Source organism: Mytilus galloprovincialis, chromosome 14 (genome assembly GCF_965363235.1).
Source record: "Mytilus galloprovincialis chromosome 14, xbMytGall1.hap1.1, whole genome shotgun sequence".
In the NCBI taxonomy this organism is placed as follows: domain Eukaryota; kingdom Metazoa; phylum Mollusca; class Bivalvia; order Mytilida; family Mytilidae; genus Mytilus; species Mytilus galloprovincialis.
In genome coordinates this window covers 72,537,779-72,643,142 of record NC_134851.1, presented here as the reverse complement: position 1 = coordinate 72,643,142, position 105,364 = coordinate 72,537,779, and the positions used below count along the sequence as shown (strand labels likewise).

The following is a 105,364-nucleotide window of genomic DNA, read 5'->3' as shown; positions in this document are numbered from 1 at the left end:
GCCCAAAACTGACAAATATAAACGTGACAATTCAAACGAGAAAACTAACGGCCTATTATACTGAGTACAAAATAATGAACGAAAACGAAATATGTAACACATATATAAACACAGGTTCCTGATTTAAAATCATCACAAAACGGCGGACGGATTGAACAGCAACATTTCGTGATAAACAAATAAGTTATGAAATAATCGCAACCTAATGATGAAAACTGTGTAATTGCAGTACTATGCGAACACACAACTAGGTTTCAATTTTAGACATTACTGGTTAACATATTAGGATTTGGATGGGGGTGTTCAAATATGTATCTTAAATTCCTTTTACTTCTGGTTACAATTCTTTTATATGATCTTATATGTTAGCTCCCTTTAAAATTATTTTCCCGTAGGATAATTTCAAGATATTTTTCTGTATTATGTAAAACCGCATTCGACAGACCTTCAAATAGTTCAAATTGTTATTCGCATGTTCAAGTGATTCGACCAAAGAGGCTCGTGAATTGGATTTTTTTTTATCAAGTTTGCTTGGGGTATGAATAAATAAATCTGTCAGTTTCAATTGTGTCGATAACATTGACTCCGATATATATCTAAGATTACTAAAAACTACCGCCAACTAGGGTGTTTCCAATTAGGGAGGGAAATGTTTCCATACTTGAAATCTTGAAGGTATGAATCAATGACCACAACAATACGACACAAGCCGGTTTAGTTTAGATTAAACATATTTTATTTGCTGAATTAAAGCAAAATGGATTAGACACAAGTAAATCAATCTTATGAAGTCTTCTCCATAATACAATATAGAGTTACAATAATAGTATGATATAATGGACATGCATATAAAACAAACAGTTTATACAATATAATACTAGCTTTCATAGGTGAAAAAAGAGGAGAGAAAGTAAAAAGAGAAAAAGAAAGTTTGAAAAGTCGTATAATTCTGTGACGATGACTTGTGAATTGATGACAACGATGACGCTCTATCAAGGCATAAGAAATTTTTTTGGCCTTTTTATGAAATTTTGAACATGTTTGAAAAATTGAATATTTTGTTCGTTCGAAAGTTCTAAGTGTCCGCAAATTAATAGTTTTGTATCTAAAACAAAGATTTCAGATAGCCAGTTAAGGTTATGGAATAAGGTTTTTCTACATAATATGTATTTTGGGCAAACGAAGAAGTAATGGTAGACATCCTCAATATCGGACCCACAATGGCAAGATGGATCATTTATAATATTAGCTTTAAATAGGTCATTGTTTAAGAATGAAGCGGAACATCGCAATTGCGTTAAGATAATATTTAATTTCCTTGGGCCGTAGAAATAAAACGTTTCAATTTTACATAATAGACTATCGTTTTTTAATTCTTTCTTAAATTTAGAAATAGAGTCGACACTGCGAATTTTTGGATCAAGTTTATTCCATTCACGTATAGTAGCGGGAATAAACGATTCGGTATTAAGGGAAAGTCTACAAAATGGAACAATAATATCATGACCATTTCGCAACGGGTAGTTGGTTGTGCTTTGTACACAAGGAGGTACAAGATTACATAGATATTCTGGTGCATGCTTTTGGTTCATGTTAAAAAAAACATCTGTAATTTTCTTCTCCTTCTTCTTTCAAAAAGAGAATTCCAGCCAACCTCAGAAAATAAAGTTTCAGTTTTGTAAATATTCCTCTAATTGAAAATTTTGTAATTCATGTCAGTAGCCTATTCCACTATTATCCCACACTTCCGTGGCATATTCAAAAATTGGTCGAATAAAAAATAAGTATAGTTTTTCAAAATTATTTCGAGATAATCGGTATTTAAGTTTACGTAAAACATTTAAGTGTTTCTTTACACTTGTAATAATACTTTCAATATGATTGTTCCAATTTGCGTTACTACTGAAAGTCGGTGTAAAACTACTAGTATAAAGGACAACTGTTTTTTCTTCATTTTTTTCATGATAGGTTGCCTCAATGTAAGCTATGCCAATGATTTGATAAGCTGTAAATAGTCCTAGAATACAAGAAGAATTAAGGGCCAGAACTTTCATATAAATTATATATTATCAATATGGATTGTTCCGATTAGGTTCTGCTTTCCCTTTCAAATTCTTCTAAGGCTACGAATATTTCACAGATCAATTGTGAAGCGCAACCGGTGCATGGAGCCTTTTTGCAGCTTTTTTTAGAAATAGGGTTTTCGGAATTTCTCTTTCTTTTAAAATCTATTCAGAATTTTTTGAGTAAGTTTGAGTGATAGTAATTCCCTATCATTTTTGATATCCCTTTTACGTTTGTACACCGGAAATAAGTTTCCACTTTTCAATAAATCTGGTATGTAAAAGAATTGAAAGCAAACATTCAAAAGGGTTGTAAATATAGAAGATTAGAAAAGAATCGAATATTTTTATTTGTTAGGGCTCCTTGAGGGTATATTGCATACAACAATATCATTATAAACAATAACAAGTATGCAATGCAATCTAGACAATAGATATGTAACATGCGAAATAAAAAAACAAGACAATAAGTAAGTAAGTAAGTAAGTAAGTAATTTTTATTGGTTTAAAATCCAAAATTACAGGATTGATACCAATATGAAATGCTGTCACATAAAAATATATTAACAACATTTTATAATTCAATTAATATTAACATTTACTCAAGTGCACCAGGTATTTTGATTATAAAATAAACAGGAGGCCAAAGTAGTTTGTTTCCTGTGGAGAAATCTCTTTAAAAAAACAACCCCCAAAAAAACTCACTGTTAACTATGAGATACATTGCAAATAATTCAATATTTTAATAAATGAAATGTATTATGACTAATCTGCTGTAGGCACCAAAAGTCGAGGATAAGATGTATCTAAGTCCCTACTTGTACTTAATGCAAACTCCAAAATAGTAGTAGAGACTCGCCGTCATGCCTGAATATCATTGTCTGCAGTAAAACCGTATAGAAGTCCTCAGATTCGTTTGTAGCGAGTTTGAAACATCTATATATCGTTATTTCTTTAGTGGAAACTTGATGAATATATTTAACGTCACAAATCTTACTGGATAATATGGGCATCTTTCTTTTCAAATAATTTCAAATATTTCAAACAGATGTGGTATAAGTGTCAACGAGACAAACTCTCCATCCAAGTCACAATTTATAAGGTAAACCATTATAGGTAACAGCTAGGTCTTCAACACGAATCCTTGGCTCACACCTAACAGCAAGCTCTTAAGGGGTTCTTTTCAATTGTTATGCCACCATTTTTATCTTTAAAAATGTCCTGAACCAAGTCAGGAAAATGGCCATTGTTATATCATAGTTCGTTTCTGTGTGAGTAACATTTTAACATTGTGTTTGAGTTGTGTCGTTTGTCAGTTTCTCTTATATTTGAGTGTGAATTCACATTACTATAATTAGACGTGTCACGGTACTTTTCTATCCCAAAATTCATGTATTTGGTTTTGATGTTATATTGGTTATTCTCATCGGATTTTGTCTAATGCTTAGTCCGTTTCCGTGTGTGTTACATTTTAATGTTGTGTCGTTGTTCTCCTCTTGTGTTTAATGCGTTTCCCTCAGTTTTAGTTTGTTACCCCAATTTTGTTTTTTTGTCCATAGATTTACGAGTTTTGAACAGTGGTATACTACTGTTGCCTTTATTTATGCAAATATGTATATGTTACAGTAAATAGGTGAAATCAGGAATTACACGTAATTACTAAACATTTCAGTAAATACCTGTAATTACTAGCCAAGTTAGTAATAACATGTATTTACTAGTTGTTTCAGTGATTACTGGTATTCACTGATTTTTTTTTCATTTTTACAGCTATTTACTAACTGAATATATTTCTTTTAAAATAGAAGACATAATTCAAGATACCAAATAAGAAAGTAAAGGGGTAGGGATTTTTAGGGCTTAAGGATTAAGGAATATATGGGCCTTTTTCAAAAAATGTGGATTTTCTTGTACAATCAATATTTCTAAAAAAGTGTAAATATTTTTATCCAATTTTTAGATGGACAATTTAGTTTTTGGTGTGTGTAACAAGTTCCAGCAAATTCAATATGAAATTTAGCTACAGAAATTGCTTCCAGTGGGTTTCAAAGGGTAAAAAAAAACCCAAAATTGCTTGTACGAAATTGAAAAACTAGTCTTTTTTAAATGCTGGTTTTAACACCCAGCGGAAATTATTATTTTTCTTTTGTTATTATGAATATTTGTGGATTTAATAAGTCACCTAAATGATTCATCGCTTTTGTTTAACTTTCAATGTCGACATTCTTTTCCTTTTTGTTGAGCCTGCAAATGTTGTTGCAAAAGCGAAACCAACCTACATTTCATCGTCAGCGTCGTCCGCACTATTCACTAGATGTGTTTAGGTTTTTTTTTAAATTGTGATAACTTGTTAAACTTATCCTGGATTTATACCAAGCTTGAACAGAACCTTGTTAATGATCATAAGATATATTTCAAGAAGTAAATTTTATAAAAATAAAATCAACTTTGTCTGTATTTTACTTATAAATGGACTTAGTTTTTATGCCAGTTAACATAACATTCACAGTTTGGTTAAAATTTTCAAAACTTTAATAACTTTCTCAAATTATCCTGGATTTCTACCAAACTTGAACAGGAGCTTGTTTATGACCATAAGATACTATCCAGAATTAAAGATGTAAAAAAATCCTTTTTTCGTGTATTGCCTATAAATGGATTAGCTATTTTTCTCCGGTCAACATAACATACACTCTGCAGTTAATTTCTATAACATTTATTATATTTTCATAAACCATCGTGGATTTTTAACCAAATTTGGACAGACGCTTTTAAAAGTACCAGTCAAGAGATCGAGTAGTATCAAGAGGAAAATTTTAATAATGTTTTCCCATTTTTTGTTGAGCCTGCGACTTACAGCAAAAGGAGGCGAGACACTGGCCTCCGCGAAACCCTTACAATTTTAAAAGCTGAATACATCAGTAACCAATCTCCAGCTAGGGGTTGAATTGATGGTCACATGACTACGCATCTAATGAGGTCCAATTATTAACTTGCAAGTGCACAACTTGTCAGACAAGTTTCTAAACTTATTCAACAAAATAGAACCAGATTTGATGCTAAAAGTGAATTATAATTTTCCTCGGAGTTCAGTATTTTAGTGTTTTTACTTTTTTTTCAATACATCATTTTCATTAATAATTTAACAACAAAACATATTCATTATATTTAATAAAAAAAATTACAGCTGTAATTCACTAACAACATTGTTTTAAGAGTTAGTAAATAGATGTAAAAATTCATTTTAAAATTAGTAATTACTGGTAATAACTGGGCCGTTTCAGGAATTACTTTTATGTTCTTCTTCGCTATACTCATACGAACATAAAAATTGTCTTAATAATACGTAAATAAAACAAAAAGCAATTTGGGATGAGAAATTGTACTGATCAGTTTAATAAATAATAGAAATAAATTGTGAAACTCTGGTCATGTAAATCATGTAAATCGTGGTCTCTGGGTCTCCGAACAATGGAAGGAATTCTACAAATATAAAAATGTTCAATCAGAAAAAGATATAACTGCAATTACATATCGTGAATGCAAAATATACGTGTCGAACTGATCAGTAATTTTTTCTCGACAAGAGAAAAGGCGCGAAATCTAGATATATATGTGTGAAAACCGAATTACTGATTTAAGCGTATGCGAATATTTATACGCCAAATTAAGAAATGAATTTATGTTCTTCTTCGCTATACTCATACGAACATAAAAATTGTCTTAATAATACGTAAATAAAACAAAAAGCAATTTGGGATGAGAAATTGTACTGATCAGTTTCGACAAAAACAAAGGAACGAAGGGTGTTCCAATCACATAATTATAATCCCAAATTTTGAGAAATTTTAAGTCTATTTTCTAAATTTTCTTTTATGTAACCATCTTTAGCCTTGTCTGTCTTCCATCTACCGTGAGCTTTCAAAAGCCTGTCGGGAACAGAATTACTAGCAGCTGCTGTAGCACCACCGCTCCTTAAACTATGTAAACCAAATAAAGAACTATTCAGGCCTATTTCGGAAATCGCATTTAAAATAATTTCCCTAGTTCGAGTGTAAGATAGAGGCCTATTCTTGCAAGCTAGTTTATGCTTATCAATAGATTTGAAGTATGATATAGCTCTGAAAATGTAATCGTCACTCCCAACTGACAAACTAGAAACGCGAAAATATTTCTGTAGCATAGAAACTGGACAAAGGTCTGTACCAGTTCTAGAAATCAAAATAGTGTTACCCTGTCGATATCTATCGGTCTTACTTTTTTGAATGTTTATTTGTAGATGAGAATCGTTGAACGTTAAATCAGAAGATCGGATGTGTGCCAACTCATCGTATCTTAAAAATCCGGAAAACCCTATCAACATCATAGCACAGATTCGCAATCCTGGCAAATTGTCATTTTTGTCGAATTTTGCAATAATACTCTTCAAAATCGTAGGGGTAATGGGTTCTTTCCTTTTCAAAGGTTTAGATAACAATCTTATACCACCTTCTAATACCATGTCTAGTAATTTGTCATTTAAAATACTGTCATTTAAATTCAGATCATGTTCCCACTTAATTGAATAATACGCTGCGTTTAAAACGGCAGTGGAAACTCCAGATTGAATCAAATAGTTAAGATATATAGCAACTGTACAAACAGTGGTAGGCAAAAACGGTAGATTGTACTTTAAGCACCAGTATTTGAATCTTTTGAAATATCCTTTATATTTCTTCAAAGTATTTTCGCTTTTTGAAGCAGTTACTACTGAACATAAAGAAACTGTTAGAGCTTTCAGATCAGGATTAGAAAAATGCTTTAAGGATTCCCAATGTGAATGTTTGAATCTAAACTGAAAAATAAATTTAAATGAAATAAATTTGATTTAAAAACTCATATAGCGAAGCACTATATGTAAAAGAATTATTTCAAATTCTCTCAATTTTGATTTAAAAGTATACTAAAGAACTAAATATGTTAAAATAAAATAGAACAACATTAAAACTAAATGGCATTTTGCGAGTACCAAAACGGGATTATGTCCTTTATAAAATTCAACAATACATGATAAAATACCTAGACGCCCGAAGGGGAAATAAGTCATGCGTGCTAGAGGCCCTAGCGGGACTTATCTCTGTCGAATCGAAACGAACAAAATAAAACAGAATAATGCTCAAACGAGATTTCAGTGTATGCGTGCTAAATGCCCAATCGGGACTTATCTTTTCAAAAGTAAAACAATACAATGCCCAAACGGGACTTGTGTTAATGTGTTAGAGGGCCCAAACGGGACTTATCTCTTCATTAAGAACAAATAATAAATCAATATAATGCCCAAGACGGGACTCACATATGCATATGAGAGGGCCCAATCGGGACTTATCTCTGAAATAAAATAGAATATATTAAATAAACCAAGGTTATGCCCAAACGGGACTTTAGTAAGTGCAAACGACGGTATAAACGATTCCATCTCTGATATAATGCGTATTAAATGCAACTCCAATTCTAAGTATGCTCAACAAGCTTAAGTGCGTGTCGCAAAATAATTTTATATAACTACTATGCCAAAACGGGATTGGTCTCAAACTACTAGTATAACACCGACAAAAAATACAAATAAAACTAATAAAAAATAAATAAATATATAAATGGATATTGAGTGATATACTTACGGATTAACTACAATCAATCTTTAATACTAGAACGTTGAAAGTTAATGGAGAATGAATGAAAATGCTGTTTTTATCCGAACCTTGACAAAAAAATCCAGATGGTTTAACATACTCTACAAAATCCTTTACAAAAGATTTGTATTGGTTGCTCGATGATGACCACAATATAGGCCAAAAACATGACGAAGTCCATTTGGGAACAACGATAGTACCCTTTCCTTTACAAATTAACATATGATTTAATGCTCTACCTACAAGGTGAACGGGAGGAACTAACCAACAGTTATAAGTATTCCACGAAAACCCGAAAGCATCAACACCACTTGTATCTGGACACCAATACGCCGAAAAGAAAATGGGTAATTTGTGATTGTTATAGTCGGCAAAAACATCGCAATCGAACGGACCCCATAAAGAATTAAAGTACTTGAAATACACATCATTCACATACCAGTCATTAAAGTCAAACAGTTTACTGTAAAAATCTGCAGTAGTGTTAAGCTCCCGGGGAACCCATTCTACTTCAAGTGATATGCAATTGCGAATACATAGATTAAAAATTTTCAAAGCGATTTCTTGTAATTCTGTTCTCATGCTCCCAGCCTGCACAATTTTAACTACATTTTGATTGTCTGTATAAATTTTTACCAAACGATTTTGAAAGTCGGGCAATAAGGAAAATAAGGTTATGAATACTGCTAACAGTTCTCGGAATGTATACTCTAGCTTTTCTTCGCCTCGTCGGGAGTCCACATTTTATGTACAATTTTATTTGACGTTTGAACCGCAAACCCCGCACAAGCGAAACCGCTTGCGTCAGTAAAGACAATTCTATCTGGCAGAAATGAAACTGGTAAGAGAGATTTCCTGGGGAGTGATGTGCAATTATTCTTCCAAAAATTTAATTCAAAGATTGCTTCGTCGGTTAACCGAATATGAAAATCCCAATAATCGCTGGCGGCGATAAGAATGAGCATATTCCTGGACATTATTCTGCAAATGTTACCAAAACTGGGAATAAAAGAAATAATCTTGCCAGTAACTCGTGCTAATTGTCTAGCGGTTATATTATTGATATTGCTAAAAATATCGTCTATAGTAGCTTTGAAACGCTCAATCTTATCTTCAGGTATCTCCAAATTAAAAGTGTCTAAATGCCATCGGAACCCAAGCCAAGTTAAAACTTTTGTGGGGTCCCAAATACTTTTTTCATGATTCAGGAAAAAACCTGCTGACAATAAATCATGCTTTACGACCTTAGAAAGCTTCACACAATCCTCAAAAGAGGACTCAATCCCCCAACCGTCATCTAAATATATGATCATACGATAACCTTGTGATCTCCAGTGCTTAACTAGTGGCCTAAAACGTGACCAGCTGTAGATAAACCAAACGGTAAACACCTAAAAACGAAATACCGAGTGCCGGTTGCAGTGAATTGGGAAAACCCAACAAAAACCTAAAAACTCTTGATGCTCTTCGTGTATATTAATATGATGATAACCACACTTTAAATCAAATTTTATCAGAAATCCTGGATTTGATACAAATTGCAAAGCCTCAGCTACACCTTCGTATTTAAACTTTCTTTTTTCATTAAACTTATTAACGTGCCTCAAGTCCAAAATCAATCTCTTTTTACCTGAGTCGTTAACTGACACCGATAACGGATTAACGATAAAAGGAATGTGATCTTTCACCTCACGAATCACACCTGTTGACAATAAATCTATAATTGACGACTCAACAAAAGGTGTGTGTTTTATAGCTGAACTGTTGTTCTTTAAAAAAGCTGACGGAGGCAATTTGTAAAAAGGTATCAGGTATCCAAATTCGACAACATTAAGAACAAAATTATTAGCATTTAAAGTATTTCTCCAAAAATCTAAATTTGTCCGTAATTTATCTACTCTAAACGAGCTGGCTGAGGAGCACTCAAATTCAAAATCTTGATCGTGACTTAAAAAAGGAGATAAATTGTACTTAACTGTTTCATCACTTTGCTCCTGAAGAACCGCTGGTCTCGGCTGGTTGGAACCTACGTCTCTTTGGGCAGTGATAGGCCCAGTGACCCTCGCCATTGCAGTAATAACACCTGTCTGTTGGTTGTGAACTGGTAAAGTACTCATTCTGGTTGTAGATACCGGTACGAGGTCCTGTGCGGGTTTGTGATCCTTGAGCAGCCGGGTATTTGTAGTTTCTAGGTACTTCTCTTGTAGATGCTGATGAAGTTTTTCGAAAAGGCTCATCTTGAGGAACTTGGGAACTCTCTGGTTCTGGAATATAAGGAGTAGGACGGGTCCTTACTTTGTCGCGTCTCTTAGCTTTAGCCCGGTAATCGGCTTGTCTTAGCTTTGTTGCGTCGTCGGTCCCCTCTGTAATAGGGTCGTCTATATATTCGTCCACTACGTCCCACCCGTACTTATCGGCTATGCGAAGAAGCTTATTTCTTTCCTTTAGGGCCTTTATGCTCTTTTCTAAATACTGAATGGCTAAAGCCGGAGAATCTTTCTCTATGAGTTTGAGGGTCTTTTCAAGTTCTGATAAACGTTCTCCGTTAAAACTAAATTGTTTTTCATTACCGTCGTACCTGAATTTAGGAGTCTGTTTAACCGGTGGTACACTTTCAGCTTCTTTAGCACCAATTCTCGTGTCAATCTCCTTAAATAGCTCTTCTTTGTGCTTTCTCAATGTCAAATCAAGGCTCTGGGTAAACAGCGATAAGGCATCCTCAGGTGAAAATCGAGTAGACCCTTCACGTTCTTCACTGCGTTGAATTCGTATAGGCGATTCCGGTTCAGGTTCACTCATATTACCAAGGTCAATATACGTGTCGAACTGATCAGTAATTTTTTCTCGACAAGAGAAAAGGCGCGAAATCTAGATATATATGTGTGAAAACCGAATTACTGATTTAAGCGTATGCGAATATTTATACGCCAAATTAAGAAATGAATGTATTTACTTAGCGCTTCGGGAATTACTTGTAATTCCTCAATTTTAGTAATTACATGTAATTCCTTATTTCACCTATTTACTGTAACATATACAAGAATAAGTTATTCTCCAATAATACAATAAGTTACACATGTTAAAATAATGTTTTTACAATTGAGAAAGTGAAACATCATTTAATCATTTCAACAATAATAATTTAATACATTTTCGTTTTTCAGTATCCTGTGTATATGTAGATTAGTTTTCACTTGAAGTGGGGCGAGTCGGCAGAGCTGAAAATTCAGTATACACGTATCTAGATTTTACCTTTTTAAATTAAGTTGGGCGAAATGGCAGAAATAAAAATTAACGAGATTGAAACCTTTACGCAAGTGGGATGATTTTTTTAAAAGTGAAGCCAGCTCGGAAGCCAGTTGATGAAACGTGGGGCGATTTGGTGTGGGGCGATTTGTCCTACTTCCCAAAGAAGTATCCAGAAAGTTCCGAACAAGAAAGTGTGTAAATATTTTTATGATAGATTTTACATTACTACATGGTTTTAGGACAACAATATTCTTGTAAGGATTGTATATATTCTAATCTAGTCTGCTCCATGTTTTTAAACAGTATTAAATAAAAATAAGGGATTTTTTACCGTTTGACACGGGTGCTCCGTTGCGGAGGGGGTCTCACTAATTAGCGACAAGAAGCGACAATAAGAATAAATTTAGCGACAAGAAGCGACAAGAAGACTATTTAGCGACAAGAAAACATTTTTTTTTTAAATTAGATATAAAGAAATTTGTATTTAATGTTTTTTTTTTTAATATATATACGAGCAGATATTTTTTTATATTATATTGATGACCATTGATAGATGAAGAAATAAAACATTTGAGAGGAAGAAAATAAACTCATCATAGATACAGAGATTGAGCTTCTTCTTTTTTTTTATTTTATTAAATATGATGAATATGTATAATATAATGTATGTATCTGTTTTCAGCAAAGTCAAAGTATGAATAAATGAATGGTGATATAGATGGAGTGGGCATAATAGAATATAATCTTTTGATTCATGTGCTTAATGCTATGCTCTAACTATAATCTTGTTATGCTTTATTTGTAGAACTCTCAGCCACGCTTTGTCGTCTCTATTTTTTAAGCATTTTTCCAGACCCCACGACGAGGACGTGGTTCTACCTTGGGTCCATTTTTTTTTTTTTTTTTTTTTTTAATTTTTTAATTTTTAAAAACATGAAATATTATTTCCTTTTTAACAGTATGATTCATTGTTCTTGATAGGAACAACATTAGATGTGGCTTCACTCTAAGGTAATAACAGTACACACAATGTGGAACATCAAATGATTTTAACGAGGCGCGTGTCCCTTGTTTTATTGCTACAATCACCCAATTAACACCTTCAACTTTGTACACGCGTCAGACTATACAATTACACGCGCCAGAATATACAATCATTGAAAATAGTGAAGACCTGTTGAAAACTCAAGATTGTCATGAATTTCCTTTAATCTTCAATCAATATGCATAAACATGATAACTATCGTTTAATGAGGCTATATACACAAAATAAAATGATGAAAATATTCACATTTTAATTTTCTTTTCCTCTTGTTTGATTTCAGTTCTTTGTATTTCACGATTTGTGTCTGTATTTTCAGGATAATGATGCACACATAATTCATTTTAACGTAACATATATTGTAATAGTTCAAATGATTATGACGTCTTGAAAGGCTATTATAATTTTTTTCTTTGAAGCCTTGCAAAAATTGTCTAAAACACAAGGAAAAGTAATCTCATAATACAACAGGGTAAACGTAATACTGGCTGTTATACATATTAAATGATAAAATATTATGTAAATAAATGTTTCAATTTTTTTCTATCAAAATCAACTTTCTTGTCGCTGAAATTTTTTTCTTTTGCATATTCTTTAAATATATTTTTGGAATATGTCATTTTAATTTTAAGAAATATGTTTTCTTGTCGCTAAATAGTTTCTTGTCGCTTCTTGTCTCTAAAATAATTCTTCTTGTCGCTTCTTGACGCTTCTTTTCGCCGGAGCGTCTTTTTACCACAGAACACCGCAGAATACCACAGAACACCACAGAATACCACAGAACACTAAAAATATACCACAGAACACTAAAAATATACCACAGAACACTTAAAATATACCACAGAACATAAGAACAAACAGCAAAACAACTTAAATATGCAACATAACATTAAAATAACTCAACAAAATGCATGAACGAATATTAATTAGACGGTAAATCTAAATTTCATTACCGATCGCAAACCGCATATCGCTGAACAGCGCAATTTGTTTTTATTTTTTTTTATTTATCGAATTCATTGTGACCTTAATATATTTTTTTAGTTATTAATGCCAAAAATTATATCAAATTAAAGTTTAAAATATCAAATATATCTACATTGAACACACCGAACAGAAAAGGAAAGTCTATAAGATGACAACTCCACAAACCACCGTCATCAACACCTCATATATATTTTTTATTCATTTTCTTCTTATTATTATCAGAGACATATATATGTCTCTGTTATTATATATAAATAGTTATACCAAAAATAAGACAAGAGACAAATATCAAAATCTAACCGACAGAAAGAGATCGAGGACTTTGACTGATTACTTATTGTGAATATATCTAAATTTTATTTAAAATGCATAAAGTTCCTGTAGTACGATTTTAATCAATTATCATGCAATATCTTTGAATGGGTCATGTTTTTTACATACTTATACAATTCATTTTTGTTTTGAATAATACTAGTAAAACAAAAGTCTATATGATGGTCATTATTAAGAGTAATTTAACAAACACAACCCCACTAATGAGGTTGTCAAAAATTGAAAAGAACGGATGGCTTCTATAATTCAACCACGCTGTCAAAAGAAATGGAAATTTAAAAGAAGTCCTACATAACTTTTTGTTTTTTTAGCAATGTCCCCAATGAAGTCATTTCACATTTTGGTTCTGTTAGCGACGTCTCAAATCTTGGGTTAGACAATGGAAACGTGAAACCATAAAGTACTGGAATCACAATTCCTTCCTGTAAATGTTATTGGATCATCTTTTACTTCCGATAAAAATAATTGGACAATATTTTATTTCCTGTTAATATCATTGGTCAAATTTTCGATTGGCTCCAAAATTGAAAGATATTGATCAAAGGGTATATATTGATAGAACAAGAAATAATTTCCAAAAATCTTTCTAAATCTATTATAAAGTTTCAAAGTTAATCAGTAAAGTCAAAATGCCAAAACGCAAAATCTCGTACCTAAAAAGGTCGATTTTCTGGCCCTGTGGTGACTGCAGACAGAACAGACAGAATTATAAAGTAAGACTGTTATTTCGATATTACGGTGTTTTTGTCCAGAATAAATGACAAATGCAGCCTTAAACATCATAATATCGAAATAACGTCTGAAATGTAATTTCCCCCCCTGCCCAATGAAACTGATAGAATTATAAAGTAAGACTGTTATTTCGATATTACGGTGTTTTTGTCCAGAATAAATGACAAATACAGCCTTAAACATCATGTAATATCGAAATAACGTCTGAAATATATTTTTTTCCTCTGTCCATTGAATCTAGAATTTTAAAGTAAGACTGTTATTTCGATATTACGGTGTTTTTGTCCAGAATAAATGACAAATGCAGCCTTAAACATCATAATATCGAAATAACGTCTGAAATGTAATTTCCCCCCCTGCCCAATGAAACTGATAGAATTATAAAGTAGACTGTATAACCTATTAAAAGTAATTATTTGCCATTAAAATTTGGAATAAGATAAGCCTTGTACTCTTTGACATTCATACAGCATAAATATTTGTTATCATTGTTTTTAATTACTCTCATTTGCTGTTATAGGCTGCTCAGAATGGTTTTGAGTCTCTTCGTTATGCCGCTCGACGAGAAGCAACCACAGTCTCCAATATGTCTCTACCAGATCTAACATGCCAGTCACTTGACCATTTGCCAGTGGATCCTGTCTCCATAATGTATATACAGAGTTTAGATATCAAAGACGTCGGAACACCACTTTATGCAAACAGCAATGGCAATTGTTTTTTTCAACTCCCTTTCACTATTATTGTTTGGCCATGATCAGTCTGCTACTCAGTTACGTGTAATGACATGCATCAACATGTTAACCAACATTGACTTGTATACATCTCACCCTAACGCTTCCAATATATTGATGTTGTCCCCTACCTTTCGGGAATCGTGCATCCAATGTGCAACCGACAGGGCATGGTCGTCCGCATGGACCATAATGGCAGCTGCTGATGTCATTGGTAAGAATATCCAAACAATTTACCCACCAGTTTATGGTAAAGGTCATCTTGCATACCGCACGTTGAATACAACATACAACCCGCTTCACCTTCCACCATCAGGGTTATTAACTATAATGTGGACTCACACTAATTGGGGAATAAACGGTATGTGGACGCCAAATGATTTCGTCCCGCTAACAACCAGCACACCACAAAATACTACCCAACTGAATCAAAGTTTCACACCAACAAACCACAGCTCGCCGATTAAGACGAAAACATCAGAAATGTCAGACATTGGTGATTACGAATCAGTGACCGAGTCGATGAATTTTGTCGTGAATGAAACCATTTGTTCCTCACCCAATGCAAAACCGCCACCATCTCCAAAAGAGTCAGAATGCACTTCTCCATTATCAGTCTCATCAACTGACATAGAACCAACATCTTCAGACAATGACGTAACATTTTGCAAGGGCAGATTCGGAGCTCAAGGACTTGTGTGCAAATCATCCTCAGTTCCTGAAATATTACGAACAAAGTTTTAAGCCACGAGTTGAAGAATTCGTTAATGCACCCAATAGACGTTTAGGCACTAAGCAAATGTGGACGAACAACAATGCAGAATCCATGAACCGGGTGATGAAAGTGGCAGTCAACTGGAAGCCCCAACATGCACCAGATTTGGTTGATAAACTATTTGACATGGTGGACTTCCAGTTCATTAATCTACGGTCAGCCCTTCATCATTCTGGGGACTACATGCTGGTCAACTCATACAAACAGTACACTATAGCAGATGCCATCTGGAAAACAAAATCAGACGAGGAAAAACGAAAGCTCTTTAATAATTTCCTGCAGGACAGTAAAAAAAGAAAACACGAAAATATCATAACTTCATCCGATGGACTATACTCTGTTGTGAACAAGGCTAAGTCAATAGCCAAGAAACCTATGCAGAGAAAGAGACCAAGAACAGAAAGAGCCGAAAAAAGACATTAATGTATTTATTAAATTGTTTTGTTATTGATGTTATCAAATTAAAATTTTCAACTTAATTTTATATCTCTTTATTATTATTGAAATTTGACCACAGACAAGACTTATCTAAACTAGAATTTTTTCACTTGAAATTTGAGGAAGACACACACACACACACACAAACAAACGTAAATCAGTCTTCGACCTTCAATTTCCAACAAGAAAAAATTATATTTTTACAATTCTATGTGGTTTTCTCGATAATTGGTCTTACATTAATTTTTAGTCTGGTCCCAATTAAAGGCCAAGTCGATTGGGGTCGTAAGGACAATGAGTCGACACTTGATTGAAATTTTTAATTTGTTTGACTAATAAAGTCATATTATAGACATAATTAGCAATAACAACAACTGCAATGTCTGAATTGTTACTATTTAGGAGTTCTGTGGCATATTATATGTGTTCTGTGGTATATTTTTAGTGTTCTGTGGGGGTTCGACGACTTACAGAAAAGAGCGACGATTTACAGAAAAGAACCGAAAAGGACCGAAAAGGACCAAAAAGAACCGAAAAGGACCGAAAAGAACCGAAAAGAATATCGATTTTTTTTTTTAAATAACCATTGTGAATCTAAAGAATGCTGTTATTGATATGACTTTTCAATAACAGGAATGATATGTCATTCTCAATAACTTTAAAACTTCCCAAGGCTTAGCACCCGCTCATTTACTACCAGCTGGTTCATTGGCCTGGATCCAATAGGGCCTTTAGGCCCTGACTGAGGTTCGGGCGTACACTTGAAAATGATCTAGCTACGCCACTGGCTGAGAAATATATATATACATATAAAAGCATTGAATAACACACAGTTTGTTTTTTGAAATCAATTTACTGCACGCGTTGCCGTTTTATCGTAGTTGTCCTATCAGCCAGTTTCCTTTTCCTTTGACCTTTCTTCTTTCCTTACGACCTAGCTTCATTGACCACTCGTCTGCCATCTGTTGACTTAACCAATTTGGTCTTCATACGGTATCGGCGGAACCTGGCAAAATATTTGTACCTTTCCATTAAAGTTTTGTTTGCCCAAACGTGCCTGTCAATCTTAAAATGTTCGTGTGTGCTCGCAAGCGTATAAGGTCCTCTCCCTATCACTCTCTCCGTAAATCTTTATAATTAGCCTCTTCTATGTCTGTCATCTTTATCCCAAAGTCAACTAATGACTGAGGCTTCCAATCAACAGCTATCTTATGAACATGATTGTAAGACTCACTGTTGTTGTTAGTCCACTCTCTTTCAATTCTTCCCGCATTTTGCGGCTCATATATTTTCCCTTTAAGTACTGGCTTCAAAACCGTTGAAAAGTAGCCTTTCAATGATGGAAATTTTTCCCGTAACAGAATTCTTCGACTTCTTCACACTTTTCTTCAAAAGCGGCACTATCGTCTGCATTAGAAATACCATGCATTTCTTCCAAAAATGCGTTGCTCGATATCTAATCTGTCCTTTCTATGCATCCCAACTCCATTTTTCATCTTTTCTGAAAGGTTTAGTTTTAAATGCCGGGTACATAATACATGAGTTGCCTCTGGAAAACTTTTGACAATGGCTTTAACTAAAGATCCTTCTTGATCGGAACCAATGACCAATTCCGAGGTGTCCACATCTGCGAGTTTGGTCTTAAGATGCGAGAAAAAAATACTATACGTATCAAAATGCGAACAGTCGTGTAAAAACATGGGTCCAACAAATAAAGGCGGTTCTCCTGATGTTCAGTGCATGGTTGTCGTTTTTTGATGTGGTTTGTGTTTCTTGTTTCTCGTTTTTATATTGATTAATCCGTTGGTTTTCCCGTTTGAATGTTTTTTTTCAATAGTCATTTTTGGCAATCTAATTAAAAACCGATCTCTCATCGCTCCTGTTTCTGATATGTCGCGTGGGAGATCTAACGAAACCGGCTTTGAGGTCACATGTGAGTGAACTAAAAGTTATGAATTTATAAAGATATGCAAATGAGTTGACGACCTATTAATAAGCCAATTAAAAAAGTTTATGAATTATTTTGACTGACGATTTCGTCGTAAATAAAATGAGTTACATCCCTTTGCCTTACGTTAAACTTCCAAGATCGTGGAAGACTCAATTTCATTGGTCGAAAAAGACACACCTACGAGGTCACTCACATGTGACCTCAAAGCGGGTTTCGTTAGATCTCCCACGCGACACATCAGAAACAGGAGCGATGAGAGATCGGGTTTTAATTAGATTGCATTTTTGGGGGCCCCTTTATAATTTGCTGTTTGGTGTGTGCTCCCTGTTGAAGGCCGTATTTTGACCTATAATAGTTTACTTGTACAAATTATGAAAAAAATATTACTAAAAAAAAACAAGTTATATTGTTTCTTTTTTGTAAATTCACATATCCCTATAAATGCACAATCTAAATTTGGAATTGTGCATTCAATTTTATTATTACGACGAATTGTTAACAATATAACAAAAATCCGTGTACATTGTTTTAACTTTATTTAATAAATATATATGTATCCTCTTTTCGGTTCTTTTCGGTCCTTTTCGGTTCTTTTTGGTCCTTTTCGGTTCTTTTCGGTTCTTTTCTGTAAATCGTCGCTCTTTTCTGTAAATCGTTGGACCGTTCTGTGGTATTCTGTGGTGTTCTGTGGTATTCTATGGTGTTCTGTGGTAAAAAGACGCTCCCTCTTTTCGCTAAAATTCTTCTTGTCGCTAATTAGTGAGACCGGCGGAGGGATTTACTTAGAGAAGAAGAAGCTTACCAAAACGAAAGTACAAAAAAATTAGAAAAGTTGGTTCATTCAAGAATGTAAGACTATATATACTCTACAAATCCTTGGTTTATCGAAATATTAATTCACCTTTATTTGACCAGACACACGATATACCGAGAAAATTGCACCGTTCAATTTGCCAGGTAACACATGGGTAAGGAAAAAGTATTATTACAAAAATACTGAACTCGGAGAAGAAGAAAGAAGAAGAAAGTCCTAATCAAATGGCAAAATCAAAAGCTCATACATGTCATACATATTGAACATAAGTCACATCATTTTAGGTATTTAAAGTATTGCTGTAACATTGGTTTTTACACATGTTTTATGAGGGTAGTAATGCCCTTTTACGTCAGGCGTCAAACAGTCATTTTCGGCTACCGTTAGTGTATAGTAACTATAGTTGGTTAAAATTTTACCATGTTTATATGTATGTATGTATGTATGTATGTACGAAGATCCTTCCGTAAATGGAGCACCCCTTGATTGCTGCGAGGGTACAGTGGAATCTGTGTACTATCCCTATCATGGAGATGTGTCACTAACTTGTATACAACCCACTACCAGGACAATCCCCAACCCAACACAGTGGGAGTGTTAGGAGAAACTTGGCTGGTCCAAGTGGTCCCCGACATTATCTGTTATTATGGTGGAGGAAACAGAAGAACTCGGAGAAAACCACCGGGCTTCTTGTGGGAACAGACAAACTGAGAGATATCTATAGATTGATCTCCAGGTCAAAGTCGGGGACCACTTTGACCAACCAAGACCTCCAAAGTACCCATTCTAGTTTAATCTCCGGTCTAGGTCTCAGAGATGTGTGTGGGAGGGTGAAAATCACCCTACTAATAGTACTGAACTTCCAGTGTCCTGAGTCATGATCGAACCCAGGACCTTCAGCACTGTAGCCATCCATACCTGTCAACCTGTGACGATGAAAATGCAGGTCATGACCTGCATTGAAGAATCAAATCTCAGGTCATAACACGTACAAACTTTTTCGAGCTGAATTTCAGTATTTATGGTACATTTTCTTATAATGTATATATATCAAAGATACCAAAACATCAATGCATGTTCACTTGGTTAAGTAATTTTAAATCTTATTAATTATTATTTCATTGCACTTTTAAAGATTTTTATAAATTTGTGTAACACAGTCTTATGTTCTTTACTTTTTGTAATCATTGTTTACAAGAATTTATTTTACAAATGTAAATTTAAAATGTTTGAGACTACTGGCTAAGTTGCCATTATACATACCGTTACTAAAATTTACAAGGAAATTATACTATGATAAAATATAGTAATACAGTTAAAGGAAGTAAATAAAGAGCTGCTGAACCAACGCCTCTTATGTTTTGTGCTGGTAGAGTTCCCTTAAGTGGATACCAGATGGTTTGCAGGGTTGTCAGATAAAAAATCAAATACCGCTACATTGACAACAACACTTAAAAGTAAACTGCATCTTTTATTGTCGACATGTTTCGCCGATTAGATCGGCTTCATCAGGACAAAGTATACAAAATTAGAATCCCTGAAGTACAAAAAAATGGTATCATGTATGTGACGTCATAATTGTCCATTGTTGACGTTGCTATTGGATACTCTATATCATTATGTAATGTTGAACAGAAAATGAATCAAACATAGTACAATGCAAATGAAGTTACTAAATTTAGAGTTAATCTATAATTTTTCGAACTGTCCTTAACTTTAAAATGGTTGTAAACTACTACAACGGTAAGTGTATAAATAAAATGTGTTTTTAAATAGAAATTAAATTTGTGTACAGTAACATGAATGTAAGTACAATGTCAGTGTACAGTTTTATAAAGTTTCTTCCTAATTTGGACAACACTTATAGGGCACACCCCTACCAAAATACAAAACAGCCAAGATAGATTTCCAGTACTATTTAAAACCTGCAGGAAATTAAAGTTAAAAGAAGTAAGATACAAAGAACATAAATCCTTCCCACCACCATTTCCAGTTCAACCAACATTTCCAAGAAATTTTGCGACAGTAAACCACTTTACGGCATTCCCGACGCGATTGGAAGTAGTACCTCCGGCCAAAGGGAACCCAGTCGAAGTGGTAGGGGTGTGCCCAAATTTTATTAGGTCAATGGTATAAGGGAGATTATTCCAATTGATGTTATAAATAAGGGATCCAATTGACATAATAAAAAATTGTACAGAAAATTACTAGGACAATACCAGCCAATCAAATTGCGAGAAATTACTCTAAATCAGGATACAAATAATTATCGTTAAGTACTGTCATTTTTGGAAGAAAAAAACACGTAATTCGTCACAATCAGTTGATGTTTTTATGGTCTTAAGAAAGTGTTCATTATATTGTCATACACGAAAAATTACTGTTAAAGTCATTTGGCAAGAATTTTTACCGTTATTCATCATGAAGGTACTTCATTACAACCCTCTTTTATGGGCATGATGGGTAGTAGAATGAAGGATTTTTTTAGTCAATCAATTTTTGGTTACAACACATACACAGGTGAGGTACACACCTCAACACACAATTTTAACATGGCTAATTTCATTTGCAATAAATTAGATATATTTTGTTGATAATTATTTTGGGATGACTTATACATATATTGTTTTTACTTTTATTTTCACAGTAATTGTCCAATAAAAAGCTCTTTAAAGATTGACTGTTTAAATAACGAGAAGTGAAGAGTAGATTTCATATGACAGAATGACTGAACCAGCAGAAGATAGACCACTAAAACGGACAATACCACCTGATTTACAGAGACAAGTAGAAGACATACAGATAAAGATACCAAGAACTACAGGTATACAAAATATATTTAATGTTATCTAAAAATTGAATCCTGGTAAATTGCACAAATGTAGGTCAGAATAAGAGTAAAAAATGACTGAACCAACAGAACCAGGGTCACTAAAACGGACTATACCACCTGATTCACAGTAACAAGTAGAAGACATACAGACAAAAGATACCGAGAATTATAGGTATTATCCTATTCAACAGGTTTTGTTTTATATATTTTAAGTTGGAATGATACAGAGAACACATATTCTCTAATTTTTGTGCTATTTTCACATTTCCTGACCGGTGTGAGAAAAATATTTCTCCTCACTAGTGAAAAATCTGTTCTCGGCAAATGATTAGTCGAAATTTGATTATGACGTCTAAATGTTTTGTTTTCTTCTGAATTTCCTATTGTGACGCCATGAAAAAAGGCGGCAATGCCTGATGACGTCCCATATAAAGAACACAAGTTTCTGAAAATCTTTGAAAAGAAGGATAAAAATCATTAGAGAAACAGATTCAGACACTATAACTCGTGTATTATGATATTTCCCCACTCTCGACAGTTAAATTTTAGTTATTTAAAGAGCTCGGCAAGCCTCGCGCTTTAAATAATAAAATTTAACTGTCTCGAGTGGAGAAATATCGTAATACACTTGTTGCAGTGTAGGAATCTGTATCTATTAGTAACAAATTAAAAAAATAACAAATAAGAGAAAGATGTCGGCTGGGATCACACAATCCTTGATTAACAATTTTAATAAATTAAATATTGTTTTTATACGACCGCAAAATGTTAATTTTTTGGTTGTATATTGCTATCACGTTGGCGTCATCGTCCTGCGTTGTCTTGCATCATCGTCGTCGTCGTCCGAATACTTTTAGTTTTCACACTCTAACTTTAGTAAAAGTGAATAGAAATCAATGAAATTTTAACACAAGGTTTTAATGTTTATGACCACAAAAGGAAGGTTGGGATTGATTTTGGGAGTTTTGGTCCCAATATTTTAGGAATTAGGGGCCAAAAAGGGCCCAAATAAGCATTTTCTTGGTTTTCGCACTATTACTTTAGTTTAAGTGAATAGAAATCTATGAAATTTTGACACAAGGTTTATGACCACAAAAGGACGGTTGGGATTGATTTTGGGAGTTTTGGTCCCAACAGTTTAGGAATTAAGGGCCAAAAAAGGGCCCAAATAAGCATTATTCTTGGTTTTCGCACAATAACTTTAGTATAAGTAAATAGAAATCAATGAAATTTAAACACAAGGTTTATGACCACAAAAGGAAGGTTGGGATTGATTTTTGGAGTTTTGGTCCCAACAGTTTAGGAATAAGGGGCCCAAAGGGTCCAAAATTGAACTTTGTGTGATTTCATCAAAAATTGAATAATTGGTGTTCTTTGATATGCCGAATCTAACTATGTATGTATATTCTTAATTTTTGGTCCTGTTTTCAAATTGGTCTACATTAAGGTCCAAAGGGTCCAAAATTAAACTTAGTTTGATTTTAACAAAAATTGAATCTTTGGGGTTCTTTGATATGCTGAATTTAAAAATGTACTTAGATTTTTAATTATTGGCCTAGTTTTCAAGTTGGTCCAAATGGGGGTCCAAAATTAAACTTTGTTTGATTTCATCAAAAATTGAATAAATGGGTTCTTTGATATGCCAAATCTAACTGTGTATGTAGATTCTTTATTTTTGGTCCAGTTTTCAAATTGGTCTACATTAAGGTCCAAAGGGTCCAAAATTAAACTAAGTTTGATTTTAACAAAAATTAAATTTTTGGGCTTATTTGATATGCTTTATCTAAACATGTACTTTGATTTTTGATTATGGGCCCAGTTTTCAAGTTGGTCCAAATCAGGATTCCATATCAAGTATTGTGCAATAGCAAGAAATTTTCAATTGCACAGTATTGCACAATAGCAAGAAATATCTAATTGCACAATATTGTGCAATAGCAATTAATTTTCAATTGGAGTTATCTTTCTTTGTATAGAATAGTAGTTGATAATATAAGTTGGAAATTTGCCAGACATGACTATGATGTCATTTTCTATTTTTATTTGCCAATAACTTTATGTAAATAACTTCATTGGAAATTAGCCAATATAAAATGTTGCTGATGGAGCTTTTTTATACGACCGCAAAATTTGAAAAAATTTTCGTCGTATATTGCTATCACGTTGGCGTCGTCGTCTGCGTCGTTGTCGTCGTCGTCGTCGTCCGAACACTTTTAGTTTTCGCACTCTAACTTGAGTAAAAGTGAATAGAAATCTATGAAATTTTAACACAAGGTTTATGACCACAAAAGGAAGGTTGGGATTGATTTTGGGAGTTTTGGTCCCAACATTTTAGGAATTAGGGGCAAAAAGGGCCCAAATAAGCATTTTCTTGGTTTTCGCACTATAACTTTAGTTTAAGTTAATAGAAATCTATGAAATTTTGACACAAGGTTTATGACCACAAAAGAAAGGTTGGTATTGATTTTGGGAGTTTTGGTTCCAATAGTTTAGGAATTAAGGGCCAAAAAAGGGCCCAAATAAGCATTATTCTTGGTTTTCGCACAATAACTTTAGTTTAAGTTAATAGAAATCAATGAAATTTAAACACAATGTTTATGACCACAAAAGGAAGGTTGGTATTGATTTTGGGAGTTAAGGTCCCAACAGTTTAGGAATTAGGGGCCAAAAAGGAACCAAAATAAGCATTTTTCTTGATTTCGCACCATAACTTTAGTATAAGTAAATAGAAATCTATGAAATTTAAACACAAGGTTTATGACCATAAAAGGAAGGTTGGTATTGATTTTGGGAGTTTTGGTCCAATAAAGGGCCCAAAGGGTCCAAAATTAAACTTTGTTTGATTTCATCAAAAATTGAATAATTGGGGTTCTTTGATATGCCGAATCTAACTGTGTATGTAGATTCTTAATTTTTGGTCCCGTTTTCAAATTGGTCTACATTAAGGTCCAAAGGGTCCAAAATTAAACTCAGTTTGATTTTAACAAAAATTGAATCCTTGGAGTTCTTTGATATGCTGAATCTAAAAATGTACTTAGATTTTTTATTATTGGCCCAGTTTTCAAGTTGGTCCAAATCGGGGTCCAAAATTAAACTTTGTTTGATTTCATCAAAAATTGAATAATTGGGGTTCTTTGATATGCCAAATCTAACTGTGTATGTAGATTCTTAATTTTTAGTCCCGTTTTAAAATTGGTCTACATTAAATTCCAAAGGGTCCAAAATTAAACTAAGTATTATTTTAACAAAAATTGAATTCTTGGGCCTCTTTGATATGCTGAATCTAAACATGTACTAAGATTTTTGATTATGGGCCCAGTTTTCAAGTTGGTCCAAATCAGGATCCAAAATTATTATATTAAGTATTGTGCAATAGCAAGAAATCTTCAATTGCACAGTATTCAGCAATAGCAAGAAATCATCAATTGCACAGTATTGTGCAATAGCAAGAAATCTTCAATTGTATTGTGCAATAGCAAATATTTTCAATTGCACAGTATTGCACAATAGCAAGAAATATCTAATTGCACAATATTGTGCAATAGCAAGAAATTCCAATTGGATTTCAATTGGAGTTATCTTTCTTTGTCCAGAATAGTAGTTGAATCAACTTAAATCATTGTTTTATACAATATACAATGTATATTCACTTTTACTACCAACTGATAGATTAAAACAATCTTTACCATTCAGTGATAGCAAGCACTTTTTTTACATTTTAATATTTTATGATGTATTTAAATGAGTAGTTATTGTTGCAAACTTCATTAGAAATTTGAATTGAGATCAGTTTTGAAATAAGGGAAAGGGGGATGTGGAAAAAAAATTGGGGGGTCAATTTTTTTCATTTCAGATTTCATAAATAAAAAGAAAATTTCTTCAAACATTTTTTTGAGAGGATTAATATATTCAACAGCATAGTGAATTGCTCAAAGGCAAAAATTTTTTTTTAAGTTCATTAGACCACATTCATTCTGTGTCAGAAACCTATGCTGTGTCAACTATTTAATCACAGTCCAAATTTAGAGCTGAATCCAGCTTGAATGTTGTGTCCATACTTGCCCCAACCGTTCAGGGTTCAACCTCTGCGGTCGTATATAAAGCTGCGCCCTGCGGAGCATCTGGTTTCCTTATCTTATCTAAAATGTTTTTAGATAATGTATGTTGGACATTTGCCAGACATGACTATGATGTCATTTTCTATTTTCTATTGTTTTTAAATATTGTTTTTATACGACCGCAAAATTTTAATTTTTTGGTCGTATATTGCTGTCACGTTGGCGTCGTCGTCCTGCGTTGTCTTGCATCGTCGTCGTCGTCGTCCGAATACTTTTAGTTTTTGCACTCTAACTTTAGTAAAAGTGAATAGAAATCAATGAAAGGTTTATGACCACAAAAGGAAGGTTTGGATTGATTTTGGGAGTTTTGGTCCCAATATTTTAGGAATTAGGGGCCAAAAAGGCCCCAAATAAGTATTTTCTTGGTTTTCGCACTATTACTTTAGTTTAAGTGAATAGAAATCTATGAAATTTTGACACAAGGTTTATGACCACAAAAGGACAGTTGGGATTGATTTTGGGAGTTTTGGTCCCAACAGTTTAGGAATTAAGGGCCAAAAAAGGGCCAAAATAAGCATTATTCTTGGTTTTCGCACAATAACTTTAGTATAAGTAAATAGAAATCAATGAAATTTAAACACAAGGTTTATGACCACAAAAGGAAGGTTGGGATTGATTTTTGGAGTTAAGGCCACAACAGTTTATAAATTAGGGGCCAAAAAGGGGCCCAAAGAAGCATTACTTTTGGTTTTTGCACCATAACTTTAGTATAAGTAAATAGAAATCTATGAAATTTAAACACAAGGTTTATGACCATAAAAGGAAGGTTGGGTTTGATTTTGGGAGTTTTGGTCCCAACAGTTTAGGAATAAGGGGCCCAAAGGGTCCAAAATTGAACTTTGTGTGATTTCATCAAAAATTGAATAATTGGGGTTCTTTGATATGCCGAATCTAACTATGTATGTATATTCTTAATTTTTGGTCCTGTTTTCAAATTGGTCTACATTAAGGTCCAAAGGGTCCAAAATTAAACTTAGTTTGATTTTAACAAAAATTGAATCTTTGGGGTTCTTTGATATGCTGAATTTAAAAATGTACTTAGATTTTTAATTATTGGCCTAGTTTTCAAGTTGGTCCAAATGGGGGTCCAAAATTAAACTTTGTTTGATTTCATCAAAAATTGAATAAATGGGTTCTTTGATATGCCAAATCTAACTGTGTATGTAGATTCTTAATTTTTGGTCCAGTTTTCAAATTGGTCTACATTAAGGTCCAAAGGGTCCAAAATTAAACTAAGTTTGATTTTAACAAAAATTAAATTTTTGGGCTTATTTGATATGCTTTATCTAAACATGTACTTTGATTTTTGATTATGGGCCCAGTTTTCAAGTTGGTCCAAATCAGGATTCCATATCAAGTATTGTGCAATAGCAAGAAATTTTCAATTGCACAGTATTGCACAATAGCAAGAAATATCTAATTGCACAATATTGTGCAATAGCAATTAATTTTCAATTGGAGTTATCTTTCTTTGTATAGAATAGTAGTTGATAATATATGTTAGAAATTTGCCAGACATGACTATGATGTCATTTTCTATTTTTATTTGCCAATAACTTTATGTAAATAACTTCATTGGAAATTTGCCAATATAAAATGTTGCTGATGGAGCTTTTTCTCATTTCAGATTTCATAAATAAAAAGAAAATTTCTTCAAACATTTTTTTTAGAGGATTAATATTCAACAGCATAGTGAATTGCTCAAAGGCAAAAAAATTTTTTTAAGTTCATTAGACCACATTCATTCTGTGTCAGAAACCTATGCTGTGTCAACTATTTAATTTTAGATTTAAATAAGTTTGAAGAAGAAATCTTTAATTGATTTGTAAAATCTTGACATTTGTTTTGTGTAAAAAAAACCATGTAATGTCAAAAATTTGATCACAATCCAAATTCAGTGCTGTATCACGCTTGAATGTTTTGTCCATACTTGCCCCAACTGTTCAGGGTTCGACCTCTGCGGTCGTATAAAGCTGCGCCCTGCGGAGCACCTGGTTCACAATTTGTTCTTATATTCCGCTTTTCTTAATGGAATGGGGTTCTTTGATGTGCTATTTCAAAGCATGTATTCAGATTTTTTATTGTTTGCACAGTTGGTCCAAATTGGGGTTCAGAATTGAACTTTGTTTAATTTCATCAAAAATTTAATTATTGGTGATCTTTCATTTGTGCAATCTAACATATTTTAAAATTTGGATTTTGATCGCGTTTTTATAGTTCCTTAACGAGACGTTATATTGTATACCTTTGTCTGTCCATCTGTCTGTCTGTCTGTCTGTCCGTCCATCTCATTCAATGTTTATATTGTGATTCAGTTTGAAAGCTAGCAGGTTTTCATTTTATATGCACTCACTGCTAAAAATTGGCGTATTGTTTTACTCCTTTCTGTCCGTCTGTCCCCCGTCCGTCTGTTAATGCGTTTTTCTCATTATGAGTTAATACAGGTACATATTCCAAATAACTCGTCCTACAAATTGATGGCTATGAAGTGTTCACGTTGCTTGCTGTTTGTACATATACTGAGCCAAAAAAGTTTAGCAACAAAAATGTGAAATTTTATTTTATTACAAAATCATAGCAACATATATATAATTTTGATAATAACAAAATGGAATAATGACAAGTCAGAAGCAACATGAATGTCTATCACTCACATTCATGAGGATTTTCTTTGTATGGAGTGCGGGAGGGTCAAAATGCAGACATGAGTATAGTGTTATTCAAAATAAATTTCTCAGCCATGCCCTACATGCCCTATGAGTACCAATGAAGGATTGGCAGGCACACCAGCAGCTGCCCTTGGGCAATGCATTACTTTTGTGGCCTGAAAAAAAACTTGTCACGTGTTGACGTAAAGCAAAAGTAACACTCCTCCCTTGACAATAGTTTATTTTGGTCTACAAGATATCGACCTATCCCGTGCAGTTGTAATTTGTGGATATCTGTTAATTAGTCTCTAAACTGCTGTCTTATGCACATTAAATCGAGCCACGATGTCAGCAACACTCATTCCTTCATCAACCATTCCAAGAGCTTTCTGACTGTAATTTTCGAGGAGGCCTGGTTGACGCCCCATGCAATTTTTTGTTTTTGTGTATGTGTTTTTCTTACCAATGGCGTGTTTCTGAACGTTAATGAAAAAGAAATTTTTAATATCGTTTTAAAAGTACAGGTACAGATGGTAAAACATCAATTACACGTGCAAAGCTTAAATGGTGCGAAATCAAATACCAGGAAAAAAGAATGACTGTTTTAAATTACAGGTAAAACTAAGGATTATATCAATGATGTTTAAATAATGTTTCTCCAGAAAGAACCAACAAAATTTAAAAAAAAAAGTGTTCCTAAACTTCTTTGTCTCAGTATATATCGAAGGTGTGCATGTGGTCAGGATTTTGATTATTGCTTCTTTGGAAATTGTTGAACATTGTCATTTTTTAGTATATACTTGTATACGAGATGTATAGTGTTGTCTGTTTGTGATTTCTTAGGTTTTACAAGAAAAGAACGATGTATGAGTAGACAAGTTTTGTATGAGAATTTGAAAGGAGGACGAAGATATTTGCGCTTAATGTTTTGTGGTAAAAAGTAAAATCTCAAAATACTAAACTCAGAGGAGAATCCAATCAGAAAGTCTATAATCTAGGGTTGGCAAAAACCCGGGTTTTATGAGTTTTGCCCAGCCTAGCGGGAAATACTGGGAAAACTTGGATTTTACTGGGTTTTAGTGGGTAATACTGGGCAATACTGGGTAATATAAAATACTGGTCTAAATTTTATAGATGATTCATTGATCAAACACAAATGTTATACATTAAAGATGTTTATAACCTATTTTGTTTCTTTGGATTGGTAAAACTGTAAATATAGAGCCAAAAAAACTCCATTTTTTTTTCAAATAAATATGCATCCTAAAAGAATTAACAATTACATGTAAGAAAAATTGGCGTCATCCTGGTTTGCCCACTTTTAATTACATGCATATGTAAACATAGAGGGAATTGTTGTTTTAACAATTATAGTTTATTTCTGAGTTATAGCCATAATTTTTACCTGTTTTATTTAAAATGATATTATATTCTGCTATATAATCAAGTAAAATGTGCAAAAAAAATAAATTATTTGATATTTTTGAGCAGGAAAATGTATAGAATTTGATAATTTACCTCTGATTTTACATGTAAATATTTTTGATAAAAGAAATTATATTCTACTCTAAACTCAATGAAAGTGTGCAAAGATATTTTTAATTTGATATAATTTTTGTAAGAAAATGTATCAAAAGTGACAAATATAAATAGACAAAAATGTATATTACTTTAACAACATATCATCAAAAAGTTTAAGTTTTTGGTACATTTATGGTACATACTGAAAAAAAAGTAAAAAGTAAAATAATGAATTAAAGATTAATATATATATTCTTATTATTTAAATAAATACACTGTTCTGAAATTTGATATAAAAAATATCATATTAGTCGTAACAAATAGAATATAAATGCAACTGCAGCTTTACAAATGCACAATTTGAACAGTAAATCTGTATTCAAGGTAGCGTTTTCTCATTTAAAAAAAAATTCAGGAGCTAAATAACGATACATCGCTAAACAACTTCAGTAAAAAATTCATTCAGAAAAAAAATAGGAGACAGAAACCATGGAAGTATTATATTGACGTCAATATAATACTTCCATGCAGAAACCAACAACGCAGCACAGATGGTGTTCCTAGTAGTATACATTTAAGGTTGCTAATTTTTTAATTTTTAAGTATATTTGTCGAAAGGCACAAAAAAATGTTGACTACAGTAGTGTAATAAAGAAAATGAAGACATCTCTTGATTTAGAAAACGAATCGCAGTATTGCCTCTTGTTAGGATGTTTTGCATAAAAGTTTAGAAGACATCGGTGAAGCTAACAACATACTCGCTACAACATTATTTACTGATTATGTGACAGAGATTTCTGGGTTGAAATATACCGCTTTCTATGGAACAACGCAATTATGATGAGACTCCAACATGCCCATTCTTACATCTACAAGATCATTGAGTTACTGAATAAGTCACAGGCACTAATATAATGTAATATAAACCAGCATGCAGTAGGAGGAGCCTTCTCACCAAAAAAGAAGAAGTTACAGAGTAAAAGACACCATACTCCTACTTTTGAAAGGCAGATACTGACACGGAATCGTCAGCGTGATAGACTACTCTGACATAGCATCCCATCATCTCCATTTCAATTGAACATCTCAGTGAAATATTGTTATTAGTGACCTTGTAAATATAATGTTTTATGACTTTTGAAATATATATAAAATATTGTATTTCCCATTATTATACATACAGTGCCCATGGTGCTCCATTCTTCTTATTTCACCATAGTGCTTTATCTATTTCCTATGTACTGCACTTATAAACTTTGATTCATATATATTGTGTTTGCAATATAGAGAATTTGTATTGCAGTATTTATATCATGAAAATCATAAAGAAACTAATAAATTAAGAAGACACTTTAGTAACTGAATGTCATTGTTTAGTCTTTAAATGTATGTTATATGATAATATTGAATTGATATCAAATTATGAAGTGAAATTTTTATTTTTTTATCATTTTTCTTAAATAATATATTTATACTAATTAGAGTTAAGAAACACTAATAAACTATATACCTAAGTTGGAACAGACTATACAATTGTATGCTCATTAAACCTTTTGTCTTTTTTGTTTTCTTTGCTAATAGATAATTGGTAGAATTAAAAGTGGGCAAACCAGGAGTAAACCGAAAAATTACAATTAAATAATGTATATGTACTGTCACTTATTAATAAGTAATTATTAAGAATAGAATGCAGATTTGTTTATGTAACAATAATCAGCCCTTTCAATTATATAAGTGTTAATAGCATGACCCTTAGGGTGTTTATTTAGCAATATGAATGTAAAACATTTAAAATTAACAATTCACTTAATTACTGCAATAGAATGTATATTTTCAAAGTTTGAATTGAATTTGAAAAAAAATGTTTAGTAATTAACAAGGTATCCTTATCTTAATATGCAAGTCTTATATACTGTCTACATAGAAGAGAATGAAATTGAGTTTTTCATTCCTCTAGAAGTGACTGTCAATGGTTATCTGTATAACAAGTAGATATTTAGCTGTAATACTATGATACTACACCAACTCTTTACTATTTTGTGTTAAAATAAGCTTAAAAAATCATATTGCCCAGTAATGCCCAGTATTACCCATTTCTGGGAGTATTGCACAGCCCGGGAAAACCCGGATTTTCCCACCCGGTAATTCCCGGGCGGGTAATACTTTGCCAACCCTGCCATAATCACATGGCAAAACCAAATGACAAAACACATCAAAAATGAATGGACAAGCAAGAACTGTCATATTCCTGACTTTTGTTACTGACATTTTCAAATGTAGAAAATGATTGATAAAACCCTGTTTTAAAGTGCTAAATCTCTATCTTTGATGACAGTCTCATCAGAAAGTGAACATATTATTGTGATCTTAGAATGAATCAGGCTATAAACATGATAAAGGTAAGCCTTCCAATTGATATTTTTATCATGTGTTTTTCTATGTTGTGATGTTATACTATTGTTTCAGAAAAAAGGGAGAACTTTTGGTACCATTAAAACATTTAATCCCCCTGCAAATTTTTGCACCTGTACTGAGTCTGAAATCTGATGTACAGTAGTTGTTGTTTGTTGATGTAATTTATACATGTTTCTCATTTCTCGTTTGTTTTGTATACTAGTAGCTAAGACCGTTGGTTATCTGTTTGGTTGGTTTTACACTAGTAATTTTGGGGCCCTTTATAGCTTGCTGTTCGGTGTGAGCCAAGGCTCCGTGTTGAAGGCCCTACATTGACCTTTAATGGTTTACTTTATAAGTTGTTATTTGGATGGAGAGTTGTCTTGTTGGCACTCACACTACATCTTCCTACATGTATATCCATTCGTTACAAGACCGACACACTGAGCTGAATTTTTAATGTACTAGATCTCAAAGTAACAGTCTACAGAAGGACAAGTCTCATATCACAGACAAATCATGCTAGATCTCTGAGTGGACAGGATAAATGGAGAAGCTGCAAATACCTTTGAAATTCACTAGTATAACCATTGGATGGCAAGTGAACCAAAACCTTCCTCACTCGAGGACCTCAATCTTTCACTAGGCAACCACTGATTTACAGGCTCCTGACTTGGAACAGGCACATACATAAATGATGTGGCGGGGTTAAACATGTTAGCGGGATCCCAACCCTCCCTTAACCTGGGACAGTGGTATAACAGTAGAACATAAGAACGAAGTCATTTTGTTAAATGTTTTCATTTTCAATCTTAACAAATCCTTACACGAAATAAAAAAAAAAAAAAACTGTTTGAAAAGAAAGGCAAGAGAATATATTAAATTCCGCCATCTCTCTATAAAATACATTTCCTTCACATTGATTTTCTTCTAGGTCCACCAGGAGATTTAGATGAGGAGAAGAAAAGATGGCTGATTGTTGGAATATGTCTACATTCAATTATTTCTCCTCTGCTGAGAAAATATGTTTATTGTATTGTTAGTTCCTTGTATAGATCTCTGGTCAATAGAAACAACATCGATATGCAAGGATGGAATAGATATCTATGGAAGTTCCCAGATACAAATGAATATTATCTTAATTATAAATCAATCAACAACAACTACGACAATTGGAAAAATGATTACCATATGTATGATTACAAAGTAATGAGCCATGTGGATTTGTCAAAGTTATTTCTACAACCTAATATGACTCATTACTCTGCAATTGATGAATCATGTGACGCATCTGCTCTGTTAGGAATGATCACTAATATCAGTTTATTTCCACCAGCCGTTCAGACTGTTGCCAAAAAGGTATGAATCATTAAGTATTTATTTCGTTCAATGAATGAGCAATTGCATGTAGTTGTTAAAGTTTCAGGATTTAAGTGCAAGTTGTCTGGTATGGATTTTTCTATTCAATTGATTGATCAAACTTTCTATTCAGTCACCATGTTGTTAATCAAAAGTCTTCTTCATTGAAGCCAAACAATAACTTTACCAAAATCAATATTAAGGTTAGAATATATGTCTGAGATTCCCAACACACATGGTTTATGTTTCATTTATAACATATTGAAAGAACTTAAAATTGTTTGCTAACATTTTCTACTAAAAAGTAAAATTACAAAAAAAAATGACCTCCGAGGAATATTCAGAACAGAAAGTCCGCAATCAAATGACAAAATCAAATGATAAAACACATTAAACGACAACAGTTGTCATATTCCTGACTTGGTACAGGCATTCTCTTAATGTAGAAAGTGGTAGATTGGACCTGGTTTAATAGCGCGAAACCTCTAAACGGACATTATATTTGGTCAGCAGTTCGAGTAGTATAAATCGTGTTTATTTTTAATTTTTCTAAATAAAAACAATTTTGTTTTGTTCGTTTGCTTTATTTTACTGTGTGTACTTCCAATCTATAAACTTACAAGATTCTTCAGATTGGACATATTTTGAACCTTTAATGAGTAGGTCAATACGTTTCCATTGAATTTTGATTATACTTTTTTTCTTTACTTTATTTAATTTCTATAAAAGTAAAACAAAACTTGAATTTTATTTTGTACTCTTGTGTTTATTTGTTAGATAAAATCAGAAATACGTAATAAATGGGCACATTGTGACTTCAAAGATTGGAATGCCGCAAAATATGAAGACTCCTTCAATTTGATGACACAACTTGTTAAAAACGTTGGAACGAGTAGCACAGAGGAGCACACAATCTTGGGCGAACTTAATACATGGGCAACAAACGGTAACTATAGATAAATATGTATTGCATTATAATTTTCATATCGTAAAATTTAAACGTTCTGTATTAAGTAAGTGTCAACGAAATTCATCATAAGGGATCCTAAATTCAAAACATTATACAATGGAAATTGATATCTAAACGACTTAATTGATTTATTTTTAATACAGATTTGTGATGGATTCTTAAGATTTTGATGAATACTACACACAACTCGACTTTTCGTTTATTTGTAGGTAGCTACTTTTCAGCTTATAGTTGCGGAGTATATATCTCTAAGTAAATACGATATTCCAGAGTTTGCGTTTCCTTTCATGATATCCTTCTTTTTTTTCCTTTTTTTCAGGATAATTATCTTATAGATAGTTTATTCTCATAAAACTATGCAAAGTACAAAGGTTACAGAAAAGTTAAAAAATAATATACATAAAAATAAAAATGCATTAAATCCTAGATGGTTATTGCTAACAATGAGGCTGTAAAACAAAGAGTGCCAAGTGTTGAAAATTGAGTGATTCTTTCAAAATGTTAACGTATTTGACTGTAATATCTGTGTCACTGATAATTGTTATCACCTATGATAACAACAATCCATAAATTACAAAACGTCACAAAAGATCAATTTCAAACAAAATGAACATGACATTAAATATGTTGCTCTGAACCAAACCGATGACATTAACATGTTTTATGTTATCTTAATTATAGATGACACAAACAGACAAAATTGCTATGATACATAAAACAAATGTATAACACAAAATATTGGTATGGCTCAAATCATAGGCAAATCAAAGTAGATTTCTGCAACATTACCAACGCATACAACTCGTCTAAACATCAACCCAACATATATATATATATATATATATATATACAAGTATTTCAATAAACACAATCATTTGTAAATCAATCAATCTCTTAATGCATGATACAAAATATCAAATAGCATGGATGTAAAATTGAACGTGACCTATCGAGTAGACCCTGTCGTGCCGAATGATTTAACCGCCAAATCACACAAACCACTTCAGAAGAAAATAATTTCATTCTAATTCATAAAATCAACCGACTGAAATTATATTTCTTCTTCCGTTAACACCCATATATCACAACCACTGATAATAATCATAATAATAAATAACAAAAAAGAGTAAAGTGCAATACCACACGACAGAGCCAAGGGCCGAAAACACAAAGAACGGGAAAATATAAAAGGTGATCTATATCATGCAATAAAAATCTGAAAATAATGCGATAGAAATTATCAAAAAAATCTTTCACGATAATATCACTTGCCGCTTCGGAACACCATCTACCGTGTCTCTTATAAAGAGTATGGTAAACCTAAATTAGCACAAGCACTAGCCCCATCAGACCTATGCACATAGACCAAGGTGATTGACACAGGCTCTGTGGAGCCTCTAGTTCAGGAAATTAAGTGTTTCTCATTAACAAATATGTAAATTTAACAAAGTAAAGCTGGGTCATAATCATGATTTTATATATAAATACCAGAGTAAAGCAACTTTAATTGATAAATTGAAAAAATGCATATACGTGAAATTATATATATAATTTATATTTTAATCAAGTAAATCTAACCAAAAGTCTGTTAATGCGTGTTGAATGCTTAATTTTTATCGAGCCTGCGACTTTTGTCGCAGAAAGCTCGACATAGGGATAGTGATGCTACGGCGGCGGCGGTGTTAGCCCACTTCTTAAAAGCTTTATATTTTAGAAGGTGGGAGACCTGGAAGCTTCATACTTTGTACATGGATGCCTCATGTTACGAACTTTCCGTCAGTCACATGTCCAATGTCCTTGACCTCATTTTCATGGTTCAGTGACTACTTGAAAAAAAAGTTAAGATATTTTGTAATGTTAAATTCTCTCTTATTATAAGTAATAGGATAACTATATTTGGTATGTGCGTACCTTGCAAGGTCCTCTTGCCCGTCAGACAGTTTTCACTTGACCTCGACCTCATTTCATGGATCAGTGAACAAGGTTAAGTTTTGGTGGTCAAGTCCGTATCTCAGATACTATAAGCAATAGGTCTAGTATATTCGGTGTATGGAAGCACTGTAAGGTCTTCAATATTTTGTGTATGGAATGGTTGTAAGGTGTACAGGTCTACCTGGCAGGTGTCATATGACCTTGACCTCATTTTCATGGTTCAGTGGTCAAAGTTAAGTTTTTAAGTTTTGGTGTTTTTTTTAGCTCACCTGGCCCGAAGGGCCAAGTGAGCTTTTCCCATCACTTGGCGTCCGGCGTCCGTCGTCCGTCGTCCGTCGTCCGTCGTCGTCGTCGTCGTCGTCGTCGTCCGTCGTTAACTTTTACAAAAATCTTCTCCTCTGAAACTACTGGGCTAATTTCAACCAAACTTGGTTACAATCATCATTGGGGTATCTAGTTTAAAAATTGTGTTCGGTGACCCCGCCAACCAACCAAGATGGCCGCCATGGCTAAAAATAGAACATGGGGGTAAAATGCAGTTTTTGGCTTATAACTCAAAAACCAAAGCATTTAGAGCAAATCTGACATGAAGTAAAATTGTTTATCAGGTCAAGATCTAACTGCCCTGAAATTTTCAGATGAATCGGACAACCCGTTGTTAGGTTGCTGCCCCTGAATTGGTAATTTTAAGAAAATTTTTGCTGTTTTTGGTTATTATCTTCAATATTATTATAGATAGAGATAAACTGTAAATAGAAAAAATGTTAAACAAAGTAAGAATTACAAATAAGTCAACAGGTCCAAAATGGTCAGTTGACCCCTTTAGGAGTTATTGCCCTTTATAGTCAATTTTTAACCATTTTTCGTAAATCTTAGTTATCTTTTACAAAAATCTTCTCCTCTGAAACTACTGGGCCAAATTTAACCAAATATGGCCAAAATCATAATTAGGGTATTTATTTTAAAAATTGTGTCCGGTGACCCGCACAACAAACCAAGATGGCCGCCATGGCTAAAAATAGAACATAGGGGTAAAATGCAGTTTTTGGCTTATAACTCAAAAAACAAAGCAATTAGAGCAAATCTGACAGGATGAAAGTTGTTTATTAGGTCAAGATCTAACTGTCCTGAAATTTTCAGATGAATCGGACAACCCTTTGTTAGGTTGCTGCCCCTGAATTGGTAATTTTAAGGAAATTTTTGCTATTTTTGGTTATTTTCTTGAATATTATTATAGATAGAGATAAACTGTAAATAGAAAAAATGTTTAGCAAAGTAAGATTTACAAATAAGTCAACAGGTCCAAAATGGTCAGTTGACCCCTTTAGGAGTTATTGTCCTTTATAGTCAATTTTTAACCATTTTTTTCGTAAATCTTAGTTATATTTTACAAAAATCTTCTCCTCTGAAACTACTGGGCCAAATAAAAGCAAACTTGGCCACAATCATCATTGGGGTATCTAGTTTAAAAAATGTGTCCAGTGACCCAGCCAACCAACCAAGATGGCCGCCATGGCTAAAAATAGAACATAGGGGTAAAATGCAGTTTTGGGCTTATCACTTAAAAACCAAAGCATTTAGAGCAAATCTGACAGTGGAACAAATTGTTTATCAAGTCCAGATCTATCTGCTCTAAAATTTTCAGATGAATTGGACAACTGGTTGTTAGGTTGCTGCCCCTGAATTGGTAATTTTAAGGAAATTTTGCTGTTTTTTGTTATTATCTGGAATACTATTATAGAGAGAAATAATCTGTAAACAGCAATAATGTTCAGAAAAGTAAGATTTACAAATAAGTCAACGTGACTGAAATGGTCAATTGACCCCCTAAGGAGTTATTGTCCTTTATAGTCAATTTTTTAAAATTTTCATAAAATTTGTAAATTTTTACTAACATTTTCCACTGAAACTACTTGGCCAAGTTCATTATAGATAAAGATAATTGTAAGCAGCAAGAATGTTCAGTAAAGTAAGATGTACAAACACTTCACCATCACTAAAACACAATTTTTCATGAATCTATCTGCGTCCTTTGTTTAATATTCACATATATATACCAAGGTGAGCGACACAGGCTCTTTAGAGCCTCTAGTTTCTAATACTATATGCAATAGGTCAACTATATTTGGTGTATGGAAATATTTCATGATCTACATGTCAGTCGCGCAGGTTTTATTTGACCTTGACCTCCTTTTTTACGTTTTCATTGGTCTGTTTTTCTTAAACTATAAGCAATAGGTCAATTTTATTTGTTGTATGGAAGAATTGTTAGCTGTACATGCATACCTGGCATGGTTCATCTGAACTTGACCTCATTTTCATGGTTCAAAGGTCAATGTTTAGTTTTCTTGGTTTATGTTAAGTTTATGTGATAGTTGTAAGAAAGCTTTATTATTTGGACTTTTAATATAATATCAATGATTAGGAAAGAAGGCGAGACATTTCAGTGTGTGCACTCTTGTTACTTTTGGGATAAATATTCTTCTTTTAGTCCTGGCTGGTCTTTGCAATTAATCCAGCCTCCGATTGATAGTTTGTTTAAATATTTCAATGCCGGACAAAAAACAATTTACAAAAATAGAGGATGTTTGATAAATTATTCGGAAAGGCATAAGACGTTTTTAATGCAATAAATGGATTAAACATTTGATGAAGGCAACTTTCGTCACATTTTGATAAAGTAACAATCTTATTTTGCAACAAAAAGTTATTATAATTTGATGTACGCTTTCAACTCGAGTAACACGTATGGTAAGTGATAAAAAAAATTCTTTTTATGAAATAACTTGAAACAAACTCTAAAAGTCAATGCTTTAACTAGCTGTTTTATAAACAAGATGAATCATTCTTGTCTTTGAATTTCTTTGATTATTAATAAAATATATATTGATGTTTCAGCGATTTCTTAAAAATTAGAAATGTCTAATGATGAATTGTTTAATATGCACTATAACTTGTTGTAAAATGTTCCATTTGATTGACCATATGTAACTGCCTTTTGCGGTGGATATCTGCCTAAACTATTGTGTATGTGATTTTCTTATTCTAGACTCTGTTGGTATAAGGACTAGCGATTGAATTGCAATAAGTCAATGAATGAATTTGTAAAACATAATCAATCTGTTTTTAATGCGCTTAGCAAGTTAGGTCCATTGAAGAATGTTTATCATGGATATAACACAACTGGTGTTGTGGTAGTTCTTACATATTTAACGAACAACACGCCTCTGTACCATTTCTAGGCTACTATTGTGTGTGGATCCCATATTAACTACAAACAAATTCAAGTTTGGTCTCACTAAGGATTGGTATGCACAGGTTTCTCTTCATGAATTTGTTTGCATTTGATATTATGTTGTCATAGTGATTGTTCCATTTTAAATTTGTGTATGTGATTTTCTTATTTTAGACTCTGTTGGTATAAGGACTAGCGATTGAATTGCAATAAGTCAATGAATGAATTTGTAAAACATAATCAATCTGTTTTTAAGGCCGTTTAAAGCAAGTTAGGTCTATTGAAGAATGTTTATCATGGATATAACACAACTAAATTTGACTGTAAGGTTACACCAAGATATTTTTATGATGCAACTGGATCTAAAGTATTGGAATGCAGATTGTAATCGTGTTTGAATGGTTTCTTTTTTTTTCTCTGTGATGGTTAAAAACTAGTATACCTACCTGCTTACTGTTACCTTAATTATATAATTATACCCCACGCAACGGGTTGCGAAGGGTATAATGTTTTTGAGCCGTCCGTCCATCCGTCTGTCAGTCCGTCCGTCAGTCCTGTTTCTTGTCATCGCAACTTCTCTCAAACCACACAACAGAATTTCACGAAACCTTTACAGATAATAAGGACATACTATGTAGTTGTGCATATCGACGGGAAATTGCGATTCAATTTTTTTTCTAGGAGTTACGCCCCTTTGAACTTATTTACTTTAATGTACTACTGCAACAGTTTGTCATCGCAACTCCTCTAAAACCACACAACAGAATTTCACGAAACCTTTCCAGATAATAAGGACATACTATGTAGTTGTGCATATCGACGGGAAATTTCGATTCAATTGTTTTTCTAGGAGTTACGCCCCTTTGATTTTTTAACCCTGTATGCGTACATTGCCTATGTAAATTTTAAAATTGTTTGTATGCACATTGAATGACAAATTTATGTGAAATATATAATTTTTCTGACGTCAGACACTCAAATCAATCCATGTGTTTGTAGATAGTAGATGTTTTTGTGTCCTGTTAAATTGTTCCTTTTAAAAGTTTTGGATTCTCATAAATTCTATGTATAACTTTTGGACTAGTTTGAATCTCAGTCTATTTCTGTGATTTATTCTTACATACTTTTGATTTTTTAACCCTGTATGCGTATATTGTCTATGTAAATTTTAAAATTGTTTGTATGCACATTGAACGACAAATTTATGTGACGTATATAATTTTTCTGACGTCAGACACTCAAATCAATCCATGAGTTCGTAGATAGTAGATGTTTTTGTGTCCTGTTAAATTGTTCCTTTTAAAAGTTTTGGATTCTCATAAATTCTATGTATAACTTTTGGACTAGTTTGAATCTCGGTCTATTTCTGTAATTTATTCTTACATACTTTTGATTTTTTAACCCTGTATGCGTACATTGCCTATGTAAATTTTAAATTTGTTTGTATGCACATTGAACGACAAATTTATGTGACGTATATAATTTTTCTGACGTCAGATACTCAAATCAATCCATGTGTTCGTAGATAGTAGATGTTTTTGTGTCCTGTTAAATTGTTTCTTTTAAAATTGTTATACGATGATGACTGATGTACCCATATTTTGACTATTTTATTAATTGTGACTTTTTATTTAACGCATCATGTAAATGTAGCGGAATTTGATGACACTGTTATTAAAGTGAGAGGGTTAGCGCTATAGAACCAGGTTTAATCCACCATTTTCTACATTTGAAAATGCCTGTACCAAGTCAGGAATATGACAGTTCTTGTCCATTTGTTTTGATGCGTTTTGTTTTTTGATTTTGCCATGTGATTATGGACTTTCCAAATTGATTTTCCTCTGAATTCAGTATTTTTGTGATTTTACTTTTTGAACTTATTTGCTTCAATGTACTTCTGTAACAGTTTGTCATCTCAACTCCTCTGAAACCACACAACAGATTTTCATGAAATTTTGTAGATAATAAGGACATACTACATGTACTATTTAGATGTGCATATTGTCAGGAAATTAATTTTTCTTATACAATTTTTTTTTTCTTACACTTATTTAATTTCTAATACGTGGGGTATGTGAGCGTGCTCACTAAGGTTCTTTAATTTGGTACTTTGGTGAATATCAAACACATACATGCAATATGAACTAAGCTAGTAATCAGTATGTTTTTGGAACAGGTAATCTCCATCCATGTCTGAATATGCAAACAAATAGTCTTGTTTTACAGGTCAAAACTTCATGAGTGGAACAACACTTGGTTTAGAGATAGTGGGGGAGATTCGTCAACAGACACATGTTCTTAGTAGATATGTACAGACTTTGTGTACAGAAACAGACAGCCAGTTTATCAGAGTGCAAAAAGAATTATCAAACTTAGTAAACAGTTTAGAGGAACATGAGGAAAGATTAAAGAGTTTAGAAAGTGTATGTAAAATAAGCAAATAAATATGCAACTATTGTAACTCAGTCATTTGTCAGTTAAAAGTTAGAAATTCACAAAGATAAAAGCTGAAATCTATTAAATGATACATCTTTTTGTTTCCTTCGTACTGAATCTACAGTATGGTGTACAATAAAATAATTATATATACATCATGGACATATAGAACTCGTAGTAATAGGCTGGCAAATAGATAGTCATGGTCTATCAAAACATGATAGAAAAAGTGCAATAAGGCTAATTAAAAATTTATTGCTAGATTTTCATCCAGTACGCCCCTCTGAAATCGTCTTGCTCCGTTTTTTTTTTATTTAACAAAAATATGATTTCTGGATTTTTTCATGTCCGTTACTGGGAACCATTGATAATTTCGTTTCATTCATAACTTCCTGTTTCAAATCGTTTTTGTATTTCTTCGAGTAATCTAACAAAAACGATAAGGTCAACATATTTTGCTGCTCTATGATGACAATATCATATACGGAGAATAGAGATTGATAACGAAAAGGGCATAAAATATTCAAGTTATGAGTAAAACACCTTGTCCTTGAACGCAAATTGCGGTAGTTTAAAGTGAATGTTTTTTTCTTTATTTATAAAATGACTTTGTGTCAGGAAATTTGGACTGTGAATGATATCCAAAGCGCAAGAATCGTAGAACAGTTAACATTTTATTCTGCACTCATAATACTTTTGTTGCATACAATTGTACCAATACATTTTATTGATTTTATAGGGACTACAAGCCATTGCTTAGAAAGCAAAATGAATTGAGTGTAGGAATAGTCCAACTGAAGAGAGCATTTATCTTCTTTTTAATGTATAATATAAATAGGTTTCTAAAGCGGCAATTACATGTATTACAGTGGTTGCCAATCAGGGATTTTTATTTAAGAGTTTAAAAAATAGTGTAGGATTCCTTATACAGCATGTATATACATTATACAAGCTTGTTTTCCACTAGCATATACTCCGCGGTATGAAGAACTCGTGACAAGGGTTTCATATGAAATAAAAGGAGAGGGTCCGGTAAGGCCCCTTTTTGGCCCAAAAATATAACAGTTTTACAAAATTGTTAAAATGTAAACTTTTAGTTTTTTATTGGACTGTTCAATGCTTCTGCTACATAAATATGGGCTGTTTTTGACAATACAATTCACATATATCGGGTTGTAGCACCAGTAAGTCATGATAAATTACTGAAATCTTCAAAATTCTATCATTTTATAGTTTTAGACGGTTTACGTGTAAAACGCAAGTGGCCCCATTCGTGTTCATCCATAATATTGCAATGTAAGTTGTATTTTATGATAATACATAACATATATAAAGTTTGTGGATGAACACGGATGCGGCCACTTTCATTTTTTCCAAAAACCATCTGAAAAGTGCCGTTTTTTTGGCATATTTGAGAAATGTTTCATATTTGAGCCTCAATCGGATCGTTTTTAATGACTTAATCAGTTAAAAGTTTTCACATTTTATAAACTAATTGAATCAAGTGAAATAGACACTTAAGTGTTTAAAAAGTGGTCCAAATCCTTCGTCAGATGAAACTGAAATTTGAGGCCAAAATGAGTCCTTACCGGACCTACTCCTTTAAAAAATAAAATCCTCCCACCCACCTTATTTTTTTTTAAATTTGGATGAAAATCTACTAATTAATTTTAGTTGGCCTAATCTGTCCAGAAAATTGTCTGTCTGGCAGTAGCTACTTGTGTCCTTTTTTTCCAATTCCTTTTTTACCCCTGCTTGATATAGTTATTTATTAACCATGTCAAAATCATCACCCAATTTCTTGAATGAGTTTCCGTTCCTTCAATAATGATTTAAGCACTTGTTTGCAGTTTGTGAAATTAAAGGAGATTAGAATAAAGTGTAGAAGAAAAAATAATCAGAAAATGATGTTTAGCAATTTTGAATAGTTACTAAAAATTACTTATTTTCTTGTAAAATGCTGGAGATAGGGAAAAACTTTCTTCAACAAAAAATATCAATACAAAACATTTTTAATTCAAAACACATATTCTTATTGTTGTGTACTAAATGTGACGCCTTTCATATTGTATCTTAGACATCTAGTTTATTTTGACATTGTATTGCCTTTCCATCTATTTATGATTTCCTTTGCTACTTATTCTCACAAACACTAAACTAAACAGCACCACTGATTGACTTGATTGCTTCTTTATTATAGTTACATTTGAGTTATAGCTCTGAATTGAATGTCCTGAAAAGTACTCAATTATTTTTCAGAAAACTAATGAGCATGATGAAACATTAAGTGAGTATATTAATTGTTTTGGTCATATAATAGTTACAACAAAGTATATGATTACCCATCCATGACGCAAAATTATTACATACATATAAAAAAAAGACACAAAAAACAAAGAAACAGTCCTTTTTTATTGCTGTTCTTCATCTTTACATTTATACAGAATGTTACAGATATTTATCACACCACATTCACTGATTGACAACTATATAGAGGGATTGATTGTGATAGAAATTTAATGTAAAAAGACAACAAACTTCTCAAAACATATGACCCTATATTCTATCTTGAATAATTCACAGGCAGGACTGTTGAGATCAACATATTTGATAAGTATTCAACGAATGACCAGCAATAACTTTTTTTTACAAAGTATAAATCAATTTATTAACAGAAGTCTACACTCTTAATTCAGCAGTTAAAGGCACTGACATAACAAACTCTGAAACAATTCAAAAATCAAAAATCAAAAGTCATTACAAGCAAAACACTGTAAACAAACAAAACACAGAAGAGCTATAAAGTACATTGAAAGAACTTCATAATACAGATATAATTATTTAAAAAAACCCTGATGTATTGCTACTTGATTAACCGAATTATTTTCAGGTAACCTGAAGAAAGAAATGAAAAAACAAGTTGAAGATCATATTCCCCCACATATTCGAGGTATGCATAATTGTAGTCTCTTATCAATTATCACGCCAGCGCATCAGTTGTTATATATTTATGTATATATAAAAGATAGACGGTGCTCTACATGTATATGAACTGTTAGAAATTGCAGGTTTATAAACAATAGTACCCAATCAATCATGAAACAAGTATTTTATGAAGGTTGTGTGTAATTTTCAGTTACCAACATACAATAATATACAATTCGAAATAACAAAAAACTGCTGCAGGAGATATAACTATTTAAATAATTTTTAATAAGACAACTCTCTACAAGATACCAATGATCATAAGATAGTATCCAGAAGTAAATTTTGTAAAAATAAAATTCTATTTTTTTCCGTATTTTACTTATAAATGGACTTATTTTTTTCTGCGGGGAAACATTACATTTACTCTGTGGTTAAAGTTTTTAGAATTTTAATAACTTTCTCAAACTATCCTGGGCATGCTGGGTTTGTACCAAACTTGGACAAAAGCTTATTTATGATCATAAGATAGTATCAAGAAGTAAATTTTGTAAAAAGATAAATCCATTTTTTCCGTATTTTACTTTTAAATGGACTTAGATTTTCTTCCAGTTAACATGACATACAGTCTGCAGTAAAAGTTTTTAAAACATTTATTAGATTCATAAACTATCCTGGATTTTTACCAAACTTGGACAGAAGCTTCTTACAATCAAAAGATAGTATCAAGAGGAATATTTTTACCGATTTTTTTCCTCATTTCTGTTGAGCCTGCGATTTACAGCAAAAGTAGGCAAGACACTGGGTTCCGCAGAACCCTTACAAATTTATTCTTAAGGCATTCAAATGAATAAAACTTGAGGTTTCCCAAAATCTGACAAAAATCCCAAAACATGACAACTACAATGTACCTTAACTTAGCTCTGAAGCTAAAACCAAGTTATATCGATGTTATATAAGAAATTTCTGAGAGAAAAAAATGATTCTATTTATAATCAGGCTCGCCGACCAAACGTTATCTTTTCAAAAATCTTCATGTATGATATCTTTAAAAAAATGAACCTACCCCCCCCCCCCTTTTATACCTTCTAACCCCAATATTACATTATATATTACATTTATTGAAAAATCTGAAGGAAAAAAACCAGACAAGACTGTGAGTGAAGCAAAGCATGCAGTCATGTTCCAATTTGAAAATAAACACTCTCTATTTATGTATTTTTTTACATAAATTTCTATTTATGCAGTTTCAGAGTGGTTGTTGCTATGGTTAATATGTGTTTCTGTGGTAACAATTGAAGTCAACAACACTTGATGATAGTAATTTAAAGTTTTTATGTATTTTCTTATCGGTTATGAAAAAATCCAAGACATTTAAGCTCTTAAACTGCAATATTCTGCAAATAAAACTCCATTTCCAAGGAAAAAATCGGTTGCTATGGTGATAAAACTGAAGAAAATCCCACGCATTTTTATATTTAATTTGGTAAAGTAGTATCCAAACTTCATAACTACAGTGCTAACTATTCTGTACACATTTGCACTTTTTTGAAAAACACCAGAGAAAATTTGTTAATTTCGAAAAAATCCCAATTTCAGAAATGTTGAAAATATGCATTTTTTCGCAAAAATTTTCAAAAAAATTACAAATTTGGTTGACATGCAATCTTCACTAAAATGAAGCTTAAACCAAGTTCTATCAATGTTAGATTTGAACATTAATGAAAAATACAAGATTCTATTCATAAGCAGGCTCTGAATTGTGGTGATTTAGCTGTTTTTTGAAAGATTTTACCAAGCTTAACGACCAAAAAAGAGTGTCCGTTACCATGACAACCACTCATATTTTCCCACTTAAATTTTTTTTTTGAGCAATATTCATTTACTGCTTCTACTAGGCCAATTAAAGATAAAATCTGAAACCATCATGTATCGCACTCTGCCTGGTTCTTACAAAGAGCTGTACTTAATTATTAAAATCTAAAACAAATTTCAAAGTTTATAAAACCAACAAAACCTAATGTATAACCACATCCAGGTAAGGAATTAGAATCTTTAATTCTCGGTAGATTCCTGCTTTGTTTCTTGGTGGATTCCTACTACACATTTGTATGTAAAGTCACTTATTCAGTGCAATGAACACAATCCACATTCAGAGCTGAAATAAGCTTTAATGTAGTGTTTTTAGTCGCCCATTTGTTCGTTGTTACCCATGTACAAATCAAGCTACATCCGCAGAGTATTAACCAGGAAATTGAAATATAGAGTAAAAGTTTAGTTAGGATATATTTGATACAGGAACAATTTTTTCTCAATTATTGTTTCCTCCAGACCATTTCCATTCTCAACTTAATTGTTTGATACCATTATAATACTGATTCAAATCAATGAATTTTACCTATGTTTTACCATTTAAGTTGGTTGCACACAAATGTAATGATTTATATGCGTGTACCTTAATTTAATTTTTTGATCTCTTAATCTTTGTGATTTGAAACTGACATGTTATTAATCAGGATCACTGTTTACTAAAATTGTCCGTTAATAAATTTAAAAATTATTAAGAAACTAAGGTTTCAACTCCCTCAGGCAAAGTTGGCTTAAGATGAGGCCTAAATTAAAATAATGTTTGTTTGCCCTTTTCCGACCCTATGTTTTGAAACAGGGTAGGTAGGTAGGTAAAATATTTTGTTTTTTTCTCCAAAAAAATAGTTTGGCTCGGTATATTATTTGTCATGGGTAGGCAGGTAGGTATAATACTTTATTTTATAGATACAAAATCTGTATAATGTCATTCTTGTCCGTTTTGTTTTAGCAAATATGTTTTCTGGGACTATTAGTTTTGAAGAAAAAAAATATCACGTAGAATGTGAAGATAATGTATATGCACTACTATTTTGTTTTCAAATATCAAAATATAGAGCTGTGTCGCATATCTTCAACGTTTATATGCCTGGAATTTTGAAGAGTTTGAACTTGCACTTATATTCTGTACTACGTACCTTGTACGCATTACTAAAGGTTGTCTGTAAGAGATAGCTTTGTACTGGTAAAATATGTCCAGGCAGACATCAATTACAAGTAAAAAAAGTCCCTAGAGTTAAAAATTCCGTGTTTGCCTTTCTTTCCAATAAAAATGCTACAAGACTTAAAACTCAAAACGTATTTCACATCGCATTAATAAATGATCTGTATGGAAAACTTGGCGATTTTACTCCAAGATATTCTCCACTTTACAGTGTTTTGTCACCTTTGGTTCATTTCAGATATAAATAATAAAGCGGCATCGTTCACATAATCATCCTGATCTGCGGATCACAAAAGGCCATCCCTACAAAGAATACAACGTCCGTTTACAAATTAGTTTGTACAGACGTTGATAATTTTGTATCAAACGAACTTTTTTGTAAATGAACCCTGCTCTTTAAGTATAAAGGTACAGAGTAACATACGTCATACATTTTGTATCAAGATTTCAGGAAGCGTTCAACATCGATTTCAAACAAGTGCTTTGAAACTTCAAATGCAAGTGTTCATGTCAAACACTCAGGTGATACCAAATGGACTGGACCTTATACGTTAAAGATAAAACCCGAGGATTCCTGTAAAAAAGTTTTGAGCGGGAAATACAAATATAAGATTTTTGGTAGGAACGAAAAAATAAAATAAAATATAATCTTGCCGGTAAATACAAAAAAAAGATTTTCAGGCGGAACGAATTGATATGATCGGTCGGTAAAGGGCAAACAAACAATATTTTAATTTAAAGCCTGAATTTGGCTATTTATTTTAGGTATTCTTAATAATTATCTCTTTAAAGATTGAATGAAAATGTTATAAAAGAAGAATACATTAATAATCCATTGTCTGTCATTTTTAGCTCACCTGGCCCGTCGTCCGGCGTCGTTAACTTTTACAAAAATCTTCTCCTCTGAAACTGCTGGGCCAAATTAAACCAAACTTGGCCACAATCATCATTGGGGTATCTAGTTTAAAAATTGTGTCCGGTGACCCACCCAACCAACCAAGATGGCCGCCATGGCTAAAAATAGAACATAGGGGTAAAATGCAGTTTTTGGCTTATAACTCAAAAACCAAAGCATTTAGAGCAAATCTTACAGGGGTAAAATTGTTAATCAGGTAAAGATCTATCTGCCCTGAAATTTTCAGATGAATCGGACAACCCATTGCTGGGTTGCTGCCCCTGAATTAGTAATTTTAAGGAAATTTTGCTGTTTTTTGGTTATTATCTTGAATATTATTATAGATAGAGATAAACTGTAAACAGCATTAATGTTCAGCAAAGTAAGATTTACAAATAAGTCAACATGACCGAAATGGTCAGTTGACCCGTTTAGGAGTTATTGCCCTTTATAGTCAATTTTTTACCATTTTTCGTAAATCTTAGTTATGTTTTACAAAAATCTTCTCCTCTGAAACTGCTGGGTTAAATTAAACCAAACTTGGCCACAATCATCATTGGGGTATCTAGTTTAAAAATTGTGTCCGGTGACCCGCCCAACCAACCAAGATGGCGGCCATGGCTAAAAATAGAACATAGGGGTAAAATGCAGTTTTTGGCTTACAACTCAAAAATCAAAGCATTTAGAGCAAATCTTACATGGTGTTAAATTGTTCATCAGGTAAAGATCTATCTGCCCTGAAATTTTCAGATGAATCGGACAACCCATTGTTGGGTTGCTGCCCCTTAATTAGTAATTTTAAGGAAATTTTGCTGTTTTTGGTTATTATCTTGAATATTATTATAGATAGAGATAAACTAAAAACAGCAATAATGTTCAGCAAAGTAAGATTTACAAATAAGTCAACATGACCGAATGGTCAGTTGACCCATTTAGGAGTTATTGCCCTTTATAGTCAATTTTTAACCATTTTTCGTAAATCTTAGTAATGTTTTACAAAAATCTTCTCCTCTGAAACTACTGGGCCAAGTTAATTATAGATAGAGATAATTGTAAGCAACTAGAATGTTCAGTAAATTAAGATGTACAAACACATCACCATCACCAAAACACAATTTTGTCATGAATCAATCTGCGTCCTTTGTTTAATATTCACATAGACCAAGGTGAGCGACACAGGCTCTTTAGAGCCTCTAGTTTGTTGAGCCATAGGAATAGTGTTCTGGCGGGGGCAGTGGGGTTGACGGTGGTGGCAGAGGCGTTAGCTAACTTCTTGTAAGCTTTATATTTTAGAAGGTGGAACACCTTCTTGCTTCCTACTTTGTACATAGAGGCCTCCTGTGATGAAGTTTCCACCAGTCACACGTCCAATGTCCTTGACTTCATTTTCATGGTTTAGTGACTACTTGAAAAAAGAGTTAAATATTTTTTGTTATGTTGAATTATCTCTTATTATAAGTAATAAGATAACTATATTTGGTATGTGGGTAACTTGCAAGGTTCTTATGTGTACATGTCCAACTGGCAGGTGTCATCTGACCTTATTTTCATGGTTCAAAGCTTATAGTTAAGTTTTTGTGTTTTGGTCTGTTTTTCGTATACTGTATGCAATATGTCTACTATATTTGTTGAATGTAATGACTATAAGGTGTACATGTATAGCCGGCAGGTGTCATCTGACCTTGATCTCATTTTCATGGTTCATTGGTCAAAGCAAAGTTTTGAGTTTTGGTCTTTTTTTCTAATACTTTATGCAATAGGTCAACTATATTTGGTGTATGGAAATATTTTATGAGTGTTATTTCAGTCGTGCAGGTTTATTTGACCTCATTTTAATAGGTTCATTGCTCAGTGTTAAGTTTTGTGTTTTGGGTCTGTTTGTCTTAAACTTTAAGCAATATGTCAACTACATTTATTGTATGGAGGAATTGTTAGCTGTTCATGTCTGCCTGGCATGGTTCGTCTGACATTGACCTCATTTTCACGGTTCATTGGTCAATGTTTAGTTTTCTTGGTTAATGTTGAGTTTATGTGACAGTTGTAATAAAGCTTTATACTTAGGACTATCAACATATTATCAATGATTAGTAAAGAAGGCGAGACATTTCAGTGTGTGCACTCTTGTTTAACTTTCCCTATGCTTAGATTTTTGATGAAATACTTCTTAATTACATAATTTCTGGTCAAATAGAAATAATTCATTTTCTTAAAGATTTGTTACAGATAAAGTAATATGATAAATATAGAATAACCATACATTGTCTCGAAATATCAATGTTATTTGTACAAGGCTTAGAAACAGGTAGAAAGCAAGGCTGTGCCGAGCATTTCTACCTGTTTCGAGCCGAGTACAAATAACAAATTGATATTTCGAGACAATGTATGGTTATACTTTATATACTGCAACTCTTAAAAATATTCTAAATGAAGTTTTTTGGGTAAAAAACATTTCCTAATTTGAAGCGGACGACGTTAAATTTCCGCGAACCTGTATGTTTTATTGACGTCATAAATAAAACTCTACGGAAACCCATTGCCAACGTCATCAACAAGGTGATATACGGTCATGGACTGTATATGACATATGAATATACAGCCAATGCAATTTGACTGCTCAAATAGCACATCTGCAGTATATATGACATTTTATATTTTTTTCTTTTTCTTAAGTAGATTGTGTGATGAATTTAGTGGTAGGTTTTTAGAAAAAATTGCATTGTAACTTCTCTCACTCAGTCATGTGTACAATTATTGACAGATTTTCATTAAATTGATAACAAAGGTTTATATCAACAGCCACTTGGAAAAATTCCAAAATCAGTGCTGATCAACTATTTTATTATAAGTAAGGCCCTGGGAAATATCCATTATATGGAAAGTTGTATTGTTTCACATTCTCAAGTTATTGCCATTGTTTTTCAATGCTCTAAACATGGGTTTAAAACTGTCAGTTACAATCAGAATTTTTTTTTCTTTAGTTCATTACAACAAATTAATTTACAAATCAGACATCAGCTTGTACAAATTGTTTTCTTTTCAGCTCACCATGACGAAGAATTAAGAGAATGGGAGCAAGACCAAACTACCTTTTTGGAAACCAGAGCAACACATCACATACTTGAATCTCTACCCTCGCATAACTGTATTGTTGTGACAGGAAGCTCGGGATGTGGTAAGTCTTCAAACATACATCATGCTGCCCTACACTTACGTGACAGTTTGGAATATGAGATAATACCAGTGTTAACAGGACCAACAGACATAATGAATTATTACAATAGAAACAAAAAACAAGTGTTTGTTGTAGATGACATATTTGGAAAGGAAACAATCAACACACAAACACTACAGATGTGGAGAGATTATTCAGAAAAATTGGGCAAAATATTTGGAGTTGCAGAAACAGATGTTAGAAGTATAAGTGATGGCACGGTTTCCAAGATATCAAATCCAAGATTACTGATTTCTTGTAGACTGCATATAAATAAAGAATCACAGTGTCAACGTATTGCATTGTTCACAAAAAAAGTATTCAATTTATTATCACCCGAGTTGTGTCTGCTGGAAGCTGAAAGAATTCATATGCTGCACAAGTATCTTCCTGATGACATAATTGACAATATAAAACAAGTCAAGGAGAACGTTGATTACTTTCCCTTGCTTTGTAAATTGTCAAAAGACAAAACATGTGAGGAAGTGGAGAAACTATTTACAGCTCCTCTGGACAGTATTAAAACAGACATAATCACAATTATTGATACAAACAAAGAACACTTCTGTGCTCTTGTTCTGTGTATTCTTTTTAACGATGGATTTGATACAGATTGGCTTAAATTAGGATCAGTGTCAGAAAAGGAAAAAAAGGACAAACTTGAGCACATTGTCAAAGAATTTGACATAGACTTAAGCAAAGAGAGGCATAGAAATTCTTTAAAAGCTGGCTTTTCAACATTACATGGCACATATTTCAAACTGAGAGGCACAGAGTACAGAATGATACATGACAAAATCCATGAAATGGCAGCTGTAATCTGTGGACAACACCTTACCGAATGTTTTATGAAATATGCTACTCCTGAATTTATTCAGGATCATTTCATCCTCGAATCTTTAACAGAAATTCAAGAAAAGGATGATTTAATAGTACTATTGAAAGATCAAGAAGAAGATTATTTTGAACGACTGTTATGTGATTTAAAAGAGCATGCCGTTACAAGCACATTCAATAATGCACAGTTAATTAGTCAGACATTTAGAGATAAGTTAATAAGCTTTTTAAAAAGGAATGATGTAAAAACAGTATTAAAGAACATTGATACAGAAGGCTGCATTATAGACGATGATTATGATGAACTAGAATATAGAGATAAGAAGAAACACTTTTATACGACACCTTTAGTAGAATCAGCAACTACTGGTTACATTGATATTGTTCAATTTCTGATTGTTCATGTTAAATCTGATGTGAATAAAACAGACAGTGAAGGCAGATCCCCTTTACATAAAGCATCTGGAACAGGACATACAGCTGTAGCTAAACTATTATTAGAGAACAATGCTGATGTATCTCAGTGTGATGTGGTTGATGAGTCGCCATTGTATGTGGCTTGTAAAGGAGGACATAAAGATACAGTAGAACTGTTACTGCAGAATAATGCTAGCGTATCTCAGTGTAATAGGCATGCTGAGTCACCATTGTATGCGGCCTGTGAAGGAGGACATACAGATATAGTAGAACTGTTACGTCAGAACAATGGTGCTGTCTATCAGTGTAACAGTTATGGTGGATCTCCATTGTATGTGGCCTGTGAAGGAGGACATAAAGATACAGTAGAACTGTTATTGCAGAACAATGGTTACGTTGATGGTATATACTCTCCATTGTTTATAGCCTGTGATAGAGGACATACAGATATAGTAAAACTGTTACTGCCGTACACTGATTATATATCTCTGTGTGGTGAGGGTGGAGACTCTCCATTGTTAGTGGCCTGTCAAGGAGGACATAAAGATATAGTAGAACTGTTACTGCAGTTCAATGCTGATGTCGATGCTGATGTCGATGCTGATGTCGATGAAGGTGATGATTGGGTGGGAACATCTCCATTACATGCGGCCTGTGAGGGGGGACACACAGATATAGTAAAACTGTTACTGCAGTACAGTGCTGACGTCTCTAAGTGTGACATGTTTGGACACTCTCCATTGCAAATGGCCTGTAAAGAAGGACATAGAGATACAGTAGAACTGTTACTTCACAACAAGGCTGCGGTCTCTCCGTGTGGTTTGTTTGAAAAGCCTCTGTTGCATTTTGCCTGTGAAGGAGGAGATAAAGATACAGTAGAACTCTTACTGCAGAAAAATGCTGATGTCTTTGAGTGTAATGATATTGGACAGTCTCCATTGTATGTGGCCTGTGCAGGAGGACATAAGGATACAGTAGAACTGCTTCTTCAGAACAATGCTGATGTCAATCAGTGTAAGAAGAATGGATGGTCTCCATTGTTTGCGGCCTGTGAAGGAGGACATAAAGAGACAGTAGAACTGTTACTTCGGAACAATGCTGATGTCAATCAGTGTAAGAAGAATGGAATATCGCTATTGTATGTGGCCTGTAGAGGAGGACATAAAGAGACAGTAGAACTGTTACTTCAGAACAATGCTGATGTCTCTAAGTGTAATACTGATGGTGAATCTCCATTGTATGTGGCCTGTGCAGGAGGACATAAAGATACAGTAGAACTGTTACTTCGGAACAATGCTGATGTATCTCAGTGTAACAGTAGAGGAGAGTCACCGTTACATGCGGTTTGTTTATCCAGACTAAAATTGCAATCAAAAGTGAATAGTATAGATACAAATTCACTTAAAAACAGACTGAACAAGAATTATGCAATTGCATTTAACAACATAATGAACAAGAATTATCTACACCAAATTGAAACTGTTAAATTATTACTTTCATGGAACGCAGATATTAAATTGTGTGATAAGGAAGGTAAGACACCACTTGATATTGCCTTTAAATCACAGTCTGTAGACATTGTAAATCTTTATGAGCAGCATCTTAAATTGAAAGCATCACAATTAAAGTAACCATCTGTGGATTTTACAAGTAGGAATAACAAGAGTGGACACACACAAATGTCTCGCCTGTCGTGTATTTCTAATTGAAGTTATATTAAAAGAAAATGCTATCAGACATACATTATAAATTTTAAGCTGTAAATAATGAGATAATATCGCTGCTGCTGATGCATGTATGAATGCTAAAGCTGCTGCCAGGCCTGCTGAAGACAACTATCATAGTGTCTGCATACTACTAATTGTATAGGTTTATTATCCACTATATGAAGATATGCTGGATAACTGTGGTTAAGAGTGAAATAACTTAGTGATATACCATTGATATTGATAATTGTGATTAAAGATGGCAGTGAAGATTGATGTATGATTGTTAGATTTTAATAGAAAAGGATATTTAACAATGTTTAAACACAATCTTAGGAAGTTAAGTGCTGAAAAGTAACATAGTTTGACTTGTGATAAAGTTACATCTGTAGTGAGTTATAAAAACATTATGAATACTGAATTTTTTTTTTATTATTAACAACTGTTACTGAAAGAGAGGAATTTTCTTGATACCAGACACTTGTCATGCTTGTAGACAGATTTAAGTCGGAAACAGTCATGTTGGTCTGATCAAGTCTTAATCGACTTAATTTACCGCTAGGGAAAAACGTTAATACCTGTTAAGACATTCAGACACTTTTCCGATTTATCGTATTAAGTGTTATCAAAGGTACCAGGATTATAATTTAGTACGCCAGACGTGCGTTTCGTCTACATAAGACTCATCAGTGACGCTCAAATCAAAATATTTATAAAACCAAACAAGTACAAAGATGAGCATTGAGGATCCAAAATTCCTAAAGGTTGAGCCAAATACGGCTAAGGTAATCTATGCCTGGAATAAGAAAATCCTTAGTTTTTTCGAAACATTTAAAGTTTTGTAAACAGGAAGTTTATGAAAATGACCACATTATTGATATTCATGCCAACACCGAAGTGTTGACTACTGGGCTGGTGATACCCTCGGGGACGAAACGTCCACCAGCAGTGGCATCGACCCAGTGGTGTTAATAGTTATCAAAGTTTTGTTTTCAACCGACCCTCATTGTCAATTTCTAGATGTAAGTCAAGATATGAAGCCGACTTAACTGTATCTGTAGTATCCTTTATCTCCAATTCGATGGGATAGATGCGTTCCACATAGTCACCAAATTTTGAATTGTTTAGTGAAAGAACGTCATCTTTATAGCGGAAAGTAGAGGTAAAGAATATTGCTTACTTTTCATCCTTCTTCCTCAGAAGTTCCTGCATGAAGTCAGCCTCATTATAATAAAGAAACAAGTCGGCAAGTAGAGGGGCACAGTTTGTTCCCATTGGAATGCCGACAGTCTGTTGAAAAACACGTCCTCCGAACGTAACAAATATGTTGTCAATCAAGAAATCAAGCATCTTGATAATATCGGTTTCAGATAATTTTTTGTTTGAATCAGAGTGATTCTTTACAAAGTAGGATTTATCCCTCCCTAAGACAAGATACTTGTATCTACGTTGGCCATTCTTTTTTATGAAGCAAAGTAATACCAACTCTTTCAATTTGTCTTTTAGTTTGGAATGTGGAATACTTGTGTAATGAGTAGAAAAGTCAAATGTTTTAATACGGTTACAAGATGAACGAGAGTTAGATATTTACTCTAAAAGATCTTAGGAATTTTTAAGTATCCACATCTGATTCACGCAACATCTAGAATAGGCAGTTTCACAATACCTTTGAAGCCAGTATTTGATTGCTGATAAAATAGATGTTAATATTTTAGAAAGAGATTTCGTGGAGCAATTTGAAGACCCAGCAAGAAACCGTTGTTTGTAAGGACACTTATGTAGTTTAGGTATCCAATACAGTGATGGAAGATCCAGTTCTTCATCTTTGGTTGAAATAACAAAGGAACAAAGAATAGACCTATGATTATCCAGGATTTTATCTTTGGTAAGTGTCGTGAGGGTATATGTTGTGTTTCCAAGTGAATTGTCTATACCTAATTCGTTTATCAAGCAATTAATGTAATGACTTTTACAGACAAAAACGATGTTATTTGGGGCTTTGTCTGCGCGGGGACAACAACATTTATCATGGAGGTCGGATAGGTGTTTTGCAACAATTGGGTCTTTAAAGATTGACGTAGCATGGGCATTGATGAACCCATTCAGTTTCTTAATTCTGATTTGTATTATCGACCTCACTGCCTTAATCCATTCGGATATAGTGTCTACGTCTTCCTTCTCGCGCTTAGCCCATTGCCTTGCATAATCCTCGACTGAACCATCAAAATTTTAAAGTTGTATTTCCAATTGATGGATTTAGGCTCACGATATTTCGGACCTTTCGATAACACATTTCGTAGAGAAGTGTTATTAACAATGTTAAGGTCACCGGTAATAACGTGGCCAGCAGGATTATATGTGAATTGGGAACTAGCACAAGTGCAATCAGGAGGTTTAGACTTGAAGTCGTCAATATTGAGATCCTGCAAAACACGTTTGTAATTGAAAATTCTAGTTGCAATAGGTTTGGTATAGGTATAAGAAAAAGAAAAAAAAAAAAAAAAATACTAATCTCCGAGGAAAAATCAAAAGGCAAAATCAAAAGTCCAAATTATTGGTACAGACTGGTCTTTGAAATAAGGAGGTATTTTCGATTGAACCAATTTATGATGACGGATATTGCTTAGGTTGACGCCATCGAGACCTTTGTTGGCAAAGGAAAGATTTAGAAAAGATATTTTCTCTTTTTCATCTTTTCCAATGCGAACTGGCTTAAAAAGTCTGTGACTTGCAGTATCCGAAATTATAGCTTGAAGTTTGTATTGGTTTAAATGAGGGTTTGTAACAGTGGATTCCAAACATAAATTGAACAGAGAATGAAGTTTGGAAGGGGTAATGAATAAAGTTTCGTGCGAATGTGATGAATACCTAACGGCTTTTGTATGAATGGCAGCAAGTCATTAATAGAGACATCATGCAGAGAAGGTGATGTAAAATGACGATGACCATGACTGCGTCTACTGTGTTTGTTATCCATAGCGTTGACATTTTTTTTTCGAGCTATGACTTTCACTATGTCTCTGGTATATTTAGTTCTTTTTTATAAGCAGGGTACCTCTGATAACCTTTATCAATTTCGGGACGAAATTGTATATGGGGATATTTTTGGTTCTTTTTCTAAGTATAACTTAAAACCGTTTTTGGAGTATGTTTAACCATCATTTTTTTTAAATCTTTAATGATGTTCAAAACCAAAACTAAAAAGTTCCAACTGTTGATAATGAATAACAAAGTATGATGCAGGATACGATTTCCTTTAACTCCTTTCTGGTATTATTTCCACTTGGTGCATTTTATGTAGGAGAATCATCTGCAAAAGAAACATACATTGCAATTAAAATGGATATACTTCAGAAATAATAATAATTGATAACATTCTACTCCATATATTGTTTTTAGTCTTCTATTGTTTGTCTGTTGTTCGTTTGTGTGCTCATAGCGTTGACATTTTATATCCGACTTATGAGTAAGAATTTGTCTTTGGTACATTTCGCCTCACTTCTACTTTAATAACTAGATCGGTATAATTCTACATAGATATGTGTTATCAGTAGAAGAACAAAACACATATTATGATATTGAAGGGACGAGTTACTATTGTGAGATACATTTTAGTAATTTATACGATATTTGATACTTTGGCACAGTTAGGACGACCCAACCTTCTAATGCTCATGGATTCTCAAGCATGCTTATTGATTTTTCTGGTTCGTTAGGCTCAGTCTGCTCCTGGTTTTTTATATAACTTTTTGATTTATATGTGTATATCGTGCATTTGATAGGATAAGCTGTCACTTACTGTAATGTTTTATAACTGACAATGAACCCAGTTTTAACGGTAGATCCATCAGACACGAAGTGAATAATCATCTTATTGGAAGTGGAATTAAATTCTTTTCCTTCAGTAGGACCGCCAGCCAAAGTATCTATTAATGCTTCGGCTTTAACCTCACCATCATATATCTAATCAAAATCATTTATTATAAAAATATAATGATGTTTTAGTATCACATTACATCTACTGTCCACTGGACGATATCTTAATGTAAAACAGAGAATTGATATTGATTTTTCATTTCAATAAATATGTTGCTTACAATGAAGTACATAAAGTCGACTGTACATTGCATTGACTATCGCGAAGTGTACCAATAAATGAACAAGATCTGCTTTATGTCCTTTCCAGTGTATCTGAAATCAACCTATTATAGATAATGATGCATGCTTCTTGTTTGTTACTTTCTGTGTCCGGTTTTGCATACTGTTTGTATGTCGTTGCTGGTTTTTTTTATATGACGGTCTTAACTACAATAAACTAATTTTCCCGAGTTTTAATTTTGATTTTGATTTTAGGTTTGATTATTCTGTTTTTATTCGGATAAAACAATTTTTAAAGAAAGAAAAATACGGCAAAAAGAAATAAAACATGTGTTGGCAAACAAGTCTTCTATCAATGTTTGGAATCTCCAAAACAGACAAAAGACATGAATACAATTATATAACTTCAAAAGCATGTTTTAAATATTTTTCTAACCATTTGAATATGTATATACCTGCACACAAAGTCATAAGGCAGACCGGTAGAAGTGCGGATTAAAGACTCTAAATGAAAGTAAGTGAAGTTCAGCATTACTTTTGAACCTGCCTTAACTGTGATATTGTAATAACAATTTTGATCGTTACAATATTTAGAAGGATAGTTCGGTGACGTAAAACTTCCATCTGGTCCATTAAATATTCCACCACATGTATCTGTCATAGTAAATAAGTCAGATGTTTATTAGTACAATTCTTGTATCGAAATAGATGGTTATTTTTAAAAGGTAAGGGACTACTTTTCATCTTATGAAAGCATGAGAACCAATTGGATTATCTTTCCATTTTTATGAAAACCATTTTTTGAAGTAAGTATGTTGAATACCAAGCTGTATATGTGTAACATTGTTACCGTTTTCTTTTAAAAAGAATCTAACTAGAGGAAAAAATGAAATTTGGTCAACAGCTTGTAATAATAATGTATATCTAACAGAGAAAAAACTTATCAATACAAAACAAGCCTTTTTAACTCTTACTCGTTAATCTTGAACATAAATTAAACAATGGAATAAAAAATTATTTCGATGCTTTATTAAACCTTTCAGTGTGCTTTTTTGTTTTGTTATAACTGATGGTCTTGTCGTCGTTGCATCAGTATCCAACCAACAGCTGATTCTACCTTCACAAACTTCCCCTATTAGCAAATTCATTGTTAACCTAATGTGTACTGTTATATTCCTCTGGTCAAGTGAGAGGTTTTAATGTTTATACCTGTCCTGTTTGTACTGTTATATTCCTCTGGTCAAGTGAGAGATTTTAATGGTTATACCTGTCCTGTTTGTACTGTTATATTTGTCTGGTCAAGTTAGAGGTTTTAATGGTTATACCTGTCCTGTTTGTACTGTTATATTCCTCTGGGCAAGTGAGAGGTTTTACTGGTAATAACTGTCCTGTTTGTACTGTTATGTTCCTCTGGTCAAGTGAGAGGTTTTAATGGTTATACCTGTCCTGTTTGTACTGTTATATTCCTCTGGTCAAGTGAGAGGTTTTAATGGTTATACCTGTCCTGTTTGTACTGTTATATTCCTCTGGTCAAGTGAGAGGTTTTAATGGTTATACCTGTCCTGTTTGTACTGTTATATTCCTCTGGTCAAGTGAGAGGTTTTAATGGTTATACCTGTCCTCAAATATAGTATTATTGCGTTTTTTTCTTGATGTTACAATGATAATGGCTTTTTCTAGAAAGTTTTTTTTTATGAATAAAGCACTGTTCATGGAAAGAACCCACAATCTTTGGCAAGAAAACTGATAATTATTACCAAGGAAGATGTAACACATGCTGGTTCAAAATCATGACCTCAGTGTTGAGAGACAATATTTATCTCATTCTTACTCGAAGTTTCCTGACCTGTTCATTATTCTTATTTAGTTGACTTGTCGATCTCAGTTACTCACTGGTCCGAATTTGATTATGACAACCTATTAACTTGCGATCCTCTGAAATGTCTATTGTGACGTCATGAAAAATGGCGACAATGCCTCATGACGTTACTTAGATAGAACACATCTTTTTTGTAGGTAGTTCGAAAAGAAGGAGTAAGATTTCTGCATATTGTCTAAAATCAAGTGAGAAACAGATTCCACCATCAAACCTTGTACAGTACGATATGTATCCACTCTCGAAAGTTAAAATTTACAATTAAATCACTCGTCGAGCCTCGCTTTTAAAATAAAACAAAAAAATATCTGTCTTGTATCATATTCGATGCAATGGGAGAATCTATATTTATACAATAGGTTAAGTGTTAAGATTAAATGATCAAACGTGTGGTGTTTTTTAGGTTATAATTAATACGAGAACTTACGACAGTTGCAATCTGTAAAAGAATATGAAATGTGTTTTGGTATTAATTAACACGTCTTTAAGTTGTTATGTTTGTCTATCTTTTCACTACTCAAATAAAGGCAACAGCAAAATACCGCTGTTCAAAATTCATAAATCGAATAAGAAAAAAAAATCAGGGTTACTAAGTAAAACTCAGGGAAAGACATCAAATATTAAAGGAGAAATACGACACAACATAAACACAACACTAAAATGTTATACACACAGAAATGAACTATAATAGAACAATACCCATTTTCTTGAATTGGTACAGGACATTTAAATAAAACAAATGGTGTGTTGAACCTGGTTTTGCGGCTAGTCAAACCTCGCGCTTGTTTTTAAATAGCAAACATATATGCTCTATGTTGAAGGCCGTACCTTGACCGTTAGTAGTTTCTCTTTATTAATTTGTTACGTGGATGGAGATTTGTCTCATTGACACTCATATCTTATCTTCCTACGTCTATATAAGAAGTAACAATCCTGAAATTTTCTGATAATTTCTTATTAAAAAAGGTAAACAAATCGTCAAAACAGAACTAGTAGTTGTGACACACATTTTACTTACCTAAATGTATACACTATGGAAGTGACATGTTCATTACATTTTCCGGCACATTGTTTGTTTCAAAAAGTTAAAGCGACTTACTAAACTATACAACGGGTAAGATATTTGTTACATACCAATGCATGTAGGCGGCTCACAACATCTGTTTGTATTGCAAAAAGGGCCTATGCCTGTATCTTGTTCATTAACATCACACACAGGTTTAATATCTCCGTTTTTAGCTTTACACTGGGCATACTGAAGCGTGTCTTAGAATAGATAAGAAAGACAAGACAATGGTCATAATATATTATAAATGAGTTGCACTAATTCTAGGATTTCACGCAAAGAAAAGTATCATTACAAATATCTAACATGTAGTCTTCATGAACTTTTTTTTTTACATTTAAACCTAAAAATAATGTAAGTATAATTTATACCTTAAAAACACATCTGCGTTTGCTTTTATTGTCTTGTAAAAAAAATCGCAGTTATTTTAATTCATTTTAGAAAATTACCAATTGTACAAATTCCTGACCATTATTGTTACTTCATGATAAAATGTTTATAAATTAAACGATGTTTGGACAGACGTGTATTACAAAGAATCCAAGTCATGAAAAATAACTAATATTCCAAAACAAAAGACAGATTTTCATGAAATAAATTAAAACTTGATATCTTTGAAGTTGTAGAAATTGCAAAGAAATAGTAGAGCCATTAACGATGTAAAGGTCGTCAATAAACACCAAATTATCTAAATAAAAAAAAAATTAATTTCTGTTGATCAATAAACATGATAAAGTACGACCAAAAAATATCATGAACAGTGGATTTTTTCTTTATTGATGGTAACAATGTTAATGAATGAAGGTAAATATAAGTTGACCTTAATCCGATCTCTATATTTGACGTGTTGTTGAATAAGTTGTTTTCTTGATTTTGCTAAAGTCTGCATACCACTTATAGAAAAGGAGTAATTCGTTCGACATTTCGCACTGTATCCCTTAGTCTTCAAAACTGTTTTTCGTTTCAATCAAGAAATCACAATCAATCAACAGTAATATGTGTACGCGATTTTCATACCATAACATGTAGGCGGCAATCAACTTATATCACTATTGCAGCATGAACCTGTGTAACACACCATAATATGTAGGCGACAATCAACCTATATCCCTATTGCAGCATGAACCTGTGTTACACACCATAATATGTAGGCGGCTATCAACTTATATCACTATTGCAGCATGAACCTATGTTACATACCATAAAATGTAGGCGGTAAGCAACGTATATCACTATTGCAGCATGAACCTGTGTAACATTTGTACGTACCAATACATGTAGGCGGCTGGCAACATCTATTAATATTGTGGCAACATGAACCTGTGTCTTCTTCATCTACAGCACACGTTTGTTTACACATTCCACCTTTAGCTTTGCATTGACGTGTATCTAGATATGCAATTGATACAAATATAATTTCTATTTTTTTATAATCCGTTATTTAATTATAGAAAATATAGAAAAAAATACTGTTATTCTTAATTGTACACTGTGTCTACATTCCTATGGAATGGTTAACTGTTATTTATAACACAATGTCACTTTTAACTTATTATGTCTTTTAGTTTTGTTCAATATAATAGATGCATGTGTGACTGTTATCGAAGCAAATAAGCAATAAATCCAAGTTAAATCGATCATGTTTTACTGTTTCAAATCAGGAATATGACCGTTGATATCAATCGTTTGTTATTTTTGATCTTTTCTTTTTAACATTTCCTGAACAACTTTTTTTTTTAAATTTGATCCAGTCAATCTATATTTTTTATTATTTATTTATATGCTAGTTTTATAGCTGTTGATATGCGCAATAAGAACAAACAGAAATTAATTGATTTTAGAAAATACGAAAAGTATATATTAGAAAATATACTCGTTTACTGACTATTTAAAATTTAAAAAATCAAGTAGGCCTGACTACTTGTTATCATAGGTTGTTAAAAACAGATCAAACTAAACAAATTCGTATAAAATTAGATTGAAAAAAAAACGTATCTAAATGCTGTCATTTGTATTAAAAACCAGACTGTAATCAACTCGAAAAAACTAAAACTAAAAAAAGTTAAACTTTATTTTACATACATAATTGTACTTTGATTCTGCATTAATGTATAAAAACACATCACAAATTTGAAGAAAACAATAAGACAACAGAAAATTCTTGTCCATTGTATTAAAAAAATAATATATTTTCAAATAACGATAAAGATGTCTTACTTTTAACTTTAAGAACTGTCACTGCTGCAGCACAAACAATGAAAATGGCAAGTACCAATACAAATTTCATCTTGGTGTTCTGTTCAGAGCATGTAAATTGTAAGTAATGTAATTATGAATGTATAGATATATATATATATATATGTATACGTAGTATTGATCGCGAGTTTGTCCTGTTATAAACGAACACGTTTTACCACGTTGAAAGCTATATTTAGATACATTGTTTCAATCTGTTGCATATGTAGAGAAAAAGTAACCAGAGAAAAATATTCAACGTGTGACCGAACACCACATTAATTCACTCATGCGCGTAGCGCATGAGTTAATTATCAGTGTTGTGCGGTCACGAGTTGAATATTTTTTTATATTTGCATTCTTTAATAAGTTATTCTCTTTATTACATTGGCAAATGGATTTTTTTTAAAAATTAATGTAAAATATGTAAGACAATAAATCTTTTTTCGACGCATTTGCAATTTGTTTTGATCCGCCTTTATCGACGTCTTGAGAACGCCTATTGTTGTATGACGTCAGAGAGTGAAATAACCATGATTGTTTCACATGTGAAATTATCGGTTTTTATTTTACTGGGAAATCAATGTAATTCATTGGAACAATTTAATAATAAAATTTAATCAAATACAAAAATTGCAATGCACTGGAGGATACATAGATGTGCACTTTTACAAAATATGTTCCTTACATCGTAACTTCAATCACCTTCCCTTTCATGAATGTGTCCTACCGAATAAAACTATTAGACCGGATTTGTTATCTTATAAGCAACACGATCGGTGCGACATGAAGAACAGGATCCGCTTACCCTTCCTTCCGGATCACATGCGATCACCCCTGGTTTGTGGTAGGGTTCGTGTTGTTTATTCTTTAGTTTTCTATGTTGTGTCATGTGTACTATTGTTTGTCTGTTTGTCCTTTTCATTTTTGGCCATGGCGTTGTAAGTTTATTCTCGATTTATGAGTTTGACTGTCCCTCTATTTTTTTTGCGACCCTCTTATACAGCTATACATAAGTGCATTACATAATATATTAATTAATTATCTGATCATTCTTTTCTTCTTAGATTTGTTCCACAAGAAAAATTCATAAATGGACTGTTGTATTGGTCAAATAATCAATAAAACTATAAGTTTTAAACAAGCTAAGGTAATCTATTCTTGGGATAAGAAAATCCTTGGTTGTCGAAAATTTCAAAGTGTTGTAACAGGAAATTTTTAAAAATGACCATATAAGAATTTTTTCAAATATTTGTATAAGTAATGCCTTTGAAAGTAATTTAATTTATTACTTATTGAGCGTCAAAAACTCTATATACCCCTTTGCCTCATATTCTCATTAAGAAAAAAATCAGACACCTAATTAAATGGGTATTTATAAAGCTAGAATGTGATAACATATGTTAAAATTCTTTTATGTCATTTTTAGTAGCAATAAACAAAAGAACTATGTCAATGGGACATGTTTTGATTTTATAACCGCCCTTCATGTTTTGACTAGATAGCATTTGTGTTTGCTTTCGAGATTCCATATATCATCAAGTTATTGGAATTCAAATAAGGGTCCTACCGTGCACAAGTCATCTGTGTTCGCTTTGGATAATCAAGTTAATGGAATTCAAATAAGGGTCTTACTGTGTAATTGTGGACGTGTTTTTTTTGTATTGCTATGAGTCTCATTCCTGACGAAAATCAGCAAAGACCCATCGCAAAACATTTGCTACAAAAATTAAATGATATTTTTGGATATTTTGATGATATACTGGTTGTCAATAATTACGATTTTAGTATGTATACTACAAAAATTATCCTGTTGAACTTACTTTAAATGAAGCTAATACATACAATGACCTCTGCTCTATCTCGATATTGATATCTATATCATTAACGGAAAGCTTAATACACATATTTATGATAAAAGAGATGATTTTTCTTTTCCTATCATTAGTTATCCATCTATAGATGGTGACGTTCCCTTGTCACAACCTACCGGTATTTATGTATCTTCACTGGTACGATTGGCTCGAGTATGTAACATGAAAATCTAAAGGTTACCATTGTTATTGTTTTATGATTAATAAGTTTATAAGCGCATTCAATTTATGGTTTTTGTACTGTATGTACAACAAACTAATATTAATTAAGATATTTGGAATGAGTCAAAACGTTTAAACAACACCCAAACCCTATTGATTACGTGGATTTGTTTTTAAATATGACTTTAATTGTGGGATGCATTTAATCCAGGTGGAATTAAACATTGATATACATGATATTAACATGCTAATGTATTATGAAATCTTCTGTTTAGTATTGAATCGATTTGTCCGATTATAGAATATGAAGTACATGTAAATAACCTCTATCATGCGTTGAAGATGAGATTGAATAAAAAATAATAATTAATATCAGTACAACTCATTTCTTGTTACGGCCATCGTGTGGGTCTCTTGGTATACAACAAGTATTCATGCAATGATCGTGCTAAAAATAAGAAGTCCTTTTATGTTTTCAGTTAATATGAGTTTTATTTTCTAGCTATATACAATGATTCGAATTGCACAAAGTAACATTGAGCTGCTATATACATGTATTGTTTGCATTTGGAATTGTTGATATTGTTCTCTGCATGTAAGGGGAAAAGAACACGGAAATGATCAACAGTCAGTGAACGGTATCTTAAAGATGAAGTGAAGTCAACACTCACAATTTTACTTAACAAGGTTAATAAATTATGATCTTTAGTACACGCGTAGAACACCGTTCAAATACCAAAATTTATAAAAGTTAAATGTTCATTTGTATACTATAGCATATTCATACTTCATATAAACATGAGATATTGTACTTTTTCAACAAATTTTCAGAAAAATACAGTAAATTATTTTCATATTTATTCACAAATATATGTAAAAATTCTACTAATTATATGTAAATATTTCCGGTTTTACAACTAGACAAAATTCTAATAATGCAATTACATTTTAAAGTACTTCATAGGTACCCCGTACTTGTATGTTGTTTCTCCTTTGCTATTAATAACATTGAGAATGGAAATAGGGAATGTGTCGAAGAGACAACAACCCGAGCGACCATAGAACAGACAACAGCAGAAATTCACAAATAGGTCTTCAATGTAGCGTGAAATTCCCGCACCCGGAGACGTCCTTTATTGTTTCTGCAGATTTTTTGAATTGTTCAAGAATTATTCAAATCCCGGACTGTTGGTCAATATGATTATATCATATATTCCTATTTATTTAAGTATTGTTATTGGCAGGACTAATTTGAAATTCTTGAAAAGGGACTCTTTTGATGCAAAACACTCCCAGCTATAACTGAAATGAAAAGTTTTGTAATACCTAGTCCATAAATCTTTTAAACCTTTGAAAATCCTTGTACAACACTTACGGGTGTAACTCGTGGTTGTGATGTAAAGCAGATCTATACAAATTGTTAGTTTAATAACAAAAAGATGTTTTAAATTCAAAACAAATAATAAACGAACTTTTTTTCTCTCAAAATATTAATGATTACGACATATAAATGTATAAAACTGATTAAGTATAATGCAAAATGTATTTATTAATCTCTATTGTAAATAACTAACACATATAACAGGTATGGCTATTAAACGATATTCGCCTCAGCGAGTGCCGTTAATTTATATCGTAGGTCTCCACATGATTTGACCATCTAGTAGTCATGCAATGATCGTGCTCAATATCAGAAGTCTTATAATTCTTTTAGTTCGTGTGAGTTTTATTTTCTACCTATATTTAAAGAATCAAAATGTATTAACCGACAAGATAACCAGTCAACGCACGATATCTTAGAGATAAAGTGAACAAAACACACACAATTATGTTGACAAGTTTATTAAGTCGACATCTTCAGTACATGCATACAAAACCATTCAAATACCAAAATCCTCAAAGTTAAATGTTCATTTGTATAATATAGCATATTCATATTTTATGCAGGTTTCATATAAACATGAGACATTGTACTTTCTCAACAAATTGTGCAGACAAATAAAGTCAATAATCATCATGATTATTCACAAATATGTTACAGAACATTTAAAACATCTAACTAATGTAGATGTTTTAAATGTTCTGTAACATATTTGTGAATAATCATGATGATTATTGACTTTATTATAATGTAGATGTTTTAAATATTCTGTAACATATTTGTGAATAATCATGATGATTATTGACTTTATTTGTCTGCAAAATTTGTTGAGAAAGTACAATGTCTCATGTTTATATGAAACCTGCATAAGATATGAATATGCTATATTATACAAATGAACATTTGACTTTGAGGATTTTGGTATTTGAATGTAAATACTTCCAGTTGTACAACGTGACAAAATTCCAATAATGCAATAACAGTGTAAAGAACTTTATAGGTACCGTGTACTTCTATGATGTTCCTCCTTTACAATTACATGAAAGTATTGTTTATGCAGATTTTAAAATTGTTTAAGAATTATATTCAAATCCCGGACCATTGATTTATTTGATCATATCATATATTTCTACTTTTTTAGGTATTGTTTTTGGCAGGTTTTATTTGAAATTCTTGAAAAGGAATCTCTTGGTGCAAAAACAAAAATGACAGATATAAACGAAATGAAAAGTTATATTATACCTAGTCCATATATCTTGTAAACCATTGAAAATCATTGTACATCACATACGACAGTAAGTCGTGGTTGTGGTGTTAAACAAATCTATACAAGATTTTAATTTAAGAACAAAAAGATGTTTCAAATTCAAAAACAAATAATGGACGCACTTTTTTTTTCCTTTGATTATTGATGATTACGACATATAAATGTATATAACTGATTAAGTATAATGCAAAATGTATCTATTAATCTGAATTGTAAATAATTAACACATATAACAGGTATGGCTATCAAACGATATTCGACTCAGCGAGTGCCGTTTATATATATTTTAGGTCTCCACGTGATTTGACCATCTAGTAGTCATACAATGATCGTGCTCAGAATCAGAATTCTTATCATTTTTTCAGTTCATATGAGTTTTATTTTCTATCTATATTTAAAGAATAAAAATGTATTACACAGCATTGATCTGCTATGTACATGTATTTTTTGCATTTGGAAGTGTAGATATTGATCTTTGCGTGTATGGAAATAAATGACACCGACAAAATAACCAGTCAGTGTACTATATCTTAGAGATTTAGTGAAGTCAACACACACAATTATGTTGGAAAGGTTATTAAGTCGACATCTTCAGTACATGCATAGAAAACCATTCAAATACCAAAATTCATCAAAGTTAAATGTTCATTTGTATACTATAGCATATTCATATTTTATATAAACATGAGACATTGTATTTTCTCAACAAATGTTGCAGAAAAAAAGTCAATAATTATCATAATTATTCACAAATATGTTACAGATCATGTGAAAAATCGACAAATTACATGTAAATACTTTCTCTGGTCTTTATTTTTTAATTTGCATTGTTTATTTGTATGTTAAATCTAAATGTTTCTATTCTTAATGTTTCATTATTTAATTTATTTTTTAAATATTGGTAAGTTATCTTATCTTTATCGTAAACTCTAATAATTTCTGTGTTCTTTATATTTTTTGACAACTTTCCCTCAATTCGTTGTATTTGGATTTGTTATTCCTTTATTATTTATCGGTTGTTCTCTTAGCTGTCGGACATTAACTACTTAATTAAAGTACGTCCGGTTGCATACGAAAATATGTGTATTTTTTTGTCTGTTTGATTATTATTAGCAATCGTTGTATATATAGTTTTGTAACATGTCATTTACCTCAAAATTAAAAATATTCGTGCATTAATAAATTATGAATAATTGTCTATCCATGGCGTTGATTATACTTGTTTTAACAAATATAAATAACGGTACAATACAACGATCATAAAGCTTTCTTTTTGAAAACATTTATTGAGCAACATGACGAATGCCACATGTGAAGCATGATCTGCTTACCCTTCTGCAGCACCCGATATCGCCCCAAGTTTGGAGTTCATGTTGCTCAATCTTTAGTGATCATATGAAGGATATGTGCTTTTGCAGATTTCATACCATAAAATGAATAGGAAAAAGGAGGTCCCTGTATACTATTTTAAACATCAGAAAACTGGGGTGTACACTGAATACAGGTTATACGCACTTTTCTTGACTTATCTTATCTTACCTGTTGAATTCTGTAAAAATTCAATATAGAACAATTACATCAAGAAAGAAAATAAAATAATTTGCCTACCTACCTACCCATACCCTGAAAACTTCAGTTGGGGAGGGGGAACAACGATATTTTTAATGTTGGCCTTGCATGTTATCTGTTTGCATTATTGCGCCGTTCTGATATATGATTTATCTACTTTTTGAAAAAACGGCAACTTTAGCAGCGGGGCATGTAATAGTTTGTTGTCGGTACTATATATATATCACGACAGAACGTGTACTGTCCATAATCTGCTGCTTAACATCGCATATATCATGTATATATAAACAACATTATATTAATGATTCTACAAATTCTAGAAAAGTTTGGTGTGGTTAATAATACATCTGCAAGTTAACAAGTATAAAACACGCATACAAACTGACATCTTTGTTAAACGTATTGACTTTTAACAAACATTACTAGAACTCATAATGACTGAAAACCTGTTTTAAGACACTTCAAAATAGCCCTTTTACCTTTCTTGAACATACATTGTAACAAATACTAACAATGAACAATATTTATAAGTTGTCACAATGAACCTGCATGGAGCAGATTTAAAAACAAGAGATGTAGTTAATGTGGACTTGGGTATTCTGTAAATGTTTGTGCAATGAAAGAATATTATCCACAAAAAAATGAAAGTCAATTATTAAAGGATCAACATGGAAAATGAATAAGAACTAATGATTACTTGTGAATGGTAAGCATTTCCATTCGACATTAAAAGAAATTTGAGTGTCATTTTTTTCTCAGAAATTCCCAAATATACCATTATATAGAATATAACTGTGGCAATCTAGTCCATTTTAATTCATGTACTTTGCTTTTGTTGAATTCATATGTAGCAATCATGTTGTATTGACATTTACACAAATTGATGTTAACAAGATAACATAAAACATGAAGTGTGTTTCTGCTGTTTCTGTAGCATCTACCATTTTCATGAACTTGAAGGCTCCATTTATACAATCAATGTGTGGTTTTTTTTTAAACCAGAAAACATCTCAACAGATATTTCACACAGGTATCATCACTTTTTTTTGTGTGCATATATCATTATTTTTTTAAAAATGAAAATCAGTAAAATAGCCATTTTCCCAGATTATCCTACTTTTCAACCCCCTCCCATTCTGACTCCTACTTCACTTCCAAGACTACCGATACTCCCCCTTTTTGACTCCTGCTTAGCAACGTCTTATTCCTATGTTCCCTAGTTTGATATTGCTATGACGATTGACGACTGTATTGTCCGAAAAGCAAGTTCTCTTGCCCCACTAACCCCTGAAAATATGTTAAGTTCCGTCTTTTCAAATGACGTAATGCATCCAGTGACGTCAATTGTGATTCGCCGTGATTCGACGCGAAAAAGAAGTTCGTTTGTTATTTTCTCTATTATTGTACAAGTTATCTCACAATGGCGAAATCAAAATATCATCCCGCATGTGGCGTTCTATACAATGGCGAAACAATGAAAAACGACGGAATGACTTAACAACAGCCTACTAAACACAACTTGAAAACTAAAAACTGATCAACACAAATATAACATTAAAGAATACCTTAAACAGAACGATGAAATAGTTCTAAATCTCCTACATTCATTGATGATGAAGCTTCTATAAACACGGGATGTTTGGTAAACACAGTTGTTCAGAGTATAAAAGATCAATTTGAACTCAGTTGTCATAGTGAAAAGGAAAACGCGTCAAAATCACTTTGGTATTGGCTTTTTAAAGAAAAAACTCGAATTCGAAATGTATTTTGATATTTTAGAAACCAACGAAATAGTAGAAATCTGCAAGTGTAAGGTTGTTGATACAAACCAAGCAAATACTATTAATTGCCTACTCTTTCGCTAATATGTTCTTTAAAGATTGTTTTTGCATTGCGTTTTAAATGCACTGGTCTAGTTGAGCTACAGGAAAAATGATGCAATACCGCTCTGAGTTCATTGCCTATACATGAATGATGCAATAGCACTTTGATTCCCTTGGCAAGGATAATTTTGTATTCAGACATTGGTGAAAGTTTTTAAAGTTTAATCAACTTTAAAAGTTGCAATGCCCTCGATGGGTCGCATTTCCAAATTTTCAGCTTTACTTATATTTTCAAAAAGCAAGTTTCTTGCATTGACGAACTAGTATTGTACAGTAGTTAGATTTTCTGTTTCAATCTGTTGCATACACGAAGAAAAAAGGTATCCATTTATATTCAGACATTGATTATGTTTGTGAATGTTTAATCAACTTTAATAATTGTAATGCACTATAAAATGTTATATTATATATGCATTTGCATTTTTACAAACCAAAAAAAATTATCAAATAAGCTAATTAATTAAATATCTGATCATTGTTGACGTCAAAAAGAGAGGCAACAGATACCAGAGGAACAATCAAAATCATAAAATGGAAAATAAACTGACAATGCTATGGCTAAAAATTGAAAAGACAAACAGACAAATAATAGTACACAAGAAACAACATAGTAAATGTAGAATATTAGTTGTAAATTTCAGCGTGAAAGTCTTTTCCTCCTTGCATTTATTTATGCTGTAAATTATGGAAAAAAATCTAATCTTCATTTTCAATATTCAAAAAATATTTAATAAAAAAAAAAGGTTATGAGTGTTTGCAACTAATCTATTGGGTGTTTGGACATACACATGTAAAACATTTAAAAGGCATTTGCACATAACGTAATAAATGCTAACAGAGATTATCAATTGTTCAAACGCATATGAACTATACCATTATGTATTATGTTTTTCACTGGAGATACATATGTATAAACTAAAGTCGTTAGACTATAATATTATGAAGATTTCATTCAAGTAAGATATATCAGAACAAAACGTTTAGAAAATTTAGCACAACAATCACATTTGAGGCAAGATGCAATTATCAACTGAATTGGAGGTAGAATACACACAACATATTAAAGAAAGTAAAAGTGGTTAATCATAAAATTTGGAGGTATTCACAAATCATATAGTAGTTACAGTTTAATGTATTGCCTATAGCACACAACAAAGTTTGAAAATGACATATCACATTGATTGACCAAACCATTAATTAATTTGACATAACACAAAGATGAACTGTCAGAAATAAAGGCATCTGTACGTAACATAAAGATGAAATGACAGGACAAAATCAAAGCTACGCAGCACATTAAATATTTACACTATAAGACCGTTATGACGTTCCATACATACAGTTAAAGATGTAATCGAAGAATGCTGTAGGTGTGAAACAATTATTAGTGACATATGTTGTGTAGGTTTGTTCAATTTTTAAAATATATGCAAAATGGGTTTGGCGTGCGACATCTTTCATCTTTTGTTTTACATTTGTATTTTCTTCAGATATATTTCACATCAGTGAATTTTTACCTGTAAAGATGTAATCGAAGAATGCTGTAGGTGTGAAACAATTATTAGTGACATATGTTGTGTAGGTTTGTTCAATATTTAAAATATATGCAAAATGGGTTTGGCGTGCGACATCTTTCATCTTTTGTTTTACATTTGTATTTCTTCAGATATATTTCACATCAGTGAATTTTTACCTGCACGTGTTCAAACTTGAAAGACATTAATAAATTGTATATTATTTTGATATCTACAAAATGTGAACACAATTGTACTCAGTGTTACGCTTTTTCAGGTCGTTGTTTAGAAAAAGTCTCTACATAATGTGTTTGGTTGATTGATGGTTTTTCAAGTCACTTTCAGCACTATTTTTTTTATTTTGTGGCTGTCAACCATTGACATTCGGTTGAGAAACTGATAATCCTAGTCAATTAAAATCAGAGACGAGTGCAGATGTCACGTGAGGGATTGAACTTCACAACGCTATGGTCAGTGTTGAAAGGTCAGCGATGCAGTAGTTGCACCACCTAGATCATTTAGCAAAGAGTGACTCAACCATTGTTAGATAAAATTAGTTTATACATGTATGTGGGTCAAACCTAGTTCTGACACCTTATACATCAATGCAATGGTACATTATTTCAGTGAAGTCAATTGTAAAAAAAATATGAACATTTTATGGTGCATAGCAGTGTTGGTTTTTTGGTATTTTTGTTGAACTTCAGTATTATATTGTTTCGTTGTTTTTCCCTCATAGTTAACGTTTTCCCCTAGTTTTTTTATTTTGTAACCTGGACTTTTTTTCTCAATCAATTCATGACTTTTTTTAACAGTGGTATACTACTGTTGTCTTCACTTGTGTGTATGATACAATGGTATTTCTTTAAACTCACATTCATAAGGATATGGTTTAAGGAAGGTGATGATAACAATAGGTGTAATGAAAGCAAGTGTTTAATTAGTTAAAAATCAAGCTTATTTCAAGTCTAATTTGATGCATAACTCACAAAAAAAAAACAATTCCTGTTTACCAATTCATACCTTGATCATCAATTATGAGATGACAAAAAGATGTGTTAGTGACTTAAATTAATGACTTGGGAATAAACATTTAATGAATAAAAATTTTCAATAGCAGTGAACATAATTCAGTTATGTTCAGTTGCACCTGAATCATGCAGCTTGGTCAATTCATTCCTAAACAAAAGATTTGCATGTTTTTTTCTAGTTCTAGAAAAAACAAGGCTTCACTTGTATATTTTGTTGTTCCTAGAATACTTTAAGTATTTACAAATTCAACTGATGCAGTTACAACGTAAAACGTGCCCTTTTGTAAATTTCATGCCATCAATTGAAAAATAAAAACACATTTAAACTGGTCTTGTTTACACAAGAGGTGAAAGCAGGGAATTCACGTATCCAACATTTTCTGACTTGTGCCCAACCTGTTCGAAGTCGAAGACAAAATAGATTGATTTCAAAGCACGATTCAGACCATTTTTACTCAAAGATTTTATCCTTTAAACAGGAACAGAGGTAAAAGACAAAGCCAATCAAGGTGCACTCAGTGGGTTGAAAGATGCTTCAGATTTTTTTATTTTCAAATATCAACCTTGCACACAACACAAATCGTGTAGCAAGGTAGTTTGTTTTCCTTGATTCCGAATCATATACTAGACGCTTCAATGCAAACATGTCTTGATTTAAAACGCTTGTTGATTACAGCATCGGAAAAGTATCACAAAAAACCAACACACGTTTACTACAGCATCAGAAAGATATCACCAAAAACCAACATAGCAAAAAAAAATTTTTGGCAAGAATGGCCAATAAAATTTTTCGAGTCGCGGCGATTCTACCGGGTCGGTGGTGGGAGGGGAAACAAACAATATTTTATTTTTGGCCCAAGATAGTCGAAGAGATTTACAACAGACATTCGCAGCTGTGTGTCATCATACTGCATTGCCAGTTACATATGTATAAAAGGCCCTGACATGAGAAAGTGTAAAACATGCAAACAATAAATCTATGGACCTTATTAATGTACAAACCAACAAACACAAAACACATATATCTTATACATGTACCTGTAATTTATGAGCGGCTGCCCTGACTTTAGGGAATTTCAAATATAAAATCAAACATTTCTGAGAGTACTGCATGGCAACTATGCAAATACATTGTCCCCTACGTATACTAGTTAAGAATTCATTGTTCTGAAACAAAATTCTGACTTGACCTATAACTTGTCATGGTGTAAACTATATATCAAATATAAAGTTCATATACTCCAGCATGGCGAAGATAAATGTGGAAAAACGATTATTTAATTTTATAAGTCCAAGGACTATAACTCTGCTCACAACCATCAGAATGGAATATATATATGAGTGCAAACCTAAGTCCCCTTCAATTTCCTTGGAAGGGAACTAATTATTCTCCTCTATTCAGCAACAAAAAAAACTCAGTAAGTTCCATGATACTCTTGACTTTGAGGATACACACAGATAATAAAGTAGGGTGGTTGATTTGATATGCTGTACTGGCATGTTTTTGTGGCCATTTCTGTTACAAATGTATTAAACGTACTCAGCTTACAACTTTGATGACTGAATACTGAATGTGTTCATCTTATAATGTTGATTGCAAGAGTTGCCCGTACTTGACATATTGTCCCTTGTTGTTGTGATGTACAAGTACCCGACCATGTCCACTAGTATTTTTTTCCATCTGGTGAGTTGGGCCTTTTTCAACTGATTTTTATACTTTGTTCTTATGTTGTACTGGTATACCACTAACTGTCCTAGGTTAGGGGGATCCCGCTTACAAGTTTAACCCCGCCACATTATGTATGTATGTGCCTGTCCCAAGTCAGGAGTAGTTCAGTGGTTGTCGTTTGTTTATGTGTTACATATTTTTTTTTTGTAATTTTTTTGTAATTTTTACCAATTAGGCAGTTAGCTTTCTCTTTGAAATGTTTAACATTGTCATTTCGGGGCCTTTTATTGCCGACCATGCTGTATGGGCTTTGCTCATTGTTGAAGGCTGTGCAGTGACCTATTGTTGTTAATTTCTGTGTCATGTTGGTCTCTTGTGAAGAATTGTGTCATTGGGAATCATACCACATCTTCTTTTTATATATATTGTTACGCCATCTATCTATTTTTATATTGTTAAAGACTGAATGTTGACTTTTTAATGCAGACTTGAGAGTAAAGCTAAAACCAATCAATTTTTGATATTCTTTATGCTGAGTTTCTGTTTCATTCATGTACATATCACATCAACTGTTTCATGTTTAAACATAACAAATTATAATACCAGATTAAAAAAATGAGACAATGTTTAAGTGTGAAATAGATTTTCCATTGTGAAAATTTGAACATTGACAGCTTTCTGTGCACTTCTAATACGTTCTATTATGTTTTTTTTTATTTTCAGATTAAGTCCCTTAATGCATCAATGCTCATAACTTATAAGTTAAAACTGATCCCCATCTTAACCCTTCTTTTCTTTTAACTTGCAAAATTCTTATGTATAGTTAAACTTCTACATATTTTTCTAGCTATACATGCATCTCATAATCTATAGCCATATATATGTACATGTACATTAAAAAGCGCATTTTCAATAAAACAATACAACAGTGTATTTAAACAAAAATTATGATTTAATTACTTTTTGGCGTATTAAATTTTAAACCTGATGCTTTTTGTTATTCATTAATCATGTGTTTCTTTGTCTAATTCGTTTTCCTATTTATTTGTATTGTAGTCCTGTAATATTTTGTTGTCATTTCTATGTTATATTTAACATTGCCATTAAAGTGCGAGGTTTGGCATGCCACAAAACCAGGTTCAACCCACCATTTTTTCCTTTAAAAATGTCATGTATCAAGTCAGGAATATGGCCATTGTTATATTATAGTTCGTTTCTGTGTGTGTTACAATTTAACGTTGCGTCGTTTGTTTTCTCATATTTTTGAGTGTAAATTGACATTGCGATAAGACGTGTCACGGTACTTGTCTATCCCAAATTCATGTATTTGGTTTTGATGTTATATTTGTTATTCTCGTGGGATTTTGTCTGATGCTTGGTCCGTTTCTGTGTGTGTTAGTTACATTGTAGTGTTGTGTTGTTGTTCTCCTCTTATATTTATGCGTTTCCGTCAGTTTTAGTTTGTTGATAATGTCTTTTTTTCTTGCAACTATAATTAAATCTAGCTACGTTGCCTCTTAAGTAAGACCAAACCATTTCGATGGGATTGAGCTCACAATGATAAGGAGGTGTGCGTAAAATCTCATGGCCATTAGCTGATGCAAGGTCATTTATTATATACCTAGGTTTTGGTTTGTTTGCTTCACTAAATCAAGCAGCTCGGCCTTTTTTGTTTTCTTATCATACTGTACAGTGCTCTTCTCCAGCCATGCCGAAATCTCTGACTTGTTGCTGCTAGTGTTTGGTACCCTTGAGTCAGGATCTAAGTGGCTGTGATACGGAGAATTGTCCATTATGATTACAGACCGAGGAGGCAGTTTAGGGAGAAGTGTTTCTCTGAACCACTCTGTAAAGTGCTCCTTATTCATCTCGTCATGATAATCAGAGCTGTTGGTTTTCGACTCAAATATAAGACGACATCCGGGAATTAGGCCTTGTTGAAAGGAGCCAACATCTAAGATTATCAATCTAGTACCCTTGCCAGAAGGTACTTTCCGATGGATACCTATGTACAGTGGGGCTCAAAGACAGACATGGACGTGCTTGGAACATCCAGCCAGTCACCCTTTACTACATGATTAGTGTTCAACCAAGTCTCATCTAGATGTACAATATGACGACCCTGCTGCCTAAACTTACGTATCTTACGAAGATATGCCATCCTCAAGAGAACGATGTCCTCCCTCTCCAACACAAATCTTCGGCTTGAAGCATTCTTGTAGAACCTGAAAAAAATAAACATATAAATAGAAACATTCACTGTCCAGAAACTGTTATCAAAGAATCAGTAATTGAAGATTAAACAAAGGTATGTTAAGAAAGGCATCATAATCTGTAAAGAAATGTAAACAGTTCCCATGGATAAAGCTGTATCAGTTCTGAAACTGCCGTAAAATAGTCGCATGTACATGTACCAACACTTTCTTTAAAATAAATGATTGGAAATAACTTTTTGACATTAAATAAGTTTTCAAGTGCAAGTGTAGGGAGGAAACATTTTTTTGTGGTAATTCAAATTAAAAATATTCTATTTTCCGCTTTCGATCTTTTATATCTGGGCGTCACTGGTGGGTCTTGTGTGGACGAGGCTCGTTTTTGGCGTATTAAATTTTAAACCTGATGCTTTTTGTTATTCATTAATCATGTGTTTCTTTGTCTAATACGTTTTCCTATTTATTTGTATTGTAGTCCTGTAATATTATGTTGTCATTTCTATGTTATATTTAACATTGTCATTTAAGTGCGAGGTTTGGCATGCCACAAAACCAGGTTCAACCCACCATTTTTTCCTTTAAAAATGTCCTGTACCAAGTCAGGAATATGGCCATTGTTATAGTATAGTTCGTTTCTGTGTGTGTTACAATTTAACGTTGCGTCGTTTGTTTTCTCTTATTTTTTAGTGTAAATTGACATTGCGATAAGACGTGTCACGGTACTTGTCTATCCCAAATTCATGTATTTGGTTTTGATGTTATATTTGTTATTCTCGTGGGATTTTGTCTGATGCTTGGTCCGTTTCTGTGTGTGTTAGTTACATTGTAGTGTTGTGTCGTTGTTCTCCTCTTATATTTATGCGTTTCCGTCAGTTTTAGTTTGTTACCCCGATTTTGTTTTTTGTCCATGGATTTATGAGTTTGAACAGCGGCATACTACTGTTGCCTTTATTTCCCACTGTCCACCACTAATCACAGATCAACTAAGCCAGTTATAGCAATCCATTTTTTACTTTTTTTAATTTAAATCGATGGCAATTTTTTTAAGTTTTAAAAAGTTTCCAGTATTATAGATAGGAAATCACTTTCATAGAAAAGATGGGAGTTTTTCTGTTCATCATATTTCTTACGATGCTTTGAATATTTTTTTTATTTTTTTTACATTGCTATAAGAACAATGTATGTTTGATTAACCTACATTCAAAAATATCTTTAATAAATAAAAATTATGGTGTTCATGTTACTATTTTACTGGCATGAAAGGAAGACATCACTGTTCCATTTCTTCCAGTGGCGAATTTAGTGGTTCACTGAGGTTCCGGTGGTTAAAAATGGAGATGCAGCGAAACCAGACATTCTTCGCAAGAGCAGGTTTTGTGCAACACCTGTTGTGTACCTACTGATCACAAGCATCACACTGAAACCAGGATATATACTTGTCCTTTTGAATAGGCTTGGGTGGTTCAATGCTACCACAGGTATTGCACAAAATCTCATCAGCATCATTGATGGTATCAGAGACGGTGTCCTCAAAGTCATTGTCATTTTCAACGTCATTCCCCTCCTCCTCCCTCTCTGAAAACATGTAAGAAATTGTCCTTTGGCTGTCTTGGCTGTCATCGTCCGTCATGTCAATCACCACTGGATCGACGTCTTCGTCTCTGATGCCATCAAGTTTCCTGAGCTTTTCCTCAAACTCCCTTTCCACGTGAGTCTCAAATTTAGCCCAGCGCTCCGCATCGATATGGAACTTGGCCTCATCTAAAAGCTTGATTATGTCTTTTTTTCTTGCAACTATAATTAAATCTAGCTACGTTGCCTCTTAAGTAAGACCAAACCATTTCGATGGGATTGAGCTCACAATGATAAGGAGGTGTGCGTAAAATCTCATGGCCATTAGCTGATGCAAGGTCATTTATTATATACCTATGTTTTGGTTTGTTTTCTTCACTAAATCAAGCAGCTCGGCCTTTTTTGTTTTCTTATCATACTGTACAATGCTCTTCTCCAGCCATGCCGAGATCTCTGACTTGTTGCTGCTAGTGTTTGGTACCCTTGAGTCAGGATCTAAGTGGCTGTGATACGGAGAATTGTCCATTATGATTACAGACCGATAAGGCAGTTTAGGGAGAAGTGTTTCTCTGAACCACTCTGTAAAGTGCTCCTTATTCATCTCGTCATGATAATCAGAGCTGTTGGTTTTCGACTCAAATATAAGACGACATCCGGGAATTAGGCCTTGTTGAAATGAGCCAACATCTAAGGTTATCAATCTAGTACCCTTGCCAGAAGGTACTTTCCGATGGATACCTTTACAGTGGGTCTCAAAGACAGACATGGACGTGCTTGGAACATCCAGCCAGTCACCCTTTACTACATGATTAGTGTTCAACCAAGTCTCATCTAAATGTACAATATGACGACCCTGCTGCCTAAACTTACGTATCTTACGAAGATATGCCATCCTCAAGAGAACGATGTCCTCCCTCTCCGACACAAATCTTCGACTTGAAGCATTCTTGTAGAACCTGAAAAAAATAATCATATAAATAGAAACATTCACAATTCCATAACACTTAGGGGTTACACTAAAACATACATTTAACATGGGGCGCAGAGAACATATTTTTAAATCTCAAGTACAGATGGGTGTCAATAACATTCTATATTTGTCAGTTTAAGAGGTTACCACATTTTGATAGAGACTTCTGCAGGTTTATGTTTAAATGGAACATATTACAAAAGTGATTGATGCATTAGATTTTATTTCAATATGTTTAATAATTTGTAGCTATTAATTTTAATTGTGGTTTATTTATTTTCAGACAATATTGCTGATGACTACAAAGCCATATTTCCAAGATGTATAGATGTCTTTCAATACTGAAATGTGTATTTAATGCAGGTAAATATTTCCAAGATGTATAGATGTCTTTCAATACTAAAATGTGTATTTAATGCAGGTAAATATTTCCAAGATGTATAGATGTCTTTCAATACTAAAATGTGTATTTAATGCAGGTAAATATTTCCAAGATGTATAGATGTCTTTCAATACTGAAATGTGTATTTAATGCAGGTAAATATTTCCAAGATGTATAGATGTCTTTCAATACTGAAATGTGTATTTAATGCAGGTAAATATTTCCAAGATGTATAGATGTCTTTCAATACTGAAATGTGTATTTAATGCAGGTAAATATTTCCAAGATGTATAGATGTCTTTCAATACTGAAATGTGTATTTAATGCAGGTAAATATTTCCAAGATGTATAGATGTCTTTCAATACTGAAATGTGTATTTAATGCAGGTAAATATTTCCAAGATGTATAGATGTCTTTCAATACTGAAATGTGTATTTAATGCAGGTAAATATTTCCAAGATGTATAGATGTCTTTCAATACTGAAATGTGTATTTAATGCAGGTAAATATTTCCAAGATGTATAGATGTCTTTCAATACTGAAATGTGTATTTAATGCAGGTAAATATTTCCAAGATGTATAGAAGTCTTTCAATACTGAAATGTGTATTTAATGCAGGTAAATATTTCCAAGATGTATAGATGTCTTTCAATACTGAAATGTGTATTTAATGCAGGTAAATATTTCCAAGATGTATAGATGTCTTTCAATACTGAAATGTGTATTTAATGCAGGTAAATATTTCCAAGATGTATAGAAGTCTTTCAATACTGAAATGTGTATTTAATGCAGGTAAATATTTCCAAGATGTATAGATGTCTTTCAATACTGAAATGTGTATTTAATGAAGGTAAATATTTCCAAGATGTATAGATGTCTTTCAATACTGAAATGTGTATTTAATGCAGGTAAATATTTCCAAGATGTAAAGATGTCTTTCAATACTGAAATGTGTATTTAATGCAGGTAAATATTTCCAAGATATATATATGTCTTTCAATACTGAAATGTGTATTAAATGCAGTTAAATATTTCATTACTCCAAGTTATATAAGTGTTTCAGATTTTGGAATCAATGATTTTTATGTTGTTTGTGCTGTATTTAGACACCTCTAACAACAAATTTGTTTACATACACATGTACAAAAATAGAGGTTTTTATGCAACGCAACCATAGGTTTGAATTAGCTAGCTGTCAGTTTTCACGTTTGAATTGTTTTACAACAATTGTGATTCAGGAGCCTTTTATAGCTGAGTATGGGCTTTGCTCATTGATGAAGGCCGTACAGTGACCTATACTTATTAATTTTTGTGTCATTCTGGTCTTTTGTGGAGAGTTGTCTCATTGGCAATCATACCACATCTTCGTTTTTATATTTGAAAGTTTTTTTCAATTTAGACTTGTGTGTATATAAAAAAATTATACATTTGACCCAATAACATTTTCTGAAGTTTATCATTTTAATGTTCACGTAATTCATTTAAAACTACTATATTCGGTGTATGTCGTGTATGTGGAAGGATAGGAACTGAATTCATTTCCAATGGTACACCTGACCCTTGCATCATTTTCATGTTTAATTGTTGATGTGTATTTACAGTGAGCTGTAATACCTGTAAATGTTGCTGTTGATGCCTTGACCTCAACTGGCTCAAGATCCCAATGATTCAGGTCTCAGACAAAGTGTGTCTGCTTTGAAATCATAATTGTTGATTTTTTATGCAAATAATTTTATATCTAAATAAAAAAAAAATTTTAAGTGAATTTTACCTGTTGCCTTCACTAATCTTTTAATTGAATAATGTATTGCCCATGGCTTATTTTTCTCCCTTTCTGTTAAAAAAAACTGGAAAATTTTCCTTAATAGTTCTTTTGTCTGAAAACAAAACAAAAAACATGAACATATGACCAAAGGGAGGTAATCCATAGTAAGAATGGGGTGTGATTTTTCTACTTAAGGTTCTTGTAAGTTCCAATTTTTAAAATGCAAAGGCTTTGTTAAAAATGACAGTGTACAAAGTTTACATTATGTAGTTATGTATATAATTTTTGTTATTGTGTAATGATTTTTGTATTAATGTTTTCTTTCATTAACCATTTTTTAAGTTTTTTTTATAATTGCAAGACACTGACATGTTGCATGGCTTTCTTAATCAACAGTTATCATTTATACATTATTGTTGTATAGAAGTATATAGAAGTTGTTGTTCGAATGTAGCTGTGAAATGGATTTAAGGTACTACATTTGTAGAAATAATTTGAAAGATTTCTAATTTGTTTTAAGCACTTCTTGGTGATATTTATATTTTTCTTTTGTAATTTTGTGAGTTTATTAATAATTGTATTATTCTGGTAACTTCCACTCTGTCCTTTGGTGTTCATATGTAACTCTTGGACCTTAGCAGGGGTGAGAGAAATGTACTTATTTACGAAATTAGAACACTTTCCGCATGAGTCTAAGGCTGTATGATCGCCATGATCTTCTTAAATTATATCCTTAGTGAAAGGTTTACATGTAAAACTTTTAATTGCCGTCGTTCCTTTGATGCTGAATAAAGGAAGTAGTTTAGAACTGTTAACTGCTTCCTTAAACTCTCTATCCAATGTATACATTGGTGTATCCCGACTACCTGGTATGTTATTATCTTCGTCACTGTCCATTATATCTTCCCCTGCTTTGGTTCCACATTTCTTGTTGTTCCACGATTCCATTTTGCAGTTTCATCCGTGCATGCTACACCTTTCAAATTGTTTCGAAATGCATGTTCAATTTCCCACAAAACAGCCCCAACATGACTACATGTATGGCCTTGACCAGCCATACACGAACACTACTCGTTTACTATTTAGCATCTTCATTACAAAGTACAAATACCTCATTTGTTCTTGATACTGTTTGAGACGATCTTACTTCTCCTTTAAACATAATTGTCTTATTATTGTTAATATAATGCGTTGTAACACCAACGTTTCCACTTTGAAAATAGTTAAAGCTTTGAAGGCTTTTAAAGTTTTTCATTTGTTGACCGTCAACTGCTTTCGACTCCACAAGAAAGTTGTAAATATCTCCGTACATCATATTTGGCCATACACGCATGTCGTCAATCCATGTTTTGACTTTATCAACACCCGGAGGTTTCCATTCTTTTGCTACTGTTGACATTATGTTGATTTTCTTCGTTAAGATCGATTGACAATAAAGGCTTGTTTACAATTTTTCACGGTTGTAATGGCGGCGCTGTTTACGACGACACCTAGGAGTCGTGTCTCTAACTAAAGGGGATAATCGAAAAAACCTGTCTATAAGGTAGGTTTAAAAATTTCAAGTTCTGATTGATAGGGGTGGACATAGCTATAGGCATAGGTAAAGGAACAGAGATTATTGATAGGGGTGGACATAGCTATAGGCAAAGGTAAAGGAACAGAGATTATTGATAGGGGTGGACATAGCTATATGCATAGGTAAAGGAACAGAGATTATTGATAGGGGTGGACATAGCTATAGGCATAGGTAAAGGAACAGAGATTCCGGACTTGAGTACTGTCCAGTGATAGGGGTGGACATAGCTATAGGCATAGGTAAAGGCAATCTAATTAAAAACCGATCTCTCATCGCTCCTGTTTCTGATATGTCGCGTGGGAGATCTAACGAAACCCGCTTTGAGGTCACATGTGAGTGACCTCGTAGGTGTGTCTTTTTCTACCAAGGAAATTGAGTCTTCCACGATCTTGTAAGTTTAACGTAAGGCAAAGGGATGTAGCTCATTTTATTTACGATGAAATCGTCAGTCAAAATAATTCATAAACTTTTTTGATTGGCTTATTAATAGGTCGTCAAATCATTTGCATATCTTTATAAATTCATAACTTTTAGGTCACTCACATGTGACCTCAAAGCCGGTTTCGTTAGATCTCCCACGCGACATATCAGAAACAGGAGCGATGAGAGATCGGTTTTTAATTAGATTGAGGTAAAGGAACAAAGATTATTGATAGGGGTGGACATAGCTATAGGCATAGGTAAAGGAACAGAGATTCCGGACTTGAGTACTGTCCAGTGATAGCAGTGGACATAGCTATAGGCATAGGTAAAGGAACAGAGATTCCGGACTTGAGTACTGTCCAGTGATAGGGGTTGACATAGCTATAGGCATAGGTAAAGGAACAGAGATTATTGATAGGGGTTGACATAGCTATAGGCATAGGTAGAGGAACAGAGATTATTGATAGGGGTTGACATAGCTATAGGCATAGGTAGAGGAACAGAGATTATTGATAGGGGTTGACATACCTATAGGCATAGGTAAAGGAACAGAGATTATTGATAGGGGTGGACATAGCTATAGGCATAGGTAAAGGAACAGAGATTATTGATAGGGGTGGACATAGCTATAGGCATAGGTAAAGGAACAGAGATTATTGATAGGGGTGGACATAGCTATAGGCATAGGTAAAGAAACAGAGATTATTGATAGGGGTGGACATAGCTATAGGCATAGGTAAAGGAACAGAGATTATTTATAGTGGTGGACATAGCTATAGACATAGGTAAAGGAACAGAGATTATTTATAGTGGTGGACATAGCTATAGACATAGGTAAAGGAACAGAGATTCCGGACTTGAGTACTGTCCAAGCACTATTTTGTCAAGTTTTGACACAAGTTGGAGAAAAAAAACCTGCACCATTTGTGCTACTCTACTATGCATTTCAACTTTTAGGTTCAATAATATATATATATGGATTGTCGACCTTAGGAAACAAGCAAGGACAGCAAGTGCCTGTGCTATGAAAAGTTCCTTTCTAGATTATTCGCCTGCATTTTTTATTTGTTTTGTGTTTAAATTTCGTATTTCTTTTTATTTCTTTTGTTTACCAGTATTTACCTGTAGGTTTCTTACTACATTTTTGTTTTTAGGTGGCATTTTTAGTTTGAAATAGTTATGGTACGATAAATTCAGTAATATTATAAATGTTTCTTCTTTGTTTATCGTCTGCTATAAAATATTTCTCTTGACTTACCTTTAAAATGATGAAAAAATCCGAGTGGCTCCGAGAAATATTCAAATTAACTGTACGTGAAACTCCACAGAAACACTTCCGGTAATAACAATGTCGGATTCCACCATTATAAATGATCTTGGATAATGTGAAGGTCAGGATTATACAGTGTAAACACAATAAAAGGTAGGACAGTAGTGGATATTTGGAATGGATTTTTATTCCGCTATTTGAAAAACATCGTCTCGAGTAAATGCCACTAATATTTAAAAAATTTCAACGAAAATAATGGTGCCAATTTTACGTGACGGCGACTATAGGCGATATTCAGTCACCCCTTATAAAGGCTACCGGTTACCCCCCTTTTTTAAAAGTTATCCTACGGATCCGCATATGAATATCACGGTTCACTTGTTTGTTCTTTGTTCTATTAATATCTGTCATATTGACAATGAAACCACATCTTTTAAAATTGTTTATCATGGTCCCACAAACATGTCGAAAATGCATAAATTTGATTTTTTTCTAACTTCTCTCATCATGCGATAGCGGAACCTTTTTGGTAACTATTTATATGTTGCGTTTAAATATGAATTGTAACACTTTAAAGTGACTGAACCGGTAAAACAAATACTTCCCAAGAAACAGAAAAAGAAAACTACTTGGAACAGCACCAGGCTTCGTATTGGTATTGTATGAATAAAAACTCAGCATGGACGATATGTTGTACTTTATAAACGCATTTTTTTAAAAGTCTATCGAATTTTTCATGCATTTTCTGTTCACATTTTCACAACAATCGTTCAAAAAGGCTAGAATGCCTTCGTGAAAGTTTCATACAATGTCAAGTGTTTCAATCCATCAAAAATCTCGTGCGTTTCTGCGAGAAAAAAAAAATAACGCGCAATTTTGTGAATGAAAGGGGAAAGTAGATTCTTACGCGTTGCATTCGCGCATGTCATTTGCGTACTAACCCAATAATTTTTATATCACGGCCAGTACACTGATACTGACATTATCAGCGAGTACACATCAAAGGAAAAATGTACAAATTACTTATAAATATTTATATTGGTTTTTATATAAAAATTGTTTTAATAAATTGAGCTTGGTTTGTTTCAGAATCGTTTTGGACAGTTTTGATTGTAAGTATAGATGTTTTTGTCGCAGTCAATGCTATATTATAGAAATGTTTTAATGCAATATTTACAAGATTGGTTTAGTGCAACGTTAGTTATTGTGACATTTTGATTTTTATAAACGATAGGATATTTCTCGGCTACATTCTCCTCGAAAAGAGAACTGTAAATCAATCCTTCGATTTCAGCTTTATAAGGTTTACAATTGCTTTTTTTTATTTGTACTAAATCAAAATCCCTCTTTGTACAGGTTGGGGGAACTCAGTGGTATTAGTTGAATTTCCGTTTTCCTCATTACGTATTATTCTCAGGCACACTTTTGAGAACGTATATTGATTTCTTGTCCTTTCTCTGCATTTTTGTTTTTATTGTTTTTGTTTTAATAATTGCGTTTATTGTTGATATACCCCTTGGAATCCTTTCCATAATTAAGGCATACCCTGAGACGTTTCTCATATATCATAAGACTTAGCTTTTTACAAATATAGCTCCATGTAGATAGAAAAATTGATGGTTTGTCCAAGACTACATAACGGTGGAATATGAAATAATAAACATTTCTAAAAATTAAGAAGATGAAGTATGAGCTCCAATAAGACAACTTTCAATCAGAGTCACAAAGTTTGAAAGTAAACCATTTTAGGTCAAAGTACGGTCTTCAATCACATTAATAATGCATCTACCTCAGGCATAGATTACCTAAGCTGTATTTGGCAAAACTTTAAGGAATTTTGGTCCGCAATGCTCTTTTACTTCGTACTTTATTTGGCCATTTTAATTTTTGGATTCGAGCGTCACTGATAAGTCTTTTGTAGACGAAACGCGCGTCTGGCGTATATACTAAATTAGTCCTGGTGTCTATGATGAGTTTATCTAAACAGGTTTCCACAATTTTACATATCGTCACTGTACTGCTAAAGAGGTACACACAATTAAAACAACACGAATTAATACAAAAAATGTGAATGCACAATTTAACGTAGAAGTGCATCTGTATGCATGCTTATAACAATTTGAAAATTTACTTGATTATTTAATGTAACCATGTGAAAAATTTATAAAATCGCCAAAATCCATTATTTTGACTGAGAGATGAATAAAAATCATGGAGACAAATTCATTTGCCAAGGACATTTTTTTTTATATTTTGTAAATAAAGCTATATCAATAGTTTAAAGACCAAAATTAATAGAAATAGATATCCCCGATATTCCTGGGATAAATTTGCAAATTTTTTACCATATGAAATTTGACTTTTTTGGTGTCCTGTCTGCACTTTATAGGAAATTTGAGAGGTCAACAATAGCATAACTATAAATACCATATTGGTTCATATTATTGAAAAACAATACTAGAATGCCTATTTAATATTCATTTGATGGATTGCAAAGGCCGATTTTATGAAACACAGCATGTTTTAAACATTTTGTCTTGATAGAAAATCTCTTTTAAGGATCAACCCTTTAAAAAGTAAATCCTTGAATTTTTTTTAATTGATTTTATAACTGGACCTTCCGTGTAACAGAATATAAAGATGATCTTGTAACCTTGGTTCTTGGTGACTTTGCATGGATTTATTTGAGACAGACACTAAAGTCGATATTCAGGAGTCTTTTGATACTGTAAGGACCAACATTATATTGAAAGGATTAACGTGATATTGAAAGGACCAACGTATTATTGAAAGGACCAATGTGATATTGAAAAATACCAACGTGATATTGAAAGGACCAACGTGATACTGTAAGGATCAACGTGATATTGAAAGGACCAACATGATATTGAAAGGACCAACGTGATACTATAAGGACCAAGGTGATACTGTAAGGACCAACGTGATATTGAAAGGACCAATGTGATATTGAAAGGACCAACGTGATATTGAAAGAACCAACGTGATATTGAAAGGACCAACGTGATATTGAAAGGACCAACGTGATATTGTAAGGACTAACGTGATATTGAAAAGACCAACGTGATATTTAAAGAACCAACATGATATTGAGAGACAACTACACAAGACTTACATCAATATGTATCCTCAATCATATCCACATAGGCGTATATGGCAGACCCATGCAGGAACATAATTTTATATATTCTAAACTGATTAGGTCTTTCCACTTTTCCGTGGAAAGACCTATTGATTTTCTTTTGATTATTTTTTTTCTTTTTCTTCCGCCATTTTTTTTCCTTCGCTGCTTTTTTGTTTCGCAAGATGTCGCTTAGATATTTGGAATATGATATTAAACAGTGTATACGCTTTTTAAACCGACCCTGCTTAACCGAATACTTTCCAATATAAGAGTTATCTCCCCGAAAACTGTTTTTCTTTTTATCTCAAAGGCTTCGCAACCGTATAAGAAACCGACAAATTTATTTTTCCAAACTGCTCGTTATATCCTCAGGATGGTTTGTTTAATTTTAACCGAAGCCATATAGAGATTCCATATGAGAGTTATTTCCCCTTTTGTAATTGATATTTTGAAATGTATTTTTAACTGGATAACAATAAGTGATAGAGGCATATGGTCTTAAGATTTGAGGTCCTTGGTCCAAAACAATGAAAATTAGGTCAAAGTCAAAGGTCAAGGTCATGTTCAAAATTTTGATTTTGACTTGTTATTTCTTATTTTCAGAAATCATATAAGATATCGACAAAATATTTTCAAACAATTGTTAGTTGCGACATGTCGTAACACATAAATTAAGTTGTAAGGGTACGTTGACATTTGATACAAGTTTCCCCCCCTTTTATATCTAATATTAGTCTTATTGCAATATGATTTATTAACAATTTAAAGTAGAGGCCTAGAGTTTTTTTAATTGAGGTCCTTGGTTGATGACCTGGAAATTGAGCTCAAGGTAGTTGGTAAATCTAACATTCCAGATTTCGACCTTTGCTTTTACCTCACATGTTTACATGATAAAGACATTGGACTTTTTGCATTAGGTTGCAAGCAATGTGACTTTGAAAAAACCAACCAGAAATGACTTTTATAAACCGGATGTTGCTAATTTTTTTTTTACTAAATTAATGCAAAAGTATATAGAACCATATATTTTGACAATCAGTGTCGAATAAACTATCAAATAATACGGGAAGTAACAATTTCTTAACCGGAAGTAAAAAAAAATTCTCCCTTATTTATATCTTTTTGTATAGAAACCATATATTTATGGAACCAGACGCTGAAATTGACATTTAAAAACAAATTTTCATAATTTCATATCAAAATAGATCCTTACTCTGTCTTTAGAGTAACATTAGTAAAGAACACAACTAGAATTTCTTTGATGACAGCTGCATATTGTATGATAAACAACGTCGGAATTTTGCCTCCACGTGTCGCAGAACCGGAAGTAATTACAAGCAACTATCTAAAAAGTCTACAATGATTTAAATGTATTATTAGATAATGGTATGTAGCAATTGCATAGCTACATCGTCTACTCTAATTCACTACTCAATCAGCTTATTAAATATGATTTTTAATGTAAACTTAGTATCGATCACTACTTAATGTTATCAAATATTATAATTTATGAATTATATTCATTTTCATGTCAATTCATGCGTCTTTTGTTTATTAATTTTATAAATTTACTGTTTGCAAAAGTATAAATTATTCTAAATGATAAGGATGTTCTGGTAACTAACAGAAAACCCTGGCCGTTTTTGGCACAACTGTTTTAATCTTTTAGTCTTCTAAGCTGTTTGACTTAATGCTTGTTTCGGCTTTCAAACTTTTGTATCTGGGCATCACAAGTAAATCTTGTGTGTATAAAATGCACTTCTGGCGTATTAAAATTTTCAACTTGTTGCCTTTTGTTGGCTGTTGTTCGTGTGTTTCTTTGTCAATTGTATTCTCCAATTTATTTATATTGTAGTCCTGTAGTGTTAAGTTGTCATCTTAATGTTATATTTCACATGGCTATAAAAGGGGAGGTTTGGCATGCCACAAAACCAGGTTCAACCCGCCATTTTGTTTCTTTAAAAATGTCCTGTACCAAGTCAGGAATATGGCCATTGTTATATTATAGTTGGTTTCTGTATGTGTTACATTTTAACGTTGCGTCGTTTGTTTTCTCTTAATTTTGAGTGTGAAATCACATTGCGATAAGACGTGTCACGTTACTTGTCTATCCCAAATTCATGTATTTGGTTTTGATGTTATATGTGTTTTTCTCGTGGGATTTTGTCTGTTGCTTGGTCCGTTTCTGTGTGTGTTACATTGTAGTGTTGTGTCGTTGTTCTCCTCTTATATTTAATGCGTTTCCTTCAGTTTTAGTTTGTTACCCCGATTTTGTTTTTTGTCCATGGATTTATGAGTTTTTAACAGCGGTATACTACTGTTGCCTTTTTTATAGTGTTATCCCACAGCGAATGGATGTCTACTACTTATATTTCACTCAGAGTATATACACCACACTGTTACAAACTTTGTATAAAGATTGATTGATTGTTTGTTGCTTTACGCCGCATGAGCACAAAAAGTCTATATCACGGCGATATATAGAGTTTAAACAGGGTAATTAAAAGTTACAAATGGAAACTTGACATGAGGATGAACACAAAATGCAAACATTCAGAGGCCTTATAATAGCCAAAGGAGCCTGAAGGAATACAAAATACTTCTCCCAGTTGAAAGTGGTAGGTTTAACAACATGATTACTTTTTTGTTTTATTAAACGTGGAATAAAAGTACATTCATAAAATTGTTAATTTGTTTTTTTGGAAAGGGGGAGGGGCAATGACTCAATTTAGTATTTGTTCAAGTGTTAACTGGGTTCCATGTTCATGTATGTGACCAATAGCTTTCAAGTTGCTGATCCCAGTGAAATGCTTGACATGTAGTCATGACAGTTAGTCTGTTTAATTTATTTTAATTTTTTTAATATTAAATAAACCTAAATATTTGAAATATCCAAATAGGAAGATTTGGAATGATTGCCTTTCGCCCTGATTCACGTTCGCCTTTGTACCGGTTCGCCCTGATACCTGTTCTACCATGGTCCATTCACCCTGATTTTTATTTATTTTTTCCAAATTTTTTTCTAATTTCTTTATTTATTATGATCTATTATGTGAACAGAATATGTTGCAAGTTTGTTGAAAAATTACACTAATGTTTGTATAGCCAAAACCAATTGATTATTTTTCTTTTGAATTGTTATGTCATTGACCAATAATTGATCCAAAACAAGTACTCAGCTTTTAAAAATTTCCATGATACAGTCTTCATTAATTTAAAGAATAAAAATATTCTTATTCAACTCTAATGCCCTCAATATTTTTTTTTAGTAGGGCGAACTCTATGGCCGAATGAACCCAGGGAGAACATGATATTAGGGCGAACGGACCCGATAGCAATGAAAGCATTCTTTATTACCATGATACATGTAACAGGTAGACATGGTAGATATCAATTGACAGTCACATACTTTCTATGTTACTGTCATTAACACTATACATCCTTCAACAATGAGTTAATCAATACTGTATAGTAAGATCTAAATAACCCAGAAATAATAATTATAAAGCATTCCAAACAGAAAACTATTAAACGGTCTGATTTATATCCATTTTTTTTATATGAAAAACAAACGCCAGTATGATATATACATGATATATACAGGATATATATATATATGTAGGACTCTAAAGTGCGATGGGGACGCTAAAGTACGATGGTCATGCTAAAGTGCGATGGTATACGCTAAAGTGCGATGCCTCCATACGCTAAAGTCCGATGGTCCGCGAAAGTATAGACGTAAGAATTGTACTTGGATTATGACGTTAACAGTTGTTTATACAAATCAAAAATGAATATGCCTGAAGATAAATTAAGAATATTTGATTGACAACTGTTAAACTAAATGTCCGCATGACTTAATTTCAGAACTTATCGTGTTTAGTCGGCTGAAGCAACTGTGTTTATTTATTCCGGATGCTGTAAGAAGAACGTGTGTCCTGCAGTCGACCATTTTACTATATAGATACAAAATAGAATTACGCATAGGTATCGTGTATCCTGCTTCTATTGGAAGAAAGAAATTCCCATTAAAATAATATCGATTTTATTGAAAAGAAAAAAATGAAGTAAAATAAAGGTTCGTGCTTTTAAGCGTAAATTATAAATTGTCGGCTAAAAACATAGTTTGTACAGTGTAGGAAAATATAACATGTATTTTTCACGGACAACGAGAAAGCTCGACGAATATCGCTTTTTCTCGCATTTTAAATTAAAGCTTAACGCCTTATACAAATGTTACTTATTCCGACAATGTGGTCGATCTTCTGAATTTAGAAACTATCACTTAAGCCTGCCGGTAAATCATAAAGTCATCACATACTGGATTTGTTACAACACGAGCAACACGACGGTGCCACATGTGGTGCAGGATCAGCTTAACCTTCCGGAGCACCTGAGATTACCCCCTGTTTTTGATGGGGTTCGTGTTGCTTATTACTTAGTTTTCTATGTTGTGTCATGTGTACTATTGTTTGTCTGTTTGACTGTCTTTTAAATTTTTAGCCATGGCGTTGTCAGTTAATTTTCGATTTATAAGTTTGACCTCTGGTATCTTTCTTCCTTCTTTTAGCATACTAGCTTTTACAAAAAGACTTTCTTTTTTTATCCATGTACATTTTAAGCCGTCGAACCTTATCATATTGGTCCTTCACACTTTAGCGTGATATACCATTGTACTTTAGCAAACAAACATCCATCGCACTTTAGCGAGATACATCATCCTACTTTAGCGTAGACTATTTCACTTTAGCGTGACCATCGCACTTAAGAGTACCATCGCACTTTAGAGTCCTACATATATACAAAATTTCGTTTGTACATGTACATAAACAGAGGACAACCACATGCACTGAATTATACATGTTATATGTGTAACAGACTTTTAAGGCTGCTTTTATTATTTTTATTAGGGAATTATGAGTCAATGTAAGTGTGTAATTTGTGTACTTTCTTATCTTTTATGTTATCTTTTTTTTTGCCATTTTTCTATGTTACTGTCATTAACACTATACATCCTTCAACAATGAGTTAATCCATACTGTATAGTAAGATCTAAAGAACCCAGAAATAACAAATATAAAGCATTCCAAACAGAAAACTATTAAACGGTCTGATTTATATCCATTTTTTTCATATAAGAAACAAACGCCGGTATGATATATATATATATATACAAAATTTCGTTTGTACATGTACATAAACAAAGGACAACCACATGCACTGAATTATACATGTTATATGTGTAATAGACTTTTAAGGCTGCTTTTAAGGGATTTATAAGTCAATGTAAGTGTGTAATTTGTGTACTTTCTTGTTATCTTTTATGTTATTTTTTTTGCCATTTACATATAGTTAAATATTGGGAATTTATGGATGCAACTCCACAAAGACAATGAAAGACCAGGACTTGGATTGCATGAAACTTTCAGAAATCTTCAATATCTTGATTACTATGTCATGATGCCTTTGCATTGTGAAAATATTTTTCTTAATATGTCAGAGTGAGCAACTGAAATTATACATACATTGTTTTTACTGTATTTTTGTTTGTTATATATCACAGTGGACATCACTGACTCTATATTACTCTTAATAATTACTGTTGCCAGACTCACTTTTAAGAATCTTGGAATTTCACTTTTTTTCCTATTCCTAATTAAGCCAATATATATACAAAAATATGTTTTGAGAAAAGGTATGAACGTTAAAATTGAGAATGACAACGGGGAATGTGTCAAATAGACAACAACCCGACCATAGACACTTGATAGAACAGACAGAAGGTCACCAGTAGGTCTTATATGCATTGAGAAATTCCCGCACCCAGAGGTGTCCTTCAACTGGAAACTACACAAATATATATACTAGTTCAGTAATAATGAAAGCCATACTAAACTCCAAATTCTATATATATATTTTTTGTTTAATAGCTTAATTTAAAAATCTTACGAATATTTATTATTAATCTGTTTTTAAGGTACCTACTACCAGTTGTCACCCAGTGTCATTTAAAGTTACTAGAGCAGAAATTTAAACCATGAAGAAAGTGATACATTGTATACATGGTAATTAACCAATAGAAAATATTTTTTTTCAAGATATTCTGATATCAGACAACTCAGTTGTCAAAACAAGTAGAGAACTGTTAGTACAAATGAAGTAGATTGTTCCACTTTTGTTCTCTTGTTCATATTTTCAAAGCCTGTTTTTTAACTGAACTCATCCTTTTGATTTCTATACACACATTATGTAAAAGTACATTAGATTACAACTAGGCTGAAAAAGTTCAATTTCATTAATATGAAACTTTAACCAATATATACATGTATTTGAATGGTTTTACACTAGTAATTTTGGGGCTCTTTATAGCTTGTTGTTCGATGTGAGCCAAGGCTCCGTGTTGAAGGCCGTACATTGACCTATAATGGTTTACTTTTTTTAAATTGTTATTTCATTGGCACTCACACTACATCTTCCTATATTTATATATATCATTTGTAACTCTATATCATATATGTATAAGGTGAACCAATGTGCTTGTAACTTTGGATAAAAGTCTCGTGAAATGGTGATAAAAAATCACTGTATTCCTGTACACAGGTACACAGGTTTGTCAACAAATGAAAATTTGAAATAAGCAGAACTTAAGATACTAATACATATTACTACAACACTTTAAAAGAGTCAATTGGTTTTTTTTTTAAACCTTGGATCAGATAAATATAGAAAATAATATTTACTATTTTACTATTTATCAAATCTAATCATAACTGCTGACTTCTACTTTCACTTTTTCCTCTCCCAAAGCAATTAAACAAAATTTAACGGTTTCTAGTTTTGACGTCACATACTTGTTGAGTAAACAGGCGTTTATAAGTATGACATTTGATTTCTATGATTTTTATTCTTACAATTATTTTAAACATGATCATATATTTACCATTATTAACTTGCATGTATCATAATATTTTCATTTCGTTTTGTAGATTTTCTAGAGGAACTACATATTGAGTTACATAACATACATAGAGCTATCACAGTCCCATATAATGTCTTAGAAGCAGCATTTAATAAGATATCAATAAGACAGTGAATATACTACCCTTTTGGATGAATTATAGCCTGAAGAAGTTTTGATCTGACATTAAGGACTGGGCAATACAATTTTTGCCCTAATCCTTCAAATGGTTTGTTTAGAAGGGACTGAATTGGCTTGTGTGTCTCTGCATTTTTAAAGGAAAATACTTGATTGAATATTTGTAAACATAAAAACTTCATAGGATTATAAAGAAAACAATGCTAACTGATTTACCGATTAACTATTTGTATAAAGCTTTATATTTTAGAGAGGAGAAGACATTGATGCTTCAAACCTTTTATGCAGATACCTTATGCTAAGAAGTTTTCCTCTGTCAGGTGTCCCTTTTCCTTGACAACATTTTCATGTTTCAACAAAACCATAAAAAATATACCCACAAGGTAGTTTGATCTGCTTTTGACTTCATTTTCATGATTCATTGGTCAATGTTATGTTTTGTGTTTTGGTATTTTTTTCAATTATCATAAGCAAAACAAGATAAAACTATTTTAGTGTGCTGAAGTGAACAATTGTAAGGTGTACATGTCTCTCTGACCTTGACCGCAATGGCTCATTGTCATGGATCTTTAAAAAATGTTTAGATGATGAGATACATGTGTATTCTGATCCTATAGAGCAATCAATCTGTTGTCCTTTTTAGAAACAGTGTTGAGCTTTATCTTGAACCATTACTACTATATTAATAGGGTTCATACCCCCCTTTTCTTGTAACAATATCACATTGAATTCTCTAAAAAAACAATTAAGGAATAAGCTAATTTTCAAATGATTGAAAGGCTATTTCCTGCACTACGAATATATCTGAAAAGCTTTCATTGATTAATTAAAGAGCTTAACTGTCAAAGTTAACATCAATTAAATGATTTTGAACAGAAAATGATAGTTTGAACACATATTGTTTTAGTGAATTTGAACGAAGATTTTGTAAATCTAGGCATTTGTCTCCATGACGACCAAGTTTCCTCTACAACTTTATTTCATTATTTTGAATAATTTGATGTTACAATGTATAACATGGAGAAAGATAAAAAAAAATAAATGCTTGATTAAAATTTTATTATTATAAAGCATACATTAATCAAAAATGTGTAATTTTCAAAATTGGTGTGTTCTGTTTGCATGGAAACTGGTAGTTTGATTTGAGGATAATGATAAATAATTGACTGTTTTCTTTACTTTGTTTCAATAGTTAGGTGTTATACAAGCTATAAGACACAATCAAATGAATTGTGCTATAAAAACATGAAAATAATTTAGCTTATTATAAGAAAAAAAATGCAAAAAAAAACCTTTTTTTCTGAAAAATCTAAAAAAAAAAAAGGCTACAAACGATTATTTTTGATATGCTATAGACAAAGATCCAATGAACAAATGTAAACAAACAGGTTATCCATAGGACCCTGCTCTTGGAAGAATGTAGACTTTGAAAAACGTAATTTTTACTTCTTTTAAGAAAATGAAAAACTGCAACAATTGGTTGCCATGGAACCAAGAGTTGCCATAGTTGCAACTTCTGTTATCAACTTTAACTTTTTTTTAAATGTGGAACTATGATAACATATATTTGTTTTATCAAATTTAATAAGCCATTGATAAAATTTAAAAATTGTGATGAAAAACATATTTTTTTAAGGTTTTAGGACTGAAGTTAAAGGGCTGTTAAGGTGCCATCGTAACCAAAGCAACCAAATGTACAACACATGTGTAATTGTTAATTTTTTTTCAGTTTCTTAAAAAAGTTAATTTTAAAACTATCACTGTATCACCCACTGCATGATTCTTAGGTGGAGCCATACTTAAGTCAATGTGCAATTGTCTACAGTTTGAGTTTCCTACCATAATTGTTTTTTTATTCTTTAATTTTTGTCTTAAAGGGCTGCTTTGATAACTACCTGTTTGCTCATATGCATCTGTTGCTTTATATTTTTCTCCGTCGTTATCAATTTTTGTCTTGATTATTCTTATTTTCCGTTGAAATGAAATTAACCACTGTTCAGACAAAGATATATACCGAGTTTTCTATGTGCTATTTTATTTTTACATACAACGAAAACACCTTACAAAAAATGTTTTCCTGACTACCATTAAGGTAAAAGATAGATAATAGATTAATTATATTGTCAGATTAATTATTAGTAATTTATCGATTCTTCGAAGTCATAGTTGTGTCTCAAAAAAAATATTGTCGAGTTCTTCGTATCACCAATATATGCAATTTCAAAAAATCAAAATGTCTTTATCTTTTTTTTTTATCTTTTACCCCTGCACAAATTAAAGTTGCACCAAAACTATATAAAAAGAACTGAAATTGAAGATAATGTGTTCGATATGTGATAACTTACTGATAATGTTTTATCAGAAAGTCAATGTCCAACATCTTCGATCCAAAATTAAGAATAAAGGTGTAAATGCAGTGTTATTTGTTTCATATGATTATAGCTACTGCTGGTTACTATCCAACAAACAACGAAAAAATCATGTAAAATTAAAAGATTATCGGGGATGGAATAATTACTGAACTTCATAATATAACTGCATGCGAAATACAAAGCAATATTTAATCAGAAAATATGGTAAGTTTATTGCGATTTGTCAAAAATGGGACTACTTAAAACCTACCGTTGTGTATTGTGCTCAGTTAACTCAAAGGTGGCTTTAAGCTTACTGACATCTATTGTAACACCCATCTTAACATCTATTGTAACATCCATTGTAACATTCATTGTAACATCCATATAGTATTTACGTTGAAAAACAAATTAATCATTTTAAATAAAATAAAGATCGATACAAATAAACTTTACTCAAACTACCCAAATGAGACGTTCAATAGAATGTTTACATTCTGTTCGTGTCTGTGACGACGAAAGGTACAATTGAAGTAAGTGTGAATTCCGTTCTGGATCTGCTTTCTCTTCCGGAGCACCTGCTATCACCCCCAGTTTTTGGTAGGGTTCGTGTTAATATGTATGTTGTTTCCTATGTTGTGTCATTTGTACTAATATGTATCTGCTTGTCTTTTTTTCTTTTGTAGACATGGCGTTGACAGCTTATTTTCGATCTATGATATTGTATGTCCTATTGGTATCTTTAGCTTCTCTTTATTCTGCTACATCGTTGTTCCATCAGGTTAAAGTCAAGAACTGTGTCTTTAAATGCTGTTTGTTGATAGTCGTTCTCCATTTTGTCCGGGTTATTGTAATCGTTTCTTCTAATGACAGTTTGTTTCCTCTGCTGTTATTATTTCTTTTCTTCCTCATCAACATATTTTTTTTTTAAATAAATGCTAACTAGAGGTATAGGGGGAGGGTTGAGATCTCATAAACATGTTTAACCCCGCCGCATTTTTGCGCCTGTCCCAAGTCAGGAGCCTCTGGCTATTGTTAGTCTTGTATTATTTTAATTTTAGTTTCTTGTGTACAAATTGGAAATTAATATGGCGTTCATTATCACTGAACTAGTATATATTTGTTTAGGGGCCAGCTGAAGGACGCCTCCGGGTGCGGGAATTTCTCGCTACATGTGAAGACCTGTTGGTGACCCTCTGCTGTTGTTTCTTTCTATGGTCGGGTTGTTGTCTCTTTGGCACATTCCCCATTTCCATTCTCAATTTTAACATTTTTCTTTTTAACTTGTTTTAGATTAAGATGATATTTTTAATCGTGAAAAGGGAGACAACTCAGATATATAAATGTACCTTCGTCCTTTACAATAAAATTACTAACTGTGAAAATAACCACAGACAATTAGTATGGTTTATAAAAACTGATATAGGTGTAAACATATGCACCATTCTGTTTATGAACTACATCCTTACTTAAGGATGTACTTAGACGAGGTTTTGGAATTTGTGCCATATTTTCGGACTCTTTGGTATTTTTCACTACGATATAATGTAAAATGTTTGGGCCATTATATAGAGATTCATACATAGCCTTTTTCATATCGGTCCAGATATCATCCCGAGACCTCAATATTATCCCGAGACGTAGTCAATGTGCTGATATGGGTCAAGGAATGATACCCGAGCCAATAGGGAAAAAAGCCATGTATTAATCGCTTTATCATATACTTCTAACAATTATCTTATGTAAGGCAATTAAACAAAAGAAATTACTAAAACAAAAATTTATGTCTGAAGAAATCAAAATATGAATCAAACAAATACACAACAGCTGGTTCTGTACAAATAAATTTACCACTCGATCCAAAACATCGCATCGCAATGTGTCCGTAATTACTGGACATTATAAAAGTTCCGTAACATTTTGACGTCATAATAAAAAATATATGACGCCAAAATAGAAAATAAACAAACAATACCGGAAATACGGGAAGTGACTTGCACGAGGGGCACTATTATGCTTTTTTTCTTGCACGAGAGACCTCTCAAATGGGTTATCATCTGGGTATAAAGTTATGGCTTGGTTACTTCCGTTCATTACACATATACAAAAGCTATCATAGTAGTGCTAAGTATATGATATCCCTTTGGTCTTTTCGTATAAGATTTGTTAGCTCAGAAAAGGTTATTTACCAATGTAAGGGGGCTCGCGGGTCTTAGTCAAATTTGTATTTTTGATATAGGATTTTGCTTTATCTTTCTGTTGACGAACTTTATCTGATACTTTATAAAAAAAATTAAATTAAAAACATGGGGTCACCGTTCATTAACGCTCACAATCTGCCTTCGAAAGAAGGATACATTTGTGTAAAGGTACTTTTTTTTAGTTGAACTCATAGGAGAAATAAAGGTTATATAGAAATAAAAAAAAGAACTAAATTACAGATATCGCTCTCATTTTACAATAATTTAGTTTAAGTACAGCTTATTTGTAAATTATAATAAAACAAAATATAGGTCACCGATAAATGGCATTGTTGCACCAAAGAGAGATACTTTTGAGGTTTTTGAATGATATATACATTTTAAAAGTCACCTGGGGCCAACACAAATGGATATTTTTTAATGGTTTTTATACCACACGATAAAGTAACATCTAATAAAGGTTATTAATAAAAAATTTAATGAAAAATAAATGTTTATATTATTTTCTGAAATATTTATACACTCGAGCCTCCTTAAGCAAATTCTTTTCAAAAAATTAAATTGTTTTCTGGGGCATAAAATTTGAACAAAAAACATATGTGTACCTACCAAGACTAATTTTGATTCCAGTTTACATTTGTATTCTATTATGTAATATATTAAAACACAACACTCAAAAAAATATATTAGCTGAGTAAATCGATTTACTCTCTGTCTGAATATATATGATATATGTTTCGACATATTTGTAAACAAACTATGACATGATGAAAAAAGTAAACGGAAGTAAAGAGGATCAAAGAATAGACCTCTTCATATTATCTCATTTTCTTTTTGAAATATTATAAAGAACGTAACAACTGGACGCGCTTTATATTGTCTACAAAAGACCAAAATGACACAGACATTAGCAACTATAGGTCACCGTACGGTCTTTAATAATGACCAAAGCACATACCGCATAGTCAGCTATAAAAGGCCCCGATAATACAATGTATAATTCAAAGTTTTGTAAACAGCAAATTTATAAAAATGACCACATTATTGATATTCATGTCAACACCGAAATGTTGACTACTGGGCTGGTGATACCCTCGGGGACGAAACGTCCACCAGCAGTGGCATCGACCCAGTGGTGTAAATAGTTATCAAAGGTACCAGGATTATAATTTAGTACGCCAGACGCGCGTTTCGTATACATAAGAAGATAGATAATGTTGTATGTTCTGTGTTATAAACTGACACAATGCTGAACACATCCGTACATTCTACTTTGTTTGACCTGTCTATTTTTATCATGTTCTGTTGATCTTTTATTTTTATCTGTATCTAGAATGTTTCTTCAAATGTCCATATTTGGATCACCGACAATCATGTTCAGGCAAATGCACAGGTTCAAAAATTAGACTTCTTGACACCGAGTACGACTGCAAATGTGTATTGCAGTATGCTTCCAGTCACAGAGTAAATTTAATTTAATAGATTCGCACTAAACAGCAGACTAGTAAGTTAAAAGTTGCGAATACAGATTCAGTGTGAGCATATAGAATTAACTGTCATTGGACAAAACATAACATTTAAATTGATATCAAATACGTTGACTGTTTATTCTAAATGGTCTTTACATACTATGGATTGTGTGTAATGAAAGAGTAAAATAATTGATAAAATAATAACAAGATTAAAATCTCCAATTGATAGTTTAATATTTGTTTATTCACGACTTTTCAAATTGGATGATATTAACACAAAACAAACGAATTCAGGAGTAAAATGAATACAAAGAAGTAAAGTACAGCAATTATTTTAGATGTAATTTGTTTGCGATTTTGTTATAAATATAAATTTTAAATATAATTAATTGTTACTTGAAATATGTATGATTACAAAACTAAACGATAAATACGGGTGCCACATATTAGGCAGGATCTGCTTACCCACCCGGATCACCAACAGTATTTGGTGTGGTTCGTGTTGCATAGTCTTAAGTTTTCTTTGTTGTGTCGTGTGGTTAATTATTTGTCCGGTTGTCTTTTATGAGCCATGGCATTGTAATTGCATTTTCGAACTTTGAGTTTGAATGTCACTCTAGTATCTTTTGTCCCTCTGATATTGAATATCTATTTTACAGTCAAAAGACGGATATGCTGCAGCAGTCGTTACCTAGATCTTGACCTTTTTTTTTCACGAATGTGACTTACATAATTTTACTTATTACATGGATTTATTTTTACAGGGTCTGTCTACCATAACGGAACATATAAGATCATATGAGTTTTGATTCTAATGGGGTTATGTTGCACTTGCTTCAGTTTTAAGTGTTTTTCTTTCTTTATGCCTTTAATTTTTTTCAAATTCTCTGTTGTTTATACCGGTAACGGTCTTGTTTATCCGCTGCCATGAAAAACGCTTTAATTCAAAATTTCGTACTTGGTCAAGTTTCAAGGTTAGAGAATGTACTTGCTCGATGTTTTATTAATTTGGTGATGTCGTACAATGTCTGAGCGTTAAAATAATGTGTGATAATCATAATCCTGATAATATAATTGTGTGATGCCTTATCATTTAAAATACTAATTTATATATTGTAAAGGACACGACGGGTCTGTTAAGACTTCCGACGCACCACCAATTTGGTAGGGTGAGTGATTCTAATAGATATAGGAAGATGTGATATGAGTGCCAATGAGACAACTCTCCATCCAATTTACAATTTATAAAAGTAAACCATTATATGTCAATGTAAGTCTTTCAGAGTTGATGTTGTGTTTGGAATACTGATGTTTACTTCTTGTGATTTTCTTTGTTTGACACTGGACAGATTAGTTGGAATGTTTCATTGGTATCTTTTTATACATAGCAATACTCGACACATAAGAAATGCAGACATTGTGTAGTAATCTCTTCCTCTGTTTTGATCATTGATAGATGACGCATGGTGACCTATGAATTTAAACTTCTGTGTCAGTTTGACTCTGGTGGAGAGTTTTCTAATTGACACTCATCGCCTAATTTCTGTGGCTTTTTTTTTAAATTTACCAAACTAATTAGTGAATAGACAGGGAAATCGAAGTATTTATTCAATATGTTGAAAAATATATTTGTAAATTTTTATGAAGTTTTTTCCTCAATTATTACATGTTTTTCTGTAGGTCTATTATTCTGGCATCGAGATTGCAATATATATCATAGTCGTTAGTTTGACAACAGTAATAATTTGGCTTATCATGCTCGGCTGCAAGGTCAAAGCACGACTATGTGCAAAAAAGACTAGACTAATTTGTGTTGTAAATGATCAAAGGACGACTGTACGACCAGAAACGTTACGGATCAACTTCAAACTTTAAACCGAGGGTAAAAAAGCACGTCAGCAAAATATTGCAAACCAGAGAGAGAATTATTGTGATTCCTTGGAAGTTTCAAGTAGTGTTTGAACAATAACAAATTTTACAACAATAGGATAGTTGATTGAACATCATGTTCATAGCATTTCATGACAAACATGTTCTGGAAATAAACGTATTA

General features: G+C 32.6%; 1 protein-coding gene, 1 long non-coding RNA gene and 1 pseudogene across 2 annotated transcripts; 1 reads left to right on the top strand and 2 right to left on the bottom strand.

Annotated features, from left to right (window-relative positions):
• Positions 1-18,711: 18,711 nt before the first annotated feature.
• Positions 18,712-55,673, top strand: LOC143058047 (uncharacterized). Its single transcript, XM_076231512.1, has 8 exons — positions 18,712-18,822; positions 21,435-21,611; positions 33,236-33,660; positions 34,438-34,606; positions 42,024-42,220; positions 44,493-44,520; positions 45,124-45,183; positions 52,122-55,673. The coding sequence occupies exons 2-8, from the start codon at positions 21,512-21,514 to the stop codon at positions 55,175-55,177; spliced, it is 4,035 nt and encodes a 1,344-aa protein (XP_076087627.1). The 5' UTR covers positions 18,712-18,822; positions 21,435-21,511; the 3' UTR covers positions 55,178-55,673.
• Positions 55,674-62,014: 6,341 nt separating this feature from the next.
• On the bottom strand, positions 62,015-64,607 carry LOC143058232 (uncharacterized). The gene is made up of 3 exons (XR_012972956.1): positions 64,510-64,607; positions 63,562-63,681; positions 62,015-62,492 (listed from the first exon to the last, which is right to left on the bottom strand). It is a non-coding gene; the product is annotated as an uncharacterized LOC143058232 (long non-coding RNA).
• Positions 64,608-78,314: 13,707 nt separating this feature from the next.
• LOC143058187 (uncharacterized) lies at positions 78,315-81,635 on the bottom strand (annotated as a pseudogene).
• Between the last annotated feature and the right edge of the window lie 23,729 nt (positions 81,636-105,364).

Coding starts and splice junctions, on each gene's coding strand:
- LOC143058047 (XM_076231512.1), top strand. CDS start 21,512: ATGACTGAACCAGCAGAAGATAGACCACTAAAACGGACAATACCACCT. Junction 21,612..33,235: donor AAAGATACCAAGAACTACAG/GTATACAAAATA, acceptor ATTTTCTTCTAG/GTCCACCAGGAGATTTAGAT. Junction 42,221..44,492: donor GATTAAAGAGTTTAGAAAGT/GTATGTAAAATA, acceptor ATTATTTTTCAG/AAAACTAATGAGCATGATGA.